This window comes from Heloderma suspectum, chromosome 2, assembly GCF_057233095.1.
Source record: "Heloderma suspectum isolate Gila_16-S chromosome 2, 16-S_ref, whole genome shotgun sequence".
Lineage (NCBI taxonomy): Eukaryota > Metazoa > Chordata > Lepidosauria > Squamata > Helodermatidae > Heloderma > Heloderma suspectum.
This window is the reverse complement of record NC_139459.1, coordinates 214,713,420-214,856,744: the sequence shown is the minus strand read 5'-3', so window position 1 is coordinate 214,856,744 and position 143,325 is coordinate 214,713,420. Positions and strand designations below refer to the sequence as shown.

At 47.5% G+C, this 143,325-nt stretch overlaps 3 protein-coding genes across 11 annotated transcripts; all 3 read right to left on the bottom strand.

The window, feature by feature from the left end:
• Positions 1–37,212: 37,212 nt before the first annotated feature.
• CYTH1 (cytohesin 1) lies at positions 37,213–102,559 on the bottom strand. Of its 4 annotated transcripts, none has more exons than XM_084837746.1 (13): positions 102,452–102,559; positions 57,293–57,375; positions 55,308–55,372; positions 53,954–54,020; positions 53,159–53,277; positions 52,105–52,185; positions 51,447–51,559; positions 50,405–50,553; positions 49,875–49,986; positions 41,258–41,334; positions 40,552–40,623; positions 39,400–39,554; positions 37,213–38,850 (listed from the first exon to the last, which is right to left on the bottom strand). In XM_084837746.1, the coding sequence occupies exons 1-13, from the start codon at positions 102,480–102,482 to the stop codon at positions 38,772–38,774; spliced, it is 1,203 nt and encodes a 400-aa protein (XP_084693872.1). In that variant the 5' UTR covers positions 102,483–102,559; the 3' UTR covers positions 37,213–38,771. The 4 variants fall into 4 exon arrangements, with proteins under 4 accessions (XP_084693872.1, XP_084693871.1, XP_084693873.1 ...); XM_084837745.1 differs by lacking the exon at positions 102,452–102,559 and adding an exon at positions 85,423–85,709; XM_084837747.1 differs by lacking the exon at positions 102,452–102,559 and adding an exon at positions 75,535–75,673.
• A 1,315-nt stretch (positions 102,560–103,874) lies between these two features.
• Positions 103,875–138,453, bottom strand: USP36 (ubiquitin specific peptidase 36). Of its 6 annotated transcripts, none has more exons than XR_014788238.1 (21): positions 138,324–138,453; positions 134,975–135,293; positions 134,669–134,884; positions 131,984–132,094; positions 131,336–131,438; positions 130,924–130,991; positions 130,417–130,487; positions 128,829–128,911; positions 122,798–122,909; positions 122,332–122,472; positions 121,378–121,478; positions 118,828–118,966; positions 117,052–117,720; positions 116,210–116,325; positions 114,012–114,521; positions 111,422–111,663; positions 110,531–110,686; positions 109,788–109,903; positions 108,670–108,805; positions 105,620–105,843; positions 103,875–104,764 (listed from the first exon to the last, which is right to left on the bottom strand). XR_014788238.1 is itself a non-coding variant. In XM_084837744.1 (20 exons), exons 2-19 carry the CDS (start codon positions 135,225–135,227, stop codon positions 108,674–108,676), a joined length of 3,336 nt encoding a protein of 1,111 aa, XP_084693870.1. In that variant the 5' UTR covers positions 135,228–135,293; positions 138,324–138,453; the 3' UTR covers positions 105,191–105,843; positions 108,670–108,673. The 6 variants fall into 6 exon arrangements, 4 of the variants coding, with proteins under 4 accessions (XP_084693870.1, XP_084693866.1, XP_084693868.1 ...); XR_014788239.1 differs by having other exon boundaries at positions 110,531–110,683; XM_084837744.1 differs by lacking the exon at positions 103,875–104,764 and having other exon boundaries at positions 105,191–105,843; positions 110,531–110,683.
• LOC146353944 (uncharacterized) lies at positions 123,023–126,875 on the bottom strand. Its single transcript, XM_084832839.1, has 2 exons — positions 126,385–126,875; positions 123,023–124,309 (listed from the first exon to the last, which is right to left on the bottom strand). Exons 1-2 carry the CDS (start codon positions 126,873–126,875, stop codon positions 123,085–123,087), a joined length of 1,716 nt encoding a protein of 571 aa, XP_084688965.1. The 3' UTR covers positions 123,023–123,084.
• Positions 138,454–143,325: the final 4,872 nt, after the last annotated feature.

Genomic DNA, 143,325 nt, shown 5'->3' with positions numbered 1-143,325 from the left:
CCAATCAGCATCATGGGATGACCCCGGGTTCTAGTATTTTGAGAGAGGAAGAAAAATGTCTCCCTATGCACATTCTCCACACCATGCATAATTTTGTAGACCTCTATCATGTCTCCCCTTACCCTCCTGTTTTCCAAGCTAAAAATAGCCCCTTTCTCCTAGTTGTTGTTGTTCAGTCGTTCAGTCGTGTCCGACTCTTCGTGACCCCATGGACCATAGCACACCAGGCCTTCCTATCCTGCACTCTCTCCCGGAGCGTGCTCAAGTTCATATTCATTGCATCGGTGATGCTATCTAGCCATCTCATCCTCTGCCGTCCCCTTCTCCTTTTGCCTTCAGTCTTTCCCAGCATCAGGGTCTTTTCCAGAGAGTTTTCTCTTCGCATTAGGTGGCCAAAATATTTGAGCTTCAGCTTCAGTATCTGTCCTTCCAATGAGCACTCAGGGTTGATTTCCTTTAGGATGGACTGATTTGACCTCCTTGCAGTCCAGGGGACTCGTATTCTTCGGCGCTCAGCCTTCCTTATAGTCCAGCTCTCACAGCCATACATTACTACTGGGAAAACCATAGCTTTGATTAGATGGACTTTTGTCGGCAAGGTGATGTCTCTGCTTCTTACTATGCTGTCTAGGTTTGCCATAGCTTTCCTCCCAAGGAGCAAGCGTCTTTTAATTTCATGGCTGCAGTCACCGTCTGTGGTGATCTTGGAGCCCAAGAAAATAAAATCTGTCACAGCTTCCATTTCTTCCCCTTCTATATGCCAAGAAGTGATGGGGCCAGATGCCATGATCTTCGTTTTTTTAATCTTGAGTTTCAAACCAGCTTTTGCACTCTCCTCTTTCACCTTCAACAAGAGGCTCTTTAGATCCTCTTCGCTTTCTGCCATTAGGGTGGTATCGTCTGCATATCGGAGGTTGTTGATAATTCTCCCGGCAATCTTAATTCCGACCTGTGATTCATCCAACCCGGCGTTTCTCATGATGTACTCTGCATATAAGTTAAATAAGCAGGGCAACAATATGCAGCCTTGTCGTTCTCCTTTCCCAATTTTGAACCAATCGGTTGTTCCATGTCCGGTTCTTACTGTTGCTTCTTGTCCCTCATACAGGTTTCTCAGGACACAGGTAAGGTGGTCTGGTACTCCCATCACTTTAAGAATTTGCCACAGTTTGTTGTGATCCACACCATCAAAGGCTTTAGCGTAGTCAATGAAGCAGAAATAGATGTTTTTCTGGAATTCTCTTGCTTTCTCCATGATCCAGCGAATGTTGGCGATTTGATCTCTAGTTCCTCTGCCTCTTCGAAACCCAGCTTGTACTTCCGGTAGTTCTCGGTTCGCATACTGCTGAAGCCTAGCTTGTAGGATTTTGAGCATCACCTTGCTGGCATGTGAAATGAGCGCAACAACCATTTATTCCTACTCTCTCTTTCTGTTGTTTAACCAGTTACTGATCCATAAGAGGACCTCTCCTCTTATTCCATGACTGCTAAGTTTGCTCAGGAGTCTTTGGTGAGGGACTTGGTCAAAAGCCTTTTGGAAGTCCAAGTAAAAAATGTCTACTGGATCAGCACTGTCTACATGTTTATTGACAATCTCAAAGAACTCTAAAAGGTTAGCGAGACAGGACTTACCTTTGCAGAAGCCGTGTTGATTCTTTTTCAGCAGGGCTTGTCCTACTATACGCTTACTAATTTTACCTTTATTTATGCCTTCAACCGATTTACCTGGAACAAACGTTAAGCTAACTGGCCTGTAATTTCCAGGATCCCACCTGGATCCCTTTTTGAAAATTGGTGTTACATTGGTCATCTTCCAGTCCTCTGGTGTAGAGGCTGATCTTAGGGACATATTGCATATTTTGGTTAGAAGATTAGCAATTTCATATTTGTGTTCTTTGAGAACTCTAGGCCGGATACCATCTGGGCCCGGTGATTTATTTGCTTTCAATTTATCAATAAGGTTGAGAACTTCATCTTTTGTCACCACTGTTTCCCTCAGTTCCTCAGACTCCCCTCCTGAAAACATCAGTTCAGGCACAGGTATCTGTCCTATATCTTCTGCAGTAAAGATGGATGAAAAGAATTCATTTAGCTTCTCTGCAATCTCCTTGTCCTCCTTCAGTACCGCTATAACTCCATTGTCATCCAATGGTCCAACTGCCCCCTTAGCTGGTTTTCTGCTTCTGATATATTTAAAGAATTCTTTATTGTTGGCCTTGATGTTGTTAGTGATACGCTCTTCAAAATGCTTTTTTGCATCTCTTATTGTCTGCTTGCACCACCTTTGTGCAAGCTTGTGCTCCCTTTTCTCCCCCTCATTTTGGCAAGACTTCAATTTTCTGAAAGAAGCTCTCTTTTCTCTAATAGCTCCCTTAACTCTGCTTGTCAACCATGCAGGTGACCTCCTGGACCTGGTGTTACCTTTCCTAACCTGTGGTATACATTTTAGCTGGGCTTCTATTATTTGGGGGGGGGGGGCTTGTCCAGGATTGCAATGTAAATAAAAGGGTGCAGGGTTACGATGTTTCAGCCTTCTGTGCACTGCCAAAAGAGGGTGTAGGTTGTGGATGGGATTCAGTTTTGCTGTCAATCCCCCCCCCCCCCCAGTGCACACACATAGATGCTGATAGATTTGCTGGCTAGAGTGGCATTGCTTACCTAGCCCCTTCTGACCTTCAGTGACACTTAGGGAGAGAGTGATATGGGAAAATATGATGGTATTTTTATTTTTGAAAGACAACTTTGACTTGATACAAATAGGCTCTTTTGAACACAGCACCAACCACTAAGGAAAACATGTCCCATTGATATCAAAGCGACATGCCTGCAGGAAATAATTTGGATCAGGATTGTGGCTGGGGAGGAATAGGTTAATCCCCTCCACATGAATTGTGGAGTGAAGCAGTAAAATGCGCATTGTCATTTGTATTCCGAGTACAAAAACAAAAGAAGTTGTTTCCATTTTGTCAGTTGGTGGACTTTAGCAAAACAAAGACAGCAAGTGCCTAAATGGTTGAGCAATGAGTGGTTATCATCTGTCATTCAAAAAGCAACTGAGCACTGATTGAATAAGCAAAGGATACCACCTCAACACAAAGAAAAAAAATTGAATAAGCAAAGGATACCACCTCAACACAAAGAAAAAAAACTGCAAAGTTTCCCAGACTTCAGGGTATCACTTCACACACAATAGCCAGACCGTATACAGTGTGGGAGTCCATCAAGACAAAAAAGAACCAGATTTCCCAGCGAGGGACATCCCTATCAAAGCAGCAGAGTGTAGGAATAGCTGATCAGCCTGTATGGGGCCAAGTAGGGATGGACAAATCTGTCAGCTTCTCTCTTGCTCAGGTCCTCCTTTTTCCAGACCTAAGTTTCATTCATCCCGTTTCTATATCAGTCTCTGTGTGTGTGTTTTTAATTTAAAAAATGCACATGAAGATTCAGACACATTTTTGTGTGCACTTTCCCCTAATATGCAGATTTCTTTTGTGTGCATTTTTGGATAGGAGATCTGCACTGCAAAGTTCAGAAAGAGGCGAACCTCAAAGTCTAACTGCAATTGTAGTTCATGTATCAGTTCTGGAAGGGTGAATTAGGCACATTCTCATTAAAATGTGAACAAAGGGAGTTTCTCCCCCATCCCTAGGGCCAAATAGGAATCTTTTTCTTAGTCCCTCCCAAATTGGCCCAGTCCAGGTCCTGACCCCCCCCCCCCCCACGCACACACACCTACTTACACTGGTGGTAGTGGGCGGAGGTTGATGCAAAGGTAAGGGGCCATTCAGTTTGGCACCAACTGACAGACCCTGAGGAGTAGGGTAGGAAAGTGACAGAGTGATGCTGATGACCACCCTGAGGCACCATGGCAGATTATCCAAAGCATCCTCTGAAGACCAGAGGATGATTCGCCAGACTCCTCTTCACTACATTCATCCCTACCCTTTTCTACATACCCCAAATCACCATGGAAAAAGTGAAAATCAATGGGAACTTCCAAGTACAGAAAATGATCGGTAGAACTTACATGGAAAGTGACTGGCTGGTTTGGGATCTGATTCAAAAGAGCTGCGCACCTGCAGAAGCAAAGCAAATACATGCTGTTTGTCACAATAGTGAATGGGAAGCAGAAAGCACCTAGTTTATTTCTGTGGCCTGTTGCTGCTCAACTAGTTGATGCTACATCATGCCTAGAATTGCTTGTTAGATTATGTGAAGATGGGGTCCTTAGTTTGCAAGGAATCCAGGTCTAAGTCATGTCATCTTTGCAATCAGAATGTGTGGGTGCTTATTTGGAGGGTGGGAGAGAGGGAGACTTCATCCGGGACACAGAGAACCTTTCCTGACTGCAGCAGGTTAGATGAACTTCAGGCTGAGCATTTGACTGCTGGTGACTGTTTAACTCACAGTTGCTGTATCCAGGGCCTTCAGCTCTAAGTGCAAACAAACCACACTTCTACCATCGGATAAAAGAAACACACATTTAAATTTAGATTTCGAACAAGAATAGGTATAATACATGATCACTACTGTGTGTTTTACTGTGCCATCAGAGGCACGTTTGATGGGAACGCAAGACAGGGCCTTCTCAGTGGCTGCTCCCAGGCTCTGTAAAACCCTGCCAAGGGAGCCCCAGCTGGCTAGCTTTGTCTTTGCTCTCCTTCTGCTGGCAGGCAAAGAGGTTTTTTACTCAGATGGATTTTTGTCCTTAAAGCTGAGTTCTTGCTGAAGTAGGCATGAACTGGTCAGTTGCTCTTTATGCCTTTATGGACGTATTTTTAATAGATTTGCATTTAAGATTTAATTATACCTTTGTATTTTATCTTTTACCCTTCATGGATCACTGCCTTGTTGTGGCGAAGGGGCTTGCATAACTCAATGAAGCCATAAGCTATGCTGTGCAGGGCCACCCAAGATGGACAGGTCATGGTGGAGAGTTCTGACAAAATGTGGTCCACTGGAGAAGGAAATGGCAATCCACTCCAGTATTCTTGTCAAGAAAACCCCATGGAACGTAGCACAAGGCTAAAAGATATGAAGCCGGAAGATGAGCCCCTTAGGTCGGAAGGTGTCCAATATACTACTGGGGAAGAGCAGAGGGTATTTCCAAGTAGCGCCAGAAAGAGTGAAGCGGCTGGGCCAAAGCCGAAAGGACACTCAGCTGTGGATGTGTCTGGTGGTGAAAAGAAAATCCGATGCTGTAAAGAACAATATTGTTTAGGAACCTGGAATGTAAGATCAATGAATCAAGGTAAGTTGGAGGTGGTCGAACATGAGATGGCAAGATTGAAGATCAACATCTTGGGAATCAGCGAACTAAAATGGACAGGCATGGGCGAATTTAATTCAGGTGACCATTATATCTACTACTGTGGGCAAGAATCCCTTAGAAGAAATGGAGTAGTACTCATAGTCAATAAAAGGGTGGGAAAAGCAGTACTGGGGTACAATCTCAAAAACGATAGAATGATCTCAGTACGAATCCAAGGCAAACCATTCAACATCACAGTAATTCAAGTCTATGCCCCAACCACTGATGCCAAAGAAGCTGAGGTTGATAGGTTCTATGAAGACCTACAACACCTTCTAGAACTAACACCAAAAAAAGATGTCCTTTTCATCATAGGGGATTGGAATGCTAAAGTAGGAAGTCAAGAAATCACCGGGATAACAGGCAAGCATGGCCTTGGTGTACAAAATGAAGGCTAAGAGAGTTTTGCCAAGAGAACACGCTGATCATAGCAAACACTCTTTTCCAAGAGCACAAGAGGCGACTCTGCACATGGACATCACCAGATGGTCAATATCGAAATCAGATTGATTATGTCCTTTGCAGCCAAAGATGGAGAAGCTCCATACAGTCAGTCAAAACAAGGTCTGGAGCTGACTGTGGCACAGATCATGAGCTTCTTATTGCAAAATTTCGGATTAAATTGAAGAACATAGGGAAAACCACTAAACCATTCAGGTATGACCTAAATCATATCCCTTATGAATATACAGTGGAGGTGAGGAATAGATTTCAGGGATTAGACCTGATAGACAGAGTGCCTGAGGAACTATGGATGGAGGTCCATAACATTGTTCAGGAGGCAGCAACTCAATCCATCCCAAAGAAAAAGAAATGCAAGAAAGCCAAGTGGCTGTCTGATGAGGCTTTACAAGTAGCTGAGGAAAGAAGGGAAGCGAAAAGCAAGGGAGAAAGGGGAAGATATATCCAACTGAATGCAGAGTTCCAGAGAATAGCAAGGAGAGACAAGAAGTCCTTCTTAAATGAACAATGCAAAGAAATCGAGGAAAACAACAGAATGGGGAAGACTAGAGATCTCTTCAAGAAAATTGGAGATATCAAGGAAACGTTTTGTGCAAAGACGGGCATGATAAAGGACAAAAAAGGCAGGGACCTAACAGAAGCAGATGAGATTAAGAAGAGGTGGAAAGAATACACAGAAGAACTATACAGGAAAGATCTGAATGTCCCTGATAACCATGATAGTGCGGTCACTGAACTTGAGCCAGACATCCTTGAAAGCGAAGTCAAGTGGGCCTTACGAAGCATTGCTAACAACAAAGCTAGCGGAGATGACAGTATTCCAGCTGAGCTATTTAAAATCCTAAAAGATGATTCTGTTAAAGTGCTGCACTCAATATGCCAACAAATTTGGAACACTCAACACTGGCTACAAGGTCAGTTTACATTCCAATTCCAAAGAAGGGCAACGCCAAAGAGTGTTCAAACTACCGTACAATTGCGCTCATTTCACATGCCAGCAAGGTGATGCTCAAAATCCTACAAGCTAGGCTTCAGCAGAATGTGAACCGAGAACTACCGGAAGTACAAGCTGGGTTTCGAAGAGGCAGAGGAACTAGAGATCAAATCACCAACATTCGCTGAATCATGGAGAAAGCAAGAGAATTCCAGAAAAACGTCTATTTCTGCTTCATTGACTACGCTAAAGCCTTTGATTGTATGGATCACAACAAACTGTGGTAAATTCTTAAAGAGATGGGAGTACCAGACCACCTTAACTGTCTCCTGAGAAACCTGTACGAAGGCCAAAAAGCAACAGTAAGAACCGGACATGGAACAACCAATTGGTTCAAAATTGGGAAAGGAGTAAGACAAGGCTGTATATTGTCGCCCTGCTTATTTAACTTGTATGCAGAGTACATCATGAAAAACGCCGGGTTGGATGAATCACAGGTTGGAATTAAGATTGCTGGGAGAATTATCAACAACCTCAGATATGCAGACGATACCACCCTAATGGCAGAAAGCGAAGAGGATCTAAAGAGCCTCTTGTTGAGGGTGAAAGTGGAGAGTGCAAAAGCTGGTTTGAAACTCAACATTAAAAAAACGAAGATCATGGCATCTGGCCCCATCACTTCTTGGCATATAGAAGGAGAAGAAAGGGAAGCAGTGACAGATTTTATTTTCTTGGGCTTCAAAATCACCACAGATGGTGACTGCAGCCATGAAATTAAAAGACGCTTGCTCCTTGGGAGGAAAGCTATGGCAAACCTAGACAGCATAGTAAGAAGCAGAGACATCACCTTGCCGACAAAGGTCCGTATAATCAAAGCTATGGTTTTCCCAGTAGTAGTAGTTTTCCCATGTATGGCTGTGAGAGGTGGACTATAAGCAAGGCTGAGCGCCGAAGAATTGATGCTTTCGAACTGTGGTGCTGGAGAAGACTCTTACGAGTCCCCTGGACTGCAAGGAGGTCAAATCAGTCCATCCTAAAGGAAATCAACCCTGAGTGCTCATTGGAAGGACAGATACTGAAGCTGAAGCTCAAATATTTTGGCCACCTAAAGCGAGGAGAAAACTCACTGGAAAAGACCCTGATGCTGGGAAAGACTGAAGGCAAAAGGAGAAGGGGACGACAGAGGATGAGATGGCTAGATAGCATCACCGATGCAATGAATATGAACCTGAGCACACTCCGGGAGAGAACGGAGGACAGGAAGGCCTGGCGTGCTATGGTCCATGGGGTCACGAAGAGTCGGACACGACCTAACGACTGAACAACAACAATTTTATCTTTTGTTTTATTGTTGTTAGCTATCTTGAGCACTCTTTGTAGTGGAAAGGTGGGATATTAATTAATTAAAAAAATAAATAGACCATCATAGTTACTTCAGATGGTTAAGGTCTTAAAGCACACTTTTGTGAAAAAGGCCCCTGGGAGATGCTTTCGAACATTTGCCTGGTGTTTTCATCCCACCCACCCCTAGACACACATAAATAGGAAGGGATTATTGCTTTTAGTCACAGTTCTCCAAAGTTCTCTGCCTTGTCGGACTGGTAATACTCCTGCTCCTTATATAGCACACAGCTGCTCCACAGAGCCTGGCCTGCCCCTTTCATTGCTTGGTCAGCCCCCCATTACTTACGATCCAGTAGATACCGCTAGGTCCATGACAAGGCCAAGGGAAATACCTGCCCGTATGGTAGACAGTTTATCATTAATTCCAGCACCGATAAGCAGCAAACACGAGTTCTTTGTTGTTTGGATTTTTGGCACAACAATGAAGAGCTCATGCCACCAAATGGTTCTGTCCACTTCAGTTTCTGAAAAGAGATTCACAGAATCCGCTCATTTTGGTCTTTACTTTCCCTTTGAACCACATAGTCCACCCAGGAGGCATAGTTGGTCCCAGGAACACATTAAAGCGGCCAAGCCAGCAGTGTGTGTGTGTGTGCGGGGGGATGTGCAGGATTGGGACCAAACCTCATACGCAGCCTCCCCCAGTCGGGAGGCATGCGATCCGCCACCAAACCCTGGCAGGATTGCTCACCATGCGGTGAAACTCCCAAGTGATGCACAGGGGAAGTGATAACCACATCCCCCTTTTTGCTGCCCTTGGGATTTTCGCCGCCTGGTGAGTGATCCTGCCGGGTTTCAGTGGTGGATCGCGTGCCTCCAGACTGGGGGAGGCTGCGTACGAAGTGTTGTCTGGATCCTGCAAACGTCCAGCGCTTCAGAGGTGAAATAGTCCTACCGCTTGGGTGGGCGGACTGTGGTAGGACAGGGGGAGGGGGGTGAATCAGATTACACGCAGTAGCTTATTGGCCTGGTCATGCAGTGGGGCACCGTGGACTACTTAAAAAGTAGGTTACTATGAGTGGCTTATTAAGCCACTGTGAGTTAGCGTGACGCCCAAACGCGGCCTCAATGGGGTTAGTCGGTTTAACTCTGGTCTGATGCCTTGAGTTTCACCCCATGCCCAACCGCACTACTCGGTGCCCGAGTTCCAGAAGAGGACACCCCCGTTTGAGTGGAGGCAGCCAGGAGAGACAGACTTCCACTTGGTGGCAGTGGGGGTGGATGCACAGGAGGGGCTGAGTTAGCGGGCATGCTTGCCTGGCCTCCTTCTTGCAGCGCAGACGGCAGAATCACAGGCCGCAAGGCTCATGGCGACTAACAGTATCTAACCTCTTCATACATTCACATTTCTCATTGTACTTTGTAGTGTCCTAATTTATGCTAATTAAGGCGGGTCATCTTGTTGCCTGTCATGCTAAATTCATTCCAGCTGCAATCGCTGTCTTACGCTGTCGGGTTTTTTGTCAATTCGTCCCCCTTTCTGGGTGTTGCTTTTGTCTGCCTCAGAAGCGATTCCATCGACTGGGCTGAAAATTGGTCTCCGGAGGCTGGGAGGGGCGGGGGCAGCATCCTGTCCTCCTGTCCTAGCTGGCCCCCTGGGGATGCAGGTACCCCGGCTCCCCATGTCTCCTTACTTCCCCGGGTGGGAATCAGCCTGCACAGCCTCCTCGCCACGGGACGCCTCGTTTTTCCCTCCCGGTCCTCCTCCGACGCACGTGGCCGTGGGACCCCTCCCTGCGCTGCTGCTCACCATCCAGCCACTTCTGCGAGGTCATGTTGAGCATATAGGCAGTGGCTAAGAGCCTGTCTTCCCTCTTCATGAGGGTGTAGTTGTAGTGAGGGTCCAGCTGCGCCACGTAGTCATCCAGGGCCTTCTTCTCCATCAGCCGCACAGAGGGCAGGCAAGCCACCAAGAGGAGAAGGGGGACGGCAGCGTGCATCTTCGCCCAGGGAGCCGGGGCTCTAGCCTTGGGACAGGCGCCTGCCTCTGTCCAACTGGGGTCCTGGTTTTGATCACAGTTGCTGGTGGCAATGCCTACAAGCATCGGCACTGCAGAGCCAAGCTTGGCTCACAGGCAGTTCCTCCACGCGACGCCTCCCCAGGCCTTTTAAATGCTGCCTTGGTAGGCCGGGCCCTGAATTGCACCATCGCTGCGGTTTTCCTGCAAATGCTGCATGGGGAGCAGCAACACCAGGCATCCTTGGCGGGGCCCCAGAGTCCCACAGCAGCCTCCCACTCAGGGCTGTAGCCTGTGAGTGCTCTGACTCACCTAGAACATTAGGACATGCCATCTAAGGTGTTTTATTAAAATACAAAACAGAAACAGCAATGGCAACAGGCTTTTAAAATGATGGTATGACAGCTTCAGTTAAAAACAACACTTGAAGCATCTCTACACCAGCCTAAAATCCCACATTTAAAACGACGCTTTCTGCTTCATTTTAAATGCAGGATCACAACAGACTCCCTTTACATGTTCTTCCTTTCCCCTCTCCTTTTCCATCTTCTCTAAGTCTTCCATATGTTTCATTGATCTGCCTTGTCTTCTTGCGGCTTTTCCTTTTTCACAGAGGGAACTCAAGAGGAACACAAGCGGGGTAATTTATTAACTCATTATCTCCGATCTATTTAAAAATGGAATAGAGGTCATTTTAGTGCAGGAGCTTCATGACATCATCTAAAGGGCTTGGGGGTACATGACGTAATTTAAAAGGCCCGCAAACTTCCATGAGCAAGCAATCTCAATAGCAGGATAAAAGCTCCATGTGAAGAAGCCTGTTGTTATTGGAAGAGACAAAACTCCCCATCGCCCCGCTCACACACACACCCATTGTCCCATTCCAGTTTCTACCTGCTCGATCTGCCCAGCTCTGCACAAAGTTCTTCCTGGCTGGCAGAGGACTTTTCAAAATCATGATCGCCTTTATTGTGTTTTGGCCTACAACTCCTGTCAGCCCTAACCAGCACAGCCAACGGCGATGCCAACACCATGCATCCTTTGTGGGGCCCCAGAGTCCCACAGCAGCCTCCCACTTCGGGCCATAGCCAGGAAGGGGCCAGTGAGTGCTCTGACTCACCTAGAGCATTAGGACATCCCATCTAAGGTGTTTTAAAAACAACAGCAGCAGCAGGCTTTTAAAGTGATGGAATAACAGCTTCAATTAAAAACACTTTGTCACCGGACGAGACTAAAGTCCCCCCACCGCCATCCCCCCGCTCATGCACACACGCCCATTGTCCCATTCCAGGTTCTACCTGCTCAATCTGCCCAGCTCTGCACAAAGTTCTTCCTGGCTGGCAGAGGACTTTTCAAAATCATGATCGCCTTTATTGTGCATAATTGTTCCTGGAACATTTTGAGAAGCCTCCATAGGCATTCAGTCTGCAAACGTGAGGATTAAAAGGGGGGGATGGGCACGCACACAAGCCCTCCTCCAGAGATCCCTGAGGTCCAGCTACTCTGTAGTCCAGGGATGTAGCCCTCCAGGTGCTTTGGCCTACAACCCCCATCAGCCCTAGGCAGTACAGCCAGTGGTGAAGGATGATGGAAGTTGTGGGCCCAAACACCTAGAGGTCCACCACTTGCCCCCCCACCCCTGCTGTAGATGTCCATGTGTTGAGCATGCAGGTCTGCAGGGAGGCTGTAAATGCCTTCATCCGAACGCATGGACAAACCTCCTTGCAGTCGCAAACCCCGATAAAGCAGGGCTCCCAGTTATGAGGAGGCTTGTTGGGAGGTTTGGCTGTGGACATTTACAACCACGCTTCTGGTGGCTCTTTACCTTTAAATTGGACTTGGACTGGCAGCCCTTCAAATGGAAGGTGCCTTCAAATAGAGGAGTCCTCTGGGAGCCTTTCAAATAGAGGAGCGTCCCCCGTAAAGCGGGACACATGGCCAACCTATAGGGGCCAAAACATCTTAAAACTATTTGCACCGGGTTCTTCAAAAAGCTAACCTCCAACCCTGCCCTCCATGTCGCCACCGCCACAGCGCAGGTATGCTCCTGGGCTGAGACATCACAGGCTGGGCTTCCACAAAGCTGGGTAGGCCCACCATGGATCTGAGGCTGGAGCTCTTGCCATGAGTACTACTGAAGCTAAAGATCTGTAACTGCTCATAAAGGCCAAGGTTTGAAAGGCCCACCATAGTAGGGATGGGGGAGAATTCTGCCACGGACCTCAATGAGGCTGGGTTCCAAGAATCCGGCCCCATTGGGGCCTGTGGTGGAATGGAGCACTCACGTTCGCCTCCCCCCGGAATCCGTCTGGGTCGGATCTGTTGCTGTGTCGATCCTGCGGAGCCGGCCACCTGCTCTGCATCACTGGCGAATGTCGATACAGCTGGCAGCCATTGCCATGACATATCACTGTAAGTAAGTCTCTGGACGAAAATGGCATAGTGGGTGCCATTTGCAGCCATAAAGCCGGTAGATTAGCCTAAATGCAGCCGTAAATGGCTGCATTTACGGCTAATCTACCGGCTTTACGGCAGCGAATCACGCCCACTATGCCATTTGTGTCCGTAGACTTACTTAGACAACGATACAGCACAGCAATGGCTGCCAGCCGTATCGACATTCGCCAGTGATGTGGAGCTGGCGGCCGGCTCCGCAGGATCGACACGGACCAGAGCCAGCCTGGACAGATTCTGGGAGGCGGGACGGATCGCCTTCCCCTGCGGGCGGATTCCCCCGTGGAATGACAGGTAGGGAATCCGCCCATCCCTACACCCTAGTGGCTTTGCCAAGGGGAATGCAGGGGCAGATCATTTCTTAGGCAGCCAGGCACTGTTAATCTGGTACTAAAAGTGTTAAATAATGTTGCTAACAAAAGCCTGAAGATGGCTAATTTGATCTGCAATGGTTGAATGACTTGAATGAAGGTTTTGGGGAGACCTACAAGAAGAGCCCCTAAAAGGTCTCAGATTCATATTTAAGAATCAGTCTTATATTCCAGTCTCTTGACCCCTGGGTGAGAAGACCTTGAAGTTTTCATTCCATGCTAATTGATGTTATCTCACCAACTAAGACGCTAGCTAAGATTTTGCAGGACTGGCTTTGAAGAAAGAAAGAAAAAATGCAGCTTCCTTTACAAGCGGCTTCGCCAAAGCACACGCAAGGTCACAAAGGCAGGCAAGCCAATGTGAGTGTATGAGCAAAACGAGAAGAAATTAGCATGTTCAGCCACCCGGTAGGAAGAGGAAAATCACTGTTCCACATCTTGTGGTGGACATAACGCAGGTAAGAAAATGTCCTTCCTTGATGCTAGTTGGGTGGGGGAAACCATAGCACTGAGCATGAGTGACATTTAGGAGGAGGTGCTTGGGCAGATATGACCAACAATGAATGCGAGTTCAAAGAAGATGTTCCAGGGAGAAAAATGTCAGTCAAGATAACATGCCCAGATGGCAGACTTTTAGCCATATTTTAGAAAACTTCAAATTAACCTGTTTGGGGCAATGCCAGAGATGTTCCCCAAACACGTGGGCATAAAACAAGAGATTGTTCGGGATAGCAAGACGCCTCACTTCTGAGTGGTGAATGGGTGGCCTAACGCTCATGCACCCCTTTCTGATTGGAAGATGGTGAGCTCATCTCATCACTCACTTTGCTCCTTCCCTGCTTCACCTCTGATCTTCTCTGGAACACCTGGCCTAAGGATTTGGGTAACTATGGGCCTCTTCAGACTCTTCGACTTTGGAACTTAGAATTATTTCTAAAGTTAGCGCTTAGAGTATTTTCTGAAATTAGAACTTAGAATTATTTCTGAGTTTGGGCCTTAAGAGTATTTTCTGAGCTTGAGACTTGGTGTTATTTCTGAAGATGGGACTTAGAGTTATTTCCAAGTCTTGGGTTTTCCTTTCACTCTAGCTTCTGCCATTATTTTTCACATGCATAGAGGAACTTAGTAATGCTTTAGCATTGTTTTTTAAAAATATATAATTCAAGTAATGTGCAGGAGGAGGAAAAGAGAGAGTTAACAGGTAAGTTTTAACGTAGTTTAGATTTGTTTTACTTAGCTTTAAACTGCAAATAGTAAACAGAGGAAGGCAGAGTCATAAAAATGTTAGAAGCTCAAACTCTTATCTTATTAGCTAAATTCATAATACCAGCTTTGGCAATTGCAATTCTTTTAATTAATTTCATAGTTTTTGTTACATTCTCTTTCCCTGAACATACACAGAAAGTTTGTAACGCTCATATAACCATTGTGCTACTTTCTTTTTATTTTGTACTTTTCTAAAATAAAGGCTTAAATAGATTTCAATGTACAATTCTGTAGTGATGTTTGACTGTTTGGATTAGCTTGGTTCCCCACTGGGGTGTTTTGGACCCATTTGGCACAGGTTCTGAAGTTAAACAGGGCCACCTTAACAGGCGCCGAACAGCCCCTTTAAATGAATGAATGAATGAATGAAGAAGTCTTTGCTGAGCCTGCTCAGTGCTCTCCTCCTTTGTCTTCCGCTGCTGGCTTCCTGCTAGAGTGTCCTTGCCCAGCATGGAAAGGCTTTACAACAAGGCTACCCAGCTGCTGGGCGAGTCCCCTGCCTCCAGGCACATTCAGAATAATAATATGAAATGTGTTCAGCACCTGCGCTATCCAGTTGGAGAAGACCACTGCCCTCGCAAGGGAGGGGGTCTTCTGTGTGGTGGGCTTGTTGCCTGTGAGGGCATTGCTGGCTGGGTCATTGGCTAAGCCAAGCCAGCCAATCATTAAGCTAGAAGAGAGGTGGGAAAAGGAGAGAGAGACAGGGAGGGAGGGAGAGGGAGAGAGAGAATATCCGCATGCTTGTGCTTGCTTCCTGGCTTGCTTCCTTGCTAGCTATTTCTCTGTTTACTTTGAGGAGCCAGTCCAGTCCAGCCCAGCACAGCACATTCTTAAATAGGATGCGGGGGAGGTTCAGGGGCATATAATTCATTATTATCACTATCACTATCATTATCTCCCCCTGCCCCGCCCTTTGCTGTAAATCTGGTCTCTGCCACAAATTGCTTTCTTTGTGTTGTTATATAGCCTGGAGAAATTGGTGTGTGAGTGTGTGTGTGTGTGTGTGTGTGTAAGTGTAAGACAGAGGGGAGAGATTGATGGGATATATAGGCCAAGTCTATGTAGGTCTCCTAAGTAGTAAGTCTCACTGAATTCAATGGGACTTACTCCCATGTAAGTATGCATAGGATTGAAGCCCTAAGGAAAGGGGACAGATGTGTAAATGCCTTCTTGTCTGAGGGTGCCTCTGCGTGTGTGAATGCCATGTGGTTTGTGTGTAGGCTTTTGTGTTGGCTGCATTGTCTGATTCTTCCCCCCTAACAAGACTCCGCACACAGTTGGCAGTCATGATTTCAAAGACAGTTTATTCAGTTTCCTTCCCTGTGCAATGTGGGTTGTTGTTGGAATGAAAAAAAAAAGTGGCTTCGAAGGAGTGCTTTTGCATGGATTGTTATTATTACTGTTGTTATGGCATGCAAAAGGATGAATTTTTAATATTCTGAGAACTTGCTGCTGTGTCTCATTATGGTTACGTCAGCACTGTGAGTAGTCCATAGTTGTTATACCCATATTGTTGGGAGGGAGAGTAGTGTATGATGTCACTGTAATGTAGTCCAGAGTTATCTAGTTGGCTCGTGGGCTGGGTTGTTTTTGTTTTTAGGAAAATGCGGGGGGGGGGGGGATAGGACTGTGAAGTATTAAGTGAAAATAAAGAAAATTACCTTCATTTCCTTCATTAAATTTCCTTCTGACTTCACTGTTTTTAAGCCCTACAAACAAACCCCTCATATGTACCATATAAAACTTGAAAATCCCCATAGTACCCCTTCCATCTGATGAAGTGGCTATAGTCCACAGAAACTTATGCCAGAATAAATGTGTTGATCTTTAAAGTGTCACAGGATTCATTGTTTTTGCTACTAATATTCTTTGAGCTGATGTGCATGCAGAAGATAGAGGCATGTGAGTAGGGCATATGAGAAGCAAGAGGATGTTTTACAAATTTTGAATGTTTAATATGAGTTCTAAGAGTTGGTGACAATCTTCAGGCTCCCTCCCCAGAGTCTGTACAAGATAAATATAGGATGCTTCTCATCTCTGTTGCAAATGCATGTAAATATATGCACACAATAATGCAATGCACAGATGGCCATTTTATATGCTAGGCAGGCTTATTATGAACATAGTGTAAGACAATTCTGTTTAACTAGTATAAAAGTTATCCACTTTATTACATTTATGTTCTGCCTTTCCTCCCCATGTTTACCCTCACAACAATCCTATGAGGTAGGTTAGGCTGAGAGGTAGTGACTGGCCCAGATCATCCCATGAGAAATGGGAGGTATTTGTTAGTCCTCCTCAGATAGCAAAATGTCCTGGGCCAGCACTGGCTGTGGATGAGTGTGTCCTGTCTGACTGTCTGAATGAGGCAGTGAGTCAGTCTCTGGGGGGATCATCACGGCAACACTTTGAGATTGCTCTGAGCATTTCTGCGCTTCTTAATTTGTCTTTGCTCTGCAAGGGGACACATTGCTCTGAAAGAAGTGGACTATCCCGCACCCAAGCCTGGGGGTTTCACAGGTCACATGGCACTCTAATTTGCATTATTTTGGGTTGGCTTGGGCAGAGTCCAAGAAGTACAGATGCATGTCATCATCCCGAGAGCCTTGTCCCACCCCCTCTGCTTCCTGAAGACAATGCATGATGATGGGTATGATGAGGCCATCACAGAATAGGTATGCAATGGCCAATACCCCACCAATACCTTTGGTGTGAAATGTAAGTGGGATATTTTCCTTTGCAGAAAAGCCAGGACTTTGTGGCATAACCATCATAATGTCAACCTATAGACATTACATAGAACTAGTGTGCGAAAGCACGATTTTGCTCTGGCAATACTGTGAATGTAGGAAGTAGTTGCTGTGTAGTTCTGGATTGCAATCAGAACTGCACCAGAACTGATTAGAAGATGCTTGCTCCTTGGGAGGAAAGCTATGGCAAACCTAGACAACATAGTAAGAAGCAGAGACATCACCTTGCCGACAAAGGTCCGTATAATCAAAGCTATGGTTTTCCCAGTAGTAGTAGTTTTCCCATGTATGGCTGTGAGAGCTGGACTATAAGGAAGGCTGAGCGCCGAAGAATTGATGCCTTCGAATTGTGGTGCTGGAGAAGACTCCTACGAGTCCCCTGGACTGCAAGGAGGTCATATCAGTCAATCCTAAAGGAAATCAACCCTGAGTGCTCATTGGAAGGACAGATACTGAAGCTGAAGCTCAAATATTTTGGCCACCTAATGCGAGGAGAAAACTCTCTGGAAAAGACCCTGATGCTGGGAAAGACTGAAGGTAAAAGGAGAAGGGGACGGCAGAGGATGAGATGGCTAGATAGCATCACCGATGCAATGAATATGGACTTGAGCACGCTCCGGGAGAGAGTGGAGGACACGAAGGCCTGGTGTGCTATGGACCATGGGGTTATGAAGAGTCGGACACGACTGAATGACTGAACAACGACAACAACACTTCTCCGCTGTGGCGATTCTGCCTTTCTCGTTCACAAAACTGGGGGTGAGCTGAACATGATCAACCCCTGCTGTGCTGCTCTGGCGTGAGGGAGGCTTGTTTCCTGCCCCTGGCTCCCTGCCCCTGGCTGCTACTGCTCTCTTCATGAAGGCGCAGCTACTGACTCTCCAAAGCAGCAGGTGTACAATTTTGAAGGAGAGCAAAATCAGTCTCCTGCACTTATGAAGGGGAAAGACAGGCAGGTCACTCTCACTGCCTTTCCATTCACAAATGTGGGATATTGAACCTCAGGAGTATTTTATTGCAGGAAAACACCACTTCGCTTTGGCGACATCATGACTGGCTAGGGCTGTGTAAGCGTGTAGTTGCTTATTAGTTTGGGGTGGGAATCAAGACTTTTGGACTACTTCATACATTTTGCATCACTTCCCCTCCTTGGGGATTCTGCCCTTTCCTTCCAAATGAGCCTGTCCAACCACTTGTTGACTCAGGCGAGCCATACACACCCGCTGGCACCGGCGCAGGGTTGCTCCGTCAGATCCTGCAGATGGTCCTGGAGACCCAGAATGGGTATAAGTACCCTTGCTATGGGTGCCGTCTACAAATGAAGGGAAAGGAATCACCACACGAACCAGCACTTCTCCCCCTTTCCCTGGTGAATGCGGTCACTGATCAGGTGGCGGCACAGGAGGAGGAGCGGGTGAAACACCCCTGGGCATAGGATCATGGCCACCGAGGGGCAGCCCCACCACCCTCTGCAAGTAGTCCCCTCTTCCCCAGTCAGCCTGCATTCCTCTTTTTATTTTAAACCAAACTTCTTTATTCCCTGAGCAGAAAGCCCCAATTTTTGTAACAACAAAGCAATGCCAAAAAGTAAACATTTTTCTTTAACAACAAACATCCCTGCTCTGCCTCTGTGGTTTCTGTGGTGACCTAATAGTGAGGTGGGGGGGTGAGCTTTCAGGGGTGGACCGCCTGGGGGCTATGGGGAGAACTGGCTGGGTGTCTTCTCCAGCCGAGCTGCTCTCCTGAGCCCAGACTGGCGCTTCTGAGGGGTGGAAACATGCTGGGGCAGCATGTTAGCAGCTGTCAGCGGCATGCAGGGGCGGAGATCCCCCACTGGTTAGCTTAGAGGAAACTCTGGCTCTTCCTCTATACGTAGGTCTGGGGTGACATCATCACCATCACTGGGAAGTTCCCGCTGCCTACATGTGGGTCCTCCCTTCCCTACAAGTGTCCCAACCCGTTTCTCCAGCAAGTTGCATTGCCTGTCTGTAGAGGCAAGCAGCGCCTGTCTGTCCCTCTTGCACTCTGCTTCATCCGCTGCGGCACGTTCAACGCTTCTTTCGTATACTTGCGTGTCCCGGTCAAATGCATGGAGCAGCTGGTTCTGCTCGGATGCCGTGGGCCACATCAGCCAATCTAGGTAATTAGCCACAGACTGACCTGCCCTCCAGCTCCGAGGCATTGCCAGGTTCATCGCTGGGGACAGGGTAGCTTTGTGGTTGGGGATACCAGGGTCTGGAACAGTTGGAGAAATAAAACTGTAATTGTTAGTGGGAGCGTTGTTACCCCCCCCCTCCTACTTGCCACAGGAGAATAAGTAGTAGCATAAGGTGGGGAGGAGGGAATGAGCAGCAGTAACGCAGAAGCATCATCTGGGGTCTGAGAAAAGTGTACAGCAGGCGCACTCCTCTATGCCTGGGAGCGAGCTCCGCTGCATAGGCCCTTGATCCTTCTGGAAATGGAACTTAGGCTGCTGTGCTTTGTGCACTTGCCTGGAAGTAAACCCCACTTGGCCTATGGTAAGTTGGCCCAACCCACTAATCCCTGATGTACCTCTTCTTAAGGTCATCCCACGGGACGGCATTGCAGGGAGCAACTGAGACTGTCATTTTTTCATAGACACACAACTGTAAAAAATGAGCTACAGGTTACTCTAGGATTTCTGACTCGTGTTTTATGAGGCCAGAATTCTTACCGAACATGGCAGACCCCCCCCAAAGAAGAACACACAAGTTGTGTTCCCACACCCAGACAGGGATGGCGTTAACCATTGCTGTGACATGACGAATTGGATGCAAACAGTAACCGATGGGAGGCTGGTGGTTTCTCATACAAGAAAAAGGCTGAATAGCAGCTTCCATGACCAGGCGCACAGTATCAGTTCCACGAGGGCTAGATCCAAATTTGGTCTTTTTCGGCATGGGGGCTGGGAATCTGGAGACTATGGATCACCCCCTGGAGATGCTTTGACCCTCCTTGCCCCTTCCTGTGGATGTGCCTGGGCATGAATGAAATTAGGAATGCTTACCCTCATAAGGCAACACTGAGACTTCTCCACCTTTCCTGTATGTTCTCTTTCATAACTGTGAAGGTTTGCTGGAACTAATTCCAACTCTCCTGCAAGGTAGGAGTGGCCAAACCTGGCCTCCAAGTCCCCCAAAAAGCCCAGTCGCCACCCACCTAGGCCAACAGGCACTGGAATTAGCACTAAGGTTATGCAGAAAGAACCGCACCAACCTCAGGTTGGATAAATGTTTATTAAGGTAAAATGGGGTAGAGGGAAAGGGAAGGATGGAAGTAGCGAATTGTACAAAATGATATGAAGCTAAATTACTTAAGCAAAAGACCGTAATTCGTAGAGAGCCATGCAACTACATACCCAAGCAAAATAATAAAGCTGTCTAGCCTATCCTTAAACATACCTAAGTATGGGCCTCCCAGGATTGCATCCAGCTGTCAGCAGGTCCGAAAACCACCAGGACAAAGGGAGACACCACCCCTCCAGCTCAGCCCCCTTTTAAGGCCCAGCCCTGGCAATCCATGGCAGATTTCTTTTAGTCAAGCACCAGCTCAGGCCCTGGGTGGGCCACCTTTGCCTCCAAAGAGGCAGGAACTCCTCACCAAACCCAGCTGATATCATCTTCCTAAATAACAAGGACTGCGCCTGGCCTTGAGCAACAGGGCCGAGGAACATCTAGACAACACACAATTCCAGTTGGTTGCATCAGAGAGCACAGTTTTGTGGTGGAAAGCAGGCCGTCATTCTTGACAACAACTTTCCCAGCCTTCATGGGTGAGATGGTAGGGGTTTAAGGTGCTGATACACACACATGCACATGCACATGCACGCGCACACACACACACACACACACACACTAACAGCCTAATCCTACGCAGCAGTGGAGGGTAAAGCAACAAAAGGCCAGTCAAATTGAATTTCATGGAATTATGGTCACAGACCAGCCACTGAAAATACAAAATATGAGGTCAAGTTGACAAAAATACAAACTGCAAATGCAGAATATACATAAGATGGCAGATCCTTTTTTTTAATCAATTCTTTATTGTGAGTTTTAACAAAAAAAATAAAAAATAATACATAACAAAACCAACAAAATTAAAAAAATATAACACCATATTCTAAGATCCTCAGTTTCAAATATTATAATATTCTAGGAGAAAAGAGAGAGAGAAAGAATATGTTACATGTAAACTTCAGTAAAAGCAGACCAGATATCCAAATATAAGTCCATTTGCAAGTGACGCCTACATACACTCTTTCAAATGTTGCTAGCGTTGTTAAGTCTTCAATCCATTGCATTAGAGGTGGTGAGCTTTTATCCTTCCAGTATCATAGTATCAGTCTTTTAGCAACCAAAAGGGCATGAAAGATCCATTTATGCTGACCATGTGTTACATTCCAAAAAGCAGGTAAGTAATTTAAGAGAACATTTACATCAGTAAATATTAAAGAGCTTTCCCACACAAAATTTATCCATATAATTACTTCCTCCCAAAAGGAGGCAACTATTGGGCGTTTCCAAAACATGTGAATAAGAGAAGCGTTAACTGCAACAGTTAACACCTCCAACAATTAGCCAAGTTTGACAAATGTTTATTAAAGAGACGTTGTGGTGTCCAATAGACCCGAAACAAAAGTTTTTGCTGAATAAGGCATAACCAAAGACCCATAGAGATATCTGATACAGACGCCAAAATGGTGGTCCATTGATTAGACCAAATAGGACATTCCAATTCCCTGTTCCATTCCTGCTGCAGACCACGTGTATCATATTTATTCACTGATAATAAATATTTGTAAACATGAATCATAGGTCGATATATCTGGTCAGCTTCAATGAGCGTTTCCAATAGCAAAGGAGACTCCGAGGCAGTAAAAGCAGCAGGACCGAATCTAGATACTAACAAATGTTTCAATTGCAAATACTGCCATTCTGCTGTAGCAGGCAAATCAAATTATTCTCACAAAGTTGAAAATAACAAAAACTCATCATCAACACCCAATAATTGATCCAGGGTAAAAATTATTTTATCTGTCCAGGATGGCCACAAAAACATTTTCTTTCCCATTCTTAAATCTGGATTTCCCCAAAGTCAATTTGGCACGGGAAAATGGGTTCTGCCCGGCCATCACTTGTTCTCCAAGCTAGAGTCAAGTCTGTGGCCCTGCATCATCCATCGACTCACCAACCTCCAGGGAAGGTTCAGCAGATGTATGAACTGCGTGTGAGAGATGAAGGTAGAGTAAGAGTATTTTGTGCACATGGTGGAGATTTGCTGCCCCAGGGATTTGCTAGGGCATGTGAGACTCAGGCAATCTGGGCTGAAGTCCAGATTTAATCATGGATGAGATGGCTGACCTGGTGCGTATTACTGTGACTTGGGTGGATGAGCTGGGTGGTGGTGGCCTGACTCAGCTGTGCCCACCTGGGTACTCGGTGCAGCACCAACATAGGTTGGACTTGCTGTGGTTCACAGAACCACCATCATCAGGGACCCCTCCACCTGCTGTTGGGCCACAGAGACAGAGTGGGGATGCTACTGGTGTGCCACCCGCCCTGCTGCCCAGCATCCTCCCTGCCTGAGCTGGTGGAGGCAGTCGTGCGTGTGGTGTTGGAGGAACACAGGATGGTGGTTCTGGGTGACTTCAGCTTCCATGCTGGAGCTGTCTCTGGAGTTCCAGCTCAGGACTTCATGGCCTCCATGACAACCATGGGTCTGTCTCAGTTTGTCATCGACCCAACACATGAAGCAGGGCATACCCTCGATTTGGCTTTTGCTCCAAGTTGTGAGTTGGGTGGTCTGAAGATGGGGGGGGGGTGTCCAAGTAACCCCGTTGTCATGGTCAGACCATTTCCTGGTGAGATTTGCACTCACAGTGCTACTTCCCTCCTGCAGGGGTGGGGGACCCATTCGGATGGTCCGCCCCAGGAGGTTGGTGGAATCCAATGGATTTCTGAATGCTCTTGGGGATTTTCCAGTGGAGGGAGCTGGTGATCCAGCTGAGGCCCTAGCCTCACTGTGGAACAGTGAGATGCGAAGGGGCATCGACTGGATTGCACCTGAGTGCCCTCTCCAGCACTGTAGAGCCCACTCAGCTCCTTGGTATACTGGGGAGCTGTGGTCAATGAAACAGGCTGGATGTTGGCTAGAGCCCAGATGGCGTAAGACTCAAAGCAAAGATGACCAAACACACTCTAGAGCACATATTCATGACAATTGCGTGGCGGTGCGGGCAGCAAAGAAGGCTTATTTTGCTGCCTCCATTGCATCCTCGAGTAGCCGTCCAGCGGAACTCTTCCGGGTGGTCCGGGGGTTAACACCCCCCCCCAGCAAATGGGGCGCTGGCCCCATCGAGGACCCGCTGTGACCTTTTTGCATCACACTTTGAGGACAAAATTGCTCGTCTCTGCAGCGAACTTGATGCTGTTGCTATCACAGTTCCAGCTGAAGTGTCTGATGCCACCATCTGCCTGATTTTGTGGGATCAGTTCCAGTTCCTGTGGCCTGATGATGTGGACAAGTTGCTTGCAGCAATGCAACCAACCACGTGCCCTCTCGATCCCTGCCCCTCTTGGCTAATGAAAGCTAGCCGAGGAGGTATGACTGGGTGGGTTCAAGGAGTGATAAATGCTTTCCTGTGGGAAGGGGTAGTCCCTGTTGTCCTTAAGGAGACAGTAGTGCAGCCATTCCTGAAGAAGCCTACTCTGGACCCAACAGTATTAGACAACTACTGTCCAGCCGCATACCACTTTCTTAGGGAAGGTACTTGAGAGGGTTGTGGCGGAGCAACTGTAGGCACTCTTGAAGGATACGGATTATCTAGACCCATTCCAGTCTGGGTTTTGATCTGGTTATGGGACTGAATCGGCCTTGATCTCCCTGAAGGGTGACCTTTATCGAGAGAGGGACAGGGAGAGTAAATTCTGTTCTACCTCTCGTCGGTTTTTGATACCATCAACCATGGTGTCCTACTGGATTGACTCCGGGGATGGGCATTGGAGGTATTGTGTTACAGTGGTTCCAGTCCTACCTGTGGGGCCAATTTCAGAGAGTAACTTTATGTGATCACTCCTCAGCCCCTTGACAATTGGCTATGGAGTTCCACAGGGTACCATCTTGTCCCCTATGTTATGTAATATCTATCTGAAGCCTCTGGGAGCAGTCATTAGGGGATTCGGAGCCAAGTGCCATCAGTATGCTGATGACACACAGCACTATCTCCCTGTGACATCCGAATCAGGAGACGCTGTGCAAGTCCTGGACCAGTGCCTGAACTCAGTAATGAGCTGGATGAGAGCGAATAAACTGAAACTGAATCCTGGCAAGGCGGAAGCCCTGTGGGTGACTGGTTCCCAAGTCTGGGAGATAGGCTCATTGCCTGCTCTGGATGGGGTTGCACTCCCTTTGAAAGATCAGGTCCATAGTTTGGGGGTATTCATAGATCCATCACTGTCACTGGAAGCCCAAGTGGCCTTTTGAAGCTCTGAGTGCCTTTTACCAGCTTCGGCTGGTTCGCCACTATGGCCTCTCCTGGACAGGGATAGCTTGGCCACAGTGGTACAGGCATTAGTAAGCTCAAGACTGGATTACTGCAATGTGCTCTATGTGGGGCTGCCCTTGAGGCTAGTCCAGAAGCTGGAGCTAGTGCATAATGCAGCAGCTCTGCTGTTATGAGGAGCTGTTCTTTTTCAGCATGCAACTCCTTTGCTGAGGGCACTGAACTGGCTGCCTATTCACTACTGGGCCAGGTTTAAGGTATTACTACAAGTGTACAAAGTCCTAAACAACTTGGGACCAGGATACTTACCTGAGAGTGCGCCCTTTTCTTTACCAACCTGCCCAGTCACTAAGGCCATCAGAGGGCTTGCTTCTAGTGGTTCCACATGGACCCACGGCCCGGTTGGAGTCCACCAGGAAAAGAGCCTTCAGTGTGGTCGCCCCTTTCCTGTGGAATTCCTTGCCTTTGGAGGTCAGGCAGGCACCAATGTTGTGTTGCTTTTGGCACCTCCTGAAGACATTGTTATTTTGAGAGGCCTTCCCTGAGTGACCAGCTGCGGTTTATTAAGTTCAGAATCTGTTGTTTTAAAATGTTTTCATTGTTTTAATTATGGGGTTTTATTTTTTTATCTTGTTGTTCACCACTCCAAAATCTTTGATGTGGAGCAGCATATAAATATTGTAAATAAATAAATAGTCCCCACTGGGACGTGATGCTCACTCCAAGCAGTGCTTTTCATTACAGCAGAGTGTGCTAAAACAGGTAGTGGAAATTATGGGGTGATTTCCGAGACTACAGTCAGTTTTCAGAAGGTAAGATATTGACTGAAATGCAGTGGGCGCAAGTACATGACTGCAGAATCATGAGAAACACAGGAGTCCACCAAACAAACCCAGAACATTTTTGTGCTTAAGACACATTTTACCTACTCACTTGTTTTGAAACCAAGATGAATGTTCCATCAAGGAAAAAGTGTAGATGAGCACTTACACCACCTAATAAAAGAAGTAACTCTCCATGGAAAGGGAGCATGGAGTAAACCCCGCTAGGAATGGAGGACTGCTCAGACTAAACTTGATTAATTTTACATGCCATCACTCCTTTGCAAAAGGACCACATTTTTCACAGGTTTTCAGTAAAATCCAGAACCCTCCGAGGAAATGTGGGAATGCCGAGTTTCTCAGAAAGATTTGTGCTCCTGAAGTGAGCACAAATGCTTCTTCCCCTGGGTTTAACTGGGTTGACGTATTCATTGAGCTGTCTACCACAACCCCAAGATCTTCCTGGTCATTCACCAGGATCCCATCAGGCTATACTTGAAGGTGGGATGAATCACTTTACACTTCCTTCCACTGAACCACATTTGCCATTTAGATGCCCATTCTCTCAGTTTGGAGAGATCCCTTTGGAGCTCTTTACAATCCCTTTTTGTTTTAACCACCCTAAATAACTTGGTGTCATCGGCAAACTTGGCCAGTTCACTGCTCACTCCTAATTCCAGATAATTTATGAACAGGTTGAAAAGCATTGGTCCCAATACAGATCCCTGTGGGACCCAATAATTAACTTCCCTCCCTTGGGAGAATATACCATTTATTCCTACTCTCTGCTCTCTGTTCTTTAACCAGTGACTGATCCATAAGATGACCTCTCCTCTTATTCCATGACTGCTAAATTTGCTCAGGAGTCTTTGGTGAGGGATTTCGTCAAAAGCCTTTTGGAAGTCCAAGTAAACAAAGTCAACTGGATCACCACTGTCTACATGTTTATTTGCACTCTCAAAGAACTCTAAAAGGTTAGTGAGACAGGACTTACCTTTGTGGAAGCCATGTTAATTCTTTTTCAGCAGGGCTTGTCCTTATAATTCCAACAAGAAGAAAAGGTGGAAGACAACAGAAGAAGCCAATGTGGCTTCACAAAAAGCTTAGAGATGACCTGAAAACAAAAAAGGACACATATAGGAAGTGGAAAGAAGGCCAAGTAACAAAGGAAGAGTACAGGCAGGTAGTACAGAACTGCAGGGATGGCGTCAGGAAGGCTAAAGCTGAGAATGAGCTGAGGTTAGCGAGGGATGCTAAAAGCAACAAAAAAGCTTTCTTCAACTACGTGCATAGTAAAAGACAGGGGAAAGAAATGGTGGTTCAGCTATTAAATAAGGATGGCAAAATGATAACAGATGACAAAGAAAAGGCAGAAGGGCTCAATTCCTACTTTGGCTCAGTCTTCTCCCAAACGAGGGTCTATGACCCCCCTGGCAAAGGCAAAGTACAGGCTGATGGAGCAGGATTGCAGCTTGAGATCAATAGGCATATGGTCAAGGAACACCTAATTACTTTGAATGAGTTCAAATCTCCAGGGCCAGACGAACTTGCGCGCCAAACGAGCGCTACACCTCCTTTCCGTGCCCTCCATCTGTCGTCGCTCCCTGCATCGGCGTCGAGCATCCAGCAAGCCCCCCTCCAGCACTCTCTCGCTGCCAGGGTCACTATCTATCCCAGGAATGCTGGCAGGAGGAATCTCGGCCAGCTGCTGTGCCTGTGAGAGATGAGCGAGCTCCTCTCCCACGGATTGCTGTTCCTCCTCAGAATCAGAACTGCTCTGGGGTTCTATCCACCTCTCGTTGGACAGGCTGCACAAGGTCAATGGCTCACGAGGTTGGGGCAAAGCTGAGATTTATTTATTTATTTATTTATTTATTTATTTATTTATTTAATTTCTATACTGCCCAATAGCTGAAGCTCCTGATACTCTTTCCTACAAAATGTTGTTCTCATTTTGGGGGCAAAAATAATTCCAGTATTTATGAGTTGTTGATCGTCCAGAGACAGCCTCTCTAGGGTTCCCCCCCAAATCACAGAAGATTTGCATTTTCTTAGTGGAGGTGTAACAGTGAGACACTTGCGTCGCCACACTGGCTCGTGCAATTCCCGATGGGCAAGGTAACACCGAGACTTGCATACTTTATTGCAGGAGTGGGGAACCCATAGCCCTCCAGATGTTGTTGGGGTCCAGATCCCATCAGCACCAGCCAGCATGGCCAATGGTCAGGGATGATGGGAGCTGTAATGCAACATCTGGAGGGTCACAGGTTCCTACTACTGCTCTACCAACTGGCTACTGAACCTAGCGACTGGTCCGTTGTTTTCAGCATGTTCCCTGGAAAACAGAGGAGTCACTTACATCTGCATGTCCACCGAACGTCTATGTTTGCAGGTCAAATGTTATTAAAAATTAAGCCACCAAAAAACCTCTTTCCCCTGGGCTCTTTGATCTCAGAAATACTTTGTATCAGTAGGAAAAAGGGATAGTGGTGAGATGAAATCTGAACTTACCCGGATTGTTCTGGAGGAACGTGCGCTTGGATCATCATACCTGAGGGCCCTTCAGGGCACAATCCTATGCAGGCTGAGACGGAAAGAGGGGCCTACGAAAGGCAGAGGACTTTTTTCTAAAGTCCCCAAGTAACCTGGTGAGCAGGTTTAGATCCACATCCTAACTCAATTCAGTTTTGAGTATTACAAAAAATGTAGGTGGATACCTTGTTTCAAGCTCATACAGGGCTAAATGTGTGAACTGCTTAGGAATTTTATTTTATTTAGTGGTATACAAAAATAACATATATTTATGTTATATACGTTGTGTTGCTTCTGGCACTTCCTGGAGACATTGTTATTTCAAGAGGCCTTCTCTGAGTGACCAGCCACAATTTATTACATTCTGAATGCGTTTCTTTTAAAATGTTTTGTTTTAACACGGTGCTTTATTCTTTTATCTTTGCTGTTCACTGCTCTGAAATCTTTTGATGTAATGTATAAATATTGTAAATAACACACACACACACACACACACACACACACACACTTAGAATACATTTAAAACATCTTTTGCCCCCCTCAGCACAAACAATAGCTTTGGGGGCAGTTACCTCAGGTAGCAGCATGGGTTGATGTGGGATAGTCATAACCCCCTGTATCGGCGCCCTGCTCAGGCCCAGCTTGGAGTCCCTGCAAACCTAAAGTCATCACTGTCATTGCCCCCTACATGTGGAGGGTGGGTTTGTGAAGAGGAGAGCTTCCTCTCTCCATGGGGGCTCTCCATGTGATTTTGAAAGCCGATTTTCCAGTATGAATTCAGCAAAGGAAGTCTGAGGACCCCATCCAGCATGGAGCCCCCTGCAAGCATCGATTAGCTAAAGCTTCAATGGGAGGTCATGATCTAGTCTGGGAACAACCCTCTGGTTGTTCCCAGAACCCTCTGAGTCATACATCGAGTAGAACGTTTTCAAGCCTTTACTTTTTCTAAGAAGCAGATTACAATGGCACGGCATGACATGACTGGTTAAACAGAAGAGCAGCTACATCGGAACAAAGCAACTTTATGAATCAATCATAAAGTAACAGTGAAAAAGGAAATAAACATGACTAGAAGAAAGAAGAGATGTCAATTCAACAACCATTGAGAAACTAACTGAAGCCTTCCTAGAATAAGATGGATAAACTTCCTAGCTGCACTAGTAATCTGTCTGTTCTTAATCAAACCATTAATTTCAAATCAACCTGCCCAAGGTTCTGTATGCAGCTCTGTTTACAGTGTCCTAGAGTGGTCACTTTGGAGGGGTTGACTGAAAAGTGACTGCTGAACCATTCCATACCTTAAACCAGAACATAAAGATTAAGTGTTTTGAATGCGGAGTTCCCCTAACCAACCCAAACCAGTTTCGTAGGTTTGCTTGTTCTCTATAGCTGCTTCTGCCTGCTAATGAGGAACCCCAAATAACCACCCAGAGAGTAACAGGTGATGGGGGCATTATAGCAGCAGAACCAAACTCCATTAGTCATGATGTTGGTACTATTTAATTAATTATGTATTTAATTAATTATATACCGCCTTATCTACTAAAACACCATCTAGTGTACAACAATTTGAAACAATAAACCTTAAGATAAAAAACAAGATTAAAAACAATGAAAACATTAAAACTGCACATTAAAACTGAGTTTAAAGTGCAAAACTGCCCATGTTCAGAGTATTGTTGTCTTCTAAAATTCAGGATTGGCTGACTGTTTTGTTCTTCTTCTAACGTATACGGAATATATAGGTTACAAAACATGGAATGATGGCTGAGTGCGGGGAGAAGAGGAATGTTTGTGTAATACACATGCTGTTTAAAAGGGGCTCCAATAAGATAATTAAGGGCACAATCCTATGCGTGTTTAGGTAGAAAAGAGTCGTACAACTGCCAGCATTTGGGAAGCCCAGCTATGCAACTGCTTAAAGGCCTTCTAAGTTTGAGCATTGACAGGACCTTCATACACCTAGTGAGTCTGTATCAAAGGAAACCAGGTTACCCCCTACCACCGGATGTTGAACTGGCTCTTAATTGCATTTTCTAAACTGCATTTCTAAAAAGGCAGTAGTGAGCAACTGTAGACACTGACTGCGGAACTTCAATAAAGAAACTCTGACAAATGCAGTCAGCAAAAACAGAGCTTGGAGTGATGGACTGATTATGAATTTAAGAGTTCTTCTCTTAAATTCTTAAAAGGCATAGACTTAGAGCCTTTCTACAGGAGCCTTTTATTGTGCTCTCATGATTGCTCACTTATGGTAGTTTGCAGGTCCTTTACACAATTTCATCCTCCTCTAGGGCCTCTTCCATGCTTTGCAACCATTATCACAGGTTTTGTTTTGTTTTTTAAAGAGGGAAGGTGTGGTATTATTTTCTCAAAAGCCTCTGTAAAGATATAGGAATCTCGTGTAATTGCGGAAGTCCGCTATACCACAGTGCTACCCAGTGCTTGTAAAATGGAACATATAGAAAGGCAGAGAAAGAAAAACCCTGGTAAAAATGTGTAAAGGAGCACATTTTAATCCCACAAAGAAGCTGGACCTGTAGAAACCTCAGTAAAGGTGCAGGCTAAAAGTTTCATGCAGAAAAGCCTCTAAAGTCTTGATGAGATTAGCATCTTCCTGCCTTATTCCTCTAAAGCTAACACTCTGCTGCCATCTGCAGGGCACCATGAGTTTCCAAAATGGAACTAATTCGGAAGAGACATTTCTTTTGTAAGGTTGAATGAGAATAAGTGGAACGCCTAGTACTAGAATTCTCAAGTTCTCGGCAAGAACCCAAGGGGAAAAAAAATCAGATCCCAAGCCATGCAGCAGTAGAATTACCCGAAGTTCAAGCTCACCACCTAACATAATCTCTCAAAAAGAGCAGCAGTAGCAAGAAACTCACCAACAGCTACGCTCCCCTCCTTTGCTAGTGTGCATCAGGCCTGGCCCAAGGTACATTGCCACCCCAACAAGGTGGCCATAGCGCTGCCACCTGCCCTGCCTAGCCCGCACGTGCCTGCCTTGGAAGGGCTGGCGAGCGGCCTTTTCACATGCCAGGTAGGAGCTGGACCAGGGCTGGGGCTACCCTTCTGCGGAACGTGTGTGGTGCCTCCAAGTCTGTTGCGGGGGGGGGGGGACCTTTTGCAGTAGCCCTGCAGCTGGGGCACAAGGTGGGAGCAACCAAACACACAGGAGCAAGCAGTCAGCCAGGCTGCTGACTAATCGAGCAAGTGAGGGAGCGGCCAACTGTCCAAGCGAGCGGGTGGGGAGCGGCGTCGGCCACAGCTGGCATGGCAGGGAGGCAGCAGCAGGCCCTCCTGATGTGGGCGGTGGGGGGGGAGTGGGGCAATTCACCGCTCTTCCTGCTGATGCAGGAGCGGGACCCCACATAATGGTAGAGTCAGGCCTGGTCTGCTTTAGAAAGTAAATGCAGTTCTACTACTTAGATTAATTCACTCCAGCAGAATCTGAAAGAGTTTTGGATGTAGCGCTTCTAGCGTTGAAGGCCAAACACCATCCACTAAAAATCTTCTGGCATTGCTTTGTCCTAAATGTTCTTAAAATTTAACACTTTTTTTAATTGAACAATGTGGGGGGGAATAACTTGCTGTAGCTTTTGAATAAAATCTTGGATTTATCATATTTCACTTTTTTAAAAGCCCTATTTCTGGTCTTTGCAGATTGTGGGCAAAGCAATAAACAATGTCTATTAACATTTTTTAAGGTCTTTTGGTGAGATCAAGAGGTTCAAGGATGGGACATTATGATTCTGCCTGTAATGGTTCTTTCCTTTTGGGCACTGCCATCAGTTCTACAATTCTCAAAATTTAATATTCACATGAACTATTCTTCTGAATACAAATATATATATATTTGTGGAGAATTCAACGCCCCCTGGACTGGCTCTCACTATAGATCTCAGCTTCCCTAGCTGTTCATCATGCATCAGTGATGATTTTGAAATATGCCTGGTATATACTAGAGACATTCCAAGAAATCTGTAGGGATAAACATCATCTAAACATATACAAAGCTGCATCATCAAAATAAGCAAATTTCCTGTTTGACTTCTTGCTGTAGAGCAGGAGTGGGCAATGTGTACCTGCCAGATATTTTGGGCTACAGGTCACATCACCCCTAGCAACATAGCCAATGGTGAGAGATTATGGGAGTTGTAGGCCAAAACATTTGGAGAGCCATACATTCCATGTGCATGGCTTGAAACTCAGTGGTTTACATAGCAATTATTGGATGCCATAGTTGATATGGGTCTGGTGGATGTAGCTTTGGCCTCTGCTTGTCCAGCTAGAATGGATACTTTTCAACTTCAGTAACCTGAGGATATGAACAGGAAACTTGGAAAGATGATGCCTATTGCAGGTGTGCTAGACTTTGTCCTTCCTGGCTTATAGAACAAAAAAACCGCCCAGAGAGCTTCGGCTATTGGGCGGTATAGAAATAAATAAATAAATAAATAAATAAATAAGAGCAAAGACATTTTTATTCAAGCAAGCCTTTACCATGTCAGCTGGTCTGTTGGCATCGGTGCTTCAAAAAAAAATTCTGTTTTTTAACTGTTTTTTCATGGATTGGTTTTATGATTTTTATTTTAAATGTTGGTTCTCATTATTGTTAGCCCCTTTAAGCACGATTTCCTTGGTGGAAAGGCAGGGTATAAATCAAACCAATAAATAAAGCAGGCAGGGAGATGGACTGCCAAATGTTATATGGTGGCTCCAGTCCTTCTTGGAAGGTCAACCTCAGAAAGTAGTGCTGGGGGATTCCAGCTTGATGGCACACAGTTTCCCAATTGATGCCTGTGATGTCCCTCAGGGTTCCATCTTGTCCCACATGCTATTTAACATGTAAATGAAACTGCTGGGTGAGATTGTCCAGAGTTCTGGGATGTAGTGCCACCAGCATGCTGATGGCACCCTTTCTCTTTTTTCATCTAAGTCCATGGAAGCTGTTCTAATTCTGACGGTAATGCACTGTCTGCAGCTGTTCCTGGGAGATGTCTGCTGTGGCCCTGGTCACACATGCCTTAGTTACATCCAGTTAGAATCACAGAATAGTAGGGTTGGAAGGGGCCTACGAGGCCATCGAGTCCAACCCCCTGCTCAATGAAGGAATCCAAGTCAGAGCATCCCCGACAGATGGCTGTCCAGCCTCGTCTTGAACGCCTGCAGTGTGGGGGAGCCCACCACCTCCCTAGGTAATTGGTTCCATTGTCGTATTGCTCTAACAGCCAGGAAGTTTCTCCTGATGTTCAGCCAGAATCTGGCTTCCTGTAACTTGAGCCCATTATTCCGTGTCCTGCACTCTGGGATGATCGAGAAGAGATCCCGGCCTTCCTCTCTGGGACAACCTTTCAAGTACTTGAAAAGCGCTATCATATCTCCCCTCAGTCTTCTCTTCTCAAGGCTAAACATGCCCAGTTCTTTCAGTCTGTCTTCATAGGGCTTTGTTTCCAGTCCCCTGATCATCTTCGTTGCCCTCCTCGGAACCCTCTCCAGTTTGTCTGCATCCTTCTTAAAGTGTGGTGCCCAGAACTGGACACAGTACTCCAGATGAGGCCTAACCAGTGCCGAGTAGAGGGGAACTAGTATTTCCCAGGATTTGGAAGCTATGCTTCTATTAAGGCAGCCCAAAATAGTATTTGCCTTTTTTGCAGCCACATCACATTGTTGGCTCATATTCAGCTTGTGATCAACAACAATTCCAAGATCCTTCTCGCTTGTAGTGTTGCTGAGCCACGTATCGCCCATCTTGTAACTGTGCATTTGATTTCTTTTTCCTAGGTGCAGAATTTGGCATTTATCCCTATTAAATGTAATTCTGTTGTTTTCTGCCCAGCATTCCAGTCTATCCAGATCACTTTGAAATTTGTTTCTGTCTTCCAAAGTATTAGCTATCCTGCCCAACTTTGTGTCATCTGCACATTTGATCAGCATTCCCTGCACCTCCTCCTCCAAGTCATTAATAAAACTGTTGAAGAGCACTGGGCCCAGGACTGAGCCCTGCGGTACCCCACTCGTTACCTCTCCCCAGTTTGAGAAGATCCCATTGATAAGCACTCTTTGAGTCCGATTCTGTAGCCAACTGTGGATCCACCTGCTAGTTGTTTCATCTAGCCCACTTTGAGCTAGTTTGCTCATCAGGATATCATGGGGCACTTTATCGAAAGCTTTGCTGAAGTCGAGGTATATGATGTCCACAGCATTCCCACAGTCCACAAGGGAGGTTACCTGATCCAAAAATGAGATCAGATTAATCTGGCAGGATTTGTTCTTGACAAATCCATGTTGGCTTCAAGTAATCACTGCATTGTTTTCAAGGTGCTTACAGATGGATTGCTTTACCATCTGCTCCAGAATTTTCCCAGGGATTGATGTCAGACTGACTGGTCTGTAGTTCCCAGGTTCCTCCTTTTTACCATTTTTGAAGATGGGGACAACATTAGCCTTCCTCCAATCATCTGGCACTTCACCTGTCCTCCATGATTTCTCAAAGAGAATAGACAGCGGTTCTGAGAGTTCTTCGGCCAGTTCCTTTATTACTCTAGGGTGCAGTTCATCTGGCCCTGGAGATTTGAACTCATTCAAAGTAATTAGGTGTTCCTTGACCATATGCCTATTGATCTCAAGCTGCAATCCTGCCCCTTCAGCCTGTACTTCACCTTTGCCGGGGTGTCATAGACCCTCTTTTGGGAGAAGACTGAGCCAAAGTAGGAATTGAGCCCTTCTGCCTTTTCTTTGTCATCTGTTATCATTTTGCCATCCTTATTTAATAGCTGAACCACCATTTCTTCCCTCTGTCTTTTACTATGCACGCAGTTGAAGAAAGCTTTTTTGTTGCTTTTAGCATCCCTCGCTAACCTCAGCTCATTCTCAGCTTTAGCCTTCCTGACGCCATCCCTGCAGTTCTGTGCTGCCTGCCTGTACTCTTCCTTTGTTGCTTGGCCTTATCTCCACTTCCTATATTTGTACTTTTTTGTTTTCAGGTCATCTCTAAGCTTTTTGTGAGGCTATGTTGGCTTTTTCTGTTGCCTTCCACCTTTTTTTCTTGTTGGAATTGTTTGTAATTGTGCCTTGAGAATTTCCTTTTTTAAAAACTCCCACCCATCTTGGACTCCTTCTCTCATTAGAGTCGCTTGCTATGGCACCTTACTTACCATTGTTCTGAGTTTATTAAAATCAGCTTTCCTAAAATCCAGGATACGCATTTGGCCACACTCGGCTTTTGTTTCCTTTAGAACCAAGAACTCAAGTATAACATGGTTGCTTTCCCCCAGAGTTCCTATAACTGCTACTTTATCCACTACTTCATCTCTGTTGGTTAGGATCAAGTCAAGGATAGCCGATCCTCTAGTTCCTTCCTCTAATTTCTGTAGGAGGAAGTTATCCGCAACACAAGTCAGGAATTTCCTGGAGGGGCCATGTTTTGCAGAATTTGTCTCCCAACAAATATCGGGGAAATTGAAGTCCCCCATTAGTACTACATCATGCTTCCCTGAAACATTGGCTATTTGCTTTTCAAAAGTTTCATCCTCGTCTTCTCTTTGATTGGGTGACCGGTAGTAGACTCCGACCACCAGGTTCTTTTTATTCTTTGCTCCATTTATTTTAACCCAGATGCTCTCGATAGGTCTACCAAGCTCCTCCTGTATTTCTGTGCAGCAGAGATATGTATTTTTCACATACAGAGCAACCCCACCTCCCTTTCTGTTCCTCCTGTTCTTTTTGAACAAGTTATATCCTTCAATTGCTGTATTCCAGTCATGAGAGTCATCCCACCAAGTCTCAGTAACACCTATCAAGTCATAATTTCCCTTTGCCCAGAGCTTTGGGGTGTGATGCCACCAGTATGCTTCTGGCACCCAGCTCTCTCTTTCATCTAAATCCAAGGAAGCTGTTCTAGTTCTAAACTGGTGTCTGATATTGGTAATGGAGTGGATGGGGGTGAACAAATGGAAGCTTAATCCAGACAAGACAGAGGTGCTCCTGGTTAGTTGAAAGGCAGATCAGGGAATAAGGACTCAATCTGTGCTTGGTGGGGTTACAGTTCCCCTGAAGTCTTAGGCTCACAGTCTGGGTGTAGTCCTGGACTCGGCCCTGCACCTGGACGCCCAGCTCTCGGTGGTGGCCAGGTTTGCCTTTGTGCAGCTGAGGCTACTGTGCCAACTGGCCTGGTCACACATGCCTTAATTACATCCCGTTTGGACTACTGTAACATACTCTACATGGAGCTCCCATTGAAAAACTGTTCAGAAACTTCAGCTGGTCCAGGATGCTGCAGCCAGACTGTTTTCTGGAGTACATGACTCCCTTGTAACAAAAGCTTCTCTGGCTACTGGTCTGTTTCTGGGCACAACTCAAAATGCTGGTTATGACCTATAAAGCCTATATGGCTTGGGACAAGGCTACCAGAAAGGCTGCATTCTCCCATCTGGTCTTGCCTGGATATTAAAATGCCTGGTGAAGGCCCTTCTCTTGGTCCTGCTATCAGAAGTGTGTTTGGTGGGGATACAGGGGAGGGCCTTCTTGGTGGCCACTCCCAGGTTCTGGAACTCTCTGCCAAGACAGGCTAGCTTGGCCCACTCTCTGTTGCTCTTCTGCTGGCAGACAAAGATGTTTGTATTGCAGCAGGCAAGCCGGAATGTTGCTCAAGGGGTTTTTAATTGGTTGGGTGCTGCCTCTTTTACTGTGTTTTTATGGATCCGGTTTTATGCTATCTCTGAATTAAGGTCTTGTTTTTAACCTGTACCTTATTATTTTGGGGCACTCTGAATGCCATTTTTGGTGGAAAGGCAGGACAATCAATCAATCAAATGTTTTTCTCTTGCCTAACTGGGAAAGACCCTCTCTCCTAACCTTGAGATGATTTTGTTTTGGAAATACACACACCACTTAACTGTTGTAAGATCTTTAAGATATTCTACTGATCTAGGAGTACAACTGATGTGCAAATCCACTGTGTGGATGTCGCCAGAGACAGTTTACAAAATCCCAAACGTGCTGAATGAAGAATGTAAGCTTTACAAAGTGGTGCAGGGAAGGGACAGACACAAATCGAATGTGAATCATGTGACCCAACATGTGGCTAGCTGGGAGACGCTGGGGGTTGCAGCCCGACACATCAGGAGGGCACCAGGCTGGGGAAGACTGTGCCCAAACCAATGTCACCAGTAGCCCCTCCCTGCTGCTGCAGAAAAAAGCAAGTTCATACTGGAGCACAGTGGAAACCTTCGTCAGTATGGCTACAGTGACATGGCCATCCCCCACCCCCAGCCTGTGTCACTGCATACCATGATACTGCAGATCCAAAGAAGCTGTCCAGGTTCCCCGGCTGTGGCTCCCAACCTGGAGGACCCCCGATAGTCTGGTGCAGTACTATCCCAAAAAGAGGAGATTCAGAGAAGATCAGAAGGACAGAGGCCGCCAAAAACAGGTATCACACCAAGGGTGAGATCAACGTTTATTTGCTGCAGTTGCTCTGTGCTAGATCACAAGGTTGTGGCAAAACAAAACAAAAAACCCTCTGGAAAGAAAAGGAATCAAAACAAAACTGTAACCAAACTCTTTGACCTGGAGTGACATCCACCCTCCTCCCACCTTCCCTTGCTTCCCCCACCCTTGTGCCACAGCTGTGCTGGAGAATCCTGTTAAGTTTCACAAAACCCAATCTTATTTTCTTATTTAAAACAAATACAAAATAATCTAAAAGGAGAAAAATCTATACAGACAGTATGTACACCTCAGATAAATAGACTAATATCGGAGCCTGCCACAGTGCATGGAGAACCAACAGCACCACGGTCCTTTACCCGGGAAGGCAGTCTTGTGATGGCCTCCCCCCGACCCCCATGTTGCAGACATAAGCCAGCATACCAACCCCCTGGACCCTCACTTCCCCTATCACACCACCAGGCTCCCAGCAGTTCCCCAGCAACCAACCCCTTGCTTGTGCTTCAGGGCCAAGGCCTGCTGCTTCCCACGGGGTCCGGGGCAGCCACCAGCTTAACCCACAACCCAACCCTGCTGAAAAGTGCGCCTGCCACAGGGCAGCCTATGTTACCAGACCCAGAGCCAGGTGCTTTTAAAAAAACAAAGCATAACACTTCTTTCTGCAGTACAGCAGGGAATGGCGCAGGTCTTTTCTTCTCTTGAGCCAAGTCAGTTCCTGAGCCATCAATTGCAATGTTAAAACAAAACTGAGGATGGGGAATGCTCCAGCTGCAGGGATAGGATCATGCCCCACTGCTGGGTGGGATGGTTTCCCAGCAGCTGCTGGCAAAAGCTACCTGTGAAGCATCAACAAGGGTTACACCACCCACAACGACATGCACACCCAGCTGGCTCTCAACAGCACCGCCTCCTCCTGATGGCAGCGGCTTACGGGAGCCCCCTGCTGGCTTCATCCTGACCTTGCATCAGAGACAGCCCATGTAGGTGCCCTCTAGAACGAGAGCAACGGAAACCCAGGAAGTGGCAGCCTCACACTATTCACCCCTGCCTGCAGCGTGGGGTGAGGGTCTTGGTTGCTCATTACCCAGCGTGCCCTGGCACGGCTCACACTCGCCATTGGCAACTTGGACCGGTTTGCGCCTCTATTGAGTGCACAGTGCATGATGCTCTCTCCCTCCCCGCCAGCTCAGGCAATGAACGAGTTGGCCACTGTGTCAGAAAAGACCCCCACATCCTTCTCTTCCTGCCATGTGGGCTGCTGCTGATGCAGTGGGCTTCAAGCTGCCCAGTCGAGGGGCTGGCAGGAAGGAGGGGTGGCCTTCTTGCAAATAAAGAAGTCGTGGCATGGGCAGCTGCCCCCCCCCCGCACTCTTCCTGCCCCCAGACCAGAAAAGAATAGCAAAAGCTGAAGCTAGTCCCCTCAAGGGTGGCAACACAGAGCAGGCGGTTCTGTGCAGTCTCTCATCCCCCCCTGCCAGGGTTCTGAGAGGCATCCATCCCCTGCCAACGTCACTGCGGCTCAGCTCAGCCAGGTGACTAATGCCTCTTGGTGGAGGAGACCTTCTTCTTGCGCGCAGCGAGCATCTCATAGAACGGGTCCCGGCTAATTGCAGCTCTAAAGGAGGACAAAGGGGGGTGGGGAGAGGAGACAGGGAAAGAACAGTGTCAGGAGAAATCCCAAACTGATTGGAGATGCTCTCTAGCCAGCAGCGCTCGAGTTACAGGAGGACAGAGTGGGGACAACCCCTTACCTATTGCTTTAGAAGGTTACAGCTATGCATGATTTAGCTAAAAGGGTGGAGGGGCAATCAAGGGGTAGGGACTGTGGATTTCATTAAGGGCCGTTCTACTTTTTCTTCTTAATTCAGTGTCAAGCACTGTCCCCAACCCCCAAAACCCACTGGCAAAGCTCAATAAGGGAGCCAGACTTAGAACAGGAGACCCATCCTGAGCTGCTGTGTCCCTCCCCGCCCCAAATTCCAGGTGCTCACCCAACTGCGGACCAATGGGAGCGTTAGATTAGGAGGTAGAGGAATTAATTCTCTTCCTGCTTCCAGCCAGCTACTTCACCACCTGTTGCTACACAAAACTCTAGCAAGCTCCCTGCATTCCTTCCCTTCATGCCTGACCTCTAGCATGCTGCCCCTCTCCTCTCCTTGCTCACTTGATGCACTTGATCCACTCTTCCTTCTCCTCCGGGGTGGGTGCAGAGATGCGGTACACAGTGTGGTTCCCTTCCACCACGCGCCCGTCTGCCTCAGTCTTACAGGCCTTGATCACCTGGTCCTTGTTATCAGGGATATACAGCTCAAAGCAGTTCTGCAAGAAGAGTAGGATGAAGAGGATTGCTGACCACCACTATGTCAAAATGATGTGAATTCCAGGATGTCAAAGACATGAAGAGCCCCCTTGCAGCACGTACCCAATTACCTAGGACTCCCCTAAGCACACAAAACCAGGAAGCCTCGAAGTAGACATTGTTTCTGTGATAACTGAACTGGGAAACTCTGGTTACCAGCTTCAGAACAAGCCAGGATACTGAAACACGTTTTTAGGTTGGTTCAACATCCTAGCTCGTTCTGAAGCTAGTAACCATAGTTTCCTGGCTTGGATGAAATGGGAAACTACAGTTAGCGGCTTCCTGGTTTGATTGCTGCTCCCTTTGTGAGCAAAGGAGCAAAGTGTGCAGGCAAAAGGCTTAATTCATCTCTCAGCTTATTAAAGGGTTGGACTCGATGGTCTTACAGGCCCCTTCCAACCCTACTATTCTATGATTCTATGATACTATTCTATGAAGTCAAGGTATGATTGTTCAAATGTAAATGTGGCTCAGATACTATATAGTTTCTCAATACTTGGAGACCTCCAGAGGACAGCGTATAATCTGCTTTTGCACTGCGTTAGCCAGAAAATAGTATTCTGTGCAAAATTCAGTGGCATCTTGAGAAACTCGTCAGTCATTTAAAGAAATCAAGTTTCTTGGCTTCAGAACAGCAAAGGTAGGCTTGAAAAATGTATGGGCAAATCCTGGCCAAGACGCAGACATCCGTCTGGGCCTGTGCAGGATTTCCAGTGCTCAAGACCTTCAGATGTCCTTGTGATGCTTTGCCTCTTCCCCATGACCAACAGAAGCAGAATGAGTTCTACAAAGTGAGCAAAGATGCTTAATAATCTGAATAATTCATCTTTTTGGATATCCTTGAGTTCCCTCTCTCTCTCTCGTTTAAAAAAAAACAAAACAAGTATGCTGTACACACAACCTTGGCTCTCATGCCACCCAGTTAGAGAGTGTTCTCTGGGAGGAGCATCTACTCACCGGCTTCTTAGAATCCTCCACCTCACGGATACTCAGATTCTCCAATGGAATAATGCCTCGTGGTTCCTTGTCCTGCAAGATGACCACTTGTGAATTCAGCAATGACGAGGCTGGTTCATTCTAATAAATATTACATGCTCCTCCATTTCAAAGCAGAATGACGGGAAGATTTCCCCTTTCAGATAGATTCAGCCCTAATAGCTATTCTAAAGAGGTGGCCATGCTAGTCTACTGCAGTGAACACAACAAAGAGTCCTGTGGTGCCTTAAAGACTAACAGATGTATTTTTACCATGGCATAGGTGGTCATGGTTCCACAGCAGAGTACACTGCATCAGATTCCTAACGCTGCTGCTGTTCCTTCATACAGCTTCCCACTCCAACCATAGGGAGTTCAGCCATTCATCCTACTCCAAGTAAGCCAGCTCCAGGGCTTTTATGTAAATAAAACAACATGCTGTAGACTAGGGGCAGGCAAAAGGTGGATCTCCAGGTGTTTAAGACTTCAACTCCCAGAAGCCCCTGCCATCATGGCCAATCGTCAGGAATGCCTGGAGTTGGAAGTCCAAAGTGTCTCGAGATCTACTTTCTGCCTCCTTCCGCCCACCCCCACTGAAGACCCTCTTTCAAAGTGGCACATTAGGAACCCTGTTGTGCAACTGATTGGCTGTACGTGCACAGTCACAAGAGCACCCTGTGCCACTCACCGTGGTGTACTCAAAGTAGTAAAGGCAGTTGTCTGTCAAGATGAACCAGCGCCGTTTCCACGTCTTCACCCGGCCACCTGCACAAGGAAGAAGCAAGCTTGACAACGCTTGCCCAGGCCTAAAGGTGGGCTCTAGGCACAAGAGCAGCGAAGGCAAAGGCAGAGCTAGACCTATGGGCACAAGCAGGCTGTCGGGGTGAGCAGCGTCAAGCGTGCAAGCAGAGCCAGCTCCACAAAAGCAGGCGGCCACACGGCAAGCACAGCAGCTGAGTGCGTGAAGGGCGGGGAGAGAAGAGATGGTGGGCAGGGGGAGCACCCTATTGTATACCACGGAGAAGGTGTGGATCTGCCCTCCACACCAGGTCAAGGGAAGGGGCACAAGTTTCCCAGTAGTGCTGGGCTAGGCTTAGATTCAGCATGCAAAGGTATCCGAGGGCCAAACTAAACTTCCTTCTGATTGTGCGTAGCGGAGCTATTCTTCATAGGTTTCTTTACTCCAGTATAAGCATGTGTGGACCCAATTCAGACTGGGACCATGGTGCTCGAGGGGGGGGGACCTTCCCCCTCCATTTCCCCAAAATTCCACCCCCAACACACAGAGTAGGGGAGTTAAAAGAAAAAAAATCCTCCGTTGAACTCAATGGAGACTTTCCCCCTTTTTTTAACCCTGCAAAGCAGGGGTGGAATTTAGGGGAGAAAATGGGTGGGGGGGAAGGCTGAATACCCCCCTCAGAGCGCCTTGTTCCCTGTCCGAAACAGGCCACATGTACTTACAGTGGAACAAAGAAACCTATCACGCATAGCTTTACTGTAGTTAGAAGAATGTTTAGTTTGGCCCTGATCTCCACAGGATTCTGCTTGGCCCTAGGCTGTCCTCTAAGCTGGTATCTTGCCTCACAGCCAACCTCTATATTTTAAAGCAAAGGGAAGGGAATGTGGGATCACCTACCCTACCAAGAATCCCCTTGACAGTCTGAGAGCCAGCTGTCAAGGAGGAACCTTTCTTCCCCCACCCGGAGTTTGAACGCATTTTGGTCCTAGGCTGTGGTCACTGAGAGTTGCCTGCCCTCACGCACACTATTCTAGGCAACAAGAAGGGCTATCGCCCCGGGCTTAAACGGGATGAATACTGACATGACAGGAATAGCTTCCCCATCCTGCCTCAGTGCAGCTTTTGAGTAAGTCCTCCAGACATGGGAAAGAAGAGCTACATCCTATACAGGAAAAAGGAAGTGAGCCACAGGGCCTGAGGTACAAATCCATACAAACCTGAAACTCTATCTCAACAAGTTCCTCTTGGAGAATTTTCCCCAGTCCAGTTCTGTGAGGGGCCGGGTGGTGGGAGTGGGTGGGGAGGAACTGGCTTAGAACTGGCACCCATTAGGGAGAGGTAGCCCACCCTCCTTCATGTAAAATCTTTCCCACGTTGATGCTTGGGCCAGCCAAGAGCTTTATCAAAACAAGTCAAGAAGACGTCAACAGGCAGGACCCAAATCCAGGTATTGTCGTATGTCGAAAGGGAAGTGGATCTGCCTTTGCACAAACTGGGAAATATACCAAATAGCCCATCTCTCAGGGACTGTCAGGCAAGAGATCTTGAGGCTGCTGAGTCAATACAGCATGTATAGTTCTGAACAAAAAATATATACGGAACGGCCAGTGTGGTGTAGTGGCTAGAGAGTTGGACTGAGACTCGGGAGACCCGGTTCCAGTCCCCACTTGGCCATAAAATCACTGATTCTCAGCCTAATCTACCTCAGAGGGTTGTTGTGAGGATAAAACGGAGAGGAGGACGACCATGGGCACCACCTTGGAGGAAAAAGTGGGATACAAATGTAACAAATAAACAAACCTAGAGCCTCACCTCACTGTCTCAAGCACAAGATACTGTAGCTCACGGGTGCTTCTTCAGCTGACCTACCCCAGTCAAAGGCTGCAACACGGTGCATCATACAGATCCCCTGTGTACCGGGGAGAGGCAGGACATACAAGGTGGGCAGGCAAAGCTGAAAAACTATCAGGGCGGCAGGGAGAGGGGAATCATCTGTCAGCACTGGCACCTCTCTCAAGCCCAGAGGGGGAGATGAGCCAACAACAGTTTGAAAGGTGCAGAAATCTAGAGACCCACCCAGGGAGGCCCTGACAGCCACATACAGGCACAGACAACAATGAGGCCTCAATCAGCAATGTAAGAACAAAAACAAAACAAAAAATAGCAAGAACAAAAAACGGCCAATTGCTCCAGATAGTGCCTGCCACAGTCCACAGGGAACACAGGAATCCCCCACCTGTTGCAAGTCCCTGAGATCATGGAATGACCCACTTTACCACAACTCAGTGGATGGATGGATGGATAGATAGATAGATAGATAGATAGATAGATAGATAGATACACACACATTTTAGAAGACCCTTCTCAGAAGAGCCTCTGCTGGGAACAAGGTAAGACTGTAGCTCATCGGCAGAGGACAAGGTCCTAGATTCAGTCCCTGGGATCTCCAATTAGAAGGATCGAATAGCAGGTGATGAGAAAGACCTCTGCTTGAGACCTCAGAACGTTGCTGCCAGAGGAGATAATCCTGGGCTACGTGGACAGAACAGCCTGGCTTGGTAGAAGGCAACTCCCTACATCCCTGCCTGAGGAGTACTTGGTGAGATGTCTGCTGGGGAGCACTAGAGGAGCCACCTTTTAATGCAAGGCCCATACAGGCTGCATCGAACAGAACTATGAGCCAGAAAGCCAGACGGAATTTTACTCACCAAGGTTTCAATGTGAAATCAAAAGATCAATTGTGGAGGAAGAGAGGATCTGTGTAATTGGGGGCAGGGGGTGTCTTGCTTTGTGTTCTTGCCCCAAATTGTGACCTCAGAAGCAGAGTGCAAACAAGGGTTTCCCCACACATCTTTGTTAAGGAATCCCAAAGGGAAGCTGATGATTTGGGTTAGCAAGCCCAAGTTTACCAATTCTGATAACAGCTCTGCGTATCTCAGAACATGTAAACAAGCTCAAGAGACTGGGGTATCATTAGAGGGATGTAGAACACTAGCAGCTTCTAGCCATTTTGTTTCAGGCACCCCATCCTCTGTACAGCCAGGTCTACAAGACTGCAAAACTTTCAAAAACTTCCAAATTGGTTACCACATGTTCAAGAAGCCCTGTCATTTTGGAGTGCTCCAATTTGCTGAAGTTTAGAAGCTGAGAAAATAGGCGCTGCCATACATTATACAGCTTTCCTTCCTCAACCATGAGAAAATGGCATTAAAATTACAAGCCAAGAGTATACAAGATAATGGTTATGATATATATTTTTACTGGCCTGGAGACTCCAGGAAAAAAAAAAGCCACAAGAATTTCTGCTGATTAAAGATTTGTTTGAAGCCCTTCTGGTTGCTCAGAAATTCTTGGAAACATATAGCTGCAGTTTATCCTAATACAACATGGTAAGTAAGTTAACATTTTGATTTCAGAAGACTAAGACCCCTTCAGCCAAGGACTCATTGGGTGACACAGGCCAAGACACTGCCTCCACCTCCACTCCCTGTCTGTAAAATGGGAGAAGTGACCTACTTCATAGGGCTGTTGCAGAGATCAAAGGGATAAGGACTGTAGAAGGATTTACAGCATTATCTAAATGGATTGGTAAGAATCAGGACCATGACACAATGAAGTTCTTATCAGCTCATGACTAGTTGAAGGTTTTGACTTGGTGGTGCCGCCCCAGCTAACTGGAGTCGACCTCACTCATAAGCAGGGCTCTTCCATTTACCAACCAGGATCAAAGCAGTATGTGACCACTGGCATGCATCACTTTAAACAGAATTAATACCATATTAGTCTTTGTTATAAGGGCAGCACCGTTGTTCTGCTGGCTGGGCATTCTTAGGATCTTTCCAGGTCTTATGTTTGGCTTCTACATTTTATATTTTTTCTCCTTGTACACTGCTTTGGGATTTTCTTTACTAAAATAAAAAGGGGAACAGAAATTAACCCAAGTGCTATAAAGTTCTTCCCCATGAAAGTAACCCCTTAGTACTAGCTTTCCCTTTCCCCATGTAATCGAAGGGGAGGAGGCTAGCCTTGATGCTGGGAGAGAGCCAATTGGGGATTTTTAAGCTGTAGAAGGCATGCGTTAAAGGACAGGGATAGGGGGTAAAGTACCCAACCTTGGAAGAAAAGAAAGTCAGGGGAAGAGCACTTGAAAACTAGTGGGGCTTTCAAAGTTGTTCACATATGTTGGTGAGGTGGTGGTGGGGAGACTTATGACATGCCCTGCAGCGATACGAGGGGCAGAATTCGATAAGTGCTCGCTATGCTAGCACAGCCATCCCCACCCACACAGCAAGACACCTTTGATGCTTGTGCTCGCTGGGATACGAATTTTGTTGCAGGGCCAGTCAACACCTGTTCTCCCCTGCAAGGTGGCAGCTGTATCTGGATGGTTCAATGACAGCTGTGCAATCACTGCAGCTGAACTACAGCATCTGGAAAGGGCCTCTTGGAGCAATAGGAAGCCAGTCTGAAGCACCACATGCCCTATTCAGGGTTTCTTGGAAACAGCAAGTGAAACTCAAATGGTTTGTGCCGACTTCACCATCCCACATGGTAAATTTCCAGGGAGATGTGGTCACACTGCTTTTTCAATCAGGGGCATGACACCTGACAGGTAGCGAGCTGCTGAGACAGTGACGGCCTCTTTTTATGGGTATCATGACCTGCTCCTCCAGCCCAAACCAAGGGTCGAAACTAGATCTTGGACTGCGAAGTTCTTCCTGGCTCTTTCCCATGGCAAGCCCCAAGGAAAATGCACCAAAGCGTAGGTTTGGGTTTTAAATTCTGGATATTGACAAAGCTGGGGAGAGGACAGCTTCCAGATTCAAACACAGCTCTGGGAGCTTCTTGGGTGGGGGGGGGGTGCGCCAAGCAAGACACAGGTGCTCCTCTCCTCCCTCCTCCACCCCACTCACTGTCCCACCTCTCCCCCAGTTCCCCAGGGACTGTGCAGCCAATTAGCAACGGTGGCAACAGCAGCAATAAGGCTAATATCACCAGCAATTAAAAATAAAGAGAAAACAGAAAAATAAAACAAGCACTGCAGCACGCCCCTGGTCCCAAGCAAAGCTAGCAAGGGGATATGCGGGTACGTACCTCCTGGAGTTTGGGGGGCAGGGGAAGGCAGAGCCAAAATCATGGAAACATACAAAATGAGGGAGAAAAGAAAATTAAAAAACAAAGGACTTTTTCTGCCCTTGGTGCACACCCCAGTTGCAGTCAGCAGGGGGCACTGCCCAAGCTAAAAGGTTTTTGAGCAATAAGGGAAGGGTTGGAGGAAGGGCTTGTCTCCAAGCGAGGCCAGCATCAATCCTGGTATGGTACAGGTTATCCTTTCCCCTAGAACAGCCTCCTGCAACCTGGCGCCCTCCAGATGGCCAATGGCCATGGTTAGTTAGGAATGATGGGAGTTGCAGTCCAACCCATCTGGAGGCCACCAGGTTGGAGAGGGCTGCACTGGAATGCTGAAAAGGGACATGCCCACCCTGCAGCCTTCTGGAGTCACCAGCATGCCAAGGCCAAGAATGCAGCAGCCTATGGAGTTCCTGGCAGAAAAGGGCACCTTGTTCCTAACTAAGGAAATTCCGGCCGGATCATGAACATGTTTGCCACAGAAATGGCCAGCTGGACAGAGTTAGTGATTTTAGTGCCAAGGCAGGTGGTGGTGGTGAAGATGGTCTGCAGCCAGGACACCGGGGGAGGGGGCATGCATCATCAAGAACAAAAGGATTCAGCCAGGGGCCGCCCAGAGCCATGTCTCCAAGATCCTGCACACATGAGGAATTTGGATAAAGCTCCAGTCTAACTCCAGTGCCATCCAGACATAGGGCTGTATCCAGTGTTAATCTGAGTTAAGTCCCGTTCATTCCAATAAGTTTACTCTAAGTAGGACTAACATTGGATACAGCCCAGAAGGAGTTCACATATCTCCTAGGAAAAGGATTCAGGGCTGTTCAGGGCACTCTTCTCAACTGTAGAGAGTTAGCCACAGGAGGAACGCCTGAATGGAGAGGTTATGCTGAGCCTGAGCTGGGTTTTTGTGGCAATGTTTGGACTCTTTGCAATATCATCTGCAGGATTTGAGTAAACATTAAAAAGAGAGACCACCTCAAAATGTGAAATGCAAAAACAAACCTTTATATTGAGGACAGATATACACACTAACATAGATCTGGGGAATGCCTCCTGAATGAAAGGACCGGAGTTTGAACCTCACTTCCAAATCCTCATTCATTTTTGTTTCAATCAAGGCTCATTATACTAGAAGGCAAGGATCTTTTATGCTGAGATTGCACACCATCACTTCTAAAGAGGTTAAAAGTCACTGCCAGCCATGATATATGTTATCCTGTACGTCAATTTTGATAGCCAGCTTGGCAATACTATAGCCATACTCTCTCCATTATCTCCTCTTGCTTGTCCAGGTATAAAGACATAAGTACCAATGTGAGACGTGGTTAGCTTCGTCCATCTTTCCCCCACTTGGTGCTCTCCAGATGTGCTGAACTGCAACTCCCATCATTTCAAGCAAGCATGCCCATTGGGGATGGTGGAGATTGTAGTCCCAACACATTTGGAGGGCACCTGGTTGGAGAGCACTGGCTTAGTCTCTTAAATGTGAAGAGTCACTCTGAGGTTCGGTCTGAATACAAGCAGCATGTTGGACCAGCCTCCTCTGGTTTTATGACACTCACAGTAAGCGGTAACGAAAAATCCATATCCTACCATAGGCACAGCTTAATTGCGCTGCATGGATACTGTAGGTATTCTATTCCTCCCAAATGCATCCAAGCTCTGCTTGCTGGGGAAATGGGGAACGTCCTATTATGTAAGTACTAAAGGGTCAGTTAGCTGCCCCTGTGGCTGTCATGTCACTGCTTTTAGAAAAGATGGTCTGAAGGTAGAGAGAGGAAGAACAAAATGGGACTCGTGAGCTGTGGATGAATTTTCCAGTGTTTATTATGTGGCTGGATAGGGTCAATTGGGCAGCATGACTGAGCAGAAGGGAACCGGAAAACAGGTTTGAAAAACTAAAGACCCAGGCAACATCCATCCAAGCCTGAGATAAGACTTTGCCCTTCAGGCCTCCTTTTCTAACTGAGCTTCAAGGCTGACAGCCATTTCTAAATACAACTCGTAGGGGCAGGGGAACCTGTGGCCTTCCAGTTGTTGTTGGACTACAATTTCCTTCACCCCTGACCATTGACCCTGCTGGCTGGGGCTGACAGGAGTTGAAACCCAACAACATGTGGAGGGCCACAGTTTCCCTAACTGCTGTCAGAGAAAACAGAAACTTCACACAGCACCAGCAAGCTCAAAAGATGTCTTACTACAAAGAGCTGCAATAATATGCAACTGTGTTTTCAACTAACTACATATTTGCAGCTTATATGCATGTCTAAACATGCAAGCTTTAAAATATTCTTTAAGTATGTCAGTGTTCTTAGGGGTGGACTCTAGCAGCCCAGCCTCAAGTCTGCCACGTGAGCAGCCTTAGCTACAGTCTCCATTGTAGCACCGTGCAACCTTGGCAACTTTTCTTAAAACATCTGTCTGTCTGTCTGTCTGTCTGTCTATCTATCTATCTAGTCAGGTATCGCATGGCCTTGGTTGAAAGGAACAGAAGGGGAGGGATATAAAAAGTGAGGATTCAAACTTGGGACTGAGTCTCAGCTCAGAAATCATCCATCAGGACTGCATGGGATATGCATCTTCCCACACTCCCTTGGAATCTGGTTTTACTTTAATTCATAAAAAGCTTAAAGCAAAATAAGAAAGGCTACATTCATAGATGAAGAATTCCATTAGCTGCATTTCATTAAAGATTCAGCGATTGCAAATTTGAATATCCAGAGGATTTGAGTTTTCAAATTTGATTTGCAGATTCCAAGATATTTAAAAGCCCTAAAGGGAGAACCCAAACCAGCCAGGGAGTCTGCTCCAGCCAAATCCTGGGCAAGACAAGTGAAAACTTTGAGTGAGCAGGAGGAGGGTGACCAAGTGTTGCACAAGGAGGGCTGGTGAAGGCCTCGCAGATGCCATGCATGCACTGCCAGTACGTGCACAGCCAGGATGCGTAAGGCGATGCCAGGGACCTGCCATGTGGAGGTGAGAAGCATGGCACCAGAGACAAGTCTTGAGCTTCTGCTTAGACTGTTGTGGTTAAGGATCTGATTAAGGAACCGGGGGAAGGAAACCCCATTTGGCCTGTCGTTCCTGGGACCCACAAAACCAACCTGTCTCTCCCTCTACATAAATACGGTCTTCCCGCAATTGCAACAAGAACTGGCTGGCCACACCCAGGTCACAGAGAACCACATAAGTTACCGAGCACTGCAGCCGAGACCCTCCTTGCTGGATATGCCTGCCCACAAACAGGGATGCGGAGAAGTCTCCGAGTTCTGTAGGAGGTACTGTGCGTAGGACTGCAGCCACGAAACCCCTTGCAAAGAGAAGTGGCCAGGCTCGTGCTGTTGAGCTCCACGCTCCCTGCAGCAGCCCATGCCACAGCACCAACAGCAGCCCTGCTCCCAGTGGCTCAGGCCTTGCCTCGTGCAGACGCACTCACCGAGCTTCAGAAGCCAGCCTTCCCGGTCCGGGTTGAAGAAAGTGTGCGTCAGGTCATTGCCATCGTCCTCGGGAATTTTGAAGGGCTCGTTCTTGATGCTATCATAGAGATTCTGGGATGGCAAAGAGAAACCCACGGGGAGTCACTTCCACAGCAGGGACCTGCACAGCTGCTTCCGCAGGTCCAATTCCTGCTTCCCAGAAAGCGTGACTAAGTGGGGAAGGGGCCACAGCTCAGCGGTAGAGCACAAGCCTTTAGCCTAAAAGGTTGAGATGCCTCTCCTTTAAGCTAAAATATGCTGGGATTCTTTTGTATGTTTGGTTCCATGCCTTTTGCCTCTGGCTCTGCCCACCGCTGGAAAGCAGCCCCTGAGAGCTTCTCCAAACTTGAATTTGACCCCTGAGCTGAAAGAGGTTCCCCATCCTGGCACTACTGTATGAACTCAGGTCCCATGGTTCCCACCACACCACAGGGTTGCTGGAAGACAAAAAGGGGTGACGTCCGTATGCTACTCCATCCACAAAGCTTACCCTGAGCAGCTCCTCGGGCAGGTCCCCACCATCGTTGATGCCACGGTTCATGGCGATGAAGCGCTCCACTGTCGGCTTGTCTTTGACGTTGGGGTTGTGCAGGCTGGTGTTCAGCATGATGATGGCAAAGGAGAGCACATAACAGGTATCTGGGGTGGAAAGGGATAAAGAGAAGGGAGGGGTCAAGCTCAGGGTGGGGGCATCCTTCGGCTTCCATGATCAAGGGATAAGCCCAAAGACAAATGACTGGCCTGGTTTTAACCATTGAAGCATAAATGGTTCATGGGACCAGGTTAACTGAAAGACTGCCCGCCTTCTCCAGTATGTACCTACCTGACCGGGAAGGTCTTTTTCAGAGGCCCTGCCCCAAGGGCCCCTGACAAACGGAGTAAGGCAGGAAACCCCCTGTGAGAGAGCCTTTTCAGTAGTGACACCCTGCTTATGGAACAGCCTCCCAGAAAGGTATGGCTGGCACCATCTTTGTGATTTTTCCGATGCCAGGTGAAGAACTTTTTGCCACCCAAGCTTTTTGAAATAACTCATGTCGTCTGGACCAATCAGTTTTAAAATCTGGCATTGCTAAGTTTTGTTGCTGATGCTGTATTTATACTGTTTCTGATTTTTATAGTTTAATGTCTTATTTCACATTTATATTTATTAATTGTAAGCCGCCCAGAGAACTTTATGTTATGAGTGGCAAACATGTTGATATTGTAAATAAATAGCAGCCTAGCAGTCCCATGCTGCAAGCTGTGTATTTCTTGGGTTGTTCTCCACCTTTGGGTGTGTGTGTGCATGGGTCTGTCCATTCCAACTGGAACAGAAAGGGCATAAAACATTTTTAAAAGCTATCCACCAGAGTGTATGAAGCTTGAGGTAGACAACCCTTCTCCACTCCCAAACAACCAGTCTGAAGATCTGTTACTGGAAGCCAAAAGACTATCCTGCTGCAAGTCTCAGAGAACACCTCTCCCACGCCCATGCCTCCGAGGAAAAGGTTTGTCCCAACCTCCTGCAGCCTGCAGGATGGCAATCCACATACCCGTTGACTGGAAGACACCAGGGTTGCATTGACAATATCGCTGTGCAAATGCTTCCATCATCCGGTCAATCTTCTGTGCTTCACCCGGCAACCGGAAGCTCCAAAGGAACTGCCTGTGGGGGCAACAGAAAACAAGCACGGGTCCAGCCATACTGTGTCAAGCTGTGAGCAAGGATGCCACAGAAGTAAAATTCCTTAACAGATAGGCTGCATGATATAGTGGAAACTTTCACCCACACTCTGCACCCAAAACAGAATTGTTTAGGCCTAGTCTTCCTTAGGGAGCTCTACAGCCCACCCCATGAGGCAGAGTGAGGCGGCTGCCTTAGACGGCAGATTCTGGGGAAATGGTGAAGAGTGGAAGCAAGGACAGAGCTCTGTGTGCTGTGCAGCCTGCCCTGTACCCCCTAACCTAGATTGCTGCCCTCAGGTGTGGGGAGTGGATTCCATCCCATCACCTGCGTTGAAGAAAGATTCAACTGCCAATCCAGCTGATTTCTGCATGTGGGGAGCGGGGCATCTTGTCCTTTGCCTTAGGCAATAAGCTGTCTTGGGCCAGCCCTGCCATTCATGTACTCTTCTTGCCTCTCTATGTGCAAGTTCACTGGTGGAGGAAGCAACGGGAAATGGAAGGTTCAGCCGCAGCTCCGTCACTCACCGCAGGGCCTGTACAAGGTTGAGGTCAGTAAACTCATGCAGCTCCACAAATGAGTGCAACACCTGGATATTGAACTCATCTCTACAGAGAGGAAGAAAAACAGGGTGAGACAGGGGAGCAAGCCATTTCTCCATGACATAGTGTTATTTACCACGTACAGTTGCCAGACCTGGGCTGCTGCCACCAATGACTGCGCTGCCCTGGCTGTGCCCGAATCACAGGAACCTGCCTTATGAGTCCATCTTGCCCAAAAGTGCTAATCTGACTGGCAGGGGCTCTCCAGAGGTTTCTCCCATCACCTGCTCCCTGGTCTTTTTAACTGCAGAGGCGAGGGAGTAAAGCCGAGACCTTCTGCACGCAGAGCACCTACTCTGCCACTGAGCCACGGTCCTTTCCATAATGCTGGCCGTATCTCAAGCAAGAACAAGGTGTCGGATTAACACACGCTGAAGCCTTGAATACAGGCTTGTGCAGGTTCCCCTACCTGGTACCCTCCAGATGTGTTGGACTACAACTCCCATCATCACCAGCCAGCACAGCCAATGGCCATTACTGGGGAAAGCTAGCTTAGCGTCTACTCCTGAGAAGCTACCAATAGTATTCCAGGTGACTAAGAGCATACACAGGCTATTTCAGGGCTCCAGAAGTTATGTAGTGCCAAAGTAACTTTCAGGCAGCACTGAGAAATATGGCCCAGCTGCAAAGAGAACAAAACAGCAGCCCCAAACAGTTAAATATTCACCATCTCACTTGCCATTCCTAGCTCTTCTCCCACCCAGGACAAGCAAACATTATTGGGCCAACCAAAGAAACACTGTAGCAGGTCAAGGGCGCTAGAACTTCTTGACCACGAGCCCACACTCAGCCAGTCCACCTGGGAAACCTGAAACCATGTGGTCCTGGCAAGAGAGCCTTCCATCACCAACTCTAGAGATGCTCCATGTCACGATCCCTCCTTGAATGTTGCTGAGAGGCAGGAACCAAGGCCCAATAACACAGCTGCTGAGAAAGGCCAAACATCTCATGCAAAGCACCAGAGCTCCCTCTCAATTACCTTTCACCCAAGTAGTCACCGATGGCAGTCTTGTTGAGCCCTTCCCCCTTGTAGAGGAACTGGGCAATGTCATCACGTGTGTTCTTCAAGAGGTCATTCTCAATCAGGAACTGGATCCCCTGCAAACACAGAGAGGAGAGGGGGGTCTCTCTCAATTCCCTCTATAGAAGACCACAGGTATCAGAACCCAAAACATCTGCAATACTACTCAGCCTGTATATAGCAGGTTTCAAATGGTCACAGTAGGTTGCATATCAAATGTCAGCACCCCTACAATAGCCCTGAAGATAGACCATATTGCTGAGTGTTGTGTTCAAGATTGGAAGTAGTGACTTCCTGACTTACATCTTAGCCACTGCACTACGCCTTCTGTAGGAGTCTATCTGCTGTCTAGGCATGCTCCAGCAAGAGCCAGGATTAGCTGTCATAAAATCCAAGTAACCCCAAGGCCTCACAAGGCCACAAGCCATGTTCAGGTGCTGCAAAGAAGCTTCCTCACCCTGGGGCTCTTCTTAAGGATAGAATGGGAAAACTAGAGGTCTTGGGCATTTGCTTCCCAAGAGCCCCTGAACAGGAAGGAACTGCTCAGAGGGGGAATAAGCAAATAATTTGGGGGTGGGGGGGAGAGAAAGAGCATGCACGTGAGACAGACGCACTCAAATCCAATTCTGGGTAACAAAAATTACAACAGCCAGCTTGTGATTAGGCCCTTTAACCCTGCTTGCAATGGTGGACCTTGCAGTGGTCCCTGTACCACAGCTACTGCCAGCACCACAGTAAGGCAGCATTGGTCACCTTCTTAGGATCCATGTTGAACTTCTTCCTGCCCATTGCCACCTGCTTGTTTCTCTGCATGGTTTTCCTAGAGGGCACAAAAAGGCTTGGTGAGACTCCCTTCACCACCTTCACCAAAGAACAGCCTGTGGACAGAACTTCCTTGATGCTCCCTGCTTGCAACTTAGGCACAGACACAATTTAGGTCAGACATTCAGCCACTTTCTTTTCCCATCTCCAGCAGGATGTACCTGCCCCCGCCACACACACAGAGAGCCTCCGCTCCAACTTGCAAGTCTAAGTTTTGTAATATAAAGAACTACATTCCCCATCCCAAGCGATACAACCTTTCAGCCCCAGTTGTGTGTGGTGAAACTTGAATGTCTCCCAGCACTAAAACAGAGCCTGCAGCAGGGAACTGGCATGACCAGCAGGCAGGTCTCTGCCCCATACTCCAAACGTGTGTGCCCTGACAGACAACGTAGCAGGGGGAGGGAACTCCTCCTGAGCTGCCGCACATGGCGAAGGCCTAGCCTCTGCAGGGAGGGGGAAGAGGAAACCACACTGAGCGACTGGAAGAGACGTCACATGTCAGTTTCCATTGACAACTTGGGCCACCTAACCTTTTGGCGACTCGATTTGGCCCAGTTCAGAGTAACAGCCTGAGACAGGGAATCTGATGGCAGACGGAGAAACAAGACAAGCCCTGGAAGAGTTGGGGGTGGGGTGAGGGTAAGAGGAGACCTAGAGCTATTTGGAGAACAGATCAGGCCAGAGATCGCTTGATGATATTAAGAGCAACAAGAAGCCCAGGAGCTTTGAGATCCATGTCATTACTCACAGGACTGAGCAATACACACACACACTGTTCTTCTGGGTCTTCCCAACCTTTTGACAGACCTAAGGCTCAGCCTTCAGGCCGTAAACATAAGCAAAGCTTCTGCTTTGCATAACAAAGTCCAGATGGGCATTTCAGTTTTGAAGACATGTGATGGAATCTAGACCAAGGGAGCCTCGTTCTTCAAACAACTACAGTCAACTGAAATTTTATTAGGTAATTGCATGGGAGTTATTGTTTTGTTTTTGGTGTGAACACCTGTGTGTGTTTGGGTATTGTTTCATACACAGCACTGGCTAAATGCTACATGCACTAGAGTAAGGCCACTGACCTCCCAGAAGAAGTGGACATTTCCATTTCAGTGGGAAAATTTGACCCTGAATATCCATTCATGTTAGAATCCATTTCAGCTCCGTTGAAGTGAAGGATTTTGGCAGCCTGCTTACTTTAGTCTTCAGAATGTCCATTCCTAAAACCAGTCAAAACTAGGCCCCCAAATTTCACCCTCCCCACCTCTCCAACAGAAGCAGTACTCACCTCTCTTCTGTGGAGCCCAGGTTCTCGATTTCATTAGTCACTTCTGCTATCTCATCTTTCAGACGCTGCAAAGAAGAGCAATAGAAAAATGAATGAGAAAGCAATCAAGTGGAGCTCTTGGTCAGTTGGATAGCGTGTGCGTGTGTGCGGGGAGAGACAGCATTTGCAAAAAAAGAACTTCAGAATGAAGGAAGATCCCTATTACTCCAGCCTCCTCTGAACTCTATGCCTTTCCCCAACTTCATTATCCAAGTTGGAAAATGATCAATGAATTGGGGGGCAGGGAGCAGAGAGAGAGAGAGAGAGAGAGAGAGAGAGAGAGAGAGAGAAGCACAGGAAGGACGTGCCAAGTTCACTTCACCTCCAAATCCCATGAGCCTGCTGGGTAGAGACTTAGAAAAGTAAGAGAGCTGGGTTTTATCCACAGATCTAACCAACAGAGCTCTCCCTTTTGTTTAAGAGGAAACCCTGTTTCCTCTTCAGAGGCTTCACCGATAATCAGTTATAGCCAAAGCCTGCTGCAGGCACCCACTGCCCTGGGATACAGAGACCAGAGAAAAGCATGTCTGCCCATCCTGGATCAGAAACAAACAGGGCTGTGGATGCCAGTCTCTGGGATGTACCAGCATGCTGAGCTCCGCTAGGAAGGAAATAAGAAGAGCGAGCCCCTGGAACTAACACAATTACTGGGCTAATCTCATTAGGAAGTGTCCAGCATATGGCAGTGATTAGCCTCTGCTGCTACCTTATTTATTGCTAATGGGATTGATGATCAACCCCGCCAAGCACAGCACCCATAAGCAAGTTGCCGCAGGAAGCAGGCAGCTCATGCCAGAGCCAAGAGGATAGGTCTAGCTGGCTAGCAGAGAATACAAGGAGTGGGATGCAGGGCGGGGGTAATACTCCAAAGCACTGCTTTGGAGCACACATCCTCATCTTGAAGAACAACACAAGTCTGAAATGGTTATCTCGTGCCTTAGAGGGGATGGGCTGAATGGCAGGTGGTTGGTTGCACTGTGAGTGCTGGGTGAGGAAAAGGGAGATGAAGAAATAGAATCCTGTAGCCCATGCCCTCCCACTAACCTTGTCAAGTCCACAAGGTGCATCAACCTGACAGGCCAGGGCTAGAGGGCGGGGAGGTGGGATTTTCCCTGCCCACCTACGTAATGCTTAATTCCATTCTACGTAATGGAAGCCCTGCTGGCTAATTGGGCCCCCAGGCAATATCTCCCCTCAGCACTCCTGCTGGAGCAGCCAGAACTGGGCTCCTTGCTGATTTGCGGTGATGTGTGCCCAAGACCCTGCTGAGCAAACCCTCAAGGCTGCTGTGCGGAAGATCCCTTTTAGGGAGGGGAAGTGGAAGAACCCAGTGCTTGATTTCCAAAGGAAGAAATGCCAAAACTCACGCACACAACAAAGAATCATTAGCTGCTAACCCAAGACATCTGGAGACTGGCTGTGGCTACACAGCAGAAAGGAAGAAGTCTGCACATGCTCAGATGTACTCCTTTATTTTTAATTGACACTTGCCGGGCTGAGCTACGACACTGCAAGTAGTCAAGCCTGAAAAGAGAGTGGGAGGGAGCAACCAGAACAAAGAGGTTCCAGGCCCAGAAATGCCAGAGCCGTATCCCACATCAACCACCAAACCTTCTTTGGGGGAGGAACTCGGACAGGGCAGAAATTATTGCCTTTAGTGTCAGAAATGAGATACATGCAAATCTCATTGCTCGGGCACTGACTTGGTGTCTTCTATAGGAAGCTGCCTGATACCGAGCCAGACCACTGATCCACCTAGCTCAGTATTGCCTCTACACTGACTGGCAGCCACGGCTCTGTGGGGTCTCAGGCAGGCATCTTTCCTAGCCCTACATGGAGGAGCCGGGGACCGAACCGGTGACCTTCTATATGCAAGCAAAGTATGTGCTTTTCCACTAAGCTCCAGCCCTTCTGTATCCCGCCCTCATCCCCCACCACACACACACCTGTATGTCTGCTAGCAGCTCCTGCTTGCGTCGACGGATGTTCTCAAGCTCTTGGCACTCCTCAGGGGTCAGGTCGTTGGGCACTACCAGGCGAGAGAGAGAGAGAGAGAGTTACGATGAGTGGTTCTATCTCAGCCTGCTCTACCCTGATGCCATCCAGATATGTTGGGGCTATAGCTCCCATCAGTGGTAGCCAGCATGGCCAATGGTGGATGATGGGAGTTGTAGTTCAATACATCTAGACAGCCCCAGGTTGGGGGGAAGCGGATCTTTATCATGCTTTGATCTGCTCCTCGCAGTACAGGGAGACTCTGATACAACAGTTGCTGTTGTAGACAGTACTGCTTTTTGTCACCAGAATGACCCGGCACGCACACATGACCCAGCAGACACATTTTAGTCGTTTCACTTTTGAGTTTATACTTTTATATGGAATTCATTATCAGCGTTTCCCAGGAGCATCTGGCTGGACACTGCTAGACACAGAATGCTGAGCTAGATGGACCCTTTGTCTGATCCAGCAAAAACAGGCCCTTGGAAATTGAGAGGGTGAGGCTCCCTGGTTGTCATCGTGCAGGCCAAGATCTACTTAACTTCAATAGCAAATAGCATCAAGTTGCCTCAGACCATTGCTGCTCCCTGCCTCACAAGCACACAATTGCTACCCTGGATTTTGCATATTAGGTTACAGAGGTCTGTGTTAGATCACTAGCTCTGAACACAATGCTAATGGTACAAATGAGATCCTGCTTGGAACAAGAGTTAGAGCGGAAGGCGTTATTTTATGGGAAGGGAAAGGCCATCTAAAACCCAGGCAACCAAGTCACTGGAAAGACCAATGCAATTGCAGATAAAGAAGCAGAACTCTCACGATATAGTCATCACTTCTAACTGTGCAGAAGACGTTCAAGTTTAGTACGACTCCTGAGCCTTTATGTAATAGCTGTGTACAAGGGAGAATTTCAGAACAGGCAGCTTCTTCCCTCAGAGCACTGCAGTGGCAGGAGAAGCAGGACTCACTGAAAATGTCCTTCTATAATGCCATTTAAAAAGGCATAGGAGCCTTTCTTCTCCCCCCCCCCCCGCCCCCTGAATCTTACTAGCCTACAACTTGCTTCTGCATCAGGAAGCTACAGTTCAGCACAGATTTTTGAAAATCTGACCCCAGGAAGGATGGGGGGGGGCAGTGACGGTTTAATCCAACCACAGTTGTTGGAAATGGGCTGCAGGCAACAGGGAGTCTGCTCCCATTACGTACCACAACCACCTCCACATGAGCCTATTGTACAGAAGAACCCCAGGACAGCCTCAGTCATCCAGGGTGAATTAAGGCTGCAGGGGTGCATCAGGCAGGGCCTGATGGCAAATGGCAGCCATACATACACAGCATTGTCACACCTTCCTAGCTTGCCCAACGAGCCCATTGCAGTCCTCTGGGGCTGGCTTATGTCAGCCTCTGAAAGGCACCCAGTGCAGCGCTAGAGCATGCACAAAGCCCTGCACAGAGGTGCGTTGCACCTACTGGCCTCACACCGACTTGAGTTCACAGAGGAAAGGTGTGTCCAAGGCAGATCACTCCTAACTCCTCTTTTACAAGCACAAGCGTTTACGACAGGGGTGGGCAATTTCCAAGGGCCAGGGAGTTGCCCTCTGTCCCTGAAACCTGGAGGTGCAGTGGCTGCAGTGGAGAAAAAAGTCCTTTTAGAAGTGAAGAGTCACAAAAGGGACACATTTGGTGGTGCAGCGGCTGGAAAGGGGGGGTAATTTGTTTTAAAATAGCCCCTTTTGCTGCTGTTGCAATGCCATAATTCAGCAGTAAACCACAGCTTTTTGCTCTCAAAAGGAGCCTTTTCCCCCTTTCAGCAGTGTGGAAGCAGTGGCCAGGCTGTGGAGGGCTGCAAAAAAGGCCAGGCACCCCCGCGTGCAGCCCACATGTTGCCCACCCCTGCTTTACAAGAAGTGCTTAGGAAAGCTGTGTTAGCTGAGACTTTCTAGCAAAAGGTAGAACTCATACTGAGCACCCAGTTTGCCATGCATACCCCAGGAAGGAGGTGGGCCACGGTAGCCGAAACGGACCCTGCACCCACATCTGTGGGGCGGCATCCACAGTGCTGTGGGTTCTCACATCTGCAGCTAGCAGCATGAGACAGACATTCCCCAAATACCTCTGGAGGAATTCAAGCAATGCTCACGTCCAACACATTCTAGTCGCTGCAGGCAGGGGGGCGTGCCTTGGTTTGACCTCGGTTTGGATTTTTGCTGATTCAGCTGACCTGAGATGGGGAGAGGCAGGTCAGAGCCCAGAGGTCAATCTTAGTCCAAATCTAGATTTGGCCATTCTTACAACCATGCCAGCCAGTCTGGAAGGACTGTGTGATCCATTAGGGAAGGGGTGGGCAGAAAGTAGCTCTCCAAATGTTTTGGACTTCAACTCCCAGCATTCCTGACTTTTGGCCATGCTGGCAGGGGCTTCTGGGAGTTAAAGTCCCAAACACCTGGAGATCTACCTTCTGCCCACCGCTGCATTAGGGAATGCCAACCTAGCCAACTTAGGGAAGAAGCGGTGGTACTTCAAAACTCCCCTGCTGTACTGAGGGAGTGGGGAGGGCAGTGGGGGGTCCCTGTCCTTCCTGGAAGCCCAGAACCATAACTGGGGTGAGATGCCAAGCCCCAGCCAGCCCTGAGCCTCTTGCAGAGAGATCAGAGTTCCTGACACAACAAGGCTCCATTGTGTGGCTGCTGGAACAGAGAAGCCAAACAAGGGAAGCGCCTTTTCCTTACTTTGCAGTTGGACACGAGGCTGGGAGCCCAGAGCCAAGCTCACTGCAGCCGCAGCATACAAAGGAGGCTGCTCTTAAAGAGGCAGTGTCTCGCCACTTCCCCTTCAGGCAAGGCAGGTGAGACAACAATGCAGGAGCTTCGCAAGGCTTGAAGCTTGAGCCAGAGTTTGACATTTGACTGCTCAAATACTGTCAAATACTTAAAAGCATTGATTTATTAGAACAACACACACACACACGCTTCCAAAACTGGGCACTTCTATCAGAAGCATCACAAAAGCACAGTCTAAGATGACTGGGAGGCCTCTCTTCCCCACAGCAACAACAGTGGGCTCTGACAGACCTTACTCCTGGGCATGAGTGGCCTTTGTAGGACTGTGGCTTTTTGCTTCCAAAAAAAAAACCCATCTGGGGGTATCTCTAAATATGTGCAGAATTAATTTCCAAGGGGAAAGTTTGTTTTTTTTTAATGTGATTTGTGCCCTGCCTTTTTACCAAAAAATGGCACTCATGGTGATTTACAGGCATAATTTAAATAGATTAAAACAATACATTAAAGTACAATAAAGACATAACAATTAGAGAATAAAAAAAAATAGCGCCCAGCCCCAACAGACATACTTACAGGCCAAAGGCTCTCTTGAATAAAGTGGTCTTTTTCTGCCAGTGGAACGACAGCAGAAAGGGAGTGAACCCGGCCTCCCTTCGGAGGGAGCTCCACAGCCTGGGAGCAGCTACCAAAAAGGCCCTTTCTCAGGTCACCACCAAACGCACCTCTGAAGGTGGCAGTCTTGAAAGAAGGGCCTTTCCAGAAGGTCTTAAGAACCAGGCAGGCTCGTATGGCAGAAGGAGGACTCTCAGGTAGCCTGGTCCCAAGCTGTATACAGCTTTTTATACATCATAACCAGCACTCTGAATTCTGTCTGGAAGCAGACCAGTAGCCAATGAAGCTGTTGTACCAAGGGACTCAGCTGCTCCCTGTAACTGAACCCGGACAACAGTCTGGCCGCAGCATTCTCGACCAGCTAAAGTTTCTGAACACTTTTCTGAACAGTTTTTGAATGGGAGCTCCATGTACAGTGCGTTAGAGTAGTCCAAACGGGATGTAACTAAGGCATACATGACCATGGCCAGATCAGACATCTCCAGGAAAAGGGCCAGTTGACATAGTAGCCTCAGCTGTGCAAACGCAAACCTGGCTACTGCCGAGAGCTGGGCATCCAGGTGCAGGGCCGAGTCCAGGATTACACCCAGACTGTGAGCCTAAGACTTCAGGGGAAGTGTAACCCCACCAAGCACAGATTGAGTCCCTCTTCCCTGATCTGCCTTTCAACTAACCAGGAGCACCTCTGTCTTGTCTGGATTAAGCTTCCATTTGTTCACCCCCATCCACTCCATTACCAATATCAGACACCAGTTTAGAACTAGAACAGCTTCCTTGGATTTAGATGAAAAAAAGAGAGAGAGCTGGGTGCCAGAAGCATACTGGTGGCACCACACCCCAAAACTCTGGACAACCTTTCCCAGTGGTTTCATGTATATGTTCAATAGCATGTGGCATAAGATGAAACCCTGAGGGACACCACAGGCCAACAGCTACAGCATCAAACAGGAATCCCCCAGCACCAGCTCCTGAGATTGCCCCTCTAAGAAGGCCCGGAGCCATCATATAACAATGCCTCCCAGTCCCACTTCGGAAGGATATCATGATCAATGGTTTCGAAAGCCGCCCAAAGGTCCAGCAGAACCAACTCCCCTTGCCCAGTTCCTAGAGAAGATCATCCACCAGGCCAACCAAAGCAGTCTCTGTTCCATAACCAGGCCTGAAGCCAGACTGAAATGGATCTAGATAGTCCTTCTTATCCAGAAATCCCTAGAGATGAGAAACCACCACACACTCCAGCACCTTTCTCTCCCCCTACTCCAAGAAAAAGGGTAAAGCATACCCCTGAGCATGTGCAAAGTTTCCAAGAGGAATGCTTCCATAGCAATTTGGAGACTGTGAAATCTGGTTCCTGAACCTTGTTTTCATCTTTCCCATATAGGATGGCAATGCTAGCCGCCCTCACGCTGCACTGCCTAAGAAAAGGACTATGGCAAGGGGGCTGGGGAGGAAGAGTGTAGGCTCTGCTCTGGGCCGCATAGCTAGTTTGCATGATATCTTAGAGACCAACACACAAGCATGCTGAATATAGCCTGCGAAAAAATGATTCCAGCTGTCTTCATCGTCCTCCGATTAATAGGCAGAGCTGTATGAAACCGCATAGTGTGCATGCATTTGATTCACAACACATGCTTATGCACAACACTACAAACACAGCTGCCACTCTCATTTCAAATTCTGTCAACTTGGCAAACCTAGCTTTGTGCCACTGTGATGACTCTTGTGGAACTGTCCAAATTCCCACTCCCTGGCTACAGAAGCCAGTTTCTCTTAAAGTTTCCAATGGGCAAGGTGGAGAGAAGAGCCATTAGCAGCCACACACAGACCAGGTCTCCTATGGTGGAACAGGACAGATGCCCTTCAATCACTCCCTTGTGTTTTGCTCCAAGTTTCCTCCTGAATCTTATATGCTCCTGTTCGATGATGTCAGCAGTTAAGCAAGGAGTCTGCAGGAAAAGGTGGGCCATTTGGCTTAATTGGGGAAAGGACAGAAGGGAGCCTTATTCCTGCTATTGTTATCATGAAATAGAACAGCAAGCTGCCACATACCACAAGGGCACTCTTGATTGCCCATTATCTGACAGTGGTCAAATGATCCATGAAAATCAATTGACAATACCTGACTGGCCAATTGACCAGATTCCCAATGCTAGTGAAGCCAGTGCTACAGATATACTTTTTGGCCAGTACTATGAGAAGAGGTTGTGCAGGAGGGGGATGTATCTATGCACATGCCACCACAGGCTTAGAGCAGCCTTACCCAACTTGGCACCCTCCAGATGTGTTGGACTGCAACTGCAACTTCCATCATTCTCAGCCAGCAGTCCAATACATCTGGAGGGTGTCAGGGCGGGGAAGGCTGGTTTACAGAAACAGCAAATGAGCCAAGGCACTCTGGACAGCTAAAATCCAAGCAACGTACCCAAGTACAAGCCTTCCAATCAGCTGGGGGTTGGAGTGTGTGTGTGTGTGTGTGTGTGTGTAGCACTCCCCAAGGAGTGGAGGTTTACCCAGCGTTGCTAATCAGCACAAACTCTCCTTGGTCTAATCACCTACATCTTGCTCTCTTTCCAGAGGACCAAGCAATCTTGCCTGCAATACCTACCGTAGGAAAAAGGACTCCTAGCACTACCCATGTTTTCTTCCAAAACAGCCTGCTGATGCCAGGGATTTTCCTTTCACCCAGCACTGTTTTCTGAATTACACTGCACACACAAGTAGGTGGAAGGTGCACACCTATACTGCATCTAAGCTCCGCTCTCTCTCAGAGAAACCCACCCCACGGGTACCCTTCCTGTTCCCCTTATTTCATGCCAGTGAGCTAAGCCACATGGGTCCCCGTCACCCCCCAGAGTTGCCGCCTGGGCCTGCCAGGAAGGAAAACATGACCTGGAGCAACTCATCTCCCTGTCAAACACAGCCCACGCCTGCTCTAACAGGAGTGCCATTCAACTTCCAAAGACAGTTCTGTCCTCTGCACTGAAACATACCATACAGAGAGATGGGTGGAAACAGGAGGCACAAAGCAATCCCCCTTCTAATTCCACTCCCTTCACAATAATTCAGAATTGTTCAAAGCCATTCTGGGTAGAATCTTAAAGTTGAGGATGAGAGCTATGAAAGTTCAGGCAGCCTCTAAGATGGTAGCTGGCTGAACCTCTTCCTAATTTGCACTTTCAGGTTAACGGCTCCAAGAGCACTTTGCTTAAGAGGCTTGTGCCTCCAGTTTCTTCTTTCCTCCAAGGCCCACCTGTTGGCTCCAACCTTTGACTCAGAAGAGGAACTCCTTCCCTGTGCCCCTTGTGCTATGATGTCCCCCCACCCACAACCACATGGTCTGAGCAAGCTGCACACAAGATGCCCATTTGGCAACCAATCACTGCTCTAGACAGTCTCCCTGCTCTCCTAGTATCACACTTTTCTACCTTCTCTTTTGGAAGAGCAATGGCAGCCCATACTGACAGTGGCATTAGTCTTATCTACCCCATATCACTTACCCAAAATACATCATTGGCAGAACTTGTACAGCTTTACTTTAGGACCTTGAACAACCCTATAGAAGAAAGTTGTGACCTCACTCCCATTCCACCCCCTGGCAAAAACGCTCTCTCTCTCCCCCTTCCTCCTATACACACAGCAGGAAAATCCAATTCCCACACACAGATTTAACAGACAGGGGAGGGAGCAGGTGGAGAGAGAGATTCCCATACACAAGGCAGAAGGTTGCGAAAGCCAGGCTAACACTCCCCCAGCCCCAGCCTCTTCAACCCCTTCTTCAATGCAGCACCCCCCCCCCCAAATACATACTCAAAGGAAAGCAGCAGCGACACTGTGACCTCCAAGCCCAAAGCAAGCTACTGGGAGATTCAAACAGGCAGGCAGGCATGGAAAAAAAAGCACACTGATAACAGGGCAGATAGGCATGCAGTGCATGGCTATGACAGAAAAGACAGGCGCATGGTGCTCAGCATGAATAAGACACAGGCACATGGTACTAAATGCAGCTGTGACGGATGGACAGAACACAGACAGGATGCCAAACAGCAGCTTTTCATCTAGGAAAAGCAGAGACAGAATTCTCATTTGCAAGTACGCCCATGCGCGCGCGCGCGCACACACACACACACACACACAAACACAGGCTTACCACAAACTGCCACCCTGCTCTTTCTGCCCACTGTCAATGCAAAACCTGTGCTGCACCATCAGTGCGCTAGTAGCCCATGTGCTGGGAGCCCAGCCCTATCCAGAAGGAGGGGCTGTGTTTCAACAGCCTCTTCTCATTCCACTAAACTGAGCTGTGCTGCTTGAGCTGCTGGCTTCCATGGAGGATGACAGCTTTGGAACCACCCACCCACCGCTATACAGAGCCCAGGCATTAACCCCTGCATGGCCAGCTCGGGGAGGCCATAGCGGCAAGCGGCAGATGAACGAAGATGCATCTGTGAAACTGATATCCATCGGACACCTATGTTCTACCGCCATCTGGACCTGATACCGGGTGCTTTACTGCAGCCTTTCCCCAAAGTGGAGCCCTCCATATGTGTTGGGCTGCAACTCCTGCCATGCTGGCTGAGGGTGATGGGAGTTGTAGTCCAGCACATCTAAAAAGCACCAGGTTGGGGATGTCTGCTCTGGTGGAATTATGTGCCCAACAAGAAAATTATTTTTAGCCTCTTAAGACAATGACTCTTCGTCTACTGCCTGTTATGTCTACATCAAACTGTTCCAGAGCCCCATAGCACCTGCAAACATTGAGACCACAATGATTTTGGGTTGTATCCAGTGTTAGCCTAGCTTAAGTCCCATTCATTTTAATGAGTCTACTCTTAAGTACCCTAAGACTGACACTGGATACAGTCCTTTATTCCTAGTTCTCCGTTCAGTAGCAATTACTTGCCAAGCATACTAGGAACACATATAACACTCCTGCACCGACTAGCATGTCAACACACTCACCCTTTCTGATGTATTCTTATCTCCCCCCACCCCCGTCAAATTATAATGTAGGTGGAGAGGCATTTTATCTTGTGAAACCTTGGCCTCAGGCACAAACACCCTGGCTTCAAGCACTGCAGGTTCAGCTTTTACCCACTTGGCATAGTTATTAAATCCATGCATCAACTGTTGTTATTTGCTTAACAAACTTCTGTTCTTTTTTTGTTTTACAACTTTAAGCTGGCATCCATTTTGCCCACATTAATTTCTACTCTACTTTCAGACTGTGCAAAGGGATGCCCCCACATCTGTACTGCCACCACGCATACACATCCTCTTCATTCCTACCCTTTGATTTCAAGCTGTGCATTTTCATACAAGATGTTTTTGCCCTGTGCATGCTGTCTTGAGCACAGACCTTCATCTGAGGTTTTTGGAAAGTTTTCCGCTGACTTGGTTTAAAAGGAATCACAGCGATCAGATGCACCGTTTGCTGCTGCAATTTGCTATACGGCCAGGCATTTGATCATTCAGATGTCAGCCAGACTCCCAGTTCTCATGAAAGGCTTGCTGGTTTGGAATTCACTAGCATTTTTTCAAGGCCCTGCCTGCCTGCCAAGCAGCACAACTGTTCCCTCAATACCAGAGGAAGACCTCTGTGCGAACATCCCCTGCAGGAAGGAAAAGAGACTTCTCCACAACACCAGTCTCCCCCTAAACCCCTACAAGTCAAGTGGAACTACAAGTTTCCCATGCACTTATCTGGCTTCTAAGAGGTGGGGGGACCTGTGGCCCACCAGATGTTCTTGGACTACCTCCCATCACCCCTGACCTTGCTGGCTGAGGCTGATGGAATTTGGAGTTCAACAACATCTGGAAGGCTGCAGGCTCTCCACCATTGATGAACAGCAACTGAAATGTGTACCTGTGCAATGTTTTGAATTTTCACAGGGGCGAGGACTAAGGGGCAAGATCCCTCACCTCTGGCAAATGTGGGCTCAGGCTGTATGACACCCTAGTAAAAAGTGACCAAAATATTTCACAATCATGATTATTTCATTAGATTTCACTTGAGTGTTAAAGTTACCAACATTAACATCCTTCTTATTTTCTTCCAACTTTACATATGAGCTACTCAAACGCAGTGTGCTTTACGTATGTCTAATAGCTCTCGGCCTTCAACTGATACATTTATTAGCTCATTCACATGGCCAGGCAGAAGGTGACTTCTTTCAGAACATAAAAGTCTATTCAATAGTGAAAATACACTGAACTGAAATTGTTGTGTCTGGAAATAGCCAGAAATGAATTCCTACTTCGTTCATTCCAGGAGAGATAGTACTGAGCTTAGGTCGTTTTTAAAAAAGCATCTAGAAAATAACAACACCACATCTGACAAATTGATCCCAAGGAGAAGGGGTGTTGGACTAACACTTCTCATTATCTGCAATCAATTGTCACTGCTGGCTGGGGGTGATGGGTGTTGCAATCCAACACATCTGGAGGGTGCCAGGGTGCCAAACTGTCTCAAGATAAAATGCACTCAGGTGATGTTCCCAACATCTGTTCCATGGAGTAACATGGATTTGTCAAGAACAAATCCTGCCAGACGAATCTGATCTCATTTTTGGATCAGATAACCTCCCTTGTGGACTATGGGAATGCTGTGGACATCATATACCTCGACTTCAGCAAAGCTTTCGACAAACTGCCCCATGATATCCTGATGAGCAAACTAGCTCAAACTGGGCTAGATGAAACAACGATCCGGTGGATCCACAGTTGGCTACAGAATCGGACTCAAAGAGTGCTTATCAATGGGATCTTCTCAAACTGGGGAGAGGTAATGAGTGGGGTACCGCAGGGCTCCGTTCTGGGCCCAGTGCTCTTCAACATTTTTATTAATGAATTGGAGGAGGAGGTGCAGGGAATGCTGTTCAAATGTGCAGATGACACAAAATTGGGCAGGATAGCTAATACTTTGGAAGACAGAAACAAATTTCAAAGTGAATTCTAGATCTTCTAGATCATCCTAGAGTGCAGGACATGGAATAATGGGCTCAAGTTACCGGAAGCCGGATTCCGGCTGAACATCAGGAGAAACTTCCTGACTGTTAGAGCAATACGACAATGGAACCAATTACCTAGGGAGGTGGTGGGCTCTCCCACACCTGAGGCATTCAAGACAAGGCTGGACAGCCATCTGTCAGGGATGCTCTGAGTTGGATTCCTGCATGGGGTTGGACTCGATGGCCTTGTAGGCCCCTTCCAACTCTACTATTCTATGATTCTACGAACAGGTTTCGATTTGGCCACAGAGGTTCATCAGGCAAGAAATAAAGACACCTTGTGGAGAGTTTAGGAGAGCAAAACTTAACATGAAAATCCGTTCTGGGTTTGTTAACGGGGAGTGAAGGAGAGGAGAATGGCGGCGCTTGTGGAAGGTTTTCCTCAGCCCAAGTGCATTCACTGGGACATGGATATGCCACCTCGGAAGAATGCTCTGAGAGGGAGGGGGGATGCATTTATAGACCAGGCTGCCTGGGAAGTGACACCAAATGCTTAAGAGGTGACAGCATATCGGATTCATCCAAAACAGAATCCTTCAAAGCCCTCCTGAAGATACAACTTTTCTGTGAGGACCTTGCCTCAACCTACTACTTCCTATACACTACCAAAGCTTCCCCCAAGGTGTCCCTTCCAGGTATGTTTGACCGTAATTCCTGGCTAGGAATTCTGGGAGTTGCAGTCCAACACATCTGGAGGGCACCAGGTTGGGGAAGGCAGCTCTACTGCAACTAAGCCTGCAACCAATTCTAAGCACATGAAACTGGAACAATGGCATATTCCTCCCTTGTTTACCATTACCTCCCTTTTGTCCCCCCTGCCCCCAGGTCAAATTTTAGATTGTAAGCTTCTTGGGGCAGGGACTAGTCTTCTTGTACCATTTAAAGTGCAATACACATTGATGGGATTATATCAACCAACAATAAATTGCATGCTTTTGCTGTCATCTCTCCTGCACAAGGTGAGGCATGGGCAAGATGGGGGGTGGGGACTCGGCTGCCCCAGGGATGAGAGAAAAGGGCAGTTATTGAACAAGACCCATGAATAATACTTAGCATTCAATCCCAGGCACTCTAGTGTGTACCAAAGGCAGGGGCGGAGGTTAACAGCAGCAAAGGAGAAGAGAAATTCTAGGTATTGTCAGCTTCCTGTGTACGTGCACAAGATGTTTAACCCTAACAGATGCTCTCCGTCTTACATCAGCAGGTGTCTGCAGATGTGGGAACAGGACTTACAATCATCTTTTGTCCACATCCCCCTACTCTCATAAGAACTCGCTGCCATGACAAGATAAGACTCCAAAGAGCTAGGGCTATTAACTCCTATCACCATTGCAGCCACAGACTGGGCAAAATGGTTTCCGGCACATTGAAAGCAACAAGCCAATCACCCTCCGGCATCCATCGCAAGAACCACGGTGAGACGGCTACTTTAACTTCCTCACACATGAGACCCAGAGATTATGAGGGTGTGAAAACTACACATCACACGGCATGGAGACAAGACTCTTCTACAAGACCCAGGAGCTGTGTTTGCTCCAGCTGTTTTCCTTCAAGATGGGTCCCTGCTCCCAGGTATTGCCACATGAAAGCAAGCTCATCAGAGAGGGATTCACTTCCCCACAGTGTCTGAAGGGAGGACATTGTGAGGAACTTTACACACTTCTTTGAGAACAGATCTACTGAGTAGGACGCTCTCCAGCTGAAGCCCTGCTTCTGCCAGTCAATTTGCTCACAAGTAAGCCATTTCATACAGCAGGTTAGGACACTTACTAAATTCTTGTGTGGTGCTCTGTGCATATGCAATTGGCACCAAAAAGGGGAAAGAGGGACATAACACGGCCCGAAGACGAAGCAGGGTGTTGCACTCCCTCCCGTAGACTCCAAACACTATGCAGAAAAATCTAGGATATCACAAGGAAGCCATGTGCTGCATTTGCCTCCTGGCTTCAACTGTTTTGGCACTGTGACATGGTAAACGGCTGAGAAATTCCACCCACAGAAATGCTACCATAAGAGAGGGGAATTTAAGTTCTTTCCCGTTACACCATTCAGCACCAGGGCCCAACTACACAACATGTCGCTCCCACGCTCTCCCAGGACCGTAGCTATCACAACTTGCTCCTTGTTGCCAGAGGGAAAGACTCCTTGCAAGGGAAGCTACTGGGTGTGGGGGGCATGGGGAGGGAGGAACAGGCCTTGCCCATTGCTGAGTGGGCAGGACTGTTTGTGCCAGCTGCTCAGGAGCCAACACCATATTCTCTGGCAGGAAAAGTGCACTTTATGTCACATGGGGGGAACCTGCAGCCTGCACGTGGCCTTCAGAGACCTTCAATGCAGCCCCATGCAGGTGCCTAAGCTGCTGTCACCTCCACCAAATTTCCTGCAAATCACATGCCCACAAGCCTGCCACTCAACTGTCCAGTGGCCTGGGGGAAGCATGATTTTCTTGCAGAGGCTGGCGCATGGCAGTGACCCTTCCAGCAGGCTGTCCTCCCCATGTAAATAGTACACACAACCAGCCTGTGGAGTGCAATTGTGATGGGGATAAAATGCAGGGAGGGTCATCCTCACATGTTGCTCTCTCCATGAAAATCACACTTCCCGCAGCCTGCCAAACAGATGCATGGTGGACTGGTTGGTGGGGGAGAACACAATTACACGAGGACAGCGGCATATGGAGAGGCCTATCCCCCCCCCCGCCTGCCCCACATGCCAGTCCTCTCCATGAACGGGTGCACAAATGTGTGTGGGGGCGACGTATGTGCGTGGCAAGGAGGACACCATCCCAGGCTCCACCCACCACCAGCTCTGGCTACGCCCACCAGCATGTAGTTCCAACCCACCGCTGCATGCATTCCTTGGGTGCAAAAAGGTTGCCCACCCCTGCCGTACATGGATGGTGCAAAGCAGAGGAAGCTGGTGAAGTCGCCAGATTTGTTCCCCTGGGAGCAGCACAGGCAAGTACTTTGCAGCCTTTATGCCAGATGGAGACACCAGCTCACACAAGAGTCCACTCAGCCAAGCCGTATCTATTCTTGAGTCACACGTGCAACAGTGAGCGCTAGCGAGAGGGCTCCTCCGTTCTAGGGTTACATCGAAAGTCACTCATCACATCGTTGTCTATCCAGTTTTGTACAGAGAGCCTGCAGTCTGGTTTCCGCTAACACATTCCAGACTGTATGAAGCATCCCCACAAATCACAAACACTAAACCCTCAGAAATGTGCCAAACCTGTAGGTTTCCAGTGAGAGCTTCTGCAACACTATGTGAGGCTGCAGCATCACTCTAGGAAATGCCCAAGAAAGGAACACGGGATTGATTCAGAACCCACATCAAATGTTTATTTAAACAAGGCATCAGATGCAAATAGTTCCCTAAAGCAACACCCAAGATAAACGTACATTGTTCTTGATAGCGAAGAGTTAGCAGTAACAAGTGCTAGGGGCTTAGAGAGTAAGTTAGGATCTTTGCTGTAGGGTTTGAGCAGACTTTGTGACCAACAATGGGCCATTCTAAGAAAGGTCTTTGCTTGCTGGACTATAATTTGTATTGTGCTTGTTGTTTCAAGGGGCGAATGAATTGAAGAATAACTAGTTGCTCTGAAGTGCCTCAATGCAATGGAGTGACAAATCCCAACATAGCTCTGGAAAATCCTCAAGCATCTAGGGATCAAAGTGCACTCTTAGCTACAGAGCAAACAAAAGCAGTGCTGATGGCAACCCCAAACTGCCTGCCTGCATGAAGAGTCTGGGACCACTGCCTTTTACACACGGATTAGCACAAATGGGTCATAATCATGTCAGTTTCAGGATGTGCATCTATGCTAGTGTCCAGTGAGATGCATCTCAAGTGGAAACAGAAGTTATGATGCATCATACTCTATGAAGAGCAGCAGTCGAGAGAGAGACTAAGCCAGAAGTGAGACAGGCTCCATACTGCATTTACAGGCAGGAAGAGATCCCTTGCCCATTGCCAAGCAGAGATGCAAGGACGGATATGGATGCTGAGAGTTGATTTGGCACAGGAAGCCCAGGGTTATCTCAGCTGCATGCTCGGCCTAGGCTGTAGCTGGAACACAGACATGGGGAAACAGATGCCACCACAGTAGGCTATGACATGCTAACTAAATGGCCCAGCCTTCAAGGAACCGGAATGGATCTATTTCATATAAATGGCATACTCTGCTGGAAAAGCCCTTACATGATGACGTCAACAATCTAGACTAAATTCCTTAAGGAAGAATGTCTGGGATAGTAAGAAGTCACAACTGGGGCTGCGGAACACTGATAATGTTGCAACAAGAGCCAAGGGGAAACCCCAGGGCAAGGCCAACAAGAGATGTCTTCTTGAAGTTCGGAAGGGGGTGGAGCTCTCAATTACGTATAAAGATGGGAAAGTATCCATTTCCCAGGCTCGTGATGGCCTGGTTTGCACAATCACCACAGTCCACCATGGTTTATTTAAGCCATGGCAAGCTCCAGCACTTGTGCAAACCGGCCCAATGTCTCTTTAGGGTTATCATGCTGATCAATTGATTGGGCAAGGTCAACTGACTATCTATTAAGAACATAGGAAACTGCATTCTATCAGAGCAATGGTCCATCTAGCTCAGTATTGTTTATACCAGGGGTGGGCAGAAGATAGATCGGGATCTACCGGTAGGTCTTGGGGTGAACTGCAGTAGATTGGGAGTCAGAAATTCATTGCCAGAGATGCGAAGGCTGGGGGTGGGGGCGGCATGGGAAGGGGGACTTTTTTTGGTTTATTTCTTTCCCCTGCAGATGTCGTTCCATTTTTCCAACAGAAAAACTGGAAATTTGGGGGAACACTAAAAACCACTCCTATGAAATATTTTCTCTTTTAGAATTAACAAAATCCTTTTAAAAACAAGGTTTTACTCACTCAAAATGTGTAGCATGAAAGGTTATGTAAGACAATCTACACCATTCAAGAATGAGAATTCCTGTACATTCTGTAGAGTTCAATGTTATAAAGTTTAACTTGCTATTCAAAGACACTGCTTAATATTGTGACTATATGACAGTGTTCATCTAAATGATAAATTTCATTTTACTAAAACACTTCTTTTTAATATAACATTTGTAGTTTCTGTTTTCAAGTCTCCCCCTCTTTGCCGCTTCTCACATGGAAATAGAATACATTAGATAACATAGGGTGCACCAGTTTGCAAATATCTCTTTCTAGTATTGGGCATTTTCACAATTCCGTTTGTATAAAGCAAAGACATATATACATATGGCACTGCAATCTTATGTACGTTTAGGAGTCTAAAAGAAGTGGGTCTTATTTCTGAGAAAACTTGCATAGGATTCTTTTACGTAAGCTACCTTGCGAGGGTTTTAATTTAAAAGGCAGCTGAAAAATATTAAAATTGACAAAATTGCTCATTAACTTTTATAAATGTCAAATAGTATTAATTTTATATGGTAAGAAAAAAGTCCTACAACAATTGTAGGACTCTTTTCTGTCTAAACATGCATAGTATTGCGTGCAGGGAGAGCAATCCTATGGCCACAAGTCACTGTCTAAACAGCCATAGGCTTTTTCGGTTTTTCTCCCTGCCCGCCCCCCACCCCCGGCCGGCACAGTTCTTTCCGCACCGCCGCTGCCTTTGCGCTCATAAACAGAGCACAACTTCGGAGGATGACGTCTATCTCGATAGGATTGCGCCTTAAGTTATAAATGACACATTTCATGTTGTTAAAGCAGTAAAATAAATTTAGGTTTGACAAGTAAGTACTGCATATATTTCAATTTTTCCCAAAATTTCAATTTTTTCCAGTGAAAATCCAAGTTTTTCCATGGCTTCAAATTTTACAGAAATTTTAAATCTCTGCTCCCAATCTTTAACAGTAGCAACAATGAAAAGTCCCACCACCACCACCTGCCACCACCTAATTAAACTGCTCTAACGAAGAAACCCTGGGGGAAAACCAGGCATGAATCTTTGCATGCGAAAGGATTGTGAGCTCAGTTCTGGTACTGAAAACATATTATTGGACTGCGCATATATGCTCAGAGGCACCCTGTTCCTTAATTATAAGAGTACAAAAGACTGCCTGAGCTATCATTTAACCTCTGGCTCTGGTTGATGGGATCTGAGGTTCTGTAAAAACAAAAAACAAAGTGGATCCATCAATACTGAAGTTTGCCCACCCCTGGTTTTACACGGACTGGCAGCATCTCTTCACAGCTTCCTGCAGGAATTTTCCCAGCCTTTCCTGGAGATTTTCCATCTCTCCCTGGGATTAAACCTTTTGCATGCAAAGCATGTGCTCTGCCACTGAGCTAAAGCCCTTCTCACCACAGTCAAGTGTTGTTAAATATTCCATAAAGTAATGATGCTTGAAGAAATAGCCTGTCTTTTTTTTTTTTTAAGGTGTTTAAAATAGTTGCTGTTACTTTTCTTGTTTTTATTTTAAAAAAACCCAAACAAAACCTATGTGTAGGCTGACTTTGGCATTTCAGGATAAAAGCCAAAAAGTATTCAACAAAAATAGAGTCTTGGGGTACCTTAAAGACTGTCAGATTTATTATGGCATAAGCTTCCATGAACTTTAATCCTCTTCATCAGACAGATGAAGTGTTATCCTGAGTTTGCAGCAGACTAATATGGGTACCCCTCTGGAAATTGTTCACTGAATGGTTCACATTTATAGAAGTCTTAAGATCCGTTTAATATGCAGGGGAGGGGGGGGTGTTATTAAACAGCAACTGTGGAATGTACAATTAAGTTCACAAAGCATTTTTGTAAAACTCTCCCCACACACCACAGTCCTGACCCAGATCTTTGGTCTGTGCCTAACATATAAAAACAATTCATTATATTTTTTTCAGAAGTTAATTTCTGTTTTGCAACACTTCATTAGGATAAATATCAAACCTGTTTATGATTGAAGAACTGGGGTGTGGTTTTTTTTTCAAAGTTAGTACTTCAAAAAAACCACTTGCCCATATTTGACATCTCTGATTAGGTCTACTGACCAAATATAATTTTTGACCAGTCCCCTCTCCATCAGCAGGTCTGGGAAATGCTGGTTTTCACACAAGCATCCTGCAGAGACCCTCTCAACATATCTGCATACAGATGTGCTCAGGGAAACTCAATGCCCCCTGCAGTCAAGGTATGGGCAGATGCATCAGTCCTGCCCCAAATGCATGTTGCCGCACTGAATCCATTTGTGCGCTCTCCCTCCCAGCAGCCTCCTCTGTGCCTGAAGTGGAACAGAATGGGCAGGAGGCATCTTCTACCAGAGACACGCCAGCACATGCCGCTCCAGAGCTGCCAACAGAAACTCTCACTTTTCAAGTTCAGTGAGTCTCGGCCCCTCCCGCAGAGAGAGCAGCAATAACAGGGTGCTCCCACCCACTGAAGAGCCCCTCAAACCTCTAGGCCCCAGCAATGTCCAAAGGAGCAGGCCTACTGGGCGTTAAATAAATACACAAATAAAAATAAAAATATTGAAATTGTTTCCCCATCTTCCATTGCAGCGCACCCCCGAATCCCACCTCCACCAGATGTGCCTCCAAAATCTCAAAAGCATTCTTCTGCTCAATAATATATCAAAGTATTGGTGGCAACACTGCTACGGAAATACACAGGGCCACTTTCTGCAGGTCTCATCGTATAAACCTCTGTACAATGCCAAGCTAGACTCAGGCTTCCCCCTACACCCTAGTTAAATGAAGTCTTTCAGGGTCCCCTCCCACTGAGCAGTTCGCCCGACCTCCCAATGAGGGATCTGCGATTTCCCCACCACACGTGCTCACCGTTCTCCATCCTGAGCACCATGCTGCCAGCAGCAGAGAGCCGTTACAGACCACTGTCGGCGTCCGTTCCAAGGCTGGGGTGGCTCGACTGGGTAGACACCTCCGTTTGACTTGCTGTCTGGCTGCTGCTTCCTGGAATGAGTCAGGTCTTGTCCCAGGCTAATGGGCGGCTCTCGCCTGGGACGGATAGGCGTCATTACAGGCCTGCCTGCAACTGAGATAACCAGCAACGCCCTGTTCCTGCGCCGATCCTCCTGTCTTTGAGGAGCCATTAACCCCTCATGTTCTCGAGGCCAGAGGGAAACTGCAGCTGGATAGACTTTAACACAGGGGCTGGTACTAAAAAAAAGAGGGCCCCCAGGAGAAGACAGAGGCCCTCACAAACCTGGAAGCAAAGGGCAGGGATCTCAGAGTTCAATGCTGAGCATTATGACATACCTTGGGAGCAATACGTTGAAAGCCACACTAGTGTAGCGGCTGCAGTGTTGAACTACCACCAAGGAGGCCCTGCTCAGACTGGAAGCTGACTGGATGACTCTTGGCTAGTCACAATATTTCTGTCTATCCTCACAACAATCCTGTGAGGTGAGTTAAAATGAGGTGTGAGGTGGGAGATCTATGCATGCCAACTTAGAAAGGTGGGATATAAATAAAATCTATAAATAATAAATGTTTTAATCCACCTGGACAGAGATTATTAGATCTCCCAAACAGCCAGCCATTCCTGAAACAGCTTTTGGTGGGTGAAGGGAGAGGCTCTAAATACACCACCTTTCGAAGGACAGCTTAGGGAGGAAGAGGGCTCTGTATCACTGGCTTTTTGAAACGGGAGTGTGCCTGTACAGTTTGGGGAGTATTTTGTTTACACAGATGGCTCTGAAGACTCAAAGGAGGGGGTTAACAGAAGCTGTCAGGCCCAGCCCACCTCTCCATCCACCCACTCCTGATCAAGGCATGTGCCTCCTGGCACACATGCAAAGCTGAAGTAGCCAGCCGTGGTGCAACTCTCACTAACCACTGGGGCCCCCTGTATACACACCCCTCCCATCAGGCTCTGGGAAACAAGAAGCAGGCAGGCCACACTGTCATCAACCTTTCTGTGTCCTAACTACCATTCTCTCTAGACCAGCCTTCCCCAACCTGGTGCCCTCCAGTTGCACCAGACTTCAGCTGTAACAAAGGGAGATGAGAAGGGAAGCAGGTCCATTCCACCAGCCCTGCTGAAAGACTACTTAATCTTCCGGTCTCCCCTCCCCATTCCTTTTTCCTTGTGTGCTGTGTCTTTTTAGATTGTAAACCTGTGGGCAGGGACTGTCTTGTTTTACTCATTGCATGTAATCTGCTCCAGGAGCCTTATCGACTGAGGATTGCGTTAAAAACAGCTTAAAACAAATACATAAATAAATGCAGTCCAATGCATCTGGATGGCACCTGTTTGGGGAAGGCTGGTCTAGTAGACCCTTCCAGGAAACCCATCCTGCTGCTTGAGCCCCACTGGAATTTCAGGGACTGCTCTAGGACTATGCCCATCCTGACGTGGGTCAGGAGACGTGCATGCATCCCAATCAGCCTCTGCCATGGCACCTACGCTTACCACACTATCAGCTCTTTGGCCTGCCTCATCCATTCTAGGCCACTATCACTTGTGCACTACTTTGCACCTTCCAGCTAGGTGTATGCTATCCTTTCTGGCTTCCTGTGCCCTTAAGCTAGAATCACCACATGGAACCACTCTCACTCGGCCCATCCCTGGGTGGCTGGGACTCTTCCCAGCACGATTCAGGACCTGGGAGCCCTTGCCCTGTTTCCAGGTCTGCTGGCAGGAAGGTACACAGCTCCAAGGGTGGCCAGATGGGTGCAGGGACAGAGCTCCTGCACTCTTTACAGTTTGACAGAAGAGGGAATATCAACCAGTCGAGTATGACAAGGTGCATCTGCTGACATTCCCTCCGCTACCTAGGCACAAGAGCCCTGGTCCTCCTTTGCATCTGGTCACCCTAGCAGCTGCCACAATAACTGTTCCCCCAATGAGCTTGGAACCCCATACAATCTCAAACAAGGACTAGTGGCAGTCTCTCTGTAACTCCACCACTACTGAGGGCCAAACTACACACCACGCTAAATACATACCTTGCTGCTGAGCCAAACTTTCCTTTTTTAACCTCCAAGTAAGGGCATAGGGCCCCGATCCAGATCAGAATGACCAAGAACAGGTAGGGGAGATATAGGCCTTCCCAAGCTGCTTCCCCTCCCCCACCTAAACTCTTCCCCTCCACACACATGGACACACACAGGCTAAAAGACGAGGAAATGCCACTGGTACCAATGGAGAGCTGTTCTTTTTTAGCCGCCACGTTGGGGGGAGGGGAGTGGCTGGGGAGAGATGTTTAAATCTCCTCTACCTGTGGGCAGTGGTCTGGATCCAGAACAGGGCCCCACGAACTTATCTGGAGGTTAAAAAAAAGAAAGCGAGGCTCAGCTGTACAGTACGTCTCTAAACACAGGGTGTCATTTAGCCCTCAGAGGGAAGAGAATGAAGGCCCAATTTGAGGAGCGGGTGCACACACCGGGGAGGAAGGAATTGGCACAAACTGCTCCTAAGTCACAAAGGAGTCGTTGGTTGCAAGGTTTTGCAAAAAAATATGCTCTTCCCCTGCTAATCATTTATGAAAGTGGAGTGTTCAAAGATACACAGCAAATATGCTATATCTGGGTGTTCTGTATTTTCAAGGGACATTTCCTTACAGGATGTCTAGTAACTTGCTATTCAAAGCAAAGTCAAGCAGAAAGTCAGGACAGTAGTACAGATAGAGAGTCAAACCTGCACTGCCCTCTCCTGGTTAAAGAAAGGCACTGTCCAAACTGGGGCGCCACTTTTGTCTTTAACCCAGCAAGCAGACATGGGACCGCACAAAGAAAGTTCATGTTTCGAATACACTCCTGGGTCAGTACAAATAACGTACCTGCCACCACTTCTACTCCATTTTACCATAAGCAGCCTGCAAAAAGGAATTGCACATTTCATGAGCCAGCCACTATTTGTACAGGGTCATTATGACTACAGGTTACTCCTTGCCCTCTAGGACTTCTGGAAGTGATGTCGGAGCACACGTGTGAATCACTCTGGAGTCATCTTGCAAAGCTGCTGGTCTAGTGCCAAATCTTCCTTTCTCTATAAGCATCAATCACATCCTAACAGATGCCAGACAGGAGGGCACCCAGACCAAGAACATAATGGGGGAAAGCCCTGGGTCAACAGAGTGCCAGTTAATAAGTCAAGCAAAGACAGTTTTGATAACATACAAGTATAGATTTTCTTCCTTTGGGCCGAAAGGAGGGGGCACTGTGAAGAGCAGCTCTGTTTCTTTGCCATCTTTGCTCATCTACTGGCTTGGTCCCAGTAGCACACCCACCCTCTCCTCTTCTCTGCTCACAGAAGACTAAGACAAAAGTGCTCAATTCCTACTTTGGCTCAGTCTTCTCCCAAAAGAGGGTCTATGACCCCCCTGGCAAAGGCAAAGTACAGGCTGAAGGGGCAGGACTGCAGCTTGAGATCGATAGGCATGTGGTCAAGGAACACCTAAATACTTTGAATGAGTTCAAATCTCCAGGGCCAGATGAACTGCACCCTAGAGTAATAAAGGAACTGGCAGAAAAACTCTCAGAACCACTGTCTATTATCTGTGAGCAATCATGAAGGACGGGGGAAGTGCCAGATGACTGGAGGAGGGCTAATGTTGTCCCTATCTTCAAAAGGGGTAAAAAAGAGGAACCTGGGAACTACAGACCAGTCAGTCTGACATCAATCCCTGGGAAAATTCTGGAGCGGATGATAAAGCAATCTATCTGGAAGCACCTTGAAAACAATGCAGTGATTACTCGAAGCTAACATGGATTTGTCAAGAACAAGTCCTGCCAGACGAATCTGATCTCATTTTTGGATCAAGTAACCTTGTGGACTGTGAAAATGCTGTGGACATCATATACCTCGACTTCAGCAAAGCTTTCGACAAAGTGCCCCATGATATCCTGATGAGCAAACTAGCTCAAAGTGGGCTAGATCAAACAACGATCCGGTGGATCCACAGTCGGCTACAGAATCGGACTCAAAGAGTGCTTATCAATGGGATCTTCTCAAACTGGGGAGAGGTAACAAGTGGGGTACCGGAAGGCTCAGTCCTGGGCCCAGTGCTCTTCAACAGTTTTATTAATGACTTGGAGGAGGAGGTGCAGGGAATGCTGATCAAATGTGCAGATGACACAAAATGGGGCGGGATAGCTAATACTTTGGAAGACAGAATTCAAAGTGATCTGGATAGACTGGAATGCTGGGCAGAAAACAGTAGAATGACATTTAATAGGGATAAATGCCAAGTTCTGCTCCTAGGAAAAAGAAATCAAATGCACAGTTACAAGATGGGGGAGACATGGCTCAACAACACGACAAGCGAGAAGGATCTTGGAATTGTTGTACATCACAAGCTGAATATGAGCCAACGATGTGACGTGGTTGCAAAAAAGGCAAATGCTATTTTGGGCTGCATTAATAGAAGCATAGCTTCCAAATCCTGGGAAGTACTAGTTCCCCTCTACTCAGCACTGGTTAAGCCTCATCTGGAGTACTGTGTCCAGTTCTGGGCACTGCATTTTAAGAAAGATGCAGACAAACTGGAGAGGGTTCCGAGGAGGGCAACAAAGATGATCAGGGGACTGGAAACAAAGCCCTATGAAGAGAGACTGAAAGAACTGGGCATGTTTAGCCTTGAGAAAAGAAGACTGAGGGGAGATATAGCGCTCTTCAAGTACTTGAAAGGTTGTCCCAGAGCGGAAGGCCAGGATCTCTTCTCGATCATCCCAGAATGCAGGACATGGAATAATGGGCTCAAGTTATAGGAAGCCAGATTCCAGCTGAACATCAGGAAAAACGTCCTGTTAGAGCAAAATGACAATGCAACCAATTACCTAAGGAGGTGGTGGGCTCTCCCACACTGGGGGCATTCAAGATGAGGCTGGACAGCCATCTGTCGGGGACGCTCTGACTTTGATTCCTGCATTGAGCACGGGTTAGACTTGATGGTCTTGTAGGCCCCTTCCAACCCTACTATTCTATGATTCTCTGATTCCCTCCACACAAAAGGTGGAGCCTGAGGGAATCTTTGTAGGAAAATGCACCTCCCAAAATTCAGTAGCAAAACATTAGCGATCAAACAGTGGCTGGTTACAGCTCTTGAGCCATTCAGAAGCTGCTCCCAGGCAGATCAAGAAATGAAACAGAAGTTAATGAGTAAACTTTCTAGCATGTCCATGTGATAGGAACATAACACAGAACTGCCTATGACCCCTCCATTTCCTAGGCCCAAACTGGGACTGAGACAGAACAGCCTGTGAAGACCCTTAGGTAGGAGATCCCTACAGATTGCAAGCTGAGCTGGGGACTCAGGGGGAAGTTGCAGGGGCCTGTAGCATAGAGAAATTATGCATGGTGTAGCGAGTGTGGATAGGGAGACATTTTTGTCTCTCAAAATACTAGAACCCAGGGTCATCCTATAAAGCTGATTGTGGGAGATTCAGGACAGATAAAAGGACTTCTTCACACAGTGCAGAGTTAAACTATGGAATTAGCTACTACAGGATGTAGTGATGGCCACCAATTTGGATGGCTTTAAAAGGGGGTTAGACAAATTCCTAGAGGAAAAGGCTATCAATGGCAACTAGTCTTGATGGCTATATGCTACCTCCAGTACCAGAGGCAGTGAGCCTATGTACACCAGTTGCTGGGAAACATGGATGGGGGGGTGCTGTTGCACTCGTGTCCTGCATGTAGATTCCAGGTCGACAGCTGGTTGGCCACTGTGTGAACAGAACGGTGGACTAGATGGACCCTTGGTCTGATCCAGCAGGGCTCTTCTTATGTTCTTAAGATATAAATGAGACAGGGGATGGCTCTAGAAGTATTAGATTAAGAAAGTTTGAGTAGCCCTCTGGTTTGAATACTCACACACATGTTGAGGATCCAGCCATAAATAGGCTTTTGTTTGCCTCCACCAAGTTGCCAGGCAAAGGCACCACAAGAACTTCCTGCCCTCAGCTGCTGTTGCTACCACATCCTGTTTTCCTGATGACAGCTGCCTATCACTGCTGCATCAGAGAAAATCAACTTCAGTGCTGTCAGGAAAGGGCCCCAAGTCCAAGTCTATTAGGCCTACCACTTTAGCAGCATCCTGCTCCCAAATCCTCACTTGTAAGGGACACGCATGCACAGAGTAATCTTTTCACTCACACCTGAGGCGTAACAGCTCCAGACATCTGGGGCCTCCTAGCTGTGCAGAGTGGAGGCCCAGTTTCCATGGACACCATCTGGCTTCTGTTTTCCCCAACTCCTGCCAAGTCAGAATCCCCTTCTGTCTTAATGTTGGGGATGGATCCAGCAGCCAACTGGGAAATGGCTGTCCCCAATGTCCGTGGAGGTAGGGAGAACATGAACAGTCTCTTGGATTCTCCCTCACATTCTTCATGAGAAACTCCAGCTGTGCCTTCTTTGCACAGAAGACGGAAGTTCTCTCCCAATATGGCACAAGACTGGCACTCGCCAGACTGCATGTTGCAGCTCAGACAGTTGTTGCTGTGTTAGTCCTACAAAACAGAGCTTAAGACGACAACAAAAATGTATTTTATCACACCTAATTTTGGTGGAGCCGGTTCTGTTCTCTTTTGAGTTGCATAGAATAGTTCAGACAGCAGAGTGAAAAGGCAGCCAGACCTCACACTTTCTACCTACTCTGCTGAGTTGTGTCACTTGAAAGCTGACCTACCCCTGTATCACAAGCTTAGTAAGAGTTTTCCCTTTCCCCTTTTTGTGTTTCAGGCTATACCCCATGAACCATGAGTTAATGCCTGCTTCGCATGTTCAATGATAGCACCCCTTAGACCAGAAGAATTACTTTTGTCATTTTGCTAAATGTCTGTGCCCCAAGGCTTTTGACCAGAAAACCCAAATTCTGAGATCAGAATAAACAAGACACGCTTGCATAATTGACTTGGGAAGCACAGTTTTGATTTTATAATAGTTAGAATTTCTTTAGGTTTGCCAGACTAGGGATGGGCATCTGATCTGTCCAAAAAAAGATATGGCCAACTAACTAATTAAGGCCACAATCATATGGTCCCTGGGAGGATGTCCCAGGGGCCATTTGATTTTTTGGATCTCACCCTCTGAGGGCAGAAAGAGAGGTATGCCAAAACCTTTGTAGCTCTTAACTCCGATGTTGGCGCTTTGAATGAAGTAGAGACAAAATAGGGATTGGGGGGGGGGATTCTATGGGTATGCCAGGATAGCCACAGCCCTCCTATGCCCACAACACACCCCAAGAATGGGGGGAAGAACTAAACTAGCCTTAGATCTGGCATTGCTCATTTCCCACCCACTGGCATTAATGGGATCAAAACAGTTTAAAGCAGGAGAAGAAAACAGAAAAGGAAAGAAGAAAAGCTGCTGCTCCCTCTCTTCTGCCCTACTGGTGCAAACCCGACATAGGCTTTGGATTTTTTGGAGGCTCCGATGTTGGAGCTCCCCAGGCCAAACAGTAGGGTTGCTCTGGAAGTATTTTAAAACTTTGACTTTATTGGAACAACAACAACAAAAGGATGTTTCAACCATCAACAGGTTTGAAATGTACACCGATTATGAAAACAAATTAGTTAAGAATGAAACAATGAAATTAACTTTAAAAAGGTAGCTAACAACGTTAGATAAGGTTTCTATAAATGTGAACTCACTGAACCAGGGTCGGCCTACAATTACATTTTTAAATAAATGCAATTAAAATAGTGACCTTTACTGTCAATAACTGCTTGTGTTCCTGTTTCGAGATACTTGCAAAAACAGCAGGTGGTTAGCAGGAGAACCTGTGCTATACTGATAGGGTTGCCTCTGACTAGTGCAGGGTTAGAGAGGCGTCTGCAGGGGGGAGGTGTGGCTCGCAGGGGTTCTGGGGGGCCTGGGCCTCCCACAGTTGTCCACTCCTAGGGACTAGGGTGATGGGGAGGCTCTGAAAGTGCCACCATTTCCTGGCTATTGAGACCAATACTGGTTACTAAGATTTATGCAAAAACTTTCACACTTTCCTCTATAAATATTAGGGGCTAGAAACTTGCTCTTTTTTCAGAAGGGAAAAAATCAGGTTCTGAGAATTTTGGGGAAAGCTACCAGATTCTACATTATTTGCCCTATTCAACTGCAATGGCTCCAATCACAGTCATGGAGATTCCTAACTACTCTGGCAAAGACAGAACACAAGAAATAGAAATAAGTAAAGCATTATCTCTTACTCCCTGGGACTAGTGCATCACAACAGTCTAATCTAAAATGCAGGGTACAGCAAAACCAGGAGTTCTGCCAGTGAACCAGGGAGTTCAAGGTTACAATGGCAGGCTTAGCACAGAAGCCAGTATCTGTACATGAAAGAACAGCCTCTCCTTTTTAAGTGGCTTTAATAATGGGTCCTTCTACCTCACCTACTGCTAACCCACCCACCCAAAAAGCCACAAACATATCAGTCAGATCAGTACTCGCCACCCATCCGGTTTTCACACAGTAAGGAAGTAGAGGCAGAAAACAAGTCCATCACATCAAATATTCACACTAGGGTTGCCACCTTTTCTCTAACAGTAGCTCTGTTCAACAGACAAGCATTCATAAGGTGAAGCTTTATGCATCACCAGTTCTTCATGCTGGGGAAAACCTGCAGCCAGTTTAACAGTTGTGTGATGGATGTTCAAGATGCAGATCGTGTCAGAAAAAAGGTGAGGACCCTCCCTCGCACTGGTAACTTGGTCAGTTACCTGATTTTGCTGCTGGATCCATTTGCTCTGTTCAGTGTGTTTTGCTATTTTACTGTATGCCCTTGATTTTACTGTAAGTTGCCTTGGCCAGAATTTTCCTCAGGTAAGGTAGCTAATAATTTTTAAAAATGAGAGGGCAGGCTTGAGTATGGCAAGGCCTCAGGAGCAGGCTATGTTTAAACGCAATCCTTTCTATCCTTCATACACCACAAGGCAAAATCCAAATTGGCCAGCAGAACTTTGTGACCCATTATGGTACAGCCCATTAGAAAATGTTCTCCCCCTAGGAAGGTTAAGCAAGGGATTACGGCCACAATCGCACTGCTAGACATCCAATCCCTCCACACACTTTATAAGGGCTGCTTCAAATTACAATGGCCCTGTCCCTCTATTTTCATGCACATGCACACACAACTATACCACCACAGACAGCACCGGCAACTTCTCACAAAACGTACAGATACTAGGAAGATATAACTAGTGGTGCCCATAGGGCAAACTCCTTTGTGAAATAGCTTGGAGTTTATATCCAGTTCGGGGTGTGTGTGTGTGTGTGAAAAAACAGATTCCCACGGGGGTCAAAAGCAGAAATATTTTCTTTCTTATTGTAATCATATACAAGGCCATGGACCAACACTCCTTCCCTGCTCCTTTCACACATACGCTGGAGGTTATGCTGATTACTGAACCAAGGAATCAGTGGGATAGACTCTCCTAGTCCCACATCCCAAAGCAACTAAGTCACCTTTGATCGTGCAAGCTCCAGCAGACAAAGTTACACTTCGGCTGAACAATATACCAATGTTATATGATTAAGTCTCAGTAAGAGGAAAGCTACAACACAACGAAGGCACTGAAACTGTGGTCCGAAACCCTTCCACCAGCAGCTTTTGCTCAGATGGGCACCACTAAACTATGGCTCTTATGGCCTCTCTTGCAAGGTGACTCACAGCAGATGACTAATCTAGCCCTCCCCTCTGTCTTCCTACACCCCACTTTCTCTGCCATCATCAAGACACTCCTGGACAGGGAAAGGTAAGCGCTTACCTGGCTTGGTGCCCACCAAGGTGGAGGGGCAGAGGAAGGCTTGGAAACTGGAGGCACAGAGCTCACTGACGGTGCCCATGATGGTCCTTGACACAATGCCCCTCTCAAGGCTGGGCAGGTGCTGCTGTAGCTCTTGGACAGGCAGGAAAGGCTTAGCAGGTCAGAGCCAGCCAGAAGAAAGTGGGGAGGGGAGTCTGGATGTCCAGCTTCAGAGCACCAAATGGCTCTTCCAAGCAGCAGCAGTAGCTGGCACCTCCTCTTCCTAGCAGGAGGGAGACACACGCTGTGCGAGGGATCCCCAGTCCGGCTGGAGCAGAAGAAACAGTAGAGGCTCCCACGCACTGAGCTCAGCCAATCCCAGCTTCCCTGCCAGGAAACTATTACTACTACTGTACTGTACAGCCGCCGCAACACACAAAGCCATTTAGAGGGCAATTTGCTTTGGGAACTTTTCCGTAGGTGCCCCCTGGCTCCTCCCAGCTGCCCATGGGAGGTTTGGGCAAAGGGTATTTTTAGGTCAGTTTTATCCCACTTCATTATTAGAGCTTTTAAGCATCTAGTGAGCTGGTCTGTTGCATAGCAACAGTCACTGCATAAAGGGAAGGTGCATGAAAACGTAGCCTATACAGACGCCAAAGACTGGCATGTGCATTTGTGTGTGTGGAAAGTGCAGCCAAGCAGCAGGGGTATAAGTTAGAGAGTAGGTAAGCTGGCAGGAGCCTTGCTTCTGTCTGCCCAGCACTATAGAAGAAGAATAGGGAGCTGCACCGTGTAGACCCTTCTGGTAGGTCTAGTTCAAGACCACTTCTTTAGAGACAAGACATGAATTCCCAGGAAGTAGCTCCCACCCAAGCAAGATGACAGAGGAGATTTTCCAGCAGAACTCTCATGGCAAAGGTTTCAAAATGTAAAAGGCTGCAATTGCACACTGCAGTGAGGACCTGGCAGCTATCAGTGGATTCTCAGCTGTTCTCTGAAAAGGTTTTGAGCCCTCATGAGAACAGAAAAGCCAGCTGAGAAAGCTTGGACAAGAAAGGGAACCTTGCTAGTACTCCCCTTTGTCACAGCTATTGGCTGTCCTGCAATTTGCTGGGGGTCACACAGAGCCTGATTTGTATGCAGGCCCACAAATCTCTTCTACATGTCAGCCTCGGGTCTTTAAAAGTCCATTTTTCTGGGCAGTACGAAACCAGTATCTTACAGAATGAGGGATGTAGACCTTTCAAGGTAATTGAACATAGCCTGCATAAATCTGTCAGGCTACAAAAATCCAACCCTTTTTGCCTATGTGGGCAAGGGAAGGCAAACTGTCATTAGCATGACACAGAACTGGGGAGCAAGAATACTACATGCTTTCCACAAAACCACGTTTATACCAAGAGGCAGCCCATCACCACAAAACAGCCAGGAAGATTGATGGGCTGCTAAGAGACACAGAAAGCTGCAAAAAGAGGTCCACCCCTTTGTATTTCTGCAATGCTTCAACCTCTTCGGCAGATAAAGCCTATCTGAACCCTTCTTCCCCCGCCCCCTCGCATCTCTGTCTCTGATGTCGTCTCAGAGAAGCACAAAGCCTCAAGCCCAAAGACACCCCTATCCACCTTAAACTTCCAGTCTAGCAACTTTTATGGGGCAACAGAAGTCTCACTGGCAAAGATGGTGCAATCCCTGCATATGCAAGGATGCAAGAAACAGTATCAGATCCAGACAAGAGTGCAACAGTAAGAGCTCCACTTGAAACATGCAGACCAGGCAAGAGACATGGTACTATGCCCAAAAGTTTATGTAGGACAAAAGAATAGACCTATTCCTATGCCCAGACTTCAAGGATAAAGGGAGAGAAGTGTGGGGAAACTGACTGCCAGGGTGCAAGAAAGTGGCCAATCAGATGATGCACAGAGTTGCTTCTCTGGGAGATTCATGGAGAATAACTTGCCTCCAGGACAGTCAGCCCAGGAAACAGGATTCATTATATCCTCCTGTCTTCCCTTCCGATTCTGCACCCGGCTTCTCTTTCCCAAGTGGCCTGTAAAGAACCGTGGCCTTCAGTATGGCCAGAAGCTCTGTGGTACAAGGGTGAACAGCAACTGCAAGAAGGGGAGACAGGTAAGCTTAGTTCTACAGACACAGTTCTACAGACCCAGCTGCCAGGGGAGGGGGGGGGACATAATCCACACATTCTGGGATGGCTGCCTAATGTTCGAAGAACAAGGTTGCATTAGGTAGTTAGCATCAGCAATGTGGGTCCCCTATCTTCAAGACAATCCCACAAAAGCTCTGCTGGGGCAGAGGGAAGCTTCCTACTGCTGGGATGGAATGGGATGGGGTAGGGGGAAGCTGTCTGTCACTGTGAAGATAAAATGTAGCTTATCTTAAGGGGCTCTCCCAGCTGCCTGGAACTGCTGGTCCAAAAATTATAAGCAAACTCTCTGGAAGGTTCATTCAGATGAAACACTCTTGAACTACCCCCAGAGCACCTGGAAACAGAACACACAACACTAACTTCCTTTTTTACAGAAAGTTCAACATAATGTTCCTGCTAACAGCAAAAAGCGAAATTGCTAGGAAGTGGAGATCTAAGGAAACCCGCAAAATTTCGTAATAGTTTGATAAGCTATTGATCATGGGATGGCGGGGAAATGACACTCACTAAATAAGATTAGCACAAGAACAAGCCAAACCAAATACTTTCCATTTGGCTCCAATCCTCTTGCTTCTCAAGCAGAGAAGAATGAAATAATCATTCCCTATCCTAATTTGGTTTAGGACCCTCATAACTAACATCCACAGTAAAGCAAGCACTTGGTCTCTTTTTCCCCCTCTCGATACTCAGCAAGCAACAATATTTCGTTGGATAATAGAAGAAATGTGTGAGCTGTAATTGTACATTTGCTTCTTTATTATACAGTCTATATGCTGTTGAATAGAAATAAAATAGTTTAAGCAACTGGCAGACAACTGTGCCATTCAATTAAATAGCAAGTTGTGAAAAATAAAGCACAGTTTCCAAGACAAGACATTTCTTTGCAGGATGGTAAGCAGGAGGGGCAGAAATCTGTCAAGGGGCAGTATAAGCAAGTAAAGTCAATAGAAGGACAGAAAAAAAAACCAGTGAGAAGGGGGAACCCATTCAAAAAAGGCTGGCACTTCCCTTGGCACAAGCATCAAGCACTCCAGAGAAGCCTATCCCACAGCTGGGTGGCTACTATTTGTTTTATCTGGAGCTGTATCTTAAATTTCTTGTTGCTTACCTTCTGTTGATTATTTTTATGTTGTAGTTTTAAACTTTTGAACTTTTATATTTTATCTACATTTTACTTTTTTGTGTTTTATCGTTTTCATTGTTGTGAACTGGCCAGAGAGCTTTGGCTATTGGGTGGCATAAAAATGTAGTAAGTAAGTAAAATAATAAAGCGTAGGGGTGGCCCTTGCCTCGTAGCATTCGGTGACAGAGGCCCTTCCTAGAGAGGCCCGCCTGGCACATATGTTTGCGGTATTTTTGGTGACAGGTGAAAACCTTTTTATTCTCCCAAACGTTTTAGTTGCTCAGGGTTGTTTTCTTACTTTTTACTTAGTTTTATTCTGCTTGAAATTTGTTTAGGTTTTACACTGTGTTGTATTATGTTTCCATACTGTATGGCTTTAAGCTTTATTTTGTAAACTACCCAGAGAGCTTCAGCTAGTTGGGGGGTAGGTGTGTATAGAAATAATAAATAAAACTTCAAAATCTCTTGTGGATTAGCTTTCGGGATCTGCAATGCTAGCTCTATCTTCTATTTTAAAACAGGCATCAAAGTCCATGATATGATCTGCAAATGAGGTTGCTGGAGACCACTGGAAGAGTAGTTGGCAATAAAGGTGTGGGTGCAATCCTATGTATATTTAGATAGAAAAAGTCTTACAACTCCCAGCATCCCCATGCGGGAATTGTAGGACTTTAATTCTGCCTACACATGCATAGGATTGCGCCCCTTAGTTACTTTGCTGCCCAAGAAGAACCTTGGAGAGAATGGAGCTGCCACAGGCCGTGAAGCACCTGTGGCATCCCCTTTTTTTGTTCCAGAAAACTTCATTCTTCTGGCATCAGCACCCATGACCATAACAGCAGGATCATACTATCTAATTATAAGTTGCCTGGTAGAAGCAGCTCAGTATCTCGGAAGCTAAGCAGGGTCAGCCCTGGTTAGTACTCGGATGGGAGACCATCTGGGAATCAGGCTTCCTGCACTGAGCAGGGGGTTGGACTCGATGGTCTTGTAGGCCCCTTCCAACCCTACGATTCTATTGTAGGGTAGCTACCATTATCTGCCACAGGATGAGTTCAAGCACCCAGTGGATGCTACTTGAAGTGGGGACAGCAGTGTTTGGATTGCCCCTTTTTCCTATGCTCTTTAAACAAGGGCAAGATCTGTCTGCTGGATCAGAGGCTCCCCATGAAAAGCCAACTATTGATGGCTCTTGCACTGTACTCTGCCTGATAAACCTCAGAAGAGGAACTCAAAGGAGTCCCATGATGACTTCTGCCCTAAATGAGTGGGCAGAGAGAAGAACAGTTCTTTTCAGTGAAGATCTCCCCACAAAGGAGCAGACAGCTCTAGCTAAAAAGCCCCAAGTGCATCAAGATAAGGAACTGTTTCTACTTCAGACTCTGAACATGCATGCAGCCAGCCAGCAATAGGATTTGGGACAAGTGCTGTGCCCCAGATCTGGGATCCAAAATCATGTGAACAGCATATAAATGGGAACTTGTCCACCAAGACAGAAAGCCATCCCAGTCCTGTATAGACCTAGAAAATGAGAAGAGAGGCCTTTCTTAAAATGGAAACAGCAAACAGTTAATATTCTTGGTTTCAGCAGAATGAGACTAGCAAGCCAGAGTACTTACTGCAAACCCGCCAAATAGGTAAACGTAGCGCAGTCTTCTCCAACTGGGCACACTGCAGGTGTTTTGGACTACAAAAGCATCTGGAAGGTACCAGGCTGGGGAAAACTAGCTTAGCGCGCAATACCTCCAGGAAAACTGTCAGTTCTGACCCAAATAAGGCCCCTATCCCTTTATTTATGTTCATTTCTATACTGCCCAATAGCCGAAGCTCTCTGAGCGATTCACAAAAATTAAACAGCTGCATGCCAAGGTCAGCAAGGCTATTTTTGTGCTGACGTGACGGAAGCAGCTCAGCATGTCGAACTTTTTGATATGCAGCCGTTTAAAGGGTCAGGACAGTAGCCTCCAGTGGGCCAGAAATCATAGTGCAGGAGCTGACAACCTGGTGGCCTCCAGATACTTTGGACTGCTACTCCCTAGCTACTGGCCATGCTGGTTGGGGGTGATGAGAGCTATAGCCCAAAATACCTGGAGGGCACCTGGTTGCCTACCCGCCATACCGGGTTTGAACTCATGGTATCCTGACAGCGTGCGTAAGCTAGGTAGGAGACCTGAATCATGCCATCAGTCCGCACGCACATGATGGGATATGTAGGATCAGGACAGGAGGACAGCACAAGGGGCTCCTCTCAGTGACCAGCATGTGGTAGAGATACTCCTTTCAACGAGCAAGGCTCTGCACACCAGTCTTCCCAACATGATGCCAGCCCTCGAAATGCCGTGGGCTGCAACTCCCATCTTTCCCAGCAGCGGGGGGTGGGGGTGTCTTAGCTATAAGGTAACTTTGCCTCACCATCCCCTTTTGTTATTGTAACTGGGCACCAGGACTAGCCTGGGTCGCACCACCCATTCTTAGGACAAGCCTCCTTGAAAGCTTCTCTCTCCTCCCCATGCTTGCAAGCTCACCAGAAACCTTTCTTTTTCTCTCCCAATACTGTCAGTGCTCCCTGTTTGCCTAGCCCCGACCTTCTCACAGCTGCTGTACTCAGAAGACCAGCCCAGACATGATACGCACACCCTCGGCGTAGTTCACACACCAAAGCCCTAGGTTCAGCCACTGGGAGAACTAAGCAAATTTCCCCAAAACATGAACATAGGAAGCTGCCTTACACTGAGGTCAGGCCACTGGTCCATCTAGCCCAACACTGTCTACAGTGACTGGCAGTGGCTGTCCAGGGTTTGGTGCAGGGATTTTTCCAGCCTACCTGCTGATGCCAGGGATCGAAACTGGGATGTCCTGCAAGCAAAGCAGGTGCTCTGCCACTGAGCTACAGCCTCTCCCCAATGTGGACCCTCATCCCATCCACTCTGAATATGTAAGTTTGCCTTGTTTTCTGCCAATATTTCGATTTCTGTAATGATCACTCTACCAATGAATTTCCCCCAGTTAATTAGTTGATATTTTGAATTCTCAAGTGTGTCTAATAAATTCCCTATTTTGAAGAAGAGTGTGTGTGTGTGTGTGTGTGTGTGTGTGAGAGAGAGAGAGAGAGAGAGAGAGAGTGTGTGAGTGAGAGAGAGAGAGAGAGAGAGAGAGAGAGAGAATCATTGGGCCCCTTCTGCAAAGACGCACTATTGCCAAGGTTAAAAGGTCCCTTAATGAATGGGTGCCTTAAGAATATGTGCAAGTTTGTACATGTGTCTAAAGGAGAACATTTGGTAACGCTACCTAACACAGCTGCAATTCCAAAGACCGCCCAGGTGTGGGGTGAGGTGGGAGACACAGTTCTTGACATGTAAACAATGGACACACACAGTTTTTATTTTGGCAAACGTACATTCTCAAAGCCACATCATGGTCAGAAAACATGAATTCAGGGGTGGGGACAGGGGACTTGCAAGAATAGGCAGTGGAAGGGAAGCATACTTAACCTGGGGGGAGAGGGAAGAGAGTTAACCCCACATACCCTTCCACCCATTGATTCTGCCCTAAAACATTCTCCCCATCTCGGACACACACGTATGCTAATGCTATGGGGGAAGCATGAGGTTGGGAACCCTGTTTGTTCTGCACAAGGAAAGAATAGTTCTCCCTGCTGCTTGTGGTATAAAAGCTGCCCTTACTTAATGGTGGCACTAGCTCCACTGCTTCCCCACCTCTAGAGAGCAGCAGTGCATTTTCTGTGGCCAGAAAGAACCTCTTTCCTCCATCACAGGCCTTAGAACGCCCCTGTTTCCCTCTGCCATGCATGCCCTCTCTCTCTCCCCCCCCCCCATCCCCCATTCCTCCTCAGCTCTTTCCACAGAAATCCTTTAATCCTGGTGGCCGGTAATCCTCCATGCAGCAGGATTAGTTCCACAGCCAATCTGCTCCAGACAGGGACAGGACACACAAGCACCCAAACCGACCTAGGGAAAACTCTCTCTCTCTCTCTCTCTCCCCCCCCCCCCCTAGGAAACCAGAAAGCTAGAAGGTGACAAGTCAGCAAACCAGATAGCACAGACACCACATACACAGGGCTCCTTTCTGGTGCCAAACAAGCCTCCAACATGTACTTTATACAACCCAGATCAAACCTCACCTCTAAGACATCATCAACCAGCCCCAGTGCTTCAAAGCAGGGGAAGAAGAAGCAAGTATGTTCTAATGTTATCAGGGAAACCAAAACGCAGAAACCAAATCTTGCAATAAGAATACATTTTACATAAACTTTCATCAAGTTTACTTAGGTTTTCTGATTTGTTTCGTTTGCAAAAATCTGGATTCCTGGAGGAAGAGCAGGCTGGGGTGGTAGAAGATGGTTGGGAAAGACAAAAGACTTCCCAGGTACAGTCAATGTGGGGAGTAGGCAGAAGGTGCTGGGCCTAGGACTCACAGAGAAGGAAAAGGCAGTTCTATAAAATTTCTACACTGTCAAGACCCTCCTTTCAACCTCCCATCTACCCAACAAACCACTGTGCATTCTAACAGATGCTGCTCTTCTAAAGGTTTCAAATTTTCCCAACAACTGTCAGGACTAGAAACATGTTCTTTAAAAAAAGATGAAAACAGATTCTCATGCTTTTACTAGTAGCAAGGATTGACAGTTTTAAGGCACAATCCTATGCACGTTCAGACAGAGAAAAGGCCTATACTTCCCATGATAGCTGGCTGGGGCATGCTGGGAGTTGCAGACCTTTTCTCTGTCCAAATGTGCATAGGATTGCGCCCTTCGTGAATTAGTCTGGACACCATATACTTTTAAGAGGGTTTTTTTGCCCTTGCTTCCCCACGTACATTTTAATATTTTAGTACTTTGGCAATGCAGTTAGTGAGTGGACAGGAAGAAATGGAGCTTCCGCAGCTTCCTCAAAAGTGAGGAATGCACAAGATGGGGGTACTGTACTGGAATAGCAGGCATTCCCCAAATGCATGGGAGAACTGGCAGGCTCTCGAAGTATTTTCGTCAGGGGAGGGAAGAGAGGAGCTGAAGCCACCCCAGGCGGAACTGCATCTGGGACCTGCTTTTAGAACCTGTGTTTCCCTTATTCGTCTCTTGCCAAGTAGGACCTTGCTGCACACAGCACGACTGTCAATTCAGCCACCCAATGCCTTTTTCCTGTGATCAGAATCAAGAGACACAAGACAGAAGCTGCGTCCTCAGCAACATTCCACCAGCAGTCCCCGCCCACCCAACCCCCCACTCAGGGCCAGAGCAAAGCGCCTGGCCGCCTGCACATCTAGACCAAGTTCCGCTGTGAATGTGCTGACCAAGCAAACCGTCTTTGTTCTGAAGCGACTTCTACCCACAAAACCGTCACTTCACTGTGAGCAACCGTTTGCCCACAGAGCAGGGTATCTACAACACTGCTAAAGAACGAGGGACAACTGCTCCACAGGACGGCTCTTGCACAGATGAATGAAGTCCAGGCTGGGAATGCATCACAGCCTGAATTTTGGAAACCTAACACAAAATCCTGAAAATCTCAACCTTCTATTGCTTCTGTTTAAAAAAAAAAATCAAGTTTCTATCCCTCAAGAACATCAATGAAGTTTTAGAAGCGCTGGATAGTCTCAATAAGCATGCAAAAACCAGAGATGATCAGAGGTGCTTCTAACGATCACAAGAAAGGGAACTGAATGAAATAATGAAGCCCCAAACTCTCTCATTTTTGTTGCCCGTTGATGCTTCATGCTTTTGCTCTGCTGCTTGCCAGACATTTGTAAACTCTGCAACTCCAGCCCATCTCCCAGCCAATCAGCATACAAGAATGCAAGTGAAATCTAAGCATATTTGCATGACGTAGTCAAATCATGTAATGTTTTTACTGGTACAGGGCAGATGGTACTAACCTTATCACCTTGTTTTGAACCACCAGTCCTACCAGGATGGATAAAAACCATCAATGATTTTAATATATACCATGGATTTTAAATATAAATCAGGTGTTTTTAAAACCCATAATACACTACATTTCTCTCACTTAATAACAGTTAAATCTCATCATAAACATGCTAAATCCACACTTACAGTCTCATAAAAAATTAGGTTACCTACCGATCATACATGGACATTCATTTCAGTTTTTCATCTCATGAAAATGGCTCTGTCCAGCCTACCTACCAGCTCTTGCTTCTTGAAAGTTCTGGGCTTTCAGTTTCTCTGACTAAAGTCACATGCTCAAAGACACAGGCTAAATGGGATTGCTGTTGTTCTGTGATTATGTGGTGGCAGAGTTGGTCCAAGCAAGGCAGAGGAGTTAGTTAAGATAGAAAGATTATATAGCAGGGTGGATAAAAACTGATGGTTTAAAAAGAAATCCTGGGCAAGATTTTTCCTGCCCAGTAACAATCAAACCTTGCTTCAACTTAACAGTCATGGGTATTTCAGTTCTGCTTGCTGCTTTTTTATTGCGAGAGTGAGGCTGGGCCAAGACAGAGTGAAGCAGAAAGGAAGAACGCTGAACAGAAAAGGGGAAGATAAAAACTGACCAGTGTACATCTTCCTGTATTCCCATACTAAGACTGCAATCTTACACCCACTTACCTGGGAGCAATCCCCACTGAACTCAATGAAACTTATTTCTGAGTAGACATGTATAGGATTGCACTGTTAACCTCAGATTGCCATGGGTGATAATCATAACTAGGGCCTGATTTGAAAATTCTTTAAAGACAATCCCTCTTCAGATTAAAAAAAAGGAAAGAATGCAAAGTATATACAGTAAGTCAAAGAAAAGTAAAGCCTGCTTATAAGAATGAAACAGTGTAAATAATACTCTTTAGTTGTAAAGTAAAATGGCTTAGTGGTCACATTTCCACCATTGTTCAGGAAATATGAAAAACTTTCTATGAGAATCTTGATTTAATTTTTAAAAGTCTTGCTGATGGAAATCATGGTTTAACTCCAGGGCAGGCATCAAGGGTAGGCATAGTTGGGCCCACTGACATGAGCCCCCTGGACCTGGTTCTCCTCTTTATCATTGCAACCTCACCAGCCACTGCTCTAGCCTGGACAACAGAAGTGGTGAGAAGGAGGAGCAGTAAATGGCACTGCGTCCTTGCTCACTGGCTCTCTGCCTGCCAAGCAAGCATTAGCAAGGGTGAGAAACAGGATGAGGAGCAACAGCAGCTGGCAACAATGGCAGGGAGAAGCTTCACTCACTGAGCAGGGGGGCATGGGGGATGCCTTGCCCAAGCGCCCTCAGAAACCTAGAGCCTGGCCAGTTTAAGTCACTGGTTTACTTCGCCTTGATTTAAATCAATCCACCCCGAATCCTACTAATACCACCTCCATTTTGTCCAAGCAAAATTCAAGAATCACCAGGCACAGTGCCACAAGTACCCCCTACCACAAGATCCCAAGTCTGTGCACAGCATCCCTCATAGAGAAGAACCCATTCGTTTCATGACCTTAGAGCAGATGTGTACTCAACCATCTTGCTTAGTAAGAACAAGGGATACATGCACTGATGCTCAGAGAGCTTCGGATTAATCATATGGTATCATTGAAAGAAGAATGCTGCTGCTGCCGCCCCCACCCACAACACACACAGAGGGGTTAAAAGTACAGGGGATTAATGAAAATTGCCCAGTGATGGGATTCAATTAGAGCACCAACGTCCAGTCAGCAGTAAGAGATTTTGGGGAAAGAGCACCACCTGCTGGGTTTACAACATCATCTCAGAGCTCCCAGGACATTCACTAACGTGAGCAAGCTCATTCAGAGGAGACTGGGCCCCAGAATACATAGCGCTGTGTAGATCAGGGGCAGAGAACGTGCGGCCCTCCAGGTGTTCTTGGACTGCAATTCCCACCAGCCTGAGCCAGCACAGGAAATGGCGAGGGATAACGAGAGGTGCAATCCAACAACATCTGGAGGGTTATGTGTTCCCCAACCCTGGTATAGGTGTAGTTCCTCGCTGGCAAGGGCAGCATGTCTATGGCAACAAGGTTGCAAGCACCAGGCAACAGCAGAGTTGCCTTCCCACATGGCTCCACGGGAAGAACAGTAGACAGGATCATTACTGATGGAGCCCAGAGCCATACCCATTGCAGTTTTATAGCACTACGGAGCTAATTCTGAATTTAACTACCAGCCCACAGTAAATGAGGCACTTGCAACCCTGAACTTGCATATGTTGTGGGCAGCTGCTATGTGTCAGGGGACATACAGCAGCTGCCCACAAAGTATGAAAGTTTCTACAGCATTTGAATGAAGGCTGTCTAAAGCAATTGAAAGAAACCCGAGACCATCTCCCACCCTGTTTGTGTCCAAGGCCTACAGATTTTATTTCCAACCCAAAGGACAACAAAATGCTCACTGAAGGCAAGCCACAAGAAGCAGAAAGTAAAGACTTGCAAGCTACAGTCTAGCAAAGCAGACAACCCAAGAGAGCTTTGCTACAGCAAAACAGCGAAGTCCAGGAAAATGTGCACAAAAATGAGTTGGCGTTAGGGGTGTTGGAGAAATTGGCAACCAATTTAAATGAGTTTGGATTTCTACAAGCCTGACCTACAGATTCTGCAGCAGATTGGCTTTTTCTGACTTAGGTGGAATCCCGCAAACTTGCAGACCAGTTTTCCCAGGGGGGGGTGTGCACTAATTCGCAGTAGTGCAAGTACACATTCGCACAAATGTACCCTTGTGTAAATGCGTTAAATGAGTTTGGATTTCTACAAGCCTGACCTACAGATTCTGCAGCAGATTGGCTTTTTCTGACTTAGGTGGAATCCCGCAAACTTGCAGACCAGTTTTCCCAGGGGGGGGGGGTGCACTAATTCGCAGTAGTGCAAGTACACATTCGCACAAATGTACCCTTGTGTAAATGCGTTAATGCGCATCAGCGCTAATGCACATTAGCACAAGTAGAATGAAACCCTGGTAAAAAAAAATCTGATTCTATCAATGAGCCGACAACGGAACAAAAGATGCCTGAAAATCCATGAAACACAGACAAAACGTACTTAACAAAATCTGTACGTCCCTAGCTGGTGTTTTTAAAAGGCGCATGTGCTGTGCATGGCTGGATATAAAGCCTGTAGCTGTCCAGCCCCCTCCAACCCCATTAAACATCCATGAGTGGGGAAGAAAATGCAAACAAGGGGGAGCCTGGATAGACCTTGGCAAGCCACGCTAAGGGAAGGGCAGAACAGTGGGAGAGATGAGTCGAACTTGCGTGACACTCAAGAAGAGGAACCAAGACATGGGGCAACCACCCAGCTAGAAGGAAAGACGTGGCACAGAGGATGTGGCATTAATTGCATGAATGCACACACAGCAGTTTCTCTCCCTGTTCTCACACTGACAATAGGACAGGACAGGGTAGAGAATTGCAAAACAGTTTCAGAGCTTGCTCCCTGCATTGGAACCATCAGAGTGGAAGACACCTCTACAATGGCCTCATGTGTAGCAACTCGCAGCTCAGCCAAAGCACTCCCCCCTCAATCCTCCTAAAGGCTCATTTGATGCAATCAATGGGCACGTTCAATGAGAACCCTGCATTTCAGAGATGCCCCTCAAAAGCATTTTGGGGAGATTCTTACCATCACAAAGGGGTCGCATTCATTTGTAAAGGTATCCTTGCTCCCTCTTTGGCTGGAACTACCTGACAACTCCCATGCAAATCTGGATAAATTTAGCTTCCTTGTAAACAAACAGGCCAGCAGAGGAGAGCCAGCAGCTGCTTTCAGAGGTGACAGCACTCACAGCTGTCCTACAAGTGCTCAAGCAAAGCCACAGTAGGCTTACTTGTCTCCAAAAGAACAAGACATCTCATGCCTGCAGCACGCCCCTGCAGGGCATACACAAAACCACGTGCTATTCCAGATTAAAATAATGCCGGGTCGAAGTGGGGATTTTCTTCCACAATATAGTTTTCCATCTGCAATATAATCCTAGCGGGATACCAAATGGACTCCTCTCCCCATCTCACTCAATTTCACCCTAGATGGAAGGTAGGCAACTTAGTGCCTCCAGATGTTTGAGGCTAGAAATCCCAGAAGCCCCAGCCAGCATGGCCCATGGTCAGAGATTATGAGAGTTGTAGTCCAAACATCTGGAGGGCACCAGGTCACCAACCCCTGCCCTCGATGAAAAAGGCCATTTCTGAGCCTTCCAAACCCCTGCTCAGGTTGCTCAGTAGGAAAGTTTTGAGCTGCACAAAGTTACCACGTGCCCTCCCTCCTCCCCATCCCATTCCTTCTGTGATCTTGAAGTCATCTAAATGGAAATATACTGGAATAGACCAAAGTCATGGTCAGGCTAGAAGAACACCTGGAAGTCCAGGCAACTTGAGATTTTTTTAATGATGCTTTTAAATGATACGTCAATGAAAATATCTCCCAGCCCTTGTCAATACTATTGTGGAGAAGCCATCACCACACATTGTTTTACAGCAAATATGAGATCCAGAGAAAACAGTTAGCTTGAATATATGGGGCTGTCAGTGGCTACCAATCTCAAAGCTTTCCTACCAAAACACAGCTCTGTCTCAGAGTTTTCACCATACAGCAGCCTTCCCCAGTGTGTTGGACTGCAACTCCCATCATTCCCAGCCAACACGGCCACTGGTGATAGTTGCAGTCCAACACATTTGGAGGGCACCACAATTGGAAAGGCTGCCATACAGCCAAGACTGGGGGCTGCTTGCCTGACTAGCAGAGGGAGGAGAGGAGAGAGCATCTGTCCCTAGAGTTGCTGCTGATCCCAAGTTACCTCCATCAATGAAAATGCAGGAGCCTAGATGTGACTGGGCATTGCTACCCAGGCTGGGAACACACAGGGACTAAATAGCCTGGTGAGCAGAACTGGGCAGCCTGCCACTCGCCTGAAAGGGAAATTATCACTGTACATCTAACCCAACCCCCAGAGTCCACTCTCGATGAGAAAGCCGCTGCATGCATCCTTTTAGCATCACACCTCTTTCACTAGACATAGGCACTAGGATCATCACAAGGAGCAAGCAACACAGCTGGAACATTCAGGCCCTAGACAAGTCAAGAACAAGCCTGCTGGTGGCACAGACAAGTGCGCATGCTGCTGGAGAGCATTGCTTGCCTCTCAGGCATCTCAGTGGCTTTCATCTTCAGCCTGGGTCTCTGCGATTAAACAGAGATGTGTCCAAGCTGCCCTGCTCAAAAGCCACCAGAGGTTCAAAGCTAAGCTCAGCATGGACACATCAAAGGGCATCTGGCCCCAGAGGCCATAATGCTAACACAGTGAATCATGAAAGCCCAGGATGGTGTATGCATGACGGGATACAGCGTGCAAGAGAAGGAATAAATTGAGCAGGTCTCTACCATTCCAGCATGCATCACAAATAACACAGAGATCTGAGCTCCCCAGCTCCACTGGGGATGCCTCTAAGTCAGCCACTTGCCCATAACTGGGTCATACATATTAATTCATTTTCTCGGTGCAACGACACTGCAGAGAGGCTCCCAACATTACAAAATACAAATGGATTCAGGGGAGACATGAATGAAACTAATTTAAAAAACAGCACTGGGAGATTCTGTCCATTGCAGTGACACACACACAAAGCTGAGTAAGCAAAGGATCGCTGGCTCTTTGAAGCAGGGTTTACAACCGAGTCTCATACCTCACTTGCGAGCCAGTAAGTAACAAATATGTGCTTTCCGCATGAGGTGTGACCTCCACAGTTCACTTGATCTATTTTCACAGTTTAGATTGCATTCCCCAATCTGGCACCCTCCAGATGTTGTGTTTGACTACAGCTCCCATTATCCCCAAACAGTATGGCCATGCTGGTTGAGGATGATAGGAATTATAGTCCAGCACATATGGAGGGAAGGCTTTGGACATAAACTGCAGTCATTCTTATTTTGTCAATACATGTCCTGGATCAATACGTGGACTGTACATCTCTTTCCCTTCCACAAAGACATCTCCATCATAAAAGAAAAAGGATAGCATGCTAACAACCTGCACACCAGATGAGGGCTAGACAGTGACAAAAATAATTCCAACTACAAATACAGATCTTTCTTGTTTCTTCGAGGACAGCTTCTCAGAAGACACATGCTTTGAAGTTTTAACAATGTTTGCAATCATTTGTCACAGCATTTCTGAATTTATTCCAGTTCCTTATATATGTGGGTTTTGTCAGGAAGTGGGTCCACCCCACCACTTCTGCAAGACATGAAAAATGTTTGCCTTTAAAACAGCTTCAAATCCTCCAGGCCTGGGTGTGCCACTCCCTGGTCAGAATGAATCCATCTCCGCATCCTTGGGTTCAGGAGTATATCACTGCACACCCTCTGAACACTGCCATCTTGGGAGCATGCTGCACTCGCTCCCACCGCTGCTTCAACATACACGTACCTAGAGCTTTGATTTCGGTTCACGCAAGAACAGGGCCTGGCTTAGAGCCTTCTGCAAGTCACACAAGGCTGACAGGCCAACCCATTCAGGACTCACCAGGCAGGCCAGCCATAGGGCTCCCTGCCACCCCATTCCTTGTGCCACATTCACAGAAAGGCGATCCGCACAGGCAGGACAAGGCAGGCAGGCAGGCAGTTTGGCACATGGTCAAACATCGCAATCAGTCGGCAGAAGCCGCCCCACCACACAAGAAGCACAAATCTGACAGCTGAACCTGAGCGCGGACCTAGAAACAGCCCCACCCCCCCGCACCCATCCACCCCCCCCCCGCACCCATCCACCCCCCCGACCCAGACCCAGGGCCGTCCGGGGAAGGAGAGCAAGGCAGGCAGGAAAGGGAGGCATCTGTCGCCCCTGCAGCTGTTGCTACCCTGTAGTCATCCCCACAACCACCGCCGCCCCCTTCTCCGAGAGAGAGTTCACGCTTCTCTGCTCAGCTCCTGGCCCCGCAGCCGGCCCCGCGGATAAACGCCTCCTCCGTGAAAAGTCTCCTAACGAGGCACACAGAGGCCAGCTGTCTCCCATTAATCCCCTCCTCAGTGCGCGGCGCAAGGGCGGCCGCCCCGACGCCCTCCCTGCCAAGGCTTTTAAGGGAAGCCCCGTCCCTGCCTCTCCCAAAGCCCCCCACAATCCACTCCAGGCTGAACTCCGCAGCCCGGGAACGACCAGCTGCCCTCGCCTGTGTCCACGGAGTGCAACAGCCGCCTAGAAATCTCGCAGCGGGGCAGCTTCCTTCGCCCTAACACTCTTCGGCACACACCGAGGGGGGGAGGCCCTGCCGACCCCCCCAGCTCAATAGGCCGGGGAGCGCTCTCGACTACGACCCCACTCTTAACCCACGGCCCTTCGCCGCGCACCACCGCCTTACACCACATTCCCACCCACCGGCTGATCTTCCCCCGGGATCCCACCTTGGAGTCTGGTCTATTCGACGCGGTGCCCCCTGGCAGCCAACTCCCTCGCCCCTGGGAGCAACTGGCCATATGGCTTTCCAGACTTTCGCTTGCTGTTTGCAATTCCCTCCCACCCCCCCTTTCCAAAGCACAGAAGGCAAAAAACAAAGGCTCGTTCCACAAATCCAGATGAGGGAGGCAGGCAGGCAGGCGCGCGCGTGTCTGGAGGGAGCGAGGGGTCCCCGCAATTCAACCCAAGGACAGCCCGCCGTCCAGGCAAGAAGGGCCACTCCCCCTTATGCCACCCGCGAGGTCGAGGCAGGATCGTCTCCCCCCCCCCGTTCCCGAGGGTAAGCATCCCCACCCCCGCGTCCTCACAACCACTTCGCACGCATTTTAATTCATTCGCTCGCTCGCTCGCTCACCGTATCCACCCTCCTCCTCCTCCTCCTCCATGTTACCACCCAGAGCTCAGCACGGCTGCCGCCGAGGCTATGCAGCGCTCCCGCCGCGACTCAGCCAAGTTCCTTCCCACCGCCGCGCGCACGTGACGCGGCGGAGGCGGGGCCCCGGGATGAACCCCGACGGGAAAGAGGCGCGGCTTGGAGGCCACGTGAGGCGCGCCGGGCGGGGTGGCGGCGCTCGAGCGGGGCCTGAGCGGTCCGGGTTCCGCCTCGGCGCAGCGTGCAGCGAGAGCGGCCCGTGTGGTGTAGCGATTGGGGCGTTGAACTGGGGCTCGGGAGACCCGGATTCTAGTCTAGTTCGCGCTCGGCGCTGAAGTTCACTGGGTGACTTTAGGCCACTCACTCGCAGCCTAGCCTACCTCACAGGGTTGTTGGGAGGATGGCACGGAGGAGGATCGTGTAAGCCACCCTTGGGTTACCGGGGGGGGGGGGGGAGGCGAGATACAAACGTAATAATTTTTAAAACCGAAGTGCGCCTGGTTCTGGACTCACCCTCTGGCCGGGAAATGCAACCGCCCCTCCGCTAAAAACCAAGTTACATTCAGACAGGCGGGCGAACGGGAAGGAAGGGGCGTCGCGTCAACCACTTCTGTTGCGTGAGGATACGGTGGTTAAATGAAGGCGCGTTAAGTCGCCATGAAATGGTCTGGACTGGAGAAAGTAGGCGCCGAAGAGCAATACGTGCCGAGATGTCCAGGACGGGAGTTTCTTGAATGGCTTCCTGTGTTTGAAGCTGGGAAAAAGTGTGCTGGTGGGGGTCGACGAGGAAGGTGGTCGGAACTGGGGTGGGCAACAGGTGTTGAGACTGCGACCCCAATAGACACTTACCAGCACATCCAGTGGTGAGGCCTGTTGGGATTTGCAGTCCACTATCTGGAAAATCACAAGGTGCCTATTCCTGTTACTGTAAGTGTTGAGGTAGTGTGATTTAATGCAATCGGGGTTCTCCGTGAAGAGGGGGTGTGTTATCACCTAGAACTAAAGGACTTGTTTTCTTCTGCCAAAATGGAATTCCCACCCTCTCCCCTCTGGAAAAACTGGAATTCTGACCAAGCAGCCAGGATGGAGCCCTAGGATTCTGCCCTCCATTCTCTCCCCATGCCTCTTCTAGAAAAAGAGGTTAGAAGGACGTAGCACATAGGACTGGTTAATTAGTTCATGGCTTCAAAATGTTACTTGTTTCAGGGGATCAGAACAAACGCTGGGTGTTCTTTTGAACTGGAGGGGCGTGATACTGCCTTTTCAGTAATTTACTACCAGCATATGCCCTCCCAGAACCAGTTTCAATAGCGATTACTGCACGGAAGGCAGGTACATGAGCCATATCTGCAGGATAGTGTCCATATGTTAGGTTAGCAGCAACACAACCCCTCACCCAAGCATGCTCTTTTGTGAATTTATTTGGTCTTCCACAATGAAGAAAAACGTAGATGCCAAGCACTCTACTACTGATGTGTGAGAACATTCATTTAACACGAACTCAAGGACTAGCTAGCTAAAGGTGAAAATAAAGATGTTTAGGGTAACTGGTTTATGTTGAACCATTTGGAACGACTCTTGTATGACCATAGTTAAAAGACTAAAGTCAGCCCTCTATCTTTTCTTGGGAACAACTTCTTGTATCCAGAGGAAATCAAACATGCCTCTGGATGTATTGCAACAATTTTTCAAGATCTGAGGAAGCGTCTAGTGATGTAAAGGCTGCCACCAGGATAAGTCGAAAGCTCTTTCCTAATCCTTTCCTTTCGTCTCAAGATAGATCAAAATGTCAACTTTCCATTCAGTGCAACACAGGACGTTGTAACACCCCCTCATATAATGGAGATCATGAAAGCACACCTCTACTGCTCTGTAGGCTTTTAGCCTTCTTAATAGCACTCCTTACACTGATATTGCATTCCTTCTCTCTTTGAGAGCCTAGCCCTCGGCCCCAAACAACAGTATTTTAAGTTTTGGCACAGGCTATTTTTGCAGCACTGGCTTATTAGTGGAACGTACAAGGAAAGTGCCCTTATTACTGAGGTAGCGATTGGCTCTTCTGCAACAGTAATTCAACATTAAATTGCATTTAGGCACCCTTGGCAGGTACATAAGTAGTGTTAAGCACTGCAGAGTACATAGTTCTACTCCCCTAAAGACCATTACTACAGCAAACAGATCAAGAAGGTTATGTGCTTGCCTCCTCCATCTTCTCTCATTTACTACCCCCTCCAAAAAAAACCCCCAAAACAGTCCATCTACTTCTCATCCCACGTTGACTGCATTTTTGTTTCCCTAAAAAAAAGAAAAACAATCAAAAACAAAAATGTTAGCTAACAAACGCATTCATCCTAAATGCATACACTCTCACTGCGGGGAAGCACGGCAAAACTGTTTTTAAGCATGAAGTGCAAGCCAGAGAAAAAGCATTTGATCAACGGAATTCTACATGTAAATTCTACAGTGGTAGAACCTGCTAGTGGGGAGGGGTTGTCGCTCAGTGCTAGAGCACATACTTTGCATGCAGAAGGTCTCAGGTTCAACCTCTGGCATCTCCAAATAGAGCTGGAGAAATTCCAGCCTTAAACCCAAGAGAGAGACTGCCAGTCCGTGTCGGCAGTACTGGGCTAGATGGGCCAATGGTCTGACTCAGTATAAGGCAGCTTCCCGTGTTCCTAGTTGGGGGGGGGGGGGTAAAATCTGAAAGTGACAAACTTTGAACTACTGCAGTGAGCCTCCCTGAGGGTTTAATAACCTCTGCTGTATTACATATTGGACCCCACTCCACTACAATGTGGACACAGTAAAAACAGATCCCACCAGCAACCTGAAGTGGTACAGTCCAGGAATAGCTTTAACACTTGATTCTGCCAATTGTGTCAAATTAGAGGCAAGTCCCAAGCCTTCCTCTTCTTCCCAGTCTTTGTCTTGAGTTATAATATAGACTAAAGTATCAGCTATGCAATTTTCACATAATAAAAACAGTTCATGTCTCTGAAGTTACCCACCACAACCAAGGCCTATACTATAGCAACACCGTTGTCCAAGGAAAATGGGTGCGAACAGAAAATGGGATTTAACAAGCACGCGGCAGGGAAGAACGGGAGCAAGGTACTGGATAGCCAGCTGGAAGAAAGGAGCAGCTCTCACCTAGTGCTCCAGACTATGGGCAAGCCCTGGGAGTGAGCAGCCGCTGGATAAGAGGTTTCCTGCAGAAAGTGCCTGAAGGGTTGCCCCAATGCCAGCTAGAAAGACCAGGCAGGTGCTAGGATACAGCAGCAATAATCATCACAGCTGGGAACGTAAGAGCCACGCTGGATCCGAATAAGGGTCTATCTTGTTCGGCATTGTTTCCACAGCAGCCAACCAGATGCCTAAGGGAAACCCACAAGTAGGATATGAGTGAAATGGCACCCTCCTGCCCATGTCCTCCAGCAACTTGTGTCCATAGGCATATTGAAAGTAGCATATAGCCATCAGGACTAATAGCCACTGATAACCTTATCCCCCATGGATCCTGCATTACCCCAACTAAACATAGGCTGGGATGCCACAACATCGTTTTTGAATTACTTTTCCCAATGTAACAATGCTTGCAAAAGAGTGCTTACCCCTTTGCCTTTTATTAGAGATGGGCAAGACACTACTGAAAATTGGGTGCCCATGTTCCTCCCCGTAGCCAATGGAAATGTACCACCTTTCACCCGTAAGATGGTTGGAATCAAGTACAACAGAAACGGATTGACAGACGTAATAAACAGGACACGTACACAAAACATTCCTTTATTGCACCATGGACCGTTGCTACAACTAGGGCTACTGCAATAAGCCCCAGCATGAGGTGCAAAGTGTTCCCCTGTTCAGGGTATCTACATGTTGGCAGGAGATAGTAAAATGGGCACTGCCAGAGCGAGAGACTCTGCTCCCCACTGAGAGAGTGAATAGTTTCAGTGCTCCCCTCCCCCAGGAAAAAGGGAAAAAAACATTAACTCAAAATAAATGTAAGGGCCAAAACTATAACTGTGTTGATATGTCGTGTGGTGGAAAGAATCAGACTTGTTTTCAACGCTCACACCCAATCTGTGAATAGAGAAAATGGGTGCCAGGGCTGAATGGGCAACAAGACTGACTAGATGTACCAGGTGCAAGAATGGGTGAGATGAACATGGACTGCCCCTCAAACTGATCGTGCACTTTTGGAAAGTTACCAATAAAGGCTGCCTGAGAGCCACCAAGGTAACCCCCAGACAGCAGCAGATGCAAGGGAATAAATGAAAACCTAGGCCAGGCCTGCAGAGACAGGAGCCCTTACTCCCACACTTGGCTTGACAACTACCCAGTGGAAAGCTTGGCACAGGCCACTTGGGTCTCTTTCATTTCAGCAGGAAACCGCCAATTCTGCCTTGGCGCCAGAACAGCAAGGCTTTAGGCAGCCTCTCCCTAACGCAAACTGAGGTAGAAATCTGCTGCAAGGGTCAGATGCTCTAGGAAGCCTTCTCAAGAGCAGAAGCAGCATGGTGGAAGACCCAAGTGATGAAGCTTCAGATGGCAGGTGCGGAACTGAAAGTTGAAATATTCCTTTGCGTAAAGGACTCCTAGTTAGAATGTGCAGGCTTGGTTTGTTTTTTAATGTGAGGGAGCATTCAAACGTTCCAGTCCCCACCTGCAGGTCTGAAGTGGTAAGACCCCAGCAACAGATGCAATACTACCTCAATGTACTGTGACTTAGCTAGGGCTAGAGGACACCACTGAGAAGTTGTCATGGTGGAGCAGCACTTTTTGAGGGCCCTGACAGTGATTTCATTTCAAAGAACCAAACAACAAACAGCCATACAATGACACAGGGCAGGCCAACTCCACCACCAACTTTCCTAGCTGTACAGAAATCAGTTCCAACGATTCTGTACAGCAGGAACAGGATGTAGGGAAATACTCAGATATCTCCAGTGAGGAGCACTTTATGCTCATCGGAAAGGCAGCAACTAGGGACAGGACACAGATAGGTGAAGAAAAGCCACAAAAGTTAACTTGTCATAATGACACAGCTGGGGAGTAGGGAAAAGGGGCAAATGCCGCTTTAGGCAATGAACTGTCCACCTCTTAGGAGTTGGACACAGCTCTCAGTTTTCTTCACCTTCCCCTGGCAGGAAAGGCAGGGGAGGGCATCACAGCTCACCCAGCCTAAGCTTGTGGGGATGGAAGTAGCGGAGGGATTGTATTTCAGAACGTTGGTCACCCCTGGCCCCATGATTAATCCGTGCCCAATGCCCACAGCTACCCTGGGAGAGTGCCTTGCACAGGCAAAAGCTCCTCATAGCACTCCTGTAACTAGTTGTGTCCAGTGCCTGGTTTTCCGAGGCGCTGCACTGAAGATCCATCAGAGCCCTCTGAAATGGTAGCATCCCACTCAGGACAAGAGGAAGACCTTCCCTGTAAATTCCATAGAGTTGGCAGCCTGCGACTGTTGACAATGTAAGTTTGGTCACAAGCAGTTCCAAGGTAGAGGAGGCTGCCATTGCACTGCTGCAGCCAAGGACTCACCTGTGGAGTTGAGATGGAGAACAGATTAGTGCCATAAACTTTTATCTGATTGCACTACCTTGATGGGGGGGGAGGGCGGGAGGAAGAGAGCAAGAAAATCAAGGGAAAGCTATTCATGGCCAGAGCACCATAGAGTTTGCAACTGGAGGATTAAACAGAAGGCAGGGGAAGAGAATTGCAACATTTCTGCGTAGTAGAATTCCTACAGATTTCCCCTGATTTCCCCTACAGGATTTCCCTGTAGGAAATTCCTACAGATTTCCACGAAACAGTTTCGTGAGGCCAGATTTCAACTTCTGTGTCCAGAATAATGCACCCAGATGAAACAAATACCACATTTGACTACTCGAGCCTAACATTTGCTACAAGTATTCAAACATCCAAATTTTAAAGTCAACAAAACAAGAAACCTACAGTTGATGTTGGGCCTTGTCTAAGGAATACTTTATAACACAGAATTAGGGCTTTTTCTGCATGCACAATTTAGCCATTGTTTTTGCAGAATTAAAAGCACCGTCTTGCCCCTCATGCATCAGCACCAAATCCTAGTTGCAAGCCACTTTTCTTTCCCCAATAATTGCCCATTTACCCACGCCCAGAAGCCACATCCTTGCAATTTCATAAAATCCTCTTGCTACAATTGCCCCCAAGTTCCTCACCCTCTCAAAGCCGATAGCTCAGGCTAGCCACTTTAGCTGGATGTGTCACGGCCCAGAAGTTACGCCGGCTTTGCAATTTCTGAAAAGCATTGAAGTTTCTCCTCCGCTCACGCTTCAGCTTCTTGCTTTTCTTCACCTGCAGGTAAGATAAGAATGTGCCTTTGTCCAATTTCTAACGTTCAAGCCACTATCCCCACCAAATGCAGGGTAGAAAGGAAATCCCATATGCAAATAGGAAAGTAACTGGCAAGGTGAATTTTTAAAAAAAATAAATCAGGTTTTTATAGATTTCTGTTCATTTCATTCTTAATGCCCTTTTTAAAAATAACCCAGTTTAAAAAGAAACCTGAATTTACCACAAATATGTCCAAGCCTGCACTTATCCTCTTAAAATCAAATCATGACCATTTATCAAACATACTGAGTTAAAGGCTGTTTTTCTATGTTAAAGAACCATAGGGGAAAATACCTAACTAATGAGATTAAGTATGATAATGAGATTAAGCATGATAATTTAATATTTTGTGCTTCTTACTGGACTTAGAGACTAGCAAGTCATAGTGGCTGGGACTCAGAAAGTGCCATCTTGACCATTACCAGGACCATCCACAGAACAAGTTAATCTTGTATTTCTATTTGATGCTCTCCAGCTCTGCAATGTGTTCAGTTCTCAAACTATGAACAAATGTTTATCTCCCATCTCATGGAGAAATACTATTTGCCAAGAAAATAGCCTTTGCTTATAGAAAGTTCTGGACACTTACAGCCTGACTCCCTTATCCATACTGACTCAGAAGTAAGCTGCACTTTGTTCAATGGCCCTTACTCCTAAATACGTGTCAACTGGATGGCAAATTTAGCCTTCAAGTAAGTGATCTTGCTTAACATCCAGCCAAACAATGCATGTGGGCTGCACGACCAAAAGTTTTGGATTATGCTCCTAGGTCATATAACGGTTCTATTTAGTTACAAGCCAGTATAATTTAATTGTTAGCACAATCAATCAGCAAGCTTACTTGTTCCGAAAATATATGAATTTCAAAATGGGAAACCTGCTTTAAGATCAGTCCAACTAGCAGTTGGGCACATTAGATAGGCCTACAAAAATGGCTCCTTACCTTCCCACTGTCGAACTCTTCATCCCAATCATCAAGGACTGTCTGTTTCTGGAACCATTCAGCATCACGCATGGCATCCTGGCTGACAGCTGACACCTCACCTTCCCATGTCAACACTGTGGAGCAAACGAAGAGCTAGGAACTGCAGCATCCCTCCTCACTATCCTGAAATGTTTCCTCATTTCTCCCCTGAAGAACCTAGCAAGTAGCCATCTTCAAAAACGCACTCAAGGAAACAGGAACATTTTATCTTCAGGCATTTATACCATAAAACTTGGTAGTCCTTTTCAGAATGCAAAAGATCTCAATTATTTCTTTTCCCACTTTAGAGAAATACTAGTCCTCGTAAGTTCAAGGGCAGGGGGAAATTGCTGAATTGTAGAAACCAGATAGGGTGTCTGCATGAACCTTCCTTTTCATAGTTTCTAAACCCTATTCTGCTCTTCTTCAGATGCATTTGCTCAGCTCCCTAAAGTCTCCCACAAGGTAGCTGAGAAAGGTTAGGAAGCTGGTATCAGTTATAGGTTAATTAAGTACCTTTACAGATTTTATACTTATTCTACCAACACAAATTGCATTTCTTGGCACAGAACTCAGAATCCTCAGTCTCAGAAACAGGGTGAACACTCACACAGTCCCTGCACTGCTAAATCAACAGCTAAATTAGTTAAATGAACTTCACACAAGTCCTATGGGGTGGGAAGGCCTCATCTGTCAGCCGATAGCTTTCTCCCAAGCAGTACCTTGCTTTCCATAAGCTTTATCCAAAGAATCCTTCAGCAGCTCCTGGACTACATCAGACTGCCCATGCTTATGATGTATCACTTCCTTCTTCTGACTTAGGATGTTCAAGGAGCACTTGTCCCCGCATGTAAGCTGGCTGCCCCAGGCCAATGCTGCTGGAGAAAGAGGGAGGTGAGGTGAGTGAAAGTCTGGACAAGCAAGGGCACACTGCTGGGTGGGCTAGACAACAGAACAGCAAAAAACCAATTCATTACTCCCCAGGGACAGGTGCATTCGCAGTACTCCAGAGAGGCAAATAAAATGCTCACTTCACACCTTCAAGGTGAACATATGCAAGACACGGACACGCTACTGAAGCATTTCCACTCCTCAGACTCTTTTCCATTACATCAAATGCCCCACAAAACAATACCACGTAACTCAAGAGTTTGCACCCAGAATTCATCACAAAGATCTATTTAACCTGAGCACTGCCACAAATGTTGTGTTTCCAAGCCAGAACTCTCCATTTTTATCTTCACAACAACCCTGTGAGGTAAGTGACTGGCCCAAAGACACCCAGTAAGCTCCATGGCCAAGTGGGGACTAAAACTCAGTTCTCTCAAGCCCCAGCCCAACACTCTAACCACCACACCTGTTCCCCACCAGGTATGAGGCAGGTATCACAACGTTGTTCCTCATGGAATAACAGCAGGTTGATACAGTGGGGTTTATTTACTTCTCAGTGGAATTGGGAGTCATAGCCAGAGGAAGCTTGTCTATGCTGGTTGCAGAAGCATCAGGCTAACCTGGACTGGGGTATGGGATGAGTAAAGTGCCCCCCCCCCCCGATTCTGGGCTGTCTTTTCCCCCCGCACCCCACCCCACCCTGATGTAGACATGTCTCAAACCTGGAGGGCTGACTCTGCCTGAGGAAAGGCCATTCTCGCTTAGTTCCTCTTGGGGGCTGGTGTCATCAAGCATAGAGCCACTCCATTTCTCCCTCCTCTTGTGCTTGCGGTGCTCACTCTCTCTGCCTGTGTCTGAACCTGGTGAAGGCAACTGCTTTTTCTTCTTCTTTTTCTTCTTGCTACAGGATTCCTCCACTGGTGCAAGTGGTAGGCAGACCTCTGCTTCATACTGTGGAGGACAGCTGCAGACAGCGGATTGAAATGATTTTTTTTAAAGCACATATTTTAAGGGGGGGGCTCAAAAATTGTACATTCTATGAATCATCCCTTACTAATAATCTAGACTACTCCTGAATGTACTACAATTAAAATCTACACTCAGTCTCTTAAAACTGAACCCACCAAATACTGACAAGCTTACTTTTTTGCTGAAAAGAATGAATCAAGAGGAGGTGAACTGTTAAGGTCAAACAAATATTACACAATAGGTCATGCATTTGTATTTTATTATTGTCAAATTCCAAATATTTAGACTGTCAGAGATACAAGTGGGGCCTGCAACAAAATGTTGCAGTGTGGAGTGCTCCTGTTCAGGGCTCCGACCGGCAAGCCATGCCCCCTTCCAACATATTCCATTCCCCCTCCCTGCTTGTTTTTGGTTCCCCACCCTCCTAACAGTCAGCTGATATTCTGCAGCCACTGAGCATGCTGTCCTTACTGAGGGCTTCTCACCCCCTTAATATTCTTTTCCTAAAGATTTTTTCCTATTTTTGCAAACCTTGGCATCCTACCAAACCTGCTGATGCCTCCCTTGTGCATGGATGGTGCAATATTGGCTACATAAGCACAGGGACTCAGAATTGTTTTTTTACTCTTTATATGATTTCTTTCCAGGCCATGGATGAACGCTATATTGTCCAGTAACTACCAACCCATGTTTCTGGAAAGTTCAAGGCATTTAGCCTTCAATTAAGTGATCTTGTTTAGGTATCGTGAGTACAAAGAGTGCCAATCAGAAATGCACACTTCTACAATTGCTCCCCTAAGTGGGTATGAATTGTACAGAGGCATCTGAACCAAATGACCAGTGATTTCTGCTCCTGGATAGTTCAACAGTTCTATTTAGTTATGCTCAGACAGGTTTTAAATTATTATAGCAACCAATCAATACGCATGTCTTTCCTGAATCCCAAAAATAGGACACTATTTAAATCACCGTGATCTAAATCAACCCATCCTGGATGCCAAAGGATTGTGCAAAACTTGAGTCAGGAGGATAGCAGGAAGGACATGGACCCAGCTCGGCACCAGTAAGTTCAAAGGGTCTACTTCTGGATGAGCTAGGGAGTGGAAAGCCAAAATGCTCTTAACCAACCAATAGTAGGGAGACACACACCTCCCCTTTCACCGGGGAATGTAAGCCATAGAAAAGCAGTGGATTCTGAGCCTAGCATGAGTCTCCATGGCTTTCCACCCTAGGGAAAAGCCAGGGTGGGACCATAGCTCAGTGGCAGAGCATATGCTTGGCACGCAGGCTGTCCCCAGTTCAATCCCTGGCATCTCCAGGTAAGGCTAGGAAAGAATCCTGCTTGACATGCTGGAGAGCTATGGCTGCCAGTCAGTGTCAACAATACTGAGCTAGATGGATCAAGGCACTGACTCAGTACAAGGCAGCTTCTGATGTTTCCTATGTTGTCCCAGCAGGAAGAAAAAGCCATGCCCCATTACTTCTGCTCCACCCCATGGCTGCTAGCCTGTGGGGTACCACAAGGCTCCATCTTGTCCCCCATGCTGTTTAACATCTACATGAAACTGCTGGGGGAAGTCATCAGCAGGTTTGGGCTGAAATGTCATCAGTATGCAGCTCTACCTCTCGTTTCCATCTGCACATCACAGGGAGGCTGTGGAACTCTGGAAGCTGTTTTGGGATGGACGAGGGTGAACAAGCTGAAACTTAATCCAGACAATTTAAAGTGCTGGTTTTGACCTTTAAAGCCTTAAACGGTTTGGGACTAATTTACTTGAAGGACCACCTTCACCCATATCAGTCTGCCGGTACTTTAAGAACAGAAAGAGAGGCCTTTCTCAGTTGCCCACCTGTGAGAGCTGTTAGGTGGGTGATCAACCCATGAGAGGGCCTTTTCTGCGGTGGCCCTACACCTTTGGAACAAGTTGCTATCGGAGGTCTGCCATGCTCCAATACTGCAGGCTTTTAAGAACACCTTGAAAACATCTTATTTTACCATGGCCTTCTCTTGCTATGACTGCTGTTATGGCCGTTGTTGCTGGCTTTATTGTTGCCTTTCACTGTTGCTTTTTTGGGGGCTGTTTTACTGTGTTTATGTTTTTATCGCTTTAATATTTTAACTGTTCTTATGTATTTTATTGCTGTAAGCCACCTTGGAAAGGCTTGTGCCCTGAAAGGCAGCCAAGAAATCTTTTAAATAAATAGAACAAACAAATAAATAAAATACTCTGGCCAGGGCCTTTCTAGAGAACTGAAGACACAGGTAGGCAGTACAAGCATTGCTCTTGTCTATGCATCAGGCAAAACCCCTGCCCAAAGACAAATAGCCAAGCAAACACTTACCTGTTCACGGGAGACAGCAGAAGTGAGCAATCTTCCTCCCTCTGCTGCAGCCTCTTTTTCTTCTTCTTCTTCTTCTGGATAGAACTGGTTAGACTAGAATCTGGTGCCCTGTAGTCCGCAGCCATTCCCGCTTCTTCTCCCTTCCAGGCTGCCTCCAAATCAGAAATGGCCACAATGCTGCCATTTTCTTTCAGCTGCCTTTTCTTCCTGGGAGGTGTGGAGAGCCAGGTCTCCTCAGCGTTGACGCTTGTCATGCTTGGGCTGCAATGGGTACCCTGCTCTCCCTCTGCGGGGTTATGCTTCCTTTTTCTCTTCTTAGAGCTGGCAAAGAAAGGCCCTTTGTCCTTGGCTGGATAAGTGTGGCTTGGTGCCCCTATGGGCAGCGCAGGTAGCGGCGAAGGGGCAGCAGAGAGGCAGTGTGATTTGAAGCCGGACGAGGGTGTGACATGGACAAAGGCGCTGCTGGCAGACTGTGGAGGTGCTGAAGATTTGGAAGCAGGTGAGAGCACCCTAGAGAACCATATATACACATAAAGCTAAGACCCAACAGGTTCTGGAGCTGTGGAAGTCTTTGCAGAACTCCACTGCAGTCTCAATTCTACAGAAGAGTCAGAGCCAGCACCTCCATAAAGATAAAGCAGGGCCCCTTACGACAACCAGAAGGACAAAAAAAAAGCATCAGGTGGACATTAAACAGATCTGGTTGCTTCCAGGGTCAGATGGTATGACGTTGGACTTCAGAATCACTTTCTCTCCCTCGTACAGAAGGCCAAACCCCGGTGTGTATTCCAGGACCAATATTTCCCCAAAGGCTCCACACTACTTCAGTCCCCATCCAAATACAGTCATGCAATTAGACCAGGCCTGGGGAATCTGTGGTCCTCCAGATGTTTTTGGATTCCAGTTCCCATCAGCCCCAACTAGCCCAGCCAATGGTGAGTGATGATGGGAACTGGAGTCGATCATGAAGTGGAGAGCCATAGGTTCCCCAGCCCTAAACAGACATGACAGGAAACACACATGCAGACACAGGGTTAGCATATTTTCATAAAACAGGCATGGAACTTTCTGGGTTGCAGAATTTCTACTTCCTCATTGTGGGATTATTTCAGTGCCAGATTCAAAGCACTCCTCCACTGATGGTGCTTGAGAGTTTACACTCCTCATGGTAGTGGAGATACATCTGAAGATTTCAGGCAATCCACTAAAAATTGTGCATTTTCTTGGGCAAAGGGTGGGGTGGAGGAGGAAGTGCCTGTGCCCTGCACTACTTCCTGTTTATATCAGATGTGATTGGAGGCCACTTCCCTACATATGTTTTCTTTCTATTCTTGTGTTATTCATTAGTGCACACTGCCTCTTGCAAAAACAATCTGCTAAATTCTGCCAGTACTCCAATAGAGCATGCACACTTCCGCTACCTTATGTTAAAAATGCAAATTTGTATCATTTGCTAAGTGTGCAGAGTTTAGCTGCAAAGAATGAAGAGCTTAATTACAGCATGGAAAGCATTCAGACACTGAGCAACGCAACTGTGTATCTCTGCGGAGGCAGGGCTCTGTGGAGGCTCTGTGCACAGGAGGTACATTTATCCGCAGAGAGCTTAGACAACTTCTGCTGTGACTATCAACCCACAAGGAAGGGAGAAGTCTACTGGGCACTAATAAAGGGCTGTCAAGGATGAGAGAGGTACAGCTTCCCAGCATGAGGCTACACAGCTGGAAACTGCTCTCAAGTATCAAGTCCAAGTGTGACAAAGACACTCAACCTCACTAGGCACGATTCTCAGGGCCCAAACCCGAGATATAAATCTGTATGTAGTAACTGCTACTTCTTTTTCATTTTTACTCTACTGTAGATGCAGGAAACCAATCCAGATCTTAAAAGCCCCCCTGCTAGGGTCCTGATCCAAACCACTGGCCCTATGCCTACTCTAAAGTAAAGAGAGAGAGAGATAACTGCTAGATACAGATTGAAAGTTATGTTTGTTTTGGCCCTCAGTTCCAGAACGTAGTCCAAATTCACCCAGACCAGATAGAACACCCAGTAACTGGTGGATTCTAGCTCAGAACCAAACTCTCAAGGGAGTCCAGCAATGTCCTCAACATTGGAAAGGCTTTACTTAGGAAAAATACTAAATATGCTATGCATCAAGCACCTACAGTATCACCTAGAAGAGCATCGGGGGCACAGCTTACCTGGGATAGCCGAGCGCAGCAGCGTGGACGGGGTGGATGGTATTTGTGGCAGCTGGCGGGGAGTGGGGAGGCGCCCGACGCTCACTGCCGCTCACCTTCTGCAGTGTGTTGCTGCCCTGTAGTTATCGACATAAATAAAAACTTGGTGGTCTAAAAGGAGGTTTCCGTGACCCCAGGGGGCAAAGGGTGGAATAAGAAGAGAGGGAGGGGAGGAAACAAAAAGAGGTGGGGTGGGACGGGGGGGAAAAAGAATCAGAAAAGTATTTGTTGTTAGAAACAAAGGGAAAACAAGGAAGGACATGTAAAATAGACAGAAGTGTTAGAGTAAATAATGGGCAACTAGCACCTTCCCATCTCCCAGTGGCGTGCCAGGCTTCATCTCCAAAGGCAGTCCCCTGAGTTTCTCTGCTCCATCCCTGTGAGCTGGAAAATTCTTCTCCTTAAGCTGGGCTTCGTGTACTTGCAAATATAGCCTCATCAAGCAAGAGGACTTGAGGGGCGAGGAGGAGAGCACTACACAGATCTCACCCCAAGACTATGGGAAAGCAAGTCTCCCTGCAGAGAATGTAAGCACAAGGCGAGCTGCTTGCTTCAAATATGCTGCCTCTCTGCTGTTTATGCACTAGATAAGGAGGACAGTCAGTTAGCGCTTGGGCCTTACAAACTGGCCAAGTGAGGAATAGCCCTGGGCTTTCGCATGTGCAATCTATTATACCGCTGAGCCTGCAGCACTGCCGCTAATCTGAAATGGCCACTTGCTCCTCCCCCAACCTCCTGCCACCTTGCCCACCCCCATCTGTCCCAGCATGGGGGAGAGTGGGGAAAAGGCCCCCCAAACGCACCTTCCTGGCAGAAAGCGCCAGTTTCTTTGCCGGTGGGGGTGACATGGTACTTCCCAGCTCCAGATTGGTCACATTCGCCAGCAACGGTGACTTTAGGTTGGCAAACTTGGAGTCCTCGGAAACATGTTTCCTAGTGGCACAGTCTGTTTCCTGAGAATAGCAGTAGCCGTTGATGCCCATCGTGGCCTGTGGAAGTCCCTTGATGGAGTTATGTGCTGGGCTGGAGGAAGAGGAGCTGCTAGAAGAAGATGAAGACGAGGAGGAGGTCAAAGAGGAGTCCTTGCTTGGTACCTCCGTGCCTTCGTCACACACTTTGGCCTCCGGGTCTCCTCCAGAAGTGTCTGGCAGCTGTGGAGACGACGCCAAGCGCTTGTCTCCCCAGGAGCTCTGCCTGCCCATCTCCAGCCTGGCACTGCCAGCCTCGCTCAAGTCCTGAGATGATTTGAGTGACAGGGGAGGCTGCTTCTTGCATCTCTTGCTTAGGTCATCCAGGAACGCTGGCTTGGAGGGCAGCTTGGGCGATGAGAACCCAGTGATAGGGATGAGCTTCGGAAGAGGAGGAAGTGTCCCATTCTGGGGCTTGGAATTGGAAGCAAAGGAGCTGCGGGGAACGGGGACACCAGATTCTTCGGTGTCTGAAGTCTTCTTGGCCTGAGTTGCATCTTGCCTCTGTGGAGAAGAGAGAGGGGCAGATGTTGGATGAACACAGGTAGAGCCAACATCATGGAACACTGGGCTGCTGCACCTGCACAATAAACCTGGTAAACCTATGTCATGACTGTACCACTTCACACTGCTCATGTGATGGACTGCTCCCTGCAAGGTCCAGGGAGGGTGTGTGTGTGTGTAGAAGCTTTGCACATAAAAAAATTAGCATGTCAGGGAAATGACTAGTCTAGGACCCTTCTCTTTGTCATCTAGGGACAATATCAAACGTGACACTGCCCCTAATGAAAATTACGTTGTGCTCGCGCCAAAGACCTACAGGGCAATGCCAATAGTGCTCGTTAGCATTGTGCTAGAGGTCGTTTATGCAAGTGCAACGTAATTTACATCAGCGGGAGTTTCGCTTTGCATGCTGCACCAAGTTTATGTGGAGGAGCATCAGTCAGGCGCACCTCCACCTGCAGTCTGAGGTGGCACGGCCCAGACCCAGGTTGCCCCCTGCACGGAGAATTAGCTCCAATACCGAGCAGAAGAGCTGCATTACTTCAGCTACAATACCCCAGATAATCCACAAAAACAAAACTGCTCCTGTGTCTGCCCATAAACATACTGGAGGGGAGGGGAATACTTTGTTCCTCCCCAAAGTAACCCTCAGAGGCTCACAATGTTGGGGCTGCTTCCAGGTGCTGCACTGGAAGCTTCTTCACCGCAACAGCGGCACCCATATTCTGTATCCACACTTTAACAATAGAGGACACAGCGCCAAGGCCTGTATGTATGCCACATAGCACAGAAATGCTACTGCAAGAATCTCAGTGTGTGTGCCTTTTAATTCTAGTCCTTATGGCTGAGGATATACTTGAAGCGTGCGTGGGCAAACCCCAAGATGTCAGGAGCCAGAAAGGTGTCTAAGATGTCAGTGGTTGCAGACAGAGCACCAGTGTCCTTGCTCAATGGTTACAGGTCACAGGATTCAGCTATTCTTGGCCCAGAATTTTGGATTGCTTGCATGCAAGGTTTTTCTTTTCTTTTTTCTTTTAAATTTTCATGTTCATACAGCTCAAACAGTGGCCAATTCTGGATAGGACATGGCCTAATGCCGATGCTCACTTTGCTTATTAGTGGCGATGTGAGGGCACCATTGGTCATGCTTTTCTTCATATGGTCGGAGACAATGCTTGCTCGGTTGGGCACAGAGCAGCTGCTTTTGGAGATGGGTCCCTCAGGATTCTTCCTGGTGCTTGGGATCCTTGAAGAGAGGGTGGGAGGGAAGAATACATAATTTGTATTAATTTATTTTAAATGGGTTTTTTTACTCTGCTCTTCAGGGAATTCAGATGTCAGAACATCTAGCAATTTAGGGCGCAATCCTAACTAGATAGGCGGCCACCTTCAACCTTGGAGGCGACCGCCTATCCAAGGCAAGGCAGGAGAGGCACAGGGGGCATTCCCTCCGCACCTCTCCTGCCTTGCTCTTTTTCACCAAACAACTGTTTTTGGCTGTCTAGCAGCAGTGGGGGGCTGATTGGAAGCTGGATGTGTCATACGCGCAGCTCCACTCTCCCCACCCCGGAACATCCCCCCGCCCCGGCCCTTTTCAGCCACTCCGCGTTCCCCTTCCGAGCATGGAGGATGGAGTTTCTCCGTGCTGCCTCTGAGGCAGCGTGGAAGAGGGGGGCAGTCGGTTTTCCGGGAACTGAGCATATCCTATGGCCCTCTAGACAGTGTCTAGTGGCCATAGGATTGCTCTCTTAATAACATAAGAACAACATTAAGAACAGTAGAAGAACAGGGCAGGGGGGATCCAATTTAAAACAGGTTAAAATCAGCATCTAAAAGGCCTGTGCAAATAAAAAATTATTCACCTGGCACCCAAAAAGCATCCGACTCAGTGCCAGGTGGACCATTTTGGGGACAGTGTTTCAGATCAGGGTACCACAACTAAAAAGGCACTATCATTGGTCACTCGCATTAACTCCTGAAAGCTAAGGGACCCGAAGAAGAGCCTCAGAGGAGGATCTTCATAACCAGGCAACTTCACGTGGGATAGGGCGACCTTTAAAGTATCCTGGTCCCAAGTCACTTAGGTTTTTAACAGCTAACATTTCACCTTGAGAGGAGCCCAGAAATATTTTACGAATGGAGAGATGTGATCCATACACCTGGCTTTAGTAAGCAATCTAGCTGACGTGTTTTATACCTAAACTACTCCTACTAAGCTTCAAGACTATTACACACAAGAGGACCTAGGACTGAGAATGTCCATAGGAATCAAGTCACACCACTGATCCTACCTTGCTCAGTACTGTCTGCCGGAGGTCCCCAACACAGTGGTTATGGGCACCAGTGTACCTGCAGATACCTCCCTTGGCACCTGCCAAGTTCCCTGCCCCTCCTGATTTTTAATATTTAAAATATATTTTAATAAACTATTTTTCAAAACCAGGAAGCTGGCTTGCTGCAAAGTGAAGTGTTAACCTCCAGCAACATCTTTATTTCCAAGAATGCCTCTGGTCTCCATGTAGGTCCAGAGGAATTTTTAGAAAATAAAAATGGCAGGCGGCTGCAGCCCAGTGCTTTGAAGTCTGCCCAGTCACCCAGAAAAAAGAAAAATGTAACCTGGGGTGGTAAGGACCATCTGAGGGAGCTACTGGATGTTTTACCTATGCAGTGTGTGGGGAGTAGGGGGCTGCCTGTGTTTTTTTAATGTGGCGTGCACGTGTGTGTGTGTGTGAGCTAGTTTTTTTGCATTTGTGAGGTGTGTGCTAAGCCTGGGTTTGTTCTTGTGTGTTTTGCCTGGGTTTTTGGTGTGGTTTTTTGGTGGTGTGTGTTTTGGGCTTGTTTGTTTGATGTGGGCATGGCTGGGTCTTTTACTTGTTTGTGTGTTTCTCTGAGCATCACCACTTTGCCTTCTGTGAAACTGGTAGTTCCTTGTGCTTCTGGGAGCAAGTATGTGATTTGGAATTTTGGGACTCAGAAACCACTTCAGATTCTGTTGGGAGCAGAAAACCATGGGTTCACAGCAGTGGTTTTGTGTTTTGGAATTCATACCCCATCTCTGCCTTGCAATTTAGGTCCTTGGGCACATTATGCTTATTTTAGCTCTGGGAAATATATACTTTGTGACTGGTCATGCCCACCATGGCAGCCATTTTGGGAATGGGCAAGCCCCCCTTCATGGCAGCCATTTTGTGAGAGCACCCACAACACTCTCAAAATCCCAAATGTGCCCACTGGCCCAAAAGGTTTGGGAACCCTACCATTGACTGACAGTGGCTCTCCAGGGTTTCAGGCGGGGGTCTTTTCCCAGCCCTGCCCGGAGATGCCAGGAATTGAACCTAAAACCTTTGCATGCCAGCTCTACCAAATGAGCTACAGCCCCAAATATGAAGACTGGCTGATTACATTACAGCAACATTCAATGAGTCCATACACATAGGATAGGTCCCTTGTTAAAGACTTGCATTGGCGGCAGCCATGTTATTATCCCCAGCATGTTATTCAGCCAGCTCCACTCCACATTTTCAAAACTGATTTCCTATTCCTCTCCCTTCCTCTTGATCAGCAGAAAGGACAGGAAATTAGAGCAAGATCCCCTAGGAAACAGACATGAGCAGAAAAAGAGCAGCTGTCAGCAAGTAACAGAAGCACCCCACTTACCTAAGATAGAAGAGCACATAGGCCTGTTGGTTGAGAACAACTTTGATGTTGCTTGAATGTACCAGGGAGTCATTCATCTGGTACCATTGCCCATTACTAGCCTAGAAATGGGAGGAGGAAATAATTGTTTGTAACTGCCCCCTAGCACAGATGGGCAGGGGTGGGACACACTCCAGTCCTTCAAGGGTGGTCTTCAGTATCATTAAACGGGGATTACATAAATTAAATGAAGACTACACCTATCAGTGGCTGCAAGCCATGATAGCCAGAAACCCAACATAAACATTAACAGTATCATCAAGACAACTTAATGGTGGAGACTAACCCTAGTGGATGGATAATGCCATCTCACCCTGCTTATAAACTTCCCCTGTGGCATCTAGCTGGCTACTATCATTAGACATAATACTAACTAGATCAGCCTTCCCCAACCTGATGCCCATCAGATGAAATGGACTAAAAAAAACCAAATCCCCTAGCCAGCTCTGTTGATTGGGGGATGCTGGAAGTTGTAGCCCAACACATATGGAAGCCACCGAGCTGGGGAAGGCTGAAATAGATCAATTGTTGGTTGGACACAACACAGCACAATTCTCATGATGTGCCACTACCTCTAGCCAACCCTTAGCTTTGGACATGGTCAGAGAGTCGCAGAGTTGCATATTCTGCAATAACAGATTTATTTTTTTGCAGCTGAACCTTTGGACACAGAGATATTAAAAGCCTGGCCGACTAAGAACATCGGTGGAGAGTCAAAGTGAGATGCACAGCCACACAAGCCCAGCTGGGTGTTGCAGGGCATTTATACCACTCAGCATTCCATACAGCCCCTTGCAAAAGCTCAATGCGATCACCCCGCAGCTCGAATGCAAAGCATCTCTCCCAGGAGTGCCAAACATACTGACTCGCTGTCGTTGTTGTCCCTTGCTCAGTGCCAACAGACAAAGGACTCACCTTGACATAGCAGTAGTAATGCCCTGCATGGCAGCTGTAACCTGAATGTACAAGCACAGCATAGAGGCCATACATGACAGGGTCCCCATTGCTCTGCGACATGTAGGGACGGATATTCAGGAATTCAGGGTAGCCTACATCCTGAAAGGGAAAGGGAAAGAGTTCATAGGAATTTGTCCCACCAACTTATAGGCTGTCTCTAAGGTGAGCATACAGGCCAGTAACCAGGAAAAGCAAGAGCTATGCCAGGCACAGTAAACACAAGTGGCCCATGGACTGACAGTCAACCAGGATTTTTTTAAACCTTTTCCAAGGCCATATAGCCACTGGCCAAGGACAGTGGTTTCCACTCTTCAGAGGTTTGGCACAAAGTCATAAAGACACTGGTGACTTGAACTCTTCCAGGCCCTCTTATTGGGGAAAAAGGGACCATGGTATAACCCTCCCACCTTCCAAATCTCCACACCTTGGTGATCTTGCCCCCACTGAAGTTGGCAAAGCGCTTGAGTGAGATTGTGAGTACATTGGATGCCCGGTGGATGGTGAAACGCTTGGTGGCTGGCACCTTCTTCTTGCACCTGCATGGAGGAGAGAGGCAAGATCAACATGGCATATGCACATGTTGAGAAGAAATGGATTGTTGCTGCAGGCCTCAGAGGGTGAAAGGCAGGTTGCTTACCTGTAACTGTAGTTCTTCGAGTGGCCATCCGTGCATTCACGCATATGGGCTCTGTGCCTGTGCGGAGCCTCAGTTCAGGAAACTTCTATAGCTGAGGAACATTTTTTGGGCCGGAACATTTTTTGGGCCGGAACCCCCCGCCCCCATCCACTGCACATGACCCAGCAGGTTCCCGCCTGTTCCCTCAGTTCCTTGAGACTGCCTTGTGTGGGCTCGAATCCAAGGGAAGAAAAATCCACCTCGGTACCAACATCGAATGCGACATTAACACTGAAGGGGGGATGGTGGGTGGGTTGCGTGAATGCACAGATGGCCACTCGAAGAACCAGGCTTGACACAAGAGCTGGGAAAGAAGCTGGCAAAACTATATCCTGGTTCAAATGGAACTCTGACACTACCTTCGGCAGGAAAGTAATGTCCGGCCTCAACACTACTTTGTCTCTGTGGAATACGAGGTATGGAGGGTCAACCCTCAACGCGCTAAGTTCACTTGATCTCCTTGCCAACGTAATTGCAACCAGAAAGACTACCTTCCAAGATAGGAGGCACAAATCGACTGTGGCGAGGGGCTCAAAAGGCTTAGTTGCGAGAGCATGGAGTACAACCGACAAGCTCCATTGAGAAACAGGTGCCTGAACTGGTGGAAGTAAATGTCTTAAACCTCTGAGAAATTGTCTCAGTAAAGGATGCGTGAAGACCATGAAGCCTTGTATCAGTGAATGAAAAGCAGAAATAGCTGCCAAGTAAACTCTAATAGAAGAATGCTTTAAACCCTTCAGAAATAACAAACGCGAAAAACAAAGAACATGCTCCATAGAACAACGGAGAGGATCCACGTTGTTGGTAGTGGAAAACACTCTCCATTTACTAGCATAAGAGCGCTTTGTTGAAGGCTTCCTAGCCGCCTCCAGTACTGACCTCACAGGAAGAGGCAGGGTATTTATTGAATATTCCAAGCTGTCAGCTTGAGCGTCCTTAAGTCCAGGTGCGTTAGGCACCCATGGGCCTGTGACAGCAGCATCGGTATCAGCAGCAGTCGCCAGAAGTTGCCTCTGGACAGAATCAGTAGGTGAGCAAACCAAGCTTGCCGCAGCCACCACAATGTGATTAGAATCCCTCGCGTTCTGTCCTGAATCATCTTTGCGACAACTTTCGTCAAAAGTGGAAAAGGGGGGAACAGGTAAAAATAGTTGGTTATCCAGGGGAGAAGGAACGCATCCCCTAGAGACCCAGTCCCTATTCCGGCCCTTGTGCAGAAGCTCTCGCACACCGCGTTCTCCAAAGTCGCGAACAGATCTACTGTAGGATCACTCCATACTCAAAACCAGTAATGCAGGATGTCTGGTGCAAGCTGCCACTCGTGAGACTGCTGGAAACTCCTGCACAACGCATCTGCTAGCACATTGTCCTTCCCTGCGATGTGTATCACGGACGGACAATTTTTTCTGTGAATCACCCAACAGTATATTTTCAGAGTCAGGGAGATCAAAGCTGGCACATGAGTACCCCCTTGCTTGTTTATGTACCCGATAACTGCTGTGTTGTACGACACAATTTGTACATGGTGACTCTTCATACTCGGTTCAAAAGCCTTCAATGCTTTCCACACCGCCAGTAGTTCTAGATGATTTATATGCAGATTCTTTTTGGAACCAGACCATAGGCCCTGAACTCGAAGGGACATGCAATGTGCTCCCCATCCAAGGAGCGAAGCATCTGTTGTTAGGACGCAGGAAGGTGGTTCTGGAAGAAAAGGTATGCTTTGAGAGAGGTTCCCGATAGATGTCCACCACGCGAGTGACCTCAGGACTTTGTCTGGTATCGTCAATTGAACTCAATGTGCATCTTCCATTCCAGAGAAGACATGGATGAACCATGTTTGAAATGGCTGCATCCATAGGCAGGCCCACACCACCATTGACACCATGGCTGCCATTAAACTGAGAAGACGCTGAATATAATAAGCCACCACCTTCTTTCGTCAAACTAGTGTCGTGGCAAGACCAAGGATAGCTAATGCTCTTTCCTGCAGGAGAAAAGCTCTCACAGCTCTGGAGTCCAGTAGTGCTCCGACGAAGAGAATCTCCTGAGATGGCTGGAGCTTGGATTTTTCCTCGTTGATGTAGTGGCCCAACGCCTGCAGAAGACTGCATATCAGAAGCACCTTCTGATAAAAAGCTTCTCTGGACTGCCCACAACTAGCCAATTGTCCAGATATGGGTATATTTCAATGTGTCATGTCCTGAGATGAGCACACACCGTGGCCATGCATTTTGTAAATACTCTTGAGGCTGTGGCTAATCCAAATGGCAGGACCTGAAACTGGAAAACATTGTGACCGATAGTGAAGTGGAGATATTTCCAATGCGAGGGGTGGATCGCTATATGAAAATATGCGTCTTTGATATCTGTCACTGAGAACCACGAACCCTTCTATAAAAGAGGAAGAATGGTTGCTAGCGAAATCTTCTGGTGGAAACAAACAAATTGAGATTTCTGAGATCTAGGATCAGACAAAGCCCTTCATCCCTCTTCGGTACCATAAAATAGTGGGAATAAAACCCGTCTGGCTGTTGGGTGGTTACCACACACTGGATGGCTCCCTTCTGGAGGAGGAAGGTTGCCTCTCTTAGTAGTGCTCCATGACTGGTGAATGTTTTACAGTAACGAGAGAAGGGAGGGTATCGGAAGGGAGGGTATCTTTGTTTGACGATAGCCAACACCCAAAATGAGTTAAACGGACTCCGAATAAAGGGTCTGACAAAGGAGACTGAATAAGAAGAAACTGGGAGTCATAGATGCCGCTTTGAGCCCTGGTCAGTCTTCCCTCGGTTTTGATGGAAACAGCTGGATGGATAAGAGCGCCTTTGTTGGGAAAAAGGCTGTTGTCAGGGTGTATGGTTTGTGTACTATCTCGGGGGATAGTAGGGTTGTGGTCTAGACCACCTACATGGTTTGTAAGGCTGCAGTATCTGACCTAAACCCATTTTTCTTGCAGTGGTTTTGGCCTTCTGGACATTGTCCATTGTTTCATCCATCCCAGAGTTGAACAACCCTACTCCATCGAAAGGCAGTTCCTCTATCTGCGACCTGGCCTCAGGGGCCAAGCCTGCCGAGCATAGCCAGACATGCCTCCAGAGCGCTACTGCTCCAACCGTGGCCTTCGCCCTGCAATCTGCTTGGTGCCTAGCAGTGTTTATTTGTTGCTTAGATAGTTTCAATGCTTCCAATTGAAACACTCTAGCTAATTCTCGCTGATCGTCAAGTAGTCACAAAAACACCCAACTTTCTCCCACAGGAACAGCTGATATCGGGACATCATCGCCTGATAAATAGACACACAGAGTCCCAAAGACACTGATGAGTAAATTCACCTCCCAAGTAAGTCTAAACAGCGACCTTCTTTGTCGCCCAGTGAGGCATGTAGTTTCTGCGACTTCCCTTGTGAAGATTCTACGATGGCAGAGTTTGGTTTCAGGTGCGAAAACAGAAAACTCGCATCCTTTTCTTTCACCCTGTACATCAACTCCAGTCTTTTGGAAGTGGGAACCATCGAAGACGGAACTTTCCACGGAAGCTGCAGAGTCTGTTGCAAGGTAGGTAGAACTGGTATTGCCACTGGGGCTGAAGATTCCGTGTAGACTGCGTCAAACACCGGGTCCTGCAATTTTTTTATGGGTTGTTGAGTTTCAATGCCCAATGATTCGTCCATACAAAGGACTTGGTCTGTGAAATATCCCATATCTTCCGATGGCGAGGCTCTCTCCAACACACCAACATCATCAGGGGAAGATATGGAAGGCGGCACAGAAGAAAAAGAAGTCGATTCCAATTCATAACCCTCAGCATCCGACTGACAGGCCATGACGACCACTACAGGTTCCCCTTGGCTTTGAGACTGCAGCGGTGGCAGAGGAGTGAGTGAGTGCCTTCGCGGTGGAACTTGGCGATCTTGGTGCTAATGCAACAAGGAAGAATGCAGCGGAACTGGCGGCGGAAGGAAATCCCTGTCCACTGGTGGTGGTGGTGAATGTTTATCCACTGGCGGCCGAGATGCTGATGCCAATGGAGATGGTCGGTATTGAGGGACAGGCGCTCCTAGATATCGCATCCTATCAGAATATCTCTCACAGTCCTGATAGCCCCATTCGTCCCAATACGTGTATCGCAGCGATGGATCACGGTATTCAGAGTAACGGTCCCACTCCTGTATTGGAGATCTCGACCTCATGCAGAATTCCCTGTCCCTGTGCAAAACAGGTCTGCAACTTCAGTCAAAAGAGTGCATCGATTCTGGGGATCTATCCCTCAAGCGCATAGGCTCCTGGTGAAAAGTCGGTGGAGGGTAGGTATGCATCCGCACAGGTGAAGTAATACATGATTGTATTGGACAGAGATCCCTTATCTCACCTTCCGACATTGATACCGGGCAGTTCAAGTCTGTCTTCTGTACCGAAGCAGTGGGTACCGTTGCCAAGACTGTCAGGATAGGAGAATCTAACAATGGCGGAGGTGGTGGAACAGACAATCTTCTTGCCTCCCTCTCCTCGGTTGTCTTCTTCTTCCGCTTCTCTTCTACTGGGTGCTTTGTGGCCTTTGCCTTTTTGGTCAACTTTTTTGCCAATGAAAGTGACAAAGATCGTCCAGGAGTCAGCTGATTCGGATGCTCTTTAGCCAAAGCAGGTTGTACTGGTGACGCCAGTCGTGGCCTGACAATTTAGGAGATGTCTCCAAAACACGAGACCTTTGGGAAGTCTACCACTTCCAAAGCCTTTTTCCACAGTGCCGCCTTTAACCTGACTGCCCAGTTTCTGCAAGCCTGCTTGGAAAAAGACTGAAGGTGGTGGCAGGTTTTGACGACACGCGCTTCCCCCAAGCAAAATAAACACAAAGAGTGTCCATCTGTGGGCGGCAACTTGCTCCCACAACGCATGCACTTTCGAAAAGGGGCCCATGGGGCCATCCGCCTGAGGTGGATAGCCATCAATGATCGCAAACACGAAACAAATAAACAAACGCCAACGATCAGTTACAAAAACGACAGAAGAACAGAACAGGAGGAATAAAACTAAATAAAAGCAGAGCCTCGGCGACTGAGGAAAAAACGATCAATTTGTTTGCGAAGTTCCTGACAAGGTAACCACTACGGCGGTCGAAAGAGAACTGAGGGAACGGGTGAGAACCTGCTGGGACACGCGCAGTGGACGGGGATGGGGGTTTCCCGCCCAAAGAATGTTCCTCAGCTATAGAAGTTTCCCGAATCGAGGCCCCGCGCAGGTGCAGAGGCCATATGTGTGATGCACAGAGATCACGAAGAAGAACGGAGGGATACCCTAAATGCCCATCCACTGCTATATGGCTGCTCAACTAAAATGCACACATGCAACTTTGAAAGACTTTGGGAAAAGGCTGCTTTCCTATATTCTAACCTGCTCTCATCTGCACTGCATGCAATCCCTAAATATTTATGGAAATGGTTTGGTTTCAAGTAAAGGTGACTGTATTAAATGTAACACACATTGTGCAGATGCACACCAGTTGTTTGTCTACCGCTTTGTCAGAGACTGGCTGAATCTCCCCTCCCCCCACCGTTTTTTCTTTTTCTACAGCCTCAATTTATTTTTCAAGACTGCGTCAGCAATTACTGAAGCTGTGGAGTATAACAGATCTACCTGACCTCATAAGTTAGCACTTCCATTCTAGAAATATCCTCCGTTTAAGAAAAACAAAAAGGCATAATTTCACGAGGGAGGGAGAGAGAGGGTGTATGGGAGGAACAGGGAGGTTAAGAGGAAGGCTAAGGGAGAAGGCAACTCACTTGGCACACATGTAGGCATTCTCCCCACTCAGCACATCTGCCTTTACAAATAACTCTAATGCCCGCACGATGTTGGCAGCCTGCTGTAATAAAAGGAGGAAATTCAGAAGAGAGTCCTACAAAACATTTGAAGAACATGGTCACACAGAAGTCCACAAAATTCCCTAGCCAATGGGGATACCTCTGAAGAGCAAGCCTTAGGGAAGTATTAGGCTCTCCTGAGTCTCATCAGGCCCCAGCTCTTTAGAAGTGGCTCCATCCTCCTAGCTGCTATTTTAACTTAGGTGGGGATGGCTCCCCACCCCTTCTATGCAGATGGCAACACTCCCTCTACAGGGGGACATGAGTCCTAGGTGAGTGGTGAACTTCGAAACAGCTTTCTCTGATGTATCAATACCATGTTTTAGCACGCTTCAGAGGGTGGCCTTCAATACTAGGCCATTTTTCTTGGGCCTTAGACTCACAACTAGTGCTATAAGAATCTCACAGGACAAAAACCCACACTTCTAAATCTTCATGATTATTGGATGTCATGAGAGATTGTGACTACAGTGTGCCAGGAATAACTGTGGCTTCTTTTGATTAGGGGTTCAACATAAAAGGCTTGAACAAAAGCAACCGTGAATTGGAGGACTGAAGAGTTTGTACGGTTTAGTTAACATGGAACTTTAATTTATACCACAGTGGCCTGATTATCCATGACAAACAGCACAGACTGCAGAAATATGCAGCATTTCCATCACATGCGAGAAAATAATTAAGATCAAATATATTTAAAACCTTGAGAATCCTTTCAAGAACCACAGAATGTGCTTAGAAGCATATCTTCCATGCCTTTAGCTTATACTGCCACTGTCCTTTCCTGCGCTTCCAATATAAATCCTGAAACCTAGAGATTTTAGTTAAAAAAAAATCCCATTAACCTGAGATTCATAGGACTCCGAAGAGCCCCCAAGCCAGACAATATAACTCAAAAGTCACGCATAGTGTTTAAATTATCTACCCCCGACTCAATCACAGGCATTCCTCAGCTTGGATTATGTTCCCAGATCATTTACTAGAGAACCACAACAATGGGACAAGGGGAAGGCAGCAAGAGTTCCTTTCTGAGGACTGCCTGGGACAATGGCTGTAAAGGTAACTTGACTACCCCCATCGACTCTCTTGAAGTCCATATATTCCTGCATCCATTTCCCCATAACCCTCCCCACCCGACCCCTTTCTTTTTCATTTCCTATACATCAGCAATATGCAGCATTGTTATATGCCACCTGCTTATTACACTTTAGCACAGACTTCCCCAATGTGGTGCCCTCCATCAGCTCCAGCCAGCACAGCCAAAACAGACAAGAATCCTGGGAGTTATAGTCCAGTTATAGTGGGCACCAGGTTGGGGAAGGCTGGCTAAGTGCATACTAAAAACCTGCCCAAATGCAATGATCCTGCAGGAGTAAGAAGCTATGAGGCCATCCATGCTAACAAATCTACAGATTTTATGCACGCTTGAACTTTTTTTTACTCCCAAGTTATGCCCTCCTTTAGATTCAGAACTTTTAAAAGATTAAAAAGTTGAATAACTCTGGCATACCCTGATCTCCAAAGCCACATCCAGGTAGGGGTCGTAAGTGTCTGAAACACTCTTGCACACGGAGCACTTCACTGCAAAGAAAGCAGAATAGTTGCTTTCCTGCTCTTCATGGCCACAGCTGCCTGCCAATGTCACGTTTCACGACGGGATGGACGAGGCAGCAACGCTTCTGTTTCTATGTCCAGCAAAACCAGTGCTAGAAGCAGCTAAATCCGAGGATACCCAGTATCCTCTTTGCAGCCTAGACAGGGGCCAAAGGAAGCCAGCAGGAAATTCACATAGCAGACATCAGGAGCTGAGTGCCCACCAGTCAGTAGGCACTGCAGAAGTATCGCTGGGCAATGAAGGAAAATCTGTAGTTGTGGTGTTATCACTAAACTTAGTCAAAGCTTGAAACACCCATAGGGTGGGCAAGGGGACCCCCCAGCAGACCCTCATCAAGAAATGAAAATAGGCAGCTCCTGGTATGCATAATGCCCTCAAGAGTAGTTGCTAAGCTGCGCTCACCACGGGATCGGAGGTAGCCGCCAAAGATCTGATGCACCAATGTGGTAGCCTGAGTCTGACGATCCAGCCTGGAAAGACAAGCCCCAGAGGGTTAAGAGAGGCTAGACCACATGTCTGAAGTGATAAGATTCCGTTCAACAGGATGGAGCAGCCAAAGACCTCAGGCAAGGGCTTCCCCTGCTTATCGGATCACTAGCATAGCCCTCGGATGTTTACTTCTCTGGGTAAGGGAGGGGCAACCACCAGCAGCTCAATAGCTGCACACCTGGCACACACCATTCTCCTCCACATATCCTACCCACTAAACTCCCTTTATGAGGCGGAAAGGTTGTGAGATCTCAAGCTACTAATCCTTTCAACTCAGTGAAAATGAGTATTGCCCCCTCCCAAACAGACAGGGAGTTGTCCATACTTGGTATAACCGTTGAGGCAGGCCTTCTGCATGGCATCAATGGTGTAGCGCAAGAACTCATGAGCATCCTCCTGACTACCAAAACGGAAGTGCCGAGCAATCTCTGCCAGAGAAAGAGAAAAGAGAACATGAAGTGTGTGTCCTTTGTCCCCCAGCACAGGTCTCACAGTGCCAGGAACGGACATTATCACTGACACTGGGGCTCCGAAAATGCTCCATGTAAACTGATTATCACCAAAAATCCAGATTCTGCAGCAAGGGAATTCTTAAGAAACTCAGCATTACTAATCAAGACGTTGATGAGCAGAGCTCATAGTGCATTCTAGTCTCATTTCTGTAGTTTAAGATGTTTTCCAACTCCAAGTTGAATGATTAAAAGAAAAGAAAGGAGCACCCAAATACCCATGAAATTCAAACTTCCCTCTATAATCATGAGATCTACAAAGCTTGATTTTTCAAAAGCCAGGATTCTCAGCATTCTAGGTCAGGCACAGTGCAGTACATGCAAATGCAGGCACGAGCGCGCGCACAGAAGCCACAGCCAACACTTCTAACAAGAGATCTTTGGCCCCTTGCCCGGAATGAACTGGTGAGATGCACCGTACTCTTATATCGCTATCCCGTCCCAAAGCTCCCTCTGCCGCTTACTTTTAAGATCTCTGATGAAGGGCACTGGCTTGATGGCATTGCCGCTGTTGGCGAAGGCCTGTGTCATGTGATTCTGCATAACGCACATCATGCAGAAGCCTCCCTGGGGGCCTGGAAGAGAAGAAATCAGGAATTAATCCACACACTTCAGAGAGGCAATCTGTTTCCAAGGACTGCAGCAGATCTGGCTGAGCCAGAAAGCCCACGAGGGGGGCATAAAATAGCCTTGCTCAGCCTCGGAGAAGATATTTGCCCAGCCAATGCTACGTAACTTGCCTGCCAACAATGACAGAAGAAAAAAAAAAACAGAAGGGTATGTTTTGATGCAAGTACTATTCTCTCATCATGATTAGCCATTTCCAACACCCAGCACATGTCAGCAAAATTTTTTTCCATTTTTCTCTGCTGAAGGCACATTGGGCCATTCGTACATAAAGGCAGCAAACTGTGGGTTAATTATGCCACAGCATGTGCCTGGTGTGTGCTGCCACTATTTGGATATGCAGCCTTTGACTGGTCAGATCAGAGGTTATTTCATGATATGCGAACCCAGACACAGTGGGTTGAACAACCCACAGTTAACCTATGATTAGTTCTTGTGGCAGCATGCAACCATGGCAAATTGTAGGTTAATTAAGCCACGATTTGCCGGCATTCCGTGCAAACCAGGTCCTAATATCACAGAGGCAAAACCTGCACTTATCTTTAGGCATTTTCCCTTAGCTTGTATCAGGGACCCCTCAACTAGCTTCTGACTGTGGTCAACCATGCATAGACAACTGAATAACTTCCCAACCCTATCACAGTTACATCACAAGCTCCCTCAAAATGCAGCATGTGTGTTGAGCAGCTCAGGTGGCCAAACACTCGTAGAGGAACGGGTGAAATGTCTAAAGTCTGCATGTTAAACCAACAAGCAATTCCTACAAGTGCAAAGCTATCTTAGTTGGTATCCAAATAGCTCCAACCTATCCCTTTTCGCAGGGATCGCTTTTGCCTGCCTACCTCCCATCACAGCCATGCGCATATACTCTCCAGTTTAAGAGTCAGCACTACAAATGACGGGATGGGTGCTTAGAGCAGCAACTCTCATCCAACCAAGTGCTGGCTCTGCTCCTTTGCAGCTGTTAGCATACCCTGCCAGACCCTCACTGCAAGGATGACTGCAGAGACCTGTAAAGCAGCTGCCTGCTGCAGAAAACTATCTGCCGAGGGACAAGATACACTATGCGTCAGTTGTCCTTGGATTCACATACCCTAGCTCTCCTTTTCATTCCCACCACCACCACAGGGCAAGCAAAACTCACCCCTCAAGCTCACATGGCACTGAACCCCATTATTGCAGCTGGGCACAGTATCATAAGGCTTGCTCCGAGACTGCAATTATGTGAGAACAAGGGCCACGTAATGCTGCATTATTCAAGCCTGACAAAAACCAGCAAAGTGCAACAGTATCTTTAACGCTACAGCTTAATGTCACTGTAAAATCGTCCCATGAGAGAAATCCATTTAAAATGCCACCTAATCTCATAAATATTCAGAGGCTTCTCATATATGCTATTCTAATAAATCCAGCCCTCTGGGGTTCCCCAGAAGGCCCCACCCCTTCCCCCAACCACTGTTTGGTGGTTTGCTGGCTCTTGTGCAGTTTTCCCCCCGTTCGAAAAGGTAGAAATGCCTCTCCTAAGGCTCAGTTACTGGCAGGAAGAGCTATAAGCTAAAAAATGCTAGGGGGGGGGGGGGTTGCCCCTCCCCTTTGCCTTTGACCATACCCACCACGGGAATGCTGCCCCTAGTGTTTCTCCAAAATGGAATTTGGCACTCAGGCTGAAAAAGGGTATACTTTAGCACAGGGTTGCAGAACCCAAGTGTTTCTGACGTGAAAAAGCACTATTTTTCCAAGGGATAATATCAGAATAGAGGAAAACACAATGCAGTGAGAAATTTTTAGTATCGTATGTTGCATTATGTTGTTGTAATGCTTACAACAACCCAGTCAGGCAAGTCAGTATTATTCACCCCTGTATTGCAGATGCGGGGGCTAACACTGAGAAGGAATGGCTTGCCTAAAGCCACCTGGCGAGTTCAGCAAGGTTCAAACCAGGGACTTTGTGATTCACAGTTCAGTTCCTTAGGCAGCAATCCTATGGCCCCAGGAGGGCCTCCCAGAGGTCACAGGACAGAGCTGATCTCCATCTCCGCCCACAGAGAAGGACACCATGAATGGAGAGGGAGATCTGCCCTCACAGCATTCCAGTGGTGGTAAAGGCAAAAAGAGGCCTGATCCAAAGCCCTCCCATTTCCCTAAGATGCCCCCAGAATGGAGGGAAATGCACATCAACCCTGTATTAGCTTTCCCTCCTGCTGTCCCACTGGCACAAGCCCAGGAGGGCTTTGGATTTGGTGGTTGCGCCACCATGGGTTCTCCCTCCCCCAGCCCCTTTCGACTGCTCTGCCTGCTACTCTGCTGCCAGCATAGGTCTTTAAGGATTCCAGGCCCACCAGGCATAGGCCTTGGGAGAACAGCAGCGGGATGTAAAACCACAGGACTGTTTTAGCTTTTGCCGGCACTTAAGAGTTGAGAAGGTGCAGATCACAGGATGCTCTGCCTCGGAGCACTGACTGGTGGGGCACGAGCCACTCAGCATGCAAGACGACACTCCAAAGCCCCAACCCTGCACTCACAACTGCGGCTGTGCTCCTTGGAAAGCAGGTAATTGGCTAGAGGCGGGGTGTATGTCAAGCACTGCAAAGTGGAGTTGAGGAAGCACGTGTTGCCCAGGTTGTGGAGACCAGCTCCGACGCGGTACACCCGCTCCCATTTCAGGGAGAGACGCTCCACAGGGAAGAGGACCTTCTGTGGGGCTGGCACACCATCCCCTCCGTGCACATGCTCACTGCCTGGCAGAGAGAAAGAACGAAAGACAGTCAGCAAGGTCAGACATAACAGGACCCCCCCCCGCCCCAATATGGGTGCAGCAGTTGAAGTACCTTGTTTCCGGATGAGCCCCTCTTCAGAGCCCTTGTGGCGACTGGGGTTTTCTGTCTTTGGGTTCAACAAAACATACTTGCTCTTGAGGCTCTCCAGCTGGTAGGAGAAGCTTTTGGAAGCTGGTTCAAACTCAATCTTCTGCAGCAAAACTTTCTTGGCAGAAGCTGCCAACAGCTTGCCCAGCTCAACATCATCAGCAGAGTCTTTCCGCCCAGGCTTTAGGGCTTCTTTCAGCTTGTCCACTATGGGCATGATGCATCACTCTGTGGCGGCAAGGGCTGCCCTGCTAGCTAGGGAGCTTTGCTCTGCAGGCCAAAGCTGCAAGAGAAATTACCTGACCTCAAAACCAAACATTTCCACAATGCCTCTGGCATTGGAGACCCCTTGTCTCCTTATCCTACTATAACCAAGCCTAAGTACATGTAACTGCAACAATCAGATATTCTCTCCCTATTTACTTCTGCCTCTATTTCTCTTGCCCCCCCCCCACAGAATTTTAGATTATAAGCCTTTGAGGCAAGAACTTGTCCACTTTTATTTTGAAAAATGCCATGCATATTGGTGGTGCTACACAGACTACCATGAATTTAATTTCAATGACATAGTTTCCCGGGATTCTGCATCTAACCCAAAATTCTGCAACACAGTTACATATTTTGTGTTCAGTATCAGATACTTTGGAAACAGTTCAGCCTTCCCAGCTGTGGGCTTTTCAGTAGAAACTACTGGGAACCACATACATATCCTACCTCCTAACTACTAGACAAAACCAGGAAGACACTACTGTTTTTGCAGCAACAGACACCGCTCCTATACTCTGATCTTTTCTCATCACAAAGGCTAGAAGCTCACTTCTTTGAAAGACAGGGTACCATATTTTTACAGATGAGATAAAGACTACAAAGTAAATATGTTCCAAGATTCTAGCCCAGAAACCCTAATATTTGTGATTCAATCACAGCCAAGCAAGTTCCTAAGAATCTTAGTGAACCCCTTAGCATCTCTTGCTTTGCTGGATCCAACACTCTCCGTTCCTCAACAGAGAGGAAGGACTCCAGAAGACAAACTAAGGACTTGACTACACAAGAATCTTCGCCATGGAGCAGGTCACATAAAACTCTCTAACAAACAAGGTCTCAAGATTCTCGGCAACTAATTGGGAATCAGCTTACTAAACAGTAACTATGCTCCAGAATGCAAAGCAAAACAGAAACACAATCTTAGCATGCTTTGTAACAACTCACAGCACAGCCTTTATTATAAGGCTTGAATTTGTCACATCTTCAGGTAGGCAAGTTAGCATCAGCATATATGAAAAGGGCTTTCTGTGTCACCTGAGGACTCCCTGGATTGCCCCAAAGTTCAACCAGCAACAGAAAGAGGTAAACACTCCACTGAGAAACCCCAGGAGTCTCTCTTTAGGTGAAATTTAAAACACTGTTGCCATAGTGAATACAAGGACCCATCTTGTAAGTGCAACAGACTAGCCCTTATCTGCTTCTTGGAAAAGAGAGGTGTGGGGACCACAAATCCTACTCGAAGCACTCTCCTATCAATACGAAAGGGCATATGAGCTTTTCACCAGAAAGACCACAACTACACTGCCAGGCTCAGGGCTGTTTGTTAGATGGATGTGCATGTGGAATGGTGGCCACCAAACATTATTTGTACTGCTTCCTGGGGAGGGGGGAGGGTAGCAACATCAGTAGCTGGCTAGCTCACCACAGGGATACTACATTTCCATGGAGGCTACTGATGTGGAGGTGTCTATGCGGCTGGAAGCACAGAAGTGCTGGTAAACCTTTCCAAATGCTATGATTCCTGTCTTGAACCCTCACCACATGGAACCAGTTTCCCACAGTCACCAACCCATCACACATACAATGCAGCTCTCCGACACACCAGCTCTCTCCCCCAGAGCAGCACCCCCACACTTTGCAGGTTTCTGGCAGGTGATGAGAGAATGGGAAATGGGTCCTTAGCAAGGATACTTCATCCTTAGCACCATCCTGTTTCTGATAGCATAGATATGTGCTTCACCTAATTGGTCCTTGCAGGGCTTTTAACAAATTCCAGCTCCTGGAAGCAGCTCCCTCAGCCTACTTTATACTACCAAGCTTTCCTGTTCACAACCTTTTGCTTTCTAATGGGACCTAGGGAGATACATCCTAAGTTGTCATCCAGAAGACAGTTGCACTGACGAAGCCCTCAGTTTGTGTGGCAGGACTCAGCTGACTCTTTCCAAAGCAGCAGCATCTAACCCAGCAGTCAAGGACAAACAAGCTACAAATAACAAGGGAACAGCAATGGGGGCGGGGGGGGGGGGGAGAGAATGCGACGTCTGGCCACACACACAGGTATCCTCAGCATTTTGCATGGAGATAATGAAAACTGTGTAGCTTCTGCAAGCTAAAACACCAAAAAGAATACAGCAACTGACAGGGGGCATTGAGAGGGCCAAGGCCAGCCAGCCAGAATGTAGCAGAAAGCAGCAGAAGTGCATTTATGCACCGCATGGCCCAGTTTTCCAGGGAGAATGCTTCCTCCACCCCGATTCGTCTATCGAGGCGAGAGAGAGACTCCCCCCCTCCTTCGCCAAAGCCAGAATGCACATTGGACCCAGCTATCGCCACAACACATGCTCCCCACCCCCTGCAAAAGAAGCCCAGGGAATGTCAAGTGCTTCTGTCACTCCTGGCTGCGGGTTAGCCTGCCAGTAAAGGAGATTGCAAGCCGGAACGTGAGGCGTTGGTGCAAAGGGCACCCACGCCCGCCTCCTTCCTTGGATCAGCCGCCCAGCTAGTTGGGATCACAACTCCCATCAGCCCTTGCCAGCATGGCCAATGGTCAGAGGTGAAGGGCGCTGTAGTCCAAGGCATCTGGCGGGCACCAGGTTGGGAAGACCGCTTGAGATGTTGTTGCCCGGGGCCCGGTCTCAGAGTCCTGGCGGCGGCCCTCCACGACGCGCCGCCGGTGGCGCCTGGAAGAAGCAGCCGCTCGACGGGGCTTGCTCAAGGACCCGACAGGGGCAGCCTCGCCAGGGCCAGGGATCATCTGTTCAGACTACCGCGGCCGAGGGCAGGCAACAGAGGGCCGCACGTTGCCGGAGAGACGCAAGGTCGGTCCGGAGGTAACAGAGGCGGGGACAGGGCAAGAAGGAAACGGGGGAGGGGGTGGTTACCCGGCCAGGCACTAGACCCGCTCAGAGCCCCGACGCACCCCGCCCGCTAACCCCCGCCTACCACGGCCCAGGCAATCCTCTCCGCACGAGACGGCGAGGAAAAACGCTGGCCCGGGGCCCGGGGGCCTCGCCTCGCCGCGCCGCGCCCGCCCCAGCCCCACACTCACCACCCGGGCCTCTCCAGGTCCCCGCGTGCGCGCACATACACACACGTGTCCACACCGCGTAAAGGGAGACGGGAAGCGCGCCGCGGCTCGGCGGGGCTGCTGCTAGGCCGCTGTGCCGGGCCCCGTCCTCAGGGGCGGGGAAACGAGTGGCCCCGCCCGGTCTTCTCTGACGCGACGCAGCGCGCCCGCCGCTTCTTTGGGGCGAAGGCAGCGCCGCCTGCCGTCTCCCTTCCGGCGCCTGCTGGGGCCGCCGCCCCTCACGAAATCATCGCGAGCCCCGTGCGCTTAACGCCGGGGCAGCTCCGCGAGCCCGTGACGCGTCCCCGCCCGGCCGCCGGCCGCGCCGAGTCTCCCGCGCCAGTGCTCTGCGGAGGGGCGGGAGAGAGCATGGCGCGTGCCCGCGGGAGAAGAAGGGGCGCGATCCGGGAAAGCGCGGTGTCCCGCGGAGACCGGGCAGCGCTTCCTGCCGCGTGCCTCGCAGGGGCAAAACGACAGGCCGGGCCGGGCAGCGCGAGCCAAAGCGAACGCGAAGTAAGGGCTTGCAGGAGCCATCTGCGTGTGATGCCTTTTGGCATCGGTCGAGTCCTCGCCTGCATTTCCAGCCGCACAGAGCCACAAACCCGGGGCCGGTGGGAGGCCGCGCCGCTGCCCCCTCTTCTCCTTCGCCCCCTGGCCAGCGCGGCCGTCAGCCCCTCCTTCCCGGCCGGTGCCCTACCAAATCCTAAGCACGACCCCCGGATCTGTTTAAGTTGTGCCCGGGATCTTTTGAGCTGTCCGAATTGCCATTTTTTTACTGTTTCCCATTGACTTTCATTGGAAAATAGAAACGGCCATACCTTTTTCAGTTTGTATGATAAATACATGAACTTTGGAGACCTAGTAGCCCCCATGGATCTGATCGAACCTTCCCAATTTCGGGCAGTTCGGTCCAGTGGCTTTTGTGCTAGTCACAGATAAAGTTTGCTATTTTCAAGAAAATCTGTCAAAGCAAAGAGCTATATATTTTTTATGCTTCCGCATACATGCATGGAATTTGGGGACCTGGCAGCCCCTATGGAGCTGACTGAGACTGCCAAATTTCAAACAGTTCAGTCCAGTGGCTTTTATGCTAGCCATCCATTAAGTTTCCTTTTCTCAAAAACTAAAACAAAAAAAACACTGTCCAGCCACGCAGAGGATTAGAAATCCTAATCAAAAGGTGTTTAAGGAGGTCACTATCCCTAATCTCTTGTAGGTTTGGGGGGGGGTTTTGAGGTGCAAAAAACCTCTTGCTACTTTTCCGCTCTTACATTGCCCATTGCTGGGAGCTTGCTTGCAATGAAAGTTTGAAGAGGGAGAAGGAAGGGGGGAAAAGAGATCCATGTGAAATACTGGTATTTCACACAGCATCTGATTTTACTGCTCCAAACTGGAAACTTTGGCTTCTGCAGAAGTTTAGTAGCTTCAGTACAGCAAAGGATCCAGTCAGCCTCAACAAACTTTTTTCTCCCCCTCCACTTTAATTTCTCCTAAATAGCTGTAGGACTCAAATGATTCCAAAAGGAGAGTTACGACTATGTGGTGTCATGATCGAGGAACTGCTTGGTCTTCTAAATAGGTTCTACAGTTTTTAAAAAGCTAGAAAAAGCCCTCAGCCACCTCACCTCATAAAGTTCATTTAAGCACGTGCAGTCCTTACAAACCCTCCACAGCCTCCTACTTTCCTCTGAAGTACTACCTCTCTGAAAAGAGCCACTTGGCTTAGGGAATTCTCCCTACCTTCCCCCACACATTCCCAATCACCATTCTTCTTTTCTTCTTCCCTATCCTGTTCTTTCTTTCTCTTATTTATTCCACCCAGAGCATATCTTGGGGAATTCTTAAAGAGAATTCTCTTTGGTGGGCAAGAGAAGTTCTGAACTGTATTTGACTGCAGACAAGATGGTTGGTTTTTCTCCTTCCCCTCACTGAAGCCTTTGAGAAAAGTGGGTTCACATGGTTGCAGAGAAACAAATCTGGGGCTGTTTTGTTTGTCAGTTGCCACTATACAGCAATAGGAAGGGCTGTGGCTCAGTGGTGGAGCACATGCTTGGCATGCAGAAGGTCCCGGGTTCAATCCCCAGCATCTCCAGGCAGGGCTAGGAGAGAATCCGGCCTGAAACCCTGGACAGCCTCTGCTGCCAGTCAGTGTCAACAATACTGGGCTAGATGGACCCAGGGTCTGACTCAGTACAAGGCAGCCTCCTATGTACAGAAATCTTTAATAAAAAATAAATGGGAGGTTTTGGTTTGTTTTTTAAGTGGAAGGGAGATAAATATTGCTAATTTATGCAATCCTCTGTATGCCTGCTCAGAAGCCCCATTATGTTTAATGAGGCTTACCCTCAGGAAAATGTGCGTAGGATTCCAGCACAGCTCCCTCCTTTTGCAGGGAGGTTTGCACCTTGATGTTCTGCATGTTTACTCAGTAATAAGTCCTGAGTTGTGAGCATGGTTGTTGATCAGGCGTTAAGTCGTGTCCGACTCTTCGTGACCCCATGGACCATAGCACACCAGGCCTTCCTGTCCTCCGCTCTCTCCCAGAGCGTGCTCAAGTTCATATTCATTGCATCAGTGATGCTATCTAGCCATCTCATCCTCTGCCGTCCCCTTCTCCTTTTGCCTTCAATCTTTCCCAGCATCAGGGTCTTTTCCAGTGACTTTTCTCTTCGCATTAGGTGGCCAAAATGTTTGGGCTTCAGCTTCAGTATCTGTCCTTCCAATGAGCACTCAGGGTTGATTTCCTTTAGGATGGACTGATTTGACCTCCTTGCAGTCCAGGGCACTCGTAAGAGTCTTCTCCAGCACCACAGTTCGAAAGCATCAATTCTTCGGCGCTCAGCCTTCCTTATAGTCCAACTCTCACAGCCATACGTTACTACTGGGAAAACCATAGCTTTGATTATATGAACCTTTGTCAGCAAGGTGATGTCTCTGCTTCTTACTATGCTGTCTAAGTTTGCCATAGCTCTTCTCCCAAGGAGCAAGCGTCTTTTAATTTCATGGCTGCAGTCACCATCTGCGGTGATCTTGGAGCCCAAGAAAATAAAATCTGTCGCTGCTTCCATTTCTTCCCCTTCTATATGCCAGGAAGTGATGGGGCCAGATGCCATGATCTTCGTTTTTTTAATGTTGAGTTTCAAACCAGCTTTTGCACTCTCCTCTTTCACCCTCAACAAGAGGCTCTTTAGATCCTCTTCACTTTCTGCCATTAGGGTGATATCGTCTGCGTATCTGAGGTTGTTGATAATTCTCCCGGCAATCCTAATTCCTACCTCTGATTCATCCAACCCGGCGTTTCTCATGATGTACTCTGCATATAAGTTAAATAAGCAGGGTGACAATATACAGCCTTGCCGTACTCCTTTCCCAATTTTGAACCAATCGGTTGTTCCGTGTCTGGTTCTTACTGTTGCTTCTTGACCCTCGTACAGGTTTCTCAGGAGACAGGTAAGGTGGTCTGGTACTTCCATCTCTTGAAGAATTTGCCACAGTTTGTTGTGATCCACACCAACAAAGGCTTTAGCGTAGTCAATGAAGCAGAAATAGACGTTTTCTGGAATTCTCTTGCTTTCTCCTTGATCCAGCAAATGTTGGCGATTTGATCTCTAGTTCCTCTGCCTCTTCGGCAGAGTATCAGCTTGTACTTCCGGTAGTTCTCGGTTCACATACTGCTGAAGCCTGGCTTGTAGGATTTTGACCATAACCTTGGTCATGATTTTGACCATAACCTTGGACCATAACCTTGACCATTTCAGGCATGTGAAATGAGTGCAATTGTATGGTAGTTTGAACACTCTTTGGCATTGCCCTTCTTTGGAATTGGAATGTAAACTGAACTTTTCCAGTCTTGTGGCCACTGTTGAGTGTTCCAAATTTGTTGGCATATTGAATGCAGCGCTTTAACAGCATGATCTTTTAGGATTTTAAATAGCTCAGCTGGAAGACTGTCATCTCCGCTAGCTTTGTTGTTACTAATGCTTCCTAAGGCCCACTTGACTTCATTCTCGAGGATGTCCGACTCAAGTTTAGTGACCACACTATCATGGCTATCAGGGACATTAAGATCTTTCCTGTATAGTTCTTCTGTGTATTCTTTCCACCTCTTCTTAATCTCATCTGCTTCTGTTAGGTCCCTGCCTTCATTGTCCTTTATCATGCCCGTCTTTGCACAAAACGTTCCCTTGAGATCTCCAATTTTCTTGAAAATATCTCTAGTCTTTCCCATTCTATTGTTTTCCTTGATTTCTTTGCATTGTTCATTTAAGAAGGCCTTCTTGTCTCTCCTTGCTATTCTCTGGAACTCTGCATTCCGTTGGATATATCTTCCCCTTTCTCCCTTGCTTTTCACTTCCCTTCTTTCCTCAGCTACTTGTAAAGCCTCCTCAGACAGCCACTTTGCTTTCTTGCATTTCTTTTTCTTTGGGATGGATTTCGTTGCTGCCTCCTGAACAATGTTACGGACCTCCGTCCATAGTTCCTCAGGCACTCTGTCTATCAGGTCTAATCCCTGAAATCTATTCCTCACCTCCACTGTATATTCATAAGGGATATGATTGAGGTCATACCTGAATGGTTTAGTGGTTTTCCCTACGTTCTTCAGTTTAAGCCAAAATTTTGCAATAAGAAGCTCATGATCTGAGCCACAGTCAGCTCCAGGTCTTGTTTTTACTGACTGTATAGAGCTTCTCCATCTTTGGCTGCAAAGGACGTAATCAATCTGATTTCGATATTGACCATCTGGTGATGTCCATGTGTACAGTCACCTCTTGTGCTGTTGGAAAAGAGTGTTTGCTATGATCAGCGTGTTCTCTTGGCAAAACTCTCTTAGCCTTTGTCCTGCTTCATTTTGTACACCAAGGCCATGCTTCCCTGTTATGCCAGTTATTTCTTGACTTCCTACTTTAGCATTCCAATCCCCTATGATGAAAAGGATATCTTTTTTTGGTGTTAGTTCTAGAAGGTATTGTAGGTCTTCATAGAA

Coding starts and splice junctions, on each gene's coding strand:
- CYTH1 (XM_084837745.1), bottom strand. CDS start 85,501: ATGGGCACCGTCAGTGAGCTCTGTGCCTCCAGTTTCCAAGCCTTCCTC. Junction 49,987..50,404: donor TGCCCGAGGAGCTGCTCAGG/GTAAGCTTTGTG, acceptor TTGCCATCCCAG/AATCTCTATGATAGCATCAA. Junction 38,851..39,399: donor GAGTGGATCAAGTGCATCAA/GTGAGCAAGGAG, acceptor GTCCTCCTTTAG/AGCTGCAATTAGCCGGGACC.
- LOC146353944 (XM_084832839.1), bottom strand. CDS start 126,875: ATGGCCTGTCAGTCGGATGCTGAGGGTTATGAATTGGAATCGACTTCT. Junction 124,310..126,384: donor TGTTTAGACTTACTTGGGAG/GTGAATTTACTC, acceptor GTGATCCTACAG/TAGATCTGTTCGCGACTTTG.
- USP36 (XM_084837740.1), bottom strand. CDS start 135,227: ATGCCCATAGTGGACAAGCTGAAAGAAGCCCTAAAGCCTGGGCGGAAA. Junction 128,912..130,416: donor ATGTGGCTTTGGAGATCAGG/GTATGCCAGAGT, acceptor CTTTTATTACAG/CAGGCTGCCAACATCGTGCG. Junction 110,687..111,421: donor AGGCAGAGTCAGCCCTCCAG/GTTTGAGACATG, acceptor CTCTTTCTCCAG/CAGCATTGGCCTGGGGCAGC.